Genomic DNA, 133222 nt, shown 5'->3' on the forward strand with positions numbered 1-133222 from the left:
AAAAGAAAGACGGTACTTTGCGCATGTGCGTTGACTACCGTCAGCTCAATGCGAAAACGAGAAAAGATGCCTTCCCGCTCCCGCGCATTGAGGAATCATTGGACTCTCTGACAGGGGCCTGTTGGTTTTCCACTATGGATTTGGCTAGTGGGTACAACCAGGTCCCTGTCACTGACCAAGATAGACCCAAGACTGCTTTTTGCACCCCTTTCGGGTTGGTTGAATGGAATTTGGACGCCCTTTGGGCTTTGTAATGCCCCAAGTACCTTCCAGCGCATAATGGAACGGGTGTTTGGCGATCAGCAGTGCAGTTCCTTACTACTGTATCTGGATGACATCATAGTGTTTTCTTCCTCAGTGTCTCAGCACCTAGAGCGGCTAGAAGTTGTCTTGAGTCGTCTGGAGCGGGAGGGGCTAAAGGCCAAATTGAGTAAATGTGCATTTTTTCAACGGGAAGTCAGATATTTGGGACATGTCATTTCGGCGCAGGGAGTGTCTACTGACCCTCGGAAAATTGAGGCTGTAGCTAAATGGCCATGCCCCACCAGTGTGTCAGAGTTACTCTTTTGTTACAACACCACTCCTCATCAATCCACTGGTGAGTCTCCTTATTTTTTAATGTTTGGCCAAGAGACTCGGCTCTCTGTTGATGTCTTATTGGGTAGGGGCCAGGAGAGGGGGTCTAGTGGTGTGAATGACTGGGTTTTGGAGCATCAAACTCGATTGCAGGTGGCGTTTGAAGGAGCTAGACAACACTTAAAGGCAGCTGCAAATCGTCGTAAGGAAAGGCATGACTTGCATGTTCGGGATGTACCACTGAGAGAAGGGCAGCTGGTCTACCTCCGTAATTATGGTGTGAGAGGCCGCCGTAAGATCCAGGATATCTGGAGCCCGGTGGTATATCAGGTTGTGAGAGCACCTGAAACAGGAGGTTCCGTTTATACCATAGCACCTGTGGATGATTCGAGTAGGGTAAAGCATGTCCACCGTTCCTTGTTAAAAATTAGGATACAAAAAGATTCTCCTATTTCTGGCGTTTTAGAAATACCAGAGGTAGTTGAGGCACCACCATTGGAGGAGTCCTCATCGTTGGACGAAATGGATTTGTGGGCCTTGGTCCCTAAAACTCCCCAAGTAGGGGGTAGGCCAGTAATGCAGGACCTGGTGTCGTCGGGTCCCTCTGCAATGCAGAGAATAGCAGAGTCTACTGAACCAATTCTCTTGGGGGCCGCTGGACAATCTGGTGTAAAGCCGGCGACCTCATTGGTTGTAGAGCCCCTGCCAGCAGATGAGCCTAATCCTGGTGCCGGTCCTGTGCGACGTACAGGGAGGGCTAACGCTGGGCAGCATCCTAACCGTTACCATCTCCCACGGGCAGTAGGTGAAGTAGTACAGCCAAGGGCTACTGTATCCAATTCTGTTTCTGCCCTGTTTAGACCTTGGAATTGAGTAGTATGGTCAGTGGTTAGAGTTGTTTTATCGTCGGGGCGACGATAAAATAGCTGGGGCAGATTGTGGCAAAGTAGCAGAGATGGGACCAAGTCACACATGTGCAAGTCTCAAGTAAGTCTCAAGTCTTAACCTTCAAGTCTCAAGTAAGTCCCAAGTATTTTTTTTCTTGGGCAAGTCAAGTCAAGTCAAGTCACAAGCTATGTCAAGTCAAGTCCAAGTCAAGTCACCTTAATATTGTTATTTTACCTGCAGAATCTGATCTTAATAAAGTTAAAAGACAAGATATAAGTAACTGTCAGTAAATTAAAATAATTTGGATTTGCATTGTAAATACACATGTTCAGTAAAATACATCATGGAATCAAACAAAATTGTAACTTGTAACTTACAGTACAGACCAAAAGTTTGGACACACCTTCTCATTCAAAGAGTTTTCTTTATTTTCATGACTATGAAAATTGTAGATTCACACTGAAGGCATCAAAACTATGAATTAACACATGTGGAATTATATACATAACAAAGTGTGAAACAACCGAAAATATTTAATATTCTTGGTTCTTCAAAGTAGCCACCTTTTGCTTTGATTACTGCTTTGCACACTCTTGGCATTCTCTTGATGAGCTTCAAGAGGTAGTCACCTGAAATGGTCTTCCAACAGTCTTGAAGGAGTTCCCCGAGAGATGCTTAGCACTTGTTGGATCTTTTGCCTTCTGTCTGCGGTCCAGCTCACCCCTAAACGATCTGGATTGGGTTCAGGTCCGGTGACTGTGGAGGCCAGGTCATCTGGCACAGCACCCCATCACTCTCCTTCTTGCTCAAATAGCCCTTGATGCCTTCAGTGTGACTCTACAATAGTCAATAGTCATAAAAAAATAAAGAAAACTCTTTGAATGAGAAGGTGTGTCCAAACTTTTGGTCTGTACTACAAAAAAGTATGAAACAACTGAAAATACGTCATATTTATATTCTGTACTGTATATATATATATATATATATATATATATATATATATATATATATATATATATATATATATATATATGTATATATATGTATTAATCGCGGCAGCTACATTTGTTTTTTCTGATTAATTGTTTTGATCTATGAGAAAGACAAGGTAATAAAATATTCGGGGCTTATGCCCCCTTAGCCCAACCCTAGCGCCGCCCCTGGAATACGTTTTTTTGAAGGCCTGCTAGCGGATCATTAGGGGCTGTTCACATCACGTCTTCTTTCTGCGCAAGTTCGTTATTTCCAATGTAGGCGCGCGGTATGCGCGCTCATAATGGAAGCAACGCGCTCAACATCTAAACTTTTCAGAATGCCGCAAGCGCACCGCAGGTCATGTGACAATAACTAACCAATCAGCTTCATCCTTTCTCGTATCAATGTTGAAAGCTCAGCTAAGATGAAGGAACAGCTGTTCATAGCTGTATATGGATTGCCATTTTGAAATGAATTTAGTAGCAGAGCTACTGCGAACGATTTTTAGTGCTGCAAATCCATTTATTCTTTGCTGAAATTTCCGCGTTTTCATTGAGAGAGAGCGTGTCATGGATGCTTAGCAACGACAGACGCCCCAGGAGCACTTCTGCCTGAGCGCTTTGGAAAGAAGGAGAAAGCGGCGCGACTAGCGTTTTCCACGCGTTTTTAGGCGCGAACTATTGAAGACAAAAGCGATGACCCTCGGTACCTCTCAGGCTGACATGTTGATGTGATGTGATATCTGATTTAAGTGGGCGTGGTGTGTGTAAGGTAGAGAGGGCATGACTGATGATAGTGTCCTGATCCAGTCACGACGCTATTCTCAGCCTGCGCTCCAGCTGAGTAATCAACTTTATTTTAAAAAATAATTTATATATTTTATATTCAAACTGAAAACATGATGTAATTAACACTCAAGACATTCAAGTCATCGTGTCTCAAGTCAAGTTAAGTCCCGAGTCTTTAACTTCCAAGTCCGAGTCAAGTCTCAAGTCCTAAAAATAGCAACTCGAGTCGACTCGAGTCCAAGTCACCAAGTCACAAGTCCCCATGTCTGCAAAGTAGGTAATCTCCCTCCCCTGGTACTTAGAAACGGCCTATCAGGGCTCAGTCATTGCTTTATAAAGGCTGTGATTAGGCTACCTGGGATGCGTCATTGTTGGCCCCGCCCATCCGGTACGTGTGCGCTTCCGCCTAACAAAGCTGGAGTCGCCTTTCTGCAGCTTGAATAGCCCATTATTCCTGGCTTCGCTGTGGTTTTCAGGCTGTTCTTGCCACCTGGTTAGACTGATTTCATTCAAGTAATCTTCTGAGACTTGTGCTGTGAGCAACTGTATGAGGTGTGTGTAACGCTGTAGTCAATACCTGTAGGACAAAGTTTTGGGAACGTCCGCCTGATTGCGGGTGGGGAAGATCGCCTCCTGCATAATAGCAGATTAAAGACGGCGTTGCTGTTTTGCTGTTTTGTTGTGTTTATCGTTGTATTTTCTTGTTCTTATATGAACGCCGGTGATTGGGGGAAATAGTGGTTTGATTTTGTTACCACTATAGGTGGTGGCTGTGTGTTTTGGCCCACCTTTCATTCTTACAATTACTAATTGTAAGTTTATTGCTATAACTCCTTTTGGACTCGAAACCCGGCTGTTCTTTATATTCTTTACATTTAATTAAGTTTTGTTTTGCTCGTATCATTGTATGGTTTTTGGTTATTGTTTTCGTTACAATTGATTTGTTTGATTTTGATTTTGTAGTGATTGTTAAACCTTTTGCTTTAAATATATATATATATATATATATATATATATATATATATATATATATATATATATATATATATATATATATATATATATATATATATATATATATATATATATATATAATATTTCTTTCCTTTTCATTTCAGTTTTCTTTAAGTGACCATTGTTCATTTTTTACATTTTGTTGTGTGTTTTGGTAATTGTTTCAGTCAATCAGGCTTTAGATTAATTTCGTTTTGTACATTTTAGTAATTTGTTTTCTTTGTGTTTTAGGCCCCTGAGTCGGGTGGCTAGCTGTCCTAGTATCCTGGTGGTGTTTGGAGCACGGAGTGTGGATTGTCGTTTGTAGTCACTCACCTCACTGTGTGTGTGTGTGTGTGTGTGTGTGTGTGTGCTTTACGAATAGCCACTTTTGCAGCTAGCCTACCCTGCTAGGGGTAAGCATTCGTAAAACTGATTAATGTATGCCTGGTCGAATCATATCTTTGCCTGATCTTTTAAAAGGTGTATTTTCTACTTTGTGAATTTAATAAATATTTTATACGCTAGTGCCTCTGTCTCTGCCTCCTATGGTAACGAACCTGTGTGTCTAAATTCCATCAAGTATTTAGTTCCCCTCACTTTAGAGGGGTGGCGTAGTCGGTAGTTATATCATAATTAATTAACTTCAAGTTGCCACGCCACATTGGGAACCACTGCTGTAAAAAAAGAGTGTGGTGTACTGTAGAAAAGAAGCAGCAATGTAGAGCTGAAAATCTGAAGGGTCTGGATATCGTGGATGAAGGATTGGTCTCTGATCTCTTGTCAGGTGTTTTCTTCAGGCATTATAGAAGAAAACTCAGAGCTGTTATCTTGGGAAAATGATGTTCCAATAATTGTGGCTAGTGTGAACTAGAGAAAAGCATTTATTTCATAATAAGACCCCATAGGCCTCTATTTGTATTCACATGCTGTTTTCCAACAGATTAATGCATTAATTTCAGGTTGTTTTAACATTTATTTTAGACTGATGTCATTTTTATTTCATTCTGAGAAATTACATCTTCCTTGTGCTTTATTGCTTTTCATGCATGCTTCGGATTTAAATATCTCCCTCCTCGTGGTGGCGCGAGGCTGCATGTTCCCATTCAACTAAAGGGCAACCAAAGAAGAGCCACCCAAAAACGTGTGCAGGAACAGCAACGTGTTCGTTCAAATCATAATAACTCCCTGCAGGATTTATTAAAACAACGGAGATTTAACAAGAGCAATGGACCAATTGCTAAAAACAGCGAAGAAAAGAAGATGCCGATTAAGGCGATTTAACCCAGGCGGAAGTGGCAGAAAAAAAAAAAGAAAGTGAAGTTCATTCATTCATTTCCTTGTCACAACAGTGGGCGAAATTTAAGCCAGATGGGGGATTTTGAAAAGTAAGTATTTAAAAAAAATTATTTGAGCTTATTGAATGTTTTTTTCATTACGGTATGACATTAAAACAGACAGACATTGAGCAGTCCTTGAACTTTCTGGACGTTGATTTGACGTTTACCATTTACTTATCAGCGCTGTATATATGAGGCCTGGTAAAGACGGAAACACTGCAACATATTGACAACAAGTTATGTGATAATGTTAGAAATGACAATACACATTGAAATTTGATTTAATGAAAAAAGCGGACCCGGCAACACAGCCGCCGTGTTGACGTCACAGCGGGTACCGCCCGTCTCGCAGTGTTGCGCATGGTGTTGCGTAGACTCAGATGAGAGTTAAAGTTTGCAGCGGGAGGCTGGACGTATTTGTCCCAGTCTGAATACATTTTAAAACGGATACATAAACACACTTGATGGCCACTCCACATGCCAGTATGGAAGCCACCAGCAGAGGTGAGGAATACTTTTTTTACTTCAGTGTGCGTTTAAACCGATCTGATGCGCTTCGGCTACGCCTGTGAAGTTAGTTTGAGGTTTCACATTCATCAGACGCTCGGTTTCATATCAATTAAACTCTTTGATTTGAACCCAGACTAACTCGGATAGACATGCATAAATGCACTTTACGCTTCATAAGGCTTCATTTCTTGAAATAAATATATATATATATAAATCAAATATGCAAATTAATGAAACAATAAAACTACTTGACAATATGCTATAAAACCAATAGTAAATTGCATAAAGCTCAATTTGTTGTTTTATAATAATTTTAGAACTTTTAAAGCATGCAATAATATAAATAAATTAAACGGCAATATCTAAATTTATCAAACCAACTGTAAAAATCTCTGAATATTATATTTCCTATAATGCACAAGTCTTGTTTTTTTTGATTATACCTGTATTGTTTTTCCATATGGTACTGAAACAATTTTTTTTATGTATATATATATATATATATATTTAATATATTGTACACACTTAAATTCATCAGACTTTGATACTGTTTGAGAGAGAGGTATGAAGCAACTTTAAAATATTCTAATATTATTCCCTATAATGCACAAAGCTTGTTTTTTTTTCTGATTATGCCTGTATTGTTTTTAAATATGGTACTGGAACCATATATTAAAAAAAAATCTTTATATTCTTTACCAGGCATACAGTGATGATTTTACAGTTTGATAACCTTAAGCAAAAAAATAATAAAAATCACAATTTAACAGTATCACAGTATTGTTGTTACAGCTCTAAAATGTGTTATTTTTCAATGTCTGGGTAAAAAAGATACAATTGAACTGATATATATATAATTTCCTATCACATACATAATTTTATTTAATAATAACCCAATTTGTAGCAAAACAGACTGTTCTAGCTAGCTCTGTGAAACTAGCTGATGAACTAAACAAACCGCAGAAGCTGTGAATGAGCATCAGTCTCTGACAGCAGGAAGTGTGTATGCTTTAACACACATGCTGCACACTACATCGTTTCCTAGGTTAGGGCCCTATGAAATCCACTTTATTTTTTCAACGCACGTGCGTTCAGATCAGGGTTGCCAGGTTTTCACAACAAATCCTGCCCAGTTGCTTCTCAAAACTAGCCCAATCGCTCAAAAAAAATTGCTTCCCGGGGTTAAAATATACGTTTTTTAGCAGAGTTGCCTTGGTAACATTGGCATTTTAGGGGCTAAATATCACGTTATTTGTATTGGGGTCGCTTTGACCCCTCGGACATGAAAAACAACCACCACAGACTTAGCAACACCGGTTGGCATTTACTACACAGAGCCGTAATTCACTGACAATCTACACAAAATCGATGTTAAAATCGCAGGGGATTCTTTGTCGATTTTGAAAGCGATTTTGTGTTAGTTGACGGTAGACTATGGCTCTGTGTAGTAACTGCCGCTCCACCTGAACCAGTGTTGCAGAGTCTGCGGTTGTTTTTCATGTCCGCGGTTTGAAGCAACCCCAATAGCAATAACGTGATATTTAGCCCCTAAAATGCGAATTTTATTAGGGAAACCCTTCCAAAAAATGTATATTGTAACCCCGGGAAGCAATTTTTATTGAGGAAACTCCTGGAAACGCTATTGGACTAGTTTTGGACTAGTTTTAAGAAGCAACAGGGCAGGATTTGTTGTGAAAACCTGGCAACCCTGATCTGAACGCCCATGCTGGAGATATACTTCTAATTACAGGAGCATCTTAACTGATGAGATGGGCATGAAAATCGCATTCGGTTTTTTGCACGGCCCTAATACCAATCAAACCGTACTTTTATTTTGACAGGTTGCTGTAAATACCTTTACACTTCTGTGTACCATATTCAGACTATAAGTCGCACCTGAGTATAAGTCGCATCAGCCCAAAAATACATCATGATGAGGAAAAAAAAACATATATAAGTCGCACTGGACTATAAGTCACATTTAATTAGGACCAAGAATAGGAAACATTACCGTCTCCAGCCGCGAGAGGGCGCTCTATGCTGCTCAGCTCATCTCTGGCAGCGTAGAGCGCCCTCTTGCGGCTGTAGACGGTAATGTTTTCTCTTGGTTCATTTCTCTGGGTCCATGTTAAATTAATTTGGATAAATAAGTCGCACCTGACTATAAGTCGCAGGACCAGCCAAACTTTGAAAAAAAGTGCGACTTATAGTCCGGAAAATACGGTATGTGATATGACACTAGTTTTACTCTTATCAAACAGTCAAATGCTCATGAAGTGACTCTCAGAGCAGTTCTGGAGATGATGTTTATGTGTTTGGGTCATCATTGAGTGAGACGGCAGACGCTGAAATCACCGCAAACTAGGGACGCTCCGATCACAGAAAGCTGTATCTAACTATCTGATCACAGATACCGATATTTTTATAGCTTTCTTTTTATCATGTAGAATTATTTATAGTGAAGATCCAGTCAGTGTTGTACATTTTTGTGTCAATGCATGTTCATATTTACTGCAAACAATGCGTTGTTACTTTAGTTGAGCGAAGCAAAAAACTCTGCATGGAAAAAACCTCAAATTCTGCGTGGAAGCTCTCTCTGCACTGCAGCTCACTCACATAGTAATGTCTTATCTTATGACAGGTGGGATATTTGAGTGTCTCCTAAGGTCTCTGAGAAGAGTCTGGAGACTCCTGTGCTGCCGTGGACCTGAAGAGACTGGTGTGTGTCTGAACTATTTCCACAGAATCAGTAGGAAACTAGGGATGCACCGAAATGAAATTCTTGGCCGAAGCCGAAGCCGAATAATAATGAAATGCTTGGCCGAAGCCGAAGCCGAATAATAATGAAATGCTTGGCCGAAGGCCGAAGGCCGAATACCGAACACGGTGTTTCGCATTTTTTCCATTTATTTTGCCAATCTGTCACCTTTTTCAGGCCTTCTGAGTTTGCAGGTATAGACATGAGATGCAGCACTAAACAGTCTCTCACTGTTGGTGCTTGTGCATGGAGCAGACGAGTACCTGCAGAATAGTTGAACATTTTATTGCAGTTTTCTGACAGTTGCTCATTTCAAAACGAACAATGTCTTCAAGATAATGAAATGGTTGAAACCCAGTGTAGGCCTACTATTTTACTACACTGAAAATAGTTCAGAATTTTCACAAAATACATATAAAATATAGGTAGTAACACTTTATAATGTTTGTTAACGTTATTGCATTAACTAACAATGAGCAATACATTTGTTATGGTATTTATTAATCTTCGTTAATGTAAGATAATAAAAAATATTTAGTTCATGTTAGTATAAGTGCATTAACAATTTTAACAAATAGGCCTACCACTTTTGATACTTTTTAATTCAGAAATTACAAATGTGATACTTAATTTTAATACTGTATTAGTAAATGTTAACATTAAGATTAATAAATGCTTTTAATAAGGGTTTTTCATTGTTAGTTAAAGTTAAAAATAGAAACTACTTATAAAGTGTTACCATAATCCAAAATATAAATAAAATCTTAAATTAATTTCCCATACAAGGAGCCTACCTGCGTGCCATCTGCGCCAGGTCAGGAAAGCGGCCTTGATTATTGCCACAGCCCATATAGAATCACAGACAGCAATTATTTTATCAGTTTTAACAATGAAGCTATGCGTCAGATTTCATCTTCATATAATATCCAATTTTGAATCCTTATCCAACCAGGGTTTAAAATTAGGATTGAGGGGACAGCATTTCCCCATTGTTGCTTTAATGCTTTGTCTCCCATTCTCACCGACATTGTCATAAACATCATAAAAAATTCTTTTAAATGATCATACACCTTCTTGCTACATGCTGCTGTCACCTTTTTTTTTTTTTTTTGATGACGCGTCGCGCATGCGGCGGACGACTGTGCGCCACTGGTGGCTGGTGTTGCCAGATTGGGTGTTTTTTCGCTACATATTAAGACCCGTTTACGGTGTGTTTTAGCCGGGCTTTCGCCAGGAAGGCTCTATAGAAATCTGGCACCCTATTGAACGAAGTTAACCTGAGAGAGCGTGCCGTTCACAGACACCAGAATGAACGAGTTGACAGTAACGTTCATCAGGCAGTAATACAGCATGTTCAGTTCACGTTCGCCCAAAATATGAACGAGTTCATGAACTATCGTTCAATGAACGCGTTCAGGCACAACACTGCCCATCTAACTGTTGAGCAGTCGAGCTTGTCCTCTGTCTTGCAAATGGGTTATTCTCTTGGAGGATCTCATCGAACATGTCAGACAGCGAGACTGTGCGCGGCTCATCTGTAGTACGAGCCAGTTTACTCTCTGAGCTGTTTTCATCTCCTGCGCTGTGCATCACCTGACAGTCTCCATCACCTAGCGGCTTTTCCAAATCCAGAACAATGTCTGCAAACGGCCGTTTTTGCATCTTTATCTGACACTTTTTAAAGTGTTTCCACACTGCTGACATGTTTGCTGCATAAAGCGCGCGCCTATCACTCTACGCGGGTTATTTGATTGCGTCATTAAAAACGTCATTGTTCGGCAAAATTTATTCGGCCTTTTTACTTATTCGGCCGAACACCGAAAGTGCTTTTTTGGCTATTTTCGGCCGAATAATTTCGGTTGCCGAACATTCGGTGCATCCCTATAGGAAACCCTTCAAGTCATTAGCATACTTCTGAATAGATCAGGAGTTCATGAACAGGAGATAGCAGTGTGTATGAAAATGTAACCGTTTGAATATTACATGAATTTAATACAAAGTGCTACTTTGTTCTACACAAACATGAAACGCTGCGTCAAAAACTAATTTCTCTATGTAATGTTTTATTAGAAATCAAGCTTTCAGTTGAAGAAACATCACCAGTGTTCATTGACCATAGCTCTGTCCGTCCATGGTGAAGATGAGGTGAGACACACATTGATTGTCTTTTTATTAACCTGCAGAATTGTGGTAATGTGAATTTTTGCATCTCAAATCAGGGCTGGGTATCTATTGGGTTTTTTACGATACCGGTGCCATATCTATACTTTTAAAATGGTATTGGTGCCAGATACTTAAAAAAAAAAAAAAGCCACAAAAAGCTATGGATAACATTTAAAGAACTTTACAAATATTTAAAATAAATCCATGGTTTCACTAGGGATGGGTACTGAAACCCGGTATTAAAATGGCCCCGGGGCTAAATTATGAAAGACCGTAGTATCAGTAAGATCTGACGCTATCGGTTCTGCTTTCGGTACTGGAGGAAAAAAATTAATGTACTATGTATTTTTTGCTTAATAATGTTATCGTGCACATTTTATCTCACCAAACATTTCTGATGTGCGATCATATTAAGACGTTTGTTTGTGAGATCTGCGAGATCTCTCATGCGCGCCGCGGAGGCTGTCTGTCAGTCACACACACACAAGAAGAACGAGCGAGGCGCACGCACAGACATGACATAATATGAAAACTCCCGCATAATAATAAAGAATGACGATGGCGAAGAGATTTGCTTAATAATGTTATCGTGCACAATTTATCTTACCAAACATTTCTAATTTGCGATATTATTAAGATGTTTGTCTGTGAGATCTGCGAGATCTCTCATGCGCGCCGCGGAAGCTGTCTGTCAGTCACACACACACAAGAACGAGCGCGGCGCACGCACATGCATAAGGGGCCAATCACATATCGCGTCTTTTGCGTGCTCAAGTTCATTATTTCAAATGTAGGCACATGGTATGCGAGCTCATAATGGAAGCGACGCGACGCGGTGCGTCGAGCTCGTTTTTTCCAGGCTCCTCCGCACCGCTTCGAGTTAATAACATCTAAACTTTTCAGAATGCCGCAAGCGTACCGCAGGTCATGTAACTTCCTCACTTTTTCCGTAACAACGTTGAAAGCTCATCCAAGATGAAGGAACAGCTGATAGCTGTATGTGGATTTTTAAATTAATTTGGTAGCAGAGCTACTGCAAGCAGTTTTTAGTGCTGCAAATCCATTTATCCATTGCTGAAATTTCTGCATCTTTGTGGAGAGAGCAGGTCATGGTTGCTTAGCAACGGCAGACTCCTCAGGAGCGTAAGTGCCCGAAGGCTTTGGGGGAAAAAATTTGAAAGCGGCGCACCTAAGTTTTCGACGCGTTTTTATACGCGATATGTGAATGGCCCCTAACAGTACGAAAACTCCTGCTTAATACAAAGAGTGAGGATGGCGGAGACAGCAAAACGTTCCAAAGTGTGGTTAAACTTCACTAGAGATGATGCAGACAACGCTGGTTGTCATAAGTGCAACAGAATGTTTGCATGTAAGGGCGGAAACAAGCATCTTTCAAAAGTATGTGCAGACAGAGAAAAAGTTTTCGACTGCCTAACACAACACAAAGTACCGATAAGAATACCGTTAAAGTACCGGACCGTTAAGCAGTATCGGTAAGAGTAGTAAAACCGTTAAAACCTTAACGATACCCATCCCTAAGTTTCACATGCCCCTTGGATGATCTCATTTCCCAAGCTTCTAAGCCTAATAAATGTATTTCATGATCTGGGTCATTGTTTAATACAAAACCACGCATAATGTTTCTACTGTATCTCTGCCAATCAGTCGGATATTAAATGAGTGCTGTCTGTCACTGTCTTTTATCAGTTCTGTCGGTGAATGACTGTATGCTCATTCTTTATAAAGTAGCAACAATGTCGTTTGTAAAGGACAGTACTGTGCAAAAGTCTTAGTATTTTCACCCCAAAAAGGTTAAGCCAGTTATTTATATCTTTTGCTGTAGTACGTCAGTAGGAAATATCAGTTTACATTTCCAAACATTAATTTTGCCATTAATTTTAATAATCTAGTGATATTTTTGAATGGAGAAGCAGTCTGACAACAGACGGTGATCTGATCTCACCATCATCGAATCTGTCCGTGATTACATGAAGAAACAGAAAAAATAAATGTAAACTGATATTTTCTACTGACACACTACAGCAAAAGATAAATAACTGGCCAAACACGAAATTACTGCTGTGCCTTAGACTTTTGCACAGTTGTGTAGGTATAAAGCAAGTATGATTAAGTTAACTACAACCGGTTCGGTGAGGTATGAGGATTTGTGCACATACATGTAAGAAAAGAAGCAACGGGCACTACTGACAAGTACACACAGTCACAAAAAATGGGAGGCATGTGGATGTCCACGAAGAGCCTCCTCTCACACTCTCCGATGACTAATGCTCATTTGCAGATGCAGAAATTATAACACAGGCTTTGCACACACACACATGGTCTCTCTCCGTACAACACTCGAGAGTCTGCGAGTTGAGAGTCAGCAGTGTGTTTGCTTTAAATGTCGTGATTTTCAACCGATGTAAACAATGGCAGGATGCTTAAAAGTGTAGATGTGATACCCGCTAAATGTAATAATTGTACTAAATCACAGATACATATTTAGTCTGCTATCCCCGCTCTGTGAAGTAACGTGAGGGAGGAAATTAGTTTTTTAATTAGCCTGTTATCTGCAAGCCAAATAGCATTTAATAAAATAATAAAAGTTAAGCTTTCAAGGTGTTTTACAGCCTACTTCAAGTGAGTGTTACAGATTTTATAGCCCTCCATTTGGCATTTCTGTGTGTGAGAAAGAGGGAGAGAGAGCGTGCACGGGAGAGTAAAGGAGTGTGTGTGTGTATGTGTGTGTGTGTGTGTGGTTATGCCGAGCAACAGAGTTAGGATGTTTCAAGTCGTCAAGGGATAGTTTCATTTTTCATCAGCTTCCTTTTTAATGATATGAGTGGAGAGGGCTTTGGCCTCCATGAAAAAAAAAGTGAGCATTCCTTTAGAAAGTCCCTTAAAAAGACCTGCTCGCACCAGCTGGAGTGGGAGTGGTCATGTGACTCATTACGCTCTTATCTACACACAGCCTGTGGGAGTCCTGCAATTCTGCCTCAGACACGTGTATAAAAAAACAAACAAACCTGGGCATAACGTAGGAAATGTATAACAAATATTTTTAGTGGTTTTAAACCTGTAGATTTTCCAAACTGCGCAATACCTTAAAACCAGTTATCGTCCCATGCCTAGGTGTGACCAATGTGGCAGATGCACAAAATATGCAGTGTCAGATGCACTGCATTAGATCAAAAACATTTTTTTTGCCCGTTCTTTTCTTTTGAGATTGAAATGTCTCAGGTATTCACTTATTCAGTGTTTCAAACTGTGGTAAAAATGTAAAACTTGTAAACAATGCAAACGTAACAATACATTTACCTCAGAAAAAAACATTTGGCGTCCAAAAGCTCAGCAGTCAGCTAGAAAAAATAACTGTAAAGTGTTCAATACAGGTCCTTCTCAAAAAAATTAGCCAATTGTGATAACGGTTCATTATTTTCCATAATGTATTGATAAAAATTAAACTTTCATATATTTTAGATTCATAGCACACCAACTGAAATATTTCAGGTCTTTTATTGTTTTAATACTGATGATTTTGGCATACAGCTCATGAAAACCCCAAATTCCTATCTCAAAAAATTTGCATATTTCATCCGACCAATAAAAGAAAAGTGTTTTTAATATAAAATAGTCAACATTCAAATAATAATGTTCAGTTATGCACTCAATCCTTCTGCAGAAATGACTGCTTCAGTGCGGCGTGGCATGGAGGCAATCAGCCTGTGGCACTGCTGAGGTGTTATGGAGGCCCAGGATGCTTCGATAGCGGCCTTAAGCTCATCCAGAGTGTTGGGTCTTGCGTCTCTCAACTCTTCACAATATCCCACAGATTCTCTATGGGGTTCTGGTCAGGAGAGTTGGCAGGCCAATTGAGCACAGTAATACCATGGTCAGTAAACCATTTACCAGTGGTTTTGGCACTGTGAGCAGGTGCCAGGTCGTGCTGAAAAACGAAATCTTCATCTCATAAAGCTTTTCAGCAGATGGAAGCATGAAGTGCTCCAAAATCTCCTGATTGCTAGCTGCATTGACCCTGCCCTTGATAAAACACAGTGGACCAACACCAGCAGCTAACATGGCACCCCAGACCATCACTGACTGTGGGTACTTGACACTGGACTTCAGGCATTTTGGCATTTCCTTCTCCCCAGTCTTCCTCCAGACTCTGGCACCATGATTTCCGAATGACATGCAAAATTTGCTTTCATCTGAAAAAAGTATTTTGGACCACTGAGCAACAGTCCAGTGCTGCTTCTCTGTAGCCCATTTCCTGCACACGCCTGTGCACGGTGGCTCTGGATGTTTCTACTCCAGACTCAGTCCACTGCTTCCGCAGGTCCCCCAAGGTCTGGAATCGGTCCTTCTCCACAGTCTTCCTCAGGGTCCGGTCACCTCTTCTCGTTGTGCAGCGTTTTTTGCCACACTTTTTCCTTCCCACTGAGGTGCCTTGATACAGCACTCTGGGAACAGTCTATTCGTTCAGAAATTTCTGTCTGTGTCTTACCCTCTCGCTTGAGGGTGTCAATGATGGCCTTCTGGACAGCAGTCAGGTCGGCAGTCTTACCCATGATTGCGGTTTTGAGTAATGAACCAGGCTGGGAGTTTTTAAAAGCCTCAGGAATCTTTTGCAGGTGTTTAGAGTTAATTAGTTGATTCAGATGACTAGGTTAATAGCTGGTTTAGAGAAACTTTTCATGATATGCAAATTTGAGAGAGGAATTTTGTGTTTTCATGAGCTGTATGCCAAAATCATCAGTATTAAAACAATAAAAGATCTGAAATATTTCAGTTTGTGTGCAATGAATCTAAAATATATGAAAGTTTAATTTTTATCATTACATTATGGAAAATAATGAACTGTTATCACAATATGCAATTTTTTTGAGAAGGACCTGTACATACGCTATATTGCATATTCATATGTATACTTAACCTGTTGTCTACATAAGAAAATATGCAAGGAGCTAAAGTTAAAATTAAACATCTCCTATATAATATAAATGTTACTAATGAAGAAAAACAGACGGGATGTGTGCTGGAAGACATGTGGTGACATCTATAGGATGCATTGATTAGGAGCCCAAACACGCTTGATGGCCAAGTGATGCTGATCTGTGATATTGGCACAGATTCTCCGTAATGATTCTTTGAGACTGTACAGTTCAAGTTGGAAAAGATGTGTAGTTTTAAAACAACATCAACAACAAATAAACGTGTTTATTCTGTGGCACTTAAAAAAAAGGGTCGCCTAATTTTGTTTCTTGAAGGAGCCACTGGCTCCTTAGTTGTTTTTTTTATGGAAATAAAAAAACAGACTAAAAGTTATTTATAAGTTTATTGCTATTTATGCATTAGAAAATAAGGACTTAGCACTGATTATTTTAATAAAAAGAACAAAACGGTTATTCAAACTGAGAAGGCATTATATACAGAAATCGAGCAAAGAACATTCCCCACTTTCGAAAAAAAAAACTCCCTTTATAATCACTGAAGCTGAACAGATGGCAAAAGCAATCTCATATCCACACTTAGTATTTAGAGAATTTGCAAGAGCAGAGTTCAGTAAGTGAGGCTGTGCACTGAAACAAACCTCAACCTTTCAGTGGTGACCAAACTAAACTCCTTTGATTTTTGATGCAACATGAGCAGATCTAAATTTAAAGTCCTAATCAACACTTATTTCATTCAGACATTTCACTTTGTGCCAGTGTTTAAGGTAGATTAATCTCATGTAGGATGTTTCTATAATTAACCCCCTAACAAAAATACGGTCCTCAACATATGACTCAATTATTTGAGTCAGTGATTTCTATTTATTTGTTCCATCTTTAGTGCAATGTACTTCATCTCAGTGTTTGAATTCAAATAGTTTAGTTTAGTTTTTCATTTAGCGTGCTAGCTTTGTGCACTCACCCAGTGCATTCAAAACTGAGGTGTTTTCACTGCTGCGGTTTCCATTTCTCCTCACACTTGTGATGTGATTTCGACACATTACAGAGTTGAGTTACTAAAAAAAAAAAAAAAGTCAAGACACAGTTTCCTCTATCACCAATACCCAAAGAAACCACACATCAGCTGTTTTGTGCATTGGCTGTGAAAGTACTGACTTCATCGTATAGCCATCATCATCCATCCAAATCCATCCTGATTTAAGGAGCTCGGCCATGTAAAGTTACCGACAGTAGAACTACAGCACATGCTTATAATAAACAGTGTTATTATATTAGCATCTGTTTGTGTGGATGCTAAAACAGTTATCACTCTTGGTTTGAATGGGCTTTTGATTCAAACATGCTTATTGCTCATGACCCCTTCACCTCTTTCCTTCATAGATGATTATAATGAATCCACTGAAGACCAGACAGATGACAGAAATTTTGGACCTACATTTTAAAGCCAAGTTTAAAAGACTGAGAAAATGGGTATACTTCTCCTCGAATCATCGGTCCAGCTGTCCGACATGTCCATCTGTCTGCCATACTGACATGAAATGTGACTGCTGCCAAAAAGTGATGTGTAATGGCCAAGTTATGTGCATTTTATCATTCTTACCTGCTCAGGTGACCATCGTTTGCACAAGCTCTTCTGCCATTGTCTCCTCATACTAATAGACCCAAGTTGTTTGTTCCATGCAAGGAGGCATTAGATCTTTAGCGAGATAATGAAGTGCTGTACCAGTGAAGTGTCCTTAAATTTTAGACCTGTACTGTTGTTTCAAGTACTGTCTATTGGTTTTAATAAGCGTATGCACATGTAGGTGCATAAGCAAAAGCTGTGGCTGAATGTTTTCATACAGAAATCATGATTCATCCATAAGTTACAGTAATGCAAAGTCTTTGCACCATCTTAGTTTGCTCTGGATGAGAATGCACCTCTAGAGAGCAAGGTTTGTTTGATAGTCCCTCATTTAGAGTTCATTACAGCAAGAACAAGTAACATGTGAATCTGTCAAGAATTGTGTGTGAACTTTATGCACTTAAATATGCAACAGATGATTAGTGACTGAGGCCTGATATCTTCTGATGCATTTAATTTAGGTTTTGTGCTGGTCCGTTCTCTACAGGGTAGTTAATGATTTTGTTTAACACTTACAATGGTTTCTTACAAAGAGTTGTACCACAGCTGATGGATTTTATTATGCTGTTCTACTTGAACTTCTTAAAGGGATAGTCCACCCAGAAATGAAAACTCTTGTCATTTGCTTTTTGTGTGGAAACACAAAAGATGATTTAATGAATGTTAGTAAGCAAACAGTTTTGGTTAACATCGACTTCCACTGTTTGGCCAAAAAAACACTTGGATTAAACCATCTTTGGTTACACAGAAGAAAAAGTTATACAGGTTTGCATTCAGGGGGTAAAGTGACAGAAGCTGAATTGTCCCTTCAAGCAGAAGCTTGTCACTCAGGGCATGACTGTTTACAGTCAGGATTGGAAATGTTATTTATAATATGTGGAGATTCAATTAGATTCAACCTGATTATGTAGATGTTACACATTTCAATACTAGGAGCAGAATAGAGACAATCATATTTGACCCTCTTGACTCAGGCAATGATAAAACCAACAGTTTAGGGACCTTTTCTTTTTTAATATGCATGCTCCAAAACCTGTCTGGTTGGATTTTTGACATTTAGGGATTCCCCTAAAATCCAGGGAAGCACAGGATTCAGGAGTGTTGCAACAAACTTTATCACCATTACTTGAGTATTTATAAGTAGGCATGAGGGAAGTTATGATTTCTCACAATGTGCCTTCACTGGAAGTAAGTGACTACTAATCACTTCCATCGCTACCAACAAAGCTGTGTCAACAGCGCAAATGAGCAATATTGCATTTTTTGCATACCACGCACTTTGCCCAAACTGGTGTCACAGTTGAGTAGATACTCTCATGAGTACTAGTGGGATTCTTAACTGGAGGTTTGTTTTAACCGTATACTGGTTGTTTTCTTTGATTCAGCCCCAAAAATTACAATTAAAAGTGCTTTTGTGACCCTTCATAAAAGATATATATATAAAAATAAAAAAAAAACCTGTGTTACACAATCTCATCTCCAGCTAGTCCAGACTGGTGCCTGTCCTGAAGCAGGGTTTCTCAAACTCACCTTCTTGTACTTTTCTAGTAATCCCAAAGACCTTGATTAAGTAGTTCAGGTGGATTTTACCAGTTGAGAAACCCAGCCCTAAAGGTTTCAATTGTATCATCTTTTGATTTTTAGATTTTTGATCTTTTGCTAAGAAACCGAAGCACTTTTTTTTTTTCACATCATGGATGTTATGAAGTTAAATATGTCAGGAAATACCAGTGTATTAAGCAACCAAAAATGTGTGTATATATATGATTTATGATTGCAATACTGTGATAGGATGTTTTAGGAAGGCTTTTTAATATAATTATTTCTTGTCTATAAGTGTTTGTACATGTTGCTTTAACCACATACAGACTGAATGTGTTGTATATTTTGAACAAATAAAGTAAAAATGATCCAAATCCATTTTGCTGCACTTATTTATATTGCACTAGATTGCATCAGGTCTTTAACAGGCATGTCTCCAGTTACGTATGCAAAATAGGATGTTTTTACATAATGCATCAGTGTATATAAACAAGTAGAAGCTACAGAAGAGACATACTATCCTAACTTACTGCAGTGCTTCACTACTAAGAGATCAACAGTAAAGTCAACAGTACATATAGCTTAGGTCACAAGTCATGGATCATCCAGGTACTGATGCAACGTTTTTAGATTTGGTCTTTGTAGACTATATTTAAACATCTGTTATGTGAAATAGTGCAGTGCTAATAAAAACCCCAAAGATTTTCAAATGACATTTTATTGAATGGTATTCAAACATAACCTTAAACTAATGATTCACATATGACACTCATACAGCAGCCTGTAGACATAAACCGCATTCACTTCCTTCCTTTAAAACAGTCGAACATAATACATTATACACATACAATGGTTTTAACCTATTCATGTGTGACCACGGAGCATTTCTCCATTAAAAGAGTAACCACTACATCAGACTGAAGAAATCACGGTCCAGTTCTAAAGAGATTTCCTAATATTTCACAATGAAACCTCTCCAAAACCCACACCTAACTTCACAGACAGTTCCCGACTAAAATGTAAATCAGATTTATTAAATGTAGATCAGTTTCAACTGAAAGAAACTTGCACGGATTGGTCTTAAAATACATCAGTGCCCTTGTTTTTTTCTTTTTTTTCTAAGGCATGCTTAAAAAAATGACTTAAACGTCCTAGTTGAACTATGGCCTAATCCTGGCTTAGTCTAAACCCAGTCAGAAACCAGGCCTTAGACCTAAAGTTTGATAAAGACATTACATGGTTAGAAATCAACCAAAAACACTATAAATAAACTGAGAAGTGGTTATGAGCTGGAAGTTACGAATGAGGAGAAGAACTACAGATGTGAACGTCCTGGGTCACGATGGGACGCTTTCACTGAGGGAAGACGCTCCGCTGCTTTCGCTCTCTCCGCTAAAAACTTATCGAACTCTGAGAGTGAGATGAGAAGAGACACGGAAATCAGTCTGCTGTCGTAAGAAACACGGTTTGATTTAAACAATAAGATATTGCTGAATATTTGACACAAGGCAAGAAAATAGCATATGAAGAGATGCTTTTTAAAGAGCTACAACAACAACCCTAATGGGCCAGAGGAAGGTTTCTCAAAAGACAGAAATCAAATGTTTAGATGTTCATATTCATGTCATCACATAACAGATCCGGTAGTCCCCCAATGTGAATGTACTGAAAGAATTGAGCCCTTACTGAAAATTAATTGAGGAACTCTAGCTTTGGAAAGTACCTGAAAGTGTGAAAAAGATGAGCTAGGGCTCTATAATGACCACAAGACTTTGAAGTCTAATGAACCCACAAGCTGCAGTAAAACGGGGAAGATCACGAGTGGATCACGAAGGTGACTCACTAAGGATATCCGGCAGGTCAGAAATCAGCTCCCCACACTGATCCTCTCACAACAGAAAGACTGGATCATACAGAAGACTGACAGAATGCCATTAGACTCTCTAAAAAAAGCATGAACATCTGCCACTTGTGTCTTGTGTGCAGACGAGTGAGCATGCTGATATAATAGGACTGAAGCGTTTCCCACATTTTTTGATGTCAATTTAAATCTACCTCAGATGAAATATGGCAAAATGTTTTCTACGGTGCTAAAAGTAGATTACCTTCACTAGTCACTCCTTCAGAGTCATCTTCCTGTGTCACAAAATAACAAACACAAAAACACACTTAGGAAATACAGTATTAGTCTTATTCTTCATAAAAGGTGTAAAAGTTGATGTAAAGAAGAGATTTGTTCCCAAATCATCTTTTGTCATGTTCGGCGTTCACTTTTTCATATAAAGATTTGTGAGTATTTATTAACTGTAGTTCATATGACAGTTCACAATTATATGGATTCATATAAACTACCGTTTTTGAACAAAAATATTTGTATACACTATTGTTTATATATATATATATACACACACACACACACACACACACACACACAATAAAAGCAGTAATATTTTGAAATATGATTAAAACATATTTGAATATGTTTTAAAATGTCATTTATTATTGATGGTGCAGTAATTGCATCTTTGCTAAAAAGTATTGACTGAACTGTTTTTTTTATTTTATTTATTAAGAGGGTTTTGATATTTATAAGGTTGTTTTACAGTTTTTCTCAGTCACTTTGGTGCATTTGTCAAATCAGAAAAGAAAATCTCAAAACTACTTGCACAACCTCCACATCATCTAGACATTTATACACATCATAAAACCAGTTTCTCATTCTTTTGAACAAGTTGCGATTGCTTTTGTACATTCATTCAACTGATTACACACATTTATCTGTGGTTTCCTACATCATCAGTTGCTAATGTCATGTCGCTCAAAATGTATTATATAGTTTTCTGTGCAATAGTCTTATCCCTCAAAACATCTAGTCTTTAGTTCCTTGTATAAGTCATTAAATGCAAAATGGTGAATCTAGTTGTCACAAACTGCCAAGCACACTTTTTATTTTTATTTTTACACATTATTATTAGACTTTTTGTCAATCTGTCATGAATTGTGCTAGTGAATCTTGAGTAATGAAGAGAAAGTAGATGATAAACCATTTATCTGAAATAGCTCAAAGGTGCATCTCATAAATCTTCAGTTAGAAAGCTGCACAGACAGAGGACAACACAAGAGTTACAAATTCTGACAATTGACTTATTTCCATCTTTGTGCCCATGTTTGTTTTTCCTTTTCTATATCACGATGACATTGTAAAGTTTTTTTGGGGGGGGGGTCAGACCACTAGTTAAAGTGTAACTGGAAATTCAATCCAGTCTCTTTCAGTCAATATCCCACATACAGTAATGTGTAAATGTGTACTTTTGAAATGGATATATGGCATTCATAAGCATATGGCATATTGTTCAATACAGTAGTTTATCAGAATATACATCAGTTATATTGACAACATGACTAAGCAGTTTGACTGTCTTATCCATAAACTATGACACAAGGACTTGTCATTCTGATGGCACTGACATGTTCATTGACACAGATATTTATTTTTGAGAGATGAACTAAGGATTTTGAGCAAGAGATTGGCTTTTGCAGGTCATCCATGGTGTTTTGCTCTTTGTATGAGTTGTTTTGAGAAATGCATCTCAAGAATGATTCGAGAAATGTACCAAAGCGACTGAGAAAAAACTGTAAAACATGACTAGTATTGTTGTTTTATGACTAATCATGTGAGGGGGAATGTGCAAAACATCAGTGGAATGGAAATTGGAGTCAGAAGGGTAATATTCTTGGTCGAGGTCTGAAAATGTGTGGCTTACGTCATCTCCATCCAGCCATTGTTCAATGTCGTCCATCACTTCACTCTGACTGACAGGAATCTGACGGCAGGAGAAAAATATCAGTTCGTTTGCATTAGCACAACTATCAGAAGCGATCTCAAACCAGCTTCCAGCTCCTCAGTGCTTTAAAGTGTAAAGGAAGATTGGTTATGTTTCAGTCCTGAGGACGGGGAAATACGTTTTGAAATCTGCCAACAACTTAAAATAAGGCCCTGAGGAGCTATGGATCCAGGTCTGGAGGACAAAATTAGGTAAAACACCAAAAGTTCCACAGAACTTCAGCAAATGAAGATAATGAAGCTCCTCAAAAGCATGCAATACAGCGTACACTCTTCATTCACCACATGACATGCTGAAGACAAAAAGCTCCCAGAGCACAACGTCACACTGCAGGCTGACTGTTATATCAGACCCACCATTCCCTTTTCAAGCATCCAATGAAACTGAGGCGAGCTGCCGAGGGAGTTGGAGTCTGGGCTGACGTCCTTAACATAGACACCACCGTTTAAAACGACGGACTTCGTGGCATCCAGTGGCAGGTGAAAACAACACACAGAAACATCTTGAATGCTGTTCCATACTGTACATTAATGAGTGCTGCTCTCTCCTAATACAACGAGATGATAATTGAACACATGATATATGTTCTGCAGGTGTAAATAATTCAGTGACGTACCTCTCCAGGGTCCTGTCGCTCTCTCTGATTGGCTGCAAGGCCCCCAAGAGCTGCAGAGCTTTCTGGACTGCTAATAAAACACACAAAAAACATCAGGTCAATATCAAGTTTTACACTCTGGTGGTGTTGTCCAGCAACATTTATGCTACGGTCAACACCTCAAATCATGCAAAAGGAACACACTATTTAAAAATGTATTAATTAATTAAAACAAGCATTGCATCACTTGCTCACCAGTGGATCCTCTGCAGTGAATGGGTGCCGTCAGTATGAGAGTCCAAACAGCTGATAAAAACATCACAATTAATACACACCACTCCAGTCCATTAAATAATGTCTTGTGAAGCAAAAAACTGTGTTTGTAAAAAACAAATCCATCATTTAAGACGTTCTTAACTTAAAATATGAGTCTTCTAGCCATAATATTTGCTTTCTCTAGTGAAAAAGTGATCCCATCTGAATCAGGTGAGAAATATGCACAGATCCAGCACAGTGTATACAAACAAAAACAGTCCAAATGGTGAGAGGACAACAGGAATTTGACTTTTTCCACTGGAGGAAACATTATTATGAATTATGAACCAGTATGATTTTAGTTAAAACACACTAATGATGGATTTGTTTCTTACAAGTACAGCTTTTCACTTCACAAGACATTTAATGGACTGGAGTGGTGTGGATTACTTACTGTGATGTTTTTATCGGCTGTTCGGACTCTCATTCTGACGGCACCCATTCACAGCAATTGATCCATTGGTGGGCAAATGATGTAATGTTAAATTACTCCAAATCTGTTCCCATGAAGATGAAACTCATCTTCATCTTGGACGGCCTGAGGGTGACTATGTTTTCAGCTCATTTTCCTTTTTAGGGTGAATCCTGCTTTAATTCTTACCTTTTTTGTGATGAGCTGCTCTTATTTTGTTTAAAGTCATCAGCTTTTGTGCCTATAACAAATCACACAACAGATAATGCATTAATAACTGAAGATGAATATTAGAATGAAATGTGAGTATAAATGATTCAGGAATATAAGCAGAAGCAGAACCCACTCAATCCAGCCATCTGATTGGTCAGTGTGGTGACTGCGCTGTGAGCACCATATGCTGACTTCATGTGGTTGGAAGTACCCAAGTCAATGAGGTTTGTGTTCACTGGATTCTGAAATACAACAATGAATTCTGAATGAATCAGTATATAGTCATTATAGTGCGTTTAATATTAATCCGATTCATTCTTACAGATTGTGCACTGCTCTGTTTGTTGAGATGTCTTTCAAATCTGAAAAAAAAGAGAAGTTAGGTAACACTGAGATTTGTGATTTAATGAACTAACTCGAAGTGAAACATGACATCATTACAGGGTTGCATTTTCACGACTTCTCTGATTGTTTATGATTACTCCGTAAGGATTTTTATGCTTCCACAAAGAGCCATTTTTAGCTGATTTAATATATATATTTTTTATTCTAGATGTATATTATTTAGATAAATGCCCATGAATGTTTAGGATTTAATTTATTTCCATAACCTTCCCAAGTCTGGAAAACCAAGTTTAAAAATTCCTTGATATGTCTAGGATCCCTGTTATTAAAGATATCATATGATATTTCCTAATTTCCACAATTGCCTGTATTAAATAGCATCATCAAAATTCATTTAACTCAGTGACTTCTGCAGTTAATTGTGACTGTTACCATAGTCTTATTATTTGTATAATATTATAGTTTTTATTCATAAATTAAATTAGCTTTTATTTTTATTGCTTTGAATTTAATCCTTATTAATTTTATGTTTTTTTAATTTAATTTTTTTACCCCAAATATTAACATTTTTGTTCACTTGATGAATGTTTAATTTATGTATTATAGTATAGTTAGTAATTTTAGTGCTTCAACCTAAACTTATTTCAGTTAGCTGACAGGGCAACATTTTTAGTTTTCATCTAATATTTATATTCCACTTTATTTTAGATTTATTTCAAATAACAATGTTTTTAATATAGTTTGGTTAACGATAATAGGAGCAATGCTTGTATTTTACCATGCAATGATTTTGTTGTCCACTCGGTGGCAGTACACCGAGAATAAATAGATCAATCAGAATTTTTTCCAAATTATGATGTTAGAAAAATACATAACAATAAATCAATAAGAGAACATATGAAAATACTTTTTTGTATTTAAAAATAATTGTACTTGATATTTTCATTTGCACAAACTGTTAATATAGAGTAATTAGTTTTTGTTTTGTTTTTTTTAAGTTTTATGTATTCCGAAATGCAGCGTTTATATCCCTAATGTGCTTTATGTTATTGTTGCTAGTGTGTTTGTTAAGTCAATGATTATCTTTATCTATTAATTTCCACCTTGCAGGTCTCTACTCACATGTAATGAACATTCATCTGTTCACTAACATCATGTCATCAGTGCAGTTTGTCTCTAACCTGTGATACTGTGTAAAGGTGGTGTTCACTTGGTCGTTGGCACTGAGTAACTGCTCTATAAGCCTCTCATCATCGCTCAGTCTGGGGATGAGCTCCACCATCCGGCCCTGCATGTCTTTGGTCATGGAGTAGAGCTGCTACTGACCACCAGAGAGCAGAGAAACACAACCGTCCTTCACATCTACAGGCCTAAAATCATGACTGGAGGAGGAGTGTGAATACAGAAAGAAAGGACTGCCACCTGTAGTAGCTCTGTGTCCGACGGCTCAAGACTCGCAGGCTGCATCTGACTCATCAGGTCTGACATCACCGATATATTATTGTGCACCACCTCCAGTTCGCTCTTCAGCGTCTTCATCTGAAACACACACACACACACACACTTGAAAGCAGCAGAATTTAAAAATAATAATTAATAGTAATAAATTTATTTACCATGATTACTGTTCAGTTCAACATATACTGTAATCACACATCAGTATATTAATTAAGTGTAGTTATTATTAATAGAATATTAATTATTAATAGTACTTTTAAAACAGTTAACTGTCATAGTAACAAATTAAACCTTTTTAACATTATTTTTAAGTCTCACCCTTTTAGGGATTCATTTTGTGATGAGCAACATATATCATGTAATATGAAATTTTTTTATGATCACACATACACAAACAAACATTTATTAGCATGCATTAATATTTATAATATATATATATATATGTGTGTGTGTGTGTGTGTGACCCTGGAGCACAAAATCAGTCTTAAGTTGCTGGGGTAAACTTTTAACAATAGCCAAAATTGGTCAAAATTATATGTGAAATTCATGATAAAACTCATTAGGATATTTTGTTAATGTCCTACTGTACATGCTAATATGCATAGCTGAGAATTAATTTGTCATTTGGACAACTTTAAAGATGACTTTCTCGATATTTTGATTGTTTTTGCTCCCTCGGATTCCTGATTTTCAAATAGTTGTATCTCGGTCAAATATTGTCCGATCCTAACAAACCATACATCAATGGAAATATTATTCATCCAGCTTTCAGATTACGTTTAAATCTCAATTTCGAAATATTGACACTTACGTTTTGTGGTCCAGGGTCACATATCTATCTACCTATTTGATATAAAACATTCATTTCCCAATATTAATATAATTCTCAGCCTACTGAGGTTTTGTCATGATCATTTTATAATGTAATACCATATGCAAATTATTTTTTTTAATGTGAATTATTAAATACAGATATTAAACTCAATATCTAAAAAATATATTAATTAAATATTACTAATGCATTGCTGCATGTGTGTGTGTGTGTGTGTGTGTGTTACCTGTTGAGGAGACAGCGTGACCGGTGTCTCTGTATCCTGTGTCTGGGTGGATTTGACGGAGTGACTTTTTGTGTGAGCTGTTACCAGCGACGCAGACTCGATGGTCTGTCGGAGTCAAGCATTAATAAATTAATCAATTTAAAATTTAAATTAAGCATGGCACATATTACAATCTAGCACTCAGGACAGAGGACATACGGTCTGATTTTGAGATGTGCATCACGTATGGATCCTAGCACATCTTTATTCGGATTCATAATTGTTTCTAAACGAAGTGCTGTCAATGTGCAGCAGTTTCTACCCTGTTGGGAGTGTGAATAGGGGAACAGCCATTCAGTTCAGCCTTGGGAAACTCCACGCCTTTCCTCCGGAGATCCTCATAGACGGTCACGACACCCGTCAAGTCTGGAGAACTACGAAAGGCATCGGACCAAGCCTAGAGAGAGAGAGAGAGAGAGAGAATCAGACTTTCAATACTTCACAGCAAAAAATAATAATACGTCTGAGTTTAGGAAGGGTTTATCTGGACCTGTATCATGCTCAAGACCCTGTCCTGAAGAAACTCTGGGGCGTTGTTTTTAGGCAGGATCGTTTGGACCAAAACGCTTTCCACAAAATCTCTGGTGGACACGTAGACGTGGAATCTGTGCCCGCAGTTCTTCACACAGGCCTCCAACACCTGCAGCAAAACCAGATGAATGATTACGAAGACACTGTGAAGTAAGACGGTAATAACATGATGTTGGACACTTACACTCAGAGCCAGCATGACCTCGTTGAAATTCTTATTTCCCAGAATCCTCTTCTTTATCGCTCGGACTGCATCTTTAGGTCTGCAAACAGAGCAGCGTCACAAGAATTATGTCATATAACGTGTGTTATAATATTTAGGAACTCAAAGCACTAAACAGATTTGGACACTCAAGCAATTTATTATTATTTTACGTATTTTATAGATGGTAAAATTAGGTTAAATACAGCTATACAGCTCAAAATGAAGACAAATGATATTGTGACACTTTGTGTAATGCTAAATTTCTCCAAATCTGATTTGGTGAAGAAACAAACTCATCTGGGATGGCCTGGGGGATTTCAAGCTAATATTTTAGGACAAAATCAATGCATATTTGGTCAAATGTCAGTTTGGGAATCCGTGGCCTAATACAATGACATTCAGACATTTTAACGGTAGTTTAAGTGTCCAAATACAACTGGGGAAGAGTTTCAAAATAATAAATTGTCATGAACGTATAAACTATTGTATTTGACAACATACACACCCTTCACCCGTTTCATTGACAGTGTCACAGATCTCCATGTTGAGGCCCCAGTCTTCAGACGAGAGAGAAGAACCGGTGGCATGCTCTGAGCAAGAGACCGAGAGACACATATAAAGGCTTCAATCTACACTAAAAGAGTACAACAACAAGTTTTGAGCGCATCATTACTTTATGTTAAGCACAACTGAATGAAATGCCTAAACAATTATGAAGATCATTGAGTTTTGTTCCCTATTAACAGAATCAACTATTTACTTTAGAAGAAACGTTCTCATGGCTTCGAATAGCTCACACACACAACAAACACCACTGATCTGTCAGTCGACTGACCTGCTATTACACCAGCACACACAAAAAAAGAGTGCACATCTGACGGGTGACAAAAACCTCACGGAGGGTGCTCAATTATTGTAAAAAAAAAAAGAAAGAAAGAGAAGTTTGGCACACCACAGCTCTAAAAATGCAAAAATTTATTTTATGTTGTCACACACATCACAACTCATTCTGGATTAGAGAAATCCCACCCATATGCTGAACTGGACATGTAAACTAGTTGACTGAGTTTAGCATGACTTGTCATACTGTTTACAGTGCTTAAAGGGTTAGTTCGCCCAAAAATGAAAATTATGTCATTAATAACTCACCCTTGTGCTGTTCCAAACATGTAAGACCTCCTTTTATCTTAGGAACACAGTTTAAGATATTTTACATTAAGTCCGAGAGCTCTCAGTCCCTCCATTGAAGCTGTGTGTACGGTATACCGTCCATGTCCAGAAAGGTAAGAAAAACATCATCAAAGTAGTCCATGTGACATCAGAGGGTCCATTAGAATTTTTTGAAGCATCGAGAATACATTTTGGTCCAAAAATAGCAAAAACGACGACTTTATTCAGCATTGTCTTCTCTTCCGTGTCTGAGAGTTCAAATCAAAGCAGTCTGGATATCTGGTTCACGAACGAATCATTCAGTTCACCAAATCGAACTGAATTGTTTTAAACGGTTTGCATCTCTAATACGCATTAATCCACAAATGACTTAAGCTGTTAACTTTTTTTTAATATGGCTGACACTCCCTCTGAATTCAAACAAACCAATATCCCGGAGTAATTCATTTACTCAAACAGTACACTGACTGAACTGCTGTGAAGATGAACACCGAGCCGAGCCAGATAACGAACAATAGACTGACTCGTTCACGAGTGAAGAACCGGTTGCATCGGAGTTCGGATCACCAGTAGTTCTTTCGGACAGTTCGATTCAAGAAACTGGTTGAAGAAAACAGTACACCGGTTCTTTTGCGCTCGACGTAATGGCGTCATTGGTGATGATTGCCCTTGATTCAAGCCTTCGGTTTACCCGCGCTCATAACACTAGCACAGAATCAGTTCAGAATCAATCACCAAAAGAATCAGTTCGGTTCAGACGCTCTGTGTGTTGGTCTGCTTCACACTGAATCACACATGCGCAGTATCATCAGCTCCTCGGTTCACGAATCGGACGCGTCTGACAGAAACGGTTCTTGACTCGAGAATGAGTCAGTCTTTTGTTTGTTATCTGGCTGGGATCGGTGTTCATCTTCAGTTCTCTCTTCACAGCAGTTCAGTCAGTGTACTGTTTGAGTAAATGAATTACTCCGGGATATTGGTTTGTTTAAACTCAGAGGGAGTGTCAGCCACGTTAAAAAAGTTAACAGCTGAAGTCATTTGTGGATTAATGCGTATTAGAGATGCGAACCGTTTAAAACGATTCAGTTCGATTTGGTGAACTAAATGATTCGTTCGCGAACCGGAAATCCAGCTGTTTTGATTTGAACTTTCTCTCACACAGACACGGAAGAGAAGACAATGCTGAATAAAGTCGCCGTTTTTGCTATTTTTGGACCAAAATTTATTTTCGATGCTTCAAAAAATTCTAGCGGACCCTCTGATGATGTTTTTCTTACCTTTCTGGCCATGGACAGTATACCGTACACACAGCTTCAATGGAGGGACTGAGAGCTCTCGGACTAAATCTAAAATATCTTAAACTGTGTTCCGAAGATAAAAGGAGGTCTTACATGTTTGGAACAGCACAAGGGTGAGTTCTTAACGACATAATTTTTATTTTTGGGTGAACTAACCCTTTAAGCTTCAGCATCTAGGCTGGGAAAACAGGCTTTACAACACCATGAAAGGGCGAGTCATTTCACTGATATTCACCCTCTGTAATGATACAAACTTGAAAACCATCTTTAAAGGGATAGTTCACACAACAATAGAAGTACTGTCATTATTCCTCCCCAACTAAATGCTCTGTGCAGCCCATTTAGATGCAATATAACAGTATCAAGAGATGCTGAGCAGCCGTTGAAATGAATGAAATGTAGCCCTGACATTGTATTTCTCGTGAAACCAAGAGTATATTCTGGAATGGGTTACATAACCGGTTTAATACTCAGATGTAAATATTTATTTTCTAAACAAGAGCGACTTAAACGTTATAAAGGGTACACCCAGACGTAAAATTCAACACAAACCCTCCTTGCCCCGCCCTTCTTCGTTACTATTCGCGGACAGCATTTGATTGACACTCAGTTCGGCCAATCACGAACCCAAAGCGATGGCGCGTTGAGTACGCCTTCGACATTGGATTGCACGAATGAGGTGTCAATCTCAATTTAATCGTATCCTTGGCTGTCATCCTTCGTTAAACGATGTATATGTGTGAATTTGTGTCTTGCAAGAAAACTCCCCACAAATATATAGAAATAATGTACCTGAATTCAATGTTACTATCAAGCAGTCGTATCATACACGTAACTGCTGCTTCCTAAAACGTATTGCGCGTGATTTGCCATCTCACCCAGCGTGTTACTCACCTATAAGTTGACCCACGGGCGTAGAAAACGGGTTTCCTGTGAAGAACTCCATCATCCGAGCGCGTCTGCTGCTCAGTGGCTCGGCTTCTGGCTCATCAGCTGGAGAGCTAAACAAACTTCACTGATTACGTCATCTCTTAAAGCGACAGTAGCACTCTCGAAGTACACACTGCATGCTGCATACTATTTTCAGTAGTAAGCAAATAATGTATCAAGAACTGAGATTTAAATTTTTTGCTGATATATTGATGTGGGCAAACACATTGCATTGTGGGATATGCTTTCAACACTGTAGGTTATATGTATTTGTAGAATAATGTGCAACAATAAATTTATACTGCATACTGAAATCATACTGGTTGCATTCTGTAGATTCTTGTTGTTTAGAAATGGACAGAGCAACAAAAAAAAGTAATATTTGCATTGAGTTATGAATTTATGACAAAAGCAGTCTGGTGATCTTTCAGGGTCTGAGTGCTCTCTCTGAACCATTGGTGTAAGATGCATTTTTGTCTTGTAAAGCCTAGAATGAAATGTTTTATCCACCTTATTCTTCAATGCAGAAGTAAGCCGTTTTCTGTGTATGTGCGATACTTCCGGTCCATTAGTCGCTGTAGAGAAATAATGAGAAGAACATGCAGTAAACAGTAGAACTGTTTGCACTTCAAACCTGTGTGTTGATAATTAAGATCATATATTAAATTAATAAGGAAAGACACACCAGTTTGCAATATCAAACAGCAAACCAATTTTTTTTATACAACTAAAAGTAGCTGGAAGCAGATGAGACTAGAAGCCCGACCTATAAAATGTATAAATGACCAAGCACACTCTTATGGGAAAAATAAGGTGGATAGGATGTATTGTAAACATTTTCATGGAAGTCAAGCTAATTATAAATGTCAGTCTTTTTTTGAAATACTGCCTGCAGAAATAAGTCTTTTTGTCTCTAAAGTTCCGCTTTCTAGATGCAAGCCTCAAAACCATGACCTGTCCATGTCAGGCCTTGAGATAATCTTATAATAATCATAATATTTCATATTTTGTGGTAAAGCTGTCTACTCTGAAAAAGGTTTAAATACAGTAAACATTCATATTTTGAAATATTATTATTCCTATGCTTTATTTTCAGCATAATTACTCCAGTCTTCCAAGTTGTCACATGATCCTTCACAAATCATTCAAATATGATGATTTGCTGCTCAAGAAACACTTTTTCTTATGTTGAAAACAGTTATTGCTACTTAATAATTTGAAGAAACCATAATACATTTTCAATGAAAATTCTGAATGTATTCACGAGAATGCATTATATTGGTCAAAAGTGACAATAGAGACAACGGATATTGCAAAAGAGTTCTATTTCAGATAAATGCTCTTGAATAAAAGAACAGCATTACGAACCATTATATATACATACATGCACATACTGTATGCATACTGTATACTGTGTATTTCTGTGACTTGATGTACTTTCGTGAGGAACCACATGGTGGCGTATGTCTCTATGTGACAGTCTGAACTTCAGTAAGACACCATGCAGACCAACACCTGTGGAACTGACCTGAAATACAGCTGTTGTAAAGATCAGAAATACACATTACACAACAGAGAGATTATGTATATGTATGGGGGATTCTTCATTATTTTGTCATTTTCATTTCATGGTCTTACTTTGTCCTAGAATACATGTAAATTCTAACAGTAAAAGGAAAATAACAGCTTAACAGCTATATATATATATATATATATATATATATGAGGTCATGTGTCTAACTGTTGATTAACATACTTGGGTAAAATCTGAAAGATTTTCAGAGTTCTTCATTAGAGGCAGAACTTCCTCCTGTAATGAACTTGGTCACGGATGACTCAGAAATGACTCACGGCACATTTGTGTGTGATGCAGATCAACAGAGAGAGAAAAAAAAAAAAAAAAAACAGAAGAGGAAGAAGAAAGAACAACAACAACTGAATAACTAAATTATTTTTAAAAAAAAAAATAGTAAAGGCTTAAACATTGCAATAAAAACCTTTCTATATCAAATTGAATGCTGCTCTTTTAAATGTTCTTTTCTTTCCACCAAAAAAAAAAAAAATCCTGAAAAAAAGTATCATGGATTTCCACAGAAATATGAACTGTTTTTAACAAATATAGATATATATATTTTGAGCATCCAATCAGAAAATTAGAATGATTTCTAAAAGGTAAACTTGAAAACGGTTATTTTAAAGTGTAATAATATTTCACAATATCACTATCTTCAAACAGACAGTTAAAAAAAAATCCTCTTTTTGGCCATAGCAGAGTTCATTTCATAAGAGTTGATAATGAATCAACTTTCATTTTCAGCTTTATGTCAATAATCAACCTCAGTTAACAATATTATCAAGGCCAGTTAAGATATGCATTGAGTTTAATAATCTCGGCAGCAGAGGTAATGATGATACAGCCAGCAGCGACAGCAGGCTACAGCTGTGCAGTGTCCAGCCAATCAACACAAATGTCACACACACCGGATCCTCTGTGAGAGCTTGATGAAGAACAATCAGCCATATAAACTGAATCCTGATTATAGTGCAGAGCGAGAGTCTGGACATTCAAAATCCCATCAGATTTGACATTATCAGCCATGTATTGCCTGTAATTTCTGGGTTCCTTCCTGCTCTGCTGTAATAAGGAACCTGTCAATAAAGCCACACATGCAGTGACCGTGGTTTATTAAATAAGAGCACCGCTGTTGCTCAGGAGGAGGTTTGTTGGGACTTTTGTTGTGTTATAGAGACGTTACTAAAGTGAAATCAACATGAAATTACTCTTTATGAGCACAAACCTTTCAAACAAATGGTCTGTGAATGTTTATCTTCAAACTTAAGATGTTGAACTATGAGATGTTTTATATTATATCTGCAACCTTGATTATCATGGTTTTGTTAAAGATAATGTCACGACTCAGTGATATTCTTAGCTGTCCACTAAAAGACAAAGAAGCACTGGTTCATTCATCAGAATAACTTTATATTCATTAATGGAAAAATATCATTTAGATGCATGAAAACAACATTAGAAGCATCAGCACAAATAAAACCCTGCACGTCTGAGCAGCATAATACATGTCAAGTATTATCTGTCAGCTTTAGATTTCAAGATTTTGTTGCTGCACATTTCTCACCAGTTTCACAATTTGGATTCTTTTTTTTTTTAAGATAAAATACTTTTTAATTATTTGCACAAACACTTTAGTCAAAACAATGCATCACAAATGCACTACCATTCAGATGTTCGGGGTCGGTTGATTAATTCATGTTTTTGAACGAATGCTCACCAAAGCTCTTTCAATACAGTAAAACAATTTAAACAGTCGTGAAATATTATAGTTTAAAGTAGCCATTTTCTATTTGAATATATATATCTAAATTGTAATTCATTAAAGCTGTATTTTCCAGTCTTCAGTGTCACATGATCCTTCAGAAATCAGTCTGATGTGCTGATTTGCTGCTCAAGAAACAGTCGAAAACTGTTTGTACTTTTATAGAAACTGTGAATTGTCTTTGAAATATCACATTGTAAATATTTTGATAAATTTGTTGCATCTTGCTAAATAAAGTTGATGTTTTTTTGACCCCCAAACTCTTGAACAGTAGTGTGCACAATTTGTAGATACATACAAATGATATGTTATCAATACTAAAGCACACGGCAGTGGAGAAAGACAGAGGCATTTCCTTATTCAGATTGAAAAACAACTCAAATTGGGTCAAATAGAAATAAAACTGCATTTATAAACTGTCAAGATAAACTGGGCACCACAAAGCTATACGACTTTCATCAACATCGTAGTTAAAAGTGAAGATGAAGAAGGAAGAAGTCAGAAGCAAAGGTGCACATTCACCTAATTAGTAAGCACACCTTCTGGCAATCTCTGTGGTTTCATTATACACCATCATTAGAAAAACTTGTTGGTTCACATTGACTTCCATAGTATAAAACAATATTACAGGTAACAGTGAATTAAAGCTACACTGTGCATACCTCTAAGGAAGGCTCCTTGGTTAACGCAATAATTCTGCATAATATGAACATCAGTTTGACGCTCATGCACTCCCGGCTGTTCTGAAATGTAGTGTGAAAGAGTGCTTGGAAAGATTGTGCTGAGTCCCGGATCTGTTTTAATGAACGAGCTGTTTTCCATTCAGCATCTACATGATGGAGCAGGTGAAGCCGCAGCACTCTTTCAGCAGGGTGACACCGGTCTTGGTCACGTAAGGAGACGAGGTCTGCTGGGCTCTGGACGTCATTCTCCTGTCCTTGTTGTGAGCTAAAACAGAGCGAGCGAGAGAAAGGCAGTGACCTTCTCTGAATCACACTCAAGCATCTCTGAACACTATCGAGCATCAGCGCTGAGGGATGTTCATGCCACAACATTCACACATATATAATTGGGCTGAAAGTATTTGGTTGCCAATTAAAGGATATGCAATTATTTGTGCACTGTAAAAAAAAAAAAAAAAAAAAAAAAAAGGTTTCAAAGTAGTAAATAGTACAAATATAACTGCAGTACATTTGACAAGAAAATATGATTTCAGTCTTTCTATTTCAAAATGTCATGTTTAATTCAATTCTACTTGCGTTTTTTTTAATTAATTGTGAAATTGAATAACTAAATATACAAAAAAAATAAAAAATAAATAAACCCAATGTTTTTTTTTATATAAACATATTTTAAAAAATAAACAGTACGCTCTTGTGAAAAATTGCAAAATGTAACTATATTGTTACCCAGCTTTTTATATAAAGTTGGATGCGATTAGTATTTGATTGTGTTCTCTCTCATTTCCAGTCCAAGCTTCCCACTTTCAGTGACATTCGTGTACTTCTGCACAGTTTATTCCGGTTCTGAACTAGCTCATTAGTTTTGAACTAAAAGAAAAGACAGCTTTTTAACACCCGAGAACAGAATTAACATTCACGCTTATCAACAATACCACGTTCCTTATTAATTTCTCCAGTTTGCATTTTCATTAGACTTGAGCAGGCAGTGAGTAAAACAATTGAGGAGATGCTCAAAAAATGTATTATTATGTTAATTTGTATATTCGCAGCTGAAAAGCAGAGGTTTAAGAGCTCGGCCTTGAGCTCCCAGCACCACAGTAACACACACATACTTTTCATGCTGCTTCTGTCGGGAATCTTGGTCTGTAGGAAGTCAGCCATCTCTTTGTCCTCCTCTCGCTCTCTGTGTGGAGAATCACAGGCGTCAGGAAGCCAAATACACAAACACAGACATAAGTCAAGATACATTTTCATGTGCACATGCCATTCAAAAGATTGGGGTCTTTTTTATGTTTTTGACTTTTTTTTTTTCAACAATAGAGTAAAATTGTAATGTTGTGAAATATTGTAAAATGTAGTTTATTCCTGTGATGTAAAGCATCATTACTCCAGGCTTCAGTGTCACACAATCCTTCAGAAATCAGTCTAATTTGCTGATTTGATGCTCATCAATGTTGAAAACATGATCAATTGATTAATTTAACTCATCCTAGCTAAATAAAATTATACTTTTTTGTATACATTTTACAAAAGCACATATCAGCAGTTTTTTTTTTTGCCACTTATTATTCATATACTGTATAAACTGTATACTGTATCAACTCAATAAAAGCTATCATATATCATTACAATATCATAACAACATCATTTGTGAATAAAACTAAATCTCATTCTCAATTTGTTCTTGCTTTAATATATCTCAGACTTCAATGAAATCAATTAAAACAGATTTTTGAAGCTCTTTACACAAAATCTTTGCAAATGATCCTGATTTTTGTCCTAACAATCACACTAAGCTTTCTGCATTTACATATTTTCTTTGCAATATTATTCTGCATGTATACTAAGCCCGTTACTGTTTGCTCCCCATTGCAACAAAATCTTACAATCTTTTCAGTCCCTAAAATGTAAAACCAAACTCATATGCAAACAGTTGTAAAGTGAGACACTGAGCATTAACCAAACATTCACACTCAAACTCCAAACATTCAATTATGCTCTTAGCACATTGGTTTAGTGTGTAACCAAGGTTTTCTCTCTCTTTCTCCACTATCCATCTGTGTAACTGCTTGTTATATGGGTGACAGTGGCTCATTTATCCAATGAATAGACACACACACACACACACACACACACACACACAGTCGTGAGGTCTTGGCAGATGGCAATCAGCCCAACCCACCGAAGAACCACATCTTTTTTCTTTTTCCATTTCTTTCTTGCTTGCAAACCATTCTCTCTGGTCTCTCTGAATCAGAGCCGCTGGGACTGTCTGAGAGTGTGATGTGAGGTGTGTGTGAGGTAAGGGTGGACTCTTGGCTTCAAGTGGAGGGTAATTGGATTGCAGTATCTTCACAGATGAGGGAACAGCCACAAGAGACACAAAACACATTCTTAGGGCCGACAGTCACGCATGTTAGCCGGCAATCTATGCTGTGGCCTATGTTACTGTCGCTGAAAGCCCACGGCTCTTTAAAACCGACCTGAGCCTCTCAAACTCCATGTCGTCCACTAGAAAGTCCCGCGTCTCCACCAGCTTCTGGATCTGCTGAAGAAGTTCTTCCTCACGCTGTCTGTCCTCATTCGACTTGTCTTTGTCTGCAAAGGACATTAGAGCATACATGGAAGGAAAGGCATTTATACTGTTACTAAAAGATATCCATTTCAAAGAAACACTGATCTTTTGAACTTTCAATTAATCAGAGCATCACAAAAAATGTCAATGCATCTAAAAATATCAAGCAGCATTTCAGCATCAATGCATGCTACACATTTTGTTTTTTTTTTAAGATAGAACAAACAAATTATTAGTCATTTCAGTCTTTCTACTTAAAAACATCATGTTCAGTTCAGTGTGTTACTTTGTGTTTTCTTTGTAATTATTTGTAGAATTTAAAATCAGTTTCAAAGTGAAATTTGTTCCTTAGCTTTTTTTTTAAAGCAAATCCTACACCATTTTTTTCCATTGTATTTTCTGTATTCAAAATAAGAATTCTATATAGAATATTGCCTTTTGTTGTGAAGACAGGAAGTCATTCTGGATTGGATCAACAAGAGGTGAGTAAATGATGATAGATGTGATCAAATATCAAAGTACATCAATCCTGATTTGACAGATGAGTCAGAAAGGACCTGAAGGTGTCTGAATAAATGGACATCACTAGCACGAGAATGTTTCCCTCATGAATGATACACACGGTATAATCATCTGCCAGTTTGGATAAATAACCTCTTCTGTGTGCACAAGCTTTGTATGAACTTGTGAAATGAGGTTTCAGCAGTAAACAAAACGTGGCGCACGCTTCATTCGTGCATCTCCTTGGAAACAGGAGACCTATAGTGAAGTATGTCACAACTATGTGCTGAAGACATGAAAGAAGGAGGAGTGATGCTAATAAAGAGAACTGGAAAAACATGTAGAAATTAAAAAGCAGTTGCATAATACTCGATAAAGAGTTCCTTTTTGTCTTGGATTCTCTTGTAGATGTTGGTTGAATACATTTATGAAAAATTCAGGGTTTGGTAAGATTTTTATTTTATATGTAAAATACAGTAAAATACTGTGAAATAATATTACAATTTAAAACTGTTTTCTATTTGATTATATTTTAAAATGGAATGGAAAAAATTAAAAATTCAGGAATTTCTTCCTGTGAACCAAAAAAATAAAAAAAGCAGATGTTCTTCACCACTGAAATATAGGCTAAATGCAACAGCACGATATTAATGCTTAATATTCTGGTGCAGCATTTTTGGTGAACATACCCGGGATGGAAACTAATTTCTGGAGCTCTTTTTTGAGTCTTGTGATCTCCTTACACAGCTGGATGTCGTCCATCCTGAAGAATGAAAAAAAAAAGTACACATCGTTCATGGTTCATTTTTCTGACATGCTTTAGTTGGATGTTTGTATAGCATAGTTACTAATTGTTACAGAATGTTCAGAAAACATTCAAAAGTCACAATCCCATAACGATCACAAAAGGATAAAACGGAACATTCCTTGAACATTCCGACAACCGAGAAAAAACATGTTTAAACATTATAAAAAAATGGACGCTTTGAACATTCCGAAATCCCCGTTATGTTTTTCATAACTAAATGTTCATTTTGTTAGCCAGGTAAATGTGAATACACCACAGCTTTATTGAAAACAGATTTTACTGGTTGATGCCAAAGTAGTCTCTGTTCAGAAATGAAATAACAAATAATGTGTTTTGCTAGATAGTATTCACATTCCTGTCGTACACACACAAATAGAAAGGCAGACACATACATTAGCAGTTAATGTTCAGGTCGGGCAGACACATATTACTGCCACAACAGACGAAGCTCACTTGCAGGGCTTCTGACAGACTCCCATCGCTATTGTTGTAAAGAAATGCAGTGAATCATTTTATCAGTGAATGTCCTCAACAATTTCCCCATGCTCTTATCTCATCTAGGCCTGTATCTCTGCACTGATGCTGGCTACACATCATTTGTGTTCAAACTGTTATTAAAATAGAAAAAACGAGGAATGGCAGTCAAGGTGACATGCTCTCTGTATATTTTTTTGAAGGCACAGCTCATGCAAAAATGAACATTTTGCAGAATATCCATGCTGTTTTATTTCCATATAATAAGTTTGAATTGTCCTCATCCTCATCACCATCTCTAAAAACAACCACAAGTAGTACAGTCCATCACTTAAACAGGACATTAATGTTCTGATATTATTACTTTGTAAAAAAATTAACAAAAGAAGAAATATTACTATTGTAATAAAATTGTTTCACTATACGACACAGAGTATTTAAGAATAAATATAACAATTATTATATTGCCGGTTGACTTGTTAACATGCGGGGGCCTGTAACTATCAATCATGTCTAGGTTTTATTATAAAATATTACATTATTATGGTAAAAAAAAAAAAAAAATCTTTGACAGTCATTTCTTAAATTTTGTCAAGAAATCTTATAAACCCACCGAGAGAAAAAGAATTGTGAGAATGTGTGAGAACGCACATCCTGTAATGTAAAGTCTGGTTCATTTGCACCCTCTCACGTAAACTCAATGAGCGCATCACAGAAGTTACAGAACTTGTGACCTTTCAGGAAATCCCTTATATGGACAAAATCATCTAGTTATTGCTGCCGCTGAATAAAATGCGAATAGAGACGCTTTACCAAAACATCAATACAATAAACATATGATTGTGACGATATATGGTTTATATGTGTTCTTCAAGGCATCTCAGGTATTTTTATAGGAATAAAATATTTTTTTAATGCAGTGTTAATTGACTTTTATCACTGTATAGAATACTATAAAATAGCTTGATTTCTGCTTCATTTTGTGATATGAAACCATGTGATGTTACTGTATCGCAAGCACTCTAATACATTTATTTAGCGCACAGACTGATACATTTTTATTTTTTTTTAATCTATGTTGCACGTTGCATCCCTGTAAGGTTCTTGTGGACTATGGTGATGTTTTTATCAGCTGTTGGACTTATTCTGACGGCACCCATTCACTGCAGAGGATCCATTGGTTAGCAAGTGATGTTATGCTAAATTTCTCCAAATCTGTTGCAATGAAAAAAACTAAATCATCTAGATCTTGGGTGGCTTGAAATTTCTGCAAATGTTCATGTTTGGGTGACCTTTTCCTTCAACCTAGAATGTAAAAGAGACATCTCAGGTCCTATCATGATCCAAAAACAACAACAACACCACTGTAAAACTCACATATATCTGAGCTCAGACTCTTTCCGGACCAACGCGTCCTTTATCCTCTCGATTTTGAACAGCTCTCCCTCGATGTCCTCCACAGTGATGGTGGAGTCAGCCATGGACACCACATCCTCTTCAGCTGTGAGGAAGAACACACGAAGACACACTGACTTGACAAGCACAATTACTTAAGATATGAAGTCTTGTTTCCTGAAAAAAATATCAAAATTAAGTGACTTAAACAAGAAAAATAGCAAATAAACCAGTTAAAGAGGAAACAAATTAGTTTTTTTTTTAGGATATGCATGTCAGTATCCAAGAGAAATAGACAAGCAAACTTTGACCAAACTTTGTTTTATACTGTTTTCCCAGTTTGTTGTCTTCCCCTTGAAGATAAAAATAATTACAGCATGATCACACATTTCTACAGAAGCAGGGCTTCTCTAATCTCGAATCAGCTAACAAGCGTCCCGGTGTCAAAGCAGGCTGAAGCTGAGGAGTGTGTTGTGTATGATGCTCGTCGCTGGGCTAATTGGGCTCGTGTGATTATTTCTGAACTCTGCATGAATCCGAGGGTGGGTGACAATCTTCTGGTCAGTCTGTGACAGACCAACATCTTTCTTTTACTGCATGTAGCACTGATTCAGAGAGTCAGAGCTCTGTATACACACATGTATGATTACTTGGCTGTGTATACAGGCATCTGAGGAATCAGATACTAATAAAACTGAAATGCTCCAAATTTCATATTAAACATTAAAAACTGTTACTGTTTAGAATTTGCTTTGTAAGTTTGTCTAGCTATAGTTGATACAAAATTAGAGTTTTTGGACTATTGTGATGTTTTTAACAGTTGTTTGGACTGACGGCACCCATTCACTGCAGAGGATCGATTGGTGGGCAAATGATGTAATGCAAAATTTCTCCGAATCTGCTCAGAAGAAGAAACAAACTCATCTACATCTTGGACAGCCTGAGAGTGAGTAACGGTACAGTTTTATTTTTGGGTGAACTACTCCTTCAAGTAACTCTGTCCAAACAGCAAGATAAAACAAGGTTCCGCCAATATTCCATTTGTGGATTATTTGATTTATTTTTTAATCCACTTCTCAATTCGATGTCTGCATTTCAGCCTTTACTCTTGTGAAAAACAGCAGAATTCTTTGCGCCCTAAAAAGCGAGGCAGTCCGAATCCTCCGATGACTCATTTGGCTTTTCCTATGATGCGTCCAACAACTGCAATGCCTCATAAACTAAATTCTGTCTCTATGGCAACAACCTGGGCCTTCAGTTTTACACAGTTATTGAACTGGATTCAAAACAATGGGATTGACCCCAAAATACAGTAGCATTCAGGTTAAAGCCACCGCGATCCTTGGTGAAAAGCAAACACACACACACACACACACAAACACACACACACACACACACACACACACACAGCATTTAACTTATTTTACACCTATGCATATTAAGAAAAAAAATGAAAATAAATATGAATTATGTAATCTTGATTGGAACGATACTACAAATTCCTATAATGCCTATCATAACAATATATATCTATGATATATATATATATATATATATATATATATATATATATATATATATATATATATATATATTAGGGCTGTCAAATGATTACAATTTTTAATCAAATTAATCAGCATTTTCAGTGGATTAATCATGATTAATCACTATTTGCAATTACACCTGAATCCTAACCATTTTTTTTTCTGAAATGCATACCAAAAGATAAATAACAGGATGCAGATTCATTATATTCATGTATTGATTCATCAATATGTGGTTCTTTTTTTCTGAATTTCAAAAGTTTAACATTTACTTAGATCAAATTGACCTGAGCACTATATCAAACCATGCCATTTAACTACAGATAGTGTAAGAGTTTTAGGTGAACCAGTGGTTAAATACAGCCACATATCTATGAAATTATGCATAGAGAAACTGGAAAGAATGAACTCAGAAACACAAACATGCTCCACCATCACATAAGCAGCACTCTGGGCACTCTTGTTTTTGGGAGGTGTTCATTTGCTCTGCCACAATACTTTAGGATCGATATTTTCACGTTCTGAAGGCTTCAAGTGAGAATAAAACCAAGTAAAAATGCATATATAGGCGTTTTGCGCATGCGCAGTGTGAAACACAGGACGCTATAACAGGAAGAAGAAGCTCCAGCGTATCAACTACCAAAGTCGTCTCTGTTTATCGAGCTTGGCATGAATGTATTTGAGAGTAACTGGGGTAAAACCTTAAGCTTCTTCGGTGTTTTCGTCGCGGCGCTCGCCGCTGTTTTTGAGAATTCAGAGATCGACGAAACTTTCCTGACCTGAATAATTTGTCACACTGCGCATGCGTGGAATGCGTTAAAAAATTTGACGTCATTAACAACAAACAACTAATTAACGTCGTATATATAATATATATATATATATATATATATATATATATATATATATATATATATATATATATATATATATATATATATATATAGATAGATAGATAGATAGATAGATAGATAGATAGATAGATAGATAGATAGATAGATAGATAGATAGATAGATAGATAGATGGATGTAATATGTAAGTGTCTCTTGGGGTTGTTCAGTATTTTTCAATGATGTGCTTGTTTGAAATACTAAATCAGAAAAAGAAAACTGTGTTAAAGGAATATTACTGTAACTGTGATTTTTTTTTATTTTTTAGTACAGCTTAAAAAGAGCATGTGTAAGCACCAGTTAATTAAAGGAGTCTGCTGTTATATAGCCGATAGTTATCAGGTTATCATGATTTATCATAGAGTCCTCTATGAACAATATCTCTCTGACATAGTGGAAAAACCTGATTTATGTTTGATCTTGAACAGATTTACTTCTCAAAAGGTCAGTGTGATATTATTTGATTTGTGACTCACCGAGATACAGAACAAAGGAATACAATGTGAGCAGGGATTTTCAAACTGGGGTCGAGGGGGGCACAGTGTAAAATGTATTCTAACAGTAACAAATAAAAAGTAAATATGCGTGAGGTGTTGGGGGAAAATAGTGCAGTGTTGTGATGCATATTTCCCTGTGTTCTAATAATGAATAATGGGGGGGGGGGGGGGGGGGGTGGTTAATACAATCGCATAAAAGCCGACATGTTTTCACACACACAGAATAAATTGGGTGTGTTCACATATATATTGTTCAAAAGTTCTGTGTATGTAAGATTTTTTTTTTAATGTTTTTGAAAGAAGTCTCTTCTGCTCACCAAGGTTGCATTTATTCGATCACACATACAGTAAAAACAGTAATATTGTAAATATTATTACAATTTAAGCATCATAGCTCCAGTCTTCAGTGTCACACGGTCCTTCAGAAATCATTTTAATAAGCGGATTTGCTGCTTAGGGAACATTTCTTCTTCTTATCATCATCAGTTTTGAAGTCAGTTGTGCTGTGTTAATATGTTTGTGAAAACTGTTGTTTAATTGTTCATTTGTATTACTTTCTTATCGAAACGTACTAACCCCAAACTTTTGAAAGATAGTGAACATTTATTAGCTTATAGAAAATAAACAGTTTTAGATACAACTAATGACATTTTATGGACAGAGTAGAAAACAAGTTGGTTTGGAACAGAGATGAAAACAGGAAAAAGAGTCACCTATTTAAAGGTGCATCACACAGCGTCTTTAAGGGGTTAAACTTCATATCTAGCGATTAACAGAAAACCCAAGTCAGTTCACTGGCTTACAGACGGTGCTATCTGTGTTTCTACTGGTGGATGACACTGACACCTTCTCAGGATGTATGCGAAAACATTGTTCTGATATAAGGTACATCTTTTATCCCTCCATCTCTCTCTCTCTCTGCCCTCAGAAACCCTATAAGCTATGAGTCACCTCCGAGCGCTGAGCACATATTGGCTTTTAATTGCCTGGTGTCAGTGAGAAAAGACATCTAAACAAACCACGTCCACCAAGGGAAAACAAACGGCTGGAAAACAGGGTTAATAAATCAAGAGCAGCATTATGGGATACTCTGATGTGGTCTGGTCAGTGTTCTGAAACGTACAATATGTGTGTGTGTGCAAAATATTATTGAAAATTTTCTACATGAGCAATGAACCATCATCAAAATTCATGCTGGTCTAAGTTGGTCTTCTACTAGCATCTGTACTATAGCCCAAAAAAATAAATAAAAAAATAAACATGTGAACATTATATTATAAATGATGATGATAGTAGGTGGACATTAATGTGACGATAACAGATCAGGTTGGCACATCTCCTACGCTTGAGAATCCCTTAAACCTGGTGTAAATCTACGTCATTCCTGTTGGAACAGAAGAGGCGTTGGGATCTCACACGATCTCACAGTGTCAATCAGTCTTCACAGTTTCAATCACAAAGCCTGGAGACACACACACACACACACACAGCATTAGATCACAGTTTATCAGAGCTGCCGGCACTGAAGAAAGGGAGTGATCAGAAAACACGTTTGTCATTATTTATGCTATTACACTGAAACCAACCCTTAGAGTTTAGATATAATTTAAAAGTACTAGCATCAAAGTACTACGAAACATGCACTGCAGCCTTGTTATCCAGCAAAAAAACCCACGAGACATGAGCAATACAGCTCTTTTTACATCTTTACTTGTATTTGTTTTTTCTGAAAGGTGAACCTACAACCATTAATGGCACTGCATCCAAATAACTTATTCTAGTCCGATCATTGTGCCAAAGGATTGGAGGAGTTGCTTACACTTTTCTAGGCAGATTCTGTCCAGATTTAATGAGAAGTGCCTGTGAACTGTGAACTCTTTAATATGGGTTAGAGACCAGGCTTTGCTCTGAAACCATCTTGTCTAGAAAGCACATTTCAGATTTGATCAGAGGTTTTTCAGCTGTAAAGTCAAAACTCTTCTGTAGCGGATGGTTATTTATTTGGCAATGGTTTTAAGTATAAAATGTCTCAATGGATTTGTTTCTTAAGATGCAGCTTTTCAAAAGATGTTAACTGATGGACTGGAGTGGTATGGACTCTTATTCTGACGGCACCCATTCACTGCAAAGGATCTATTGGTGAGCAAGTGATTTATACTGTACTACATTTCTCCAAATCAAAACAAACTCATCTACATCTTAGATGGCCTAAGGGTGAGCAGATTTCAGCAAACCTTCATTTATCTGCAAACTATTCCTGTAATCATTACATAAGATGTGCACAACAGTTTGGCTAACAATTGAGACTTCACAGACCACATTAAATTAAACTGAAAGCCTTTAACAGACTCGTACACAGACCGGTTAACCTCCTCTGACTTCTCTTATTCAATTTACTGAGATATACAGTCATGCCATGCAGAAAAGCTGAACCATAAAGACAGTTTTTAATTTCCTCAGTCACTTTGCATAAAAATCATTGGCACAGCTGTTTGCAGCACATTGTCATGTGGAGAACTGAATTGCATGATCCAAACTGAACGCCTTTGGCATATTGTGCCTCGAGATACAAATCTGCTCGGTTCATAAGTTCAACTCCGTGACTGGCATATAACTGGAATACATTTTTGGCTTGTTTTTTTGTTGTTGTTTTTTTACAGTGGAAGAGTTGCATGTACCACTTTTTGTATCTTTTTTTAATTAAATTTTTTTTTGTTTGAATGCCTCAGTCTGAAAAATAGACAATAATTCTTCAAAACGTTTCCTGTTGTGTTTCACACAAGAAAGTTATTTGGGTTTGCAATAATTTTACATTCTTGGGTGCATGATCACTTAAATCCTCCATCACTGATAATCTCATGCTCTTTAGTTAAATTAACTCAACACACCTTGAGTAAACAAATTAAGCTCCAATATAACCAACCTGTAATCCTTGAAAGTACCAGAAGATCACGAGTCTGTTGTCTCCATTACAACTTAAGTGAGAAGGAACATTTAAGGAATAACTTACTGCCAAACTGACAACTATTAAGTTTCTTTACCAGGCTTCAATTTACAAATTAACAAATTAATATTTGAAGGTTCTTTGTGGCGAAAGAAGCTTCTTCAGGTTATAAAAAGGTAGATAAGAAACCTATGGTTCTTTAAAGAACCTTGACTGAATGGTTCTTCTATGGCATCGCTGTAAAGAACCTTTTGAAACAGCTTTGTTTTTAACAGTGTACTGTGTGTTTCAGATTTGTTTCGAACAGTTAGACCTACTTATAAAAACTGATCCAATTTGTCTATTTATATGCATAGAAACGCGTCAGTTGCACTCTCAAATACAATTAATTTTATTCGCATAGACCTTCACATACGTTGCACGTATAGCTTTCTGTAACTATGGACTGAATTAGCGAAACTATAAATCACTTCATTTCTAAACTACTTGACGATGATAAAGAGAACTGCAGAATCAATGCAAGAGTAACGTCTTTCATCCACACGTTAAACTGAAGTCTGTCTCGAGAAAGCACTCAAACAGCTTCCTGAACGCAGAGTTAGATGAATTTGATCATCACATTCTCACCTTGTTTGCCCGTGTCTGCGCAGAGCTCGGTTTGATCCAGGGACCCGTAGAGTTTCGGGGTGCTGCGCCCTTTCTCCATGCTTTCAAGCTCCACAACACACCTCAAGTTTGAGCTGGAGCAGGTGTGTCTGCTCTTCGGCCGGCGCGGTGAATCAGAGCGCAGTTTGACCGAGGGAGGATTTTAACTCCATGTCCTCTGTGATGCACACAGTGATGCGCGCGCGCGCGAGTGAGTGAGTGATGCACATTGCTCACAGTGGTGCGCGAGAGTGAGTGAGTGTGTGATGCATTATAGTGATGCTCAACAAGAGGATTCTCCATTACCTGAAAGCGCCACCCAGGGCTGGCCCTGACCAATTTGCTGCCCTAGGCAAGATTTTACCTGGCGCCCCATGCATCACAGCCCATTTCACCCTGTCATTGTGTTCATGATTTAGCATATATATATATATATATATATATATATATATATACATACATACATATACACACACACACACACACACACACACACACACACATTACAGCAGAACTGTTTCCAACACTCATAATAAATCATCATATTAGAATGATTTCTAAAGGATCATGTGATAGACTGGATGTCACATGTGACACTGAAGAATGGAGTAATGATGCTGAAAATTCAGCTTTGCATCACAGAAATAAATAATAATTTAAAGTATAATAAATTGAAAACAAATTATTTTAAATTGTAATAATATATCACAATATTACATTTTTTCTGTATTTTTGATCAAATAAATGCAGGCTTGATGAGCAGAAGAAACTTCTTTCAAAAACATTAAAAATAGTAATGTTTCCAAACTTTTGGCCTGTACTGTATCCCCCCAAAACTGCACAAAGTAAAACATTAATAAAAAAGTGATAATAAAAAATGCGTCTTAAAACTGACATGATTGTACAAAATCACAGTCTGGGGACTCAGAACTCAGAACAACTGCTAACATTAAGTTTAAGGTAAAAATAACTGCCAAAAATATTCACTCGTTCACTCATTCTGGCGCCCCTATGGATGAGTGGCGCCCTTAGCATTTGCCTATACCGCCTATGCCTTGGCCCGGCCCCGGCGCCACCATGTGAATAACGGATCAAATGCGCCTCACTTATGACACATGTCTCAAACATTTTTGTATAGAGTTCACCGTTTAAGTTTATAACATGTGCTAAATATGTGCCATTAAACACATTTGCATATTGTATATATATTTAAAAAGTAATAAGGTCACTTTTTGATTTCAGGTGCTTAAAAACTTGTAATTGACAACTGTCAGAACTTTTGGTCATAATGACAGCTAAATAATATACAACAAATGCGCAAAATAAATACATAATCAAATACGCGCATATATAAATTGGATCCTGGTATTAAAATGCTAATTGAATAAAAAAAAAAAATCTATAATTTAACATTTATAGCAATAATTAGTACAATCACAAATTTATGTAAAAGTATATAAATTAAATGCTTACATATTTTGTTGGGATGTTTTCTGTTGAAGATGATCAATGTGGAAAGTAAAAACTCGTAAATCTAACCAAAGTAACTTAAGGCTTGTACTTGACTTGAAACATGAATCACTCTCAGTCTTTGGGTCAGCGGTCATAATTACATAAAATAAAATAAAAAATACAAATAAAAGCCATACATTAATTTAATATGAATGCATCGTTTAATTAGAAAACACTTTAAGGCTATACAATGTAACACAGTCCCTTCACAAATTCTTATAAACTTTTGTTACAGCCTTTCCTCTGTGATAATAACATAAGCATATGCTTAAATTAATTTGGACTGTAAAACAAGTGGTTTATCTCAGTCAACGGTCAGGACATAAAAGTTAAACATAACGGTTGCAACTGTGAATGCGGCCTACAGAAAAGATTTGTGTGCATGGGTTGGGTTTCATCTTGAGGAAGTGTAATATCTTACCCGTTGCATTGACAGATTAACCCTTTGAGGAGAGAGCACTTTTAGCTAAGCGGTCTGACCCTGGTGTCAATGCTTGAGCTTTAAAGAAACAACATCAACACTGACACACTGCTATGCCACGAAATGTTAACATGGAAAGTTTGCATTCACTGATTTATTTACATAATGCCATGAAATTATTCAAGCTGGGTCAAAGTAAACCTTACATTGGACAAAGCTTATCAAGACATTTAGACAAAATGACAAACGCCAGGAAATAATCATTTAATAGATGTTTTTTTTTAACATTAATATTTATCCCCATCCTTCATTTCCTTAAAAAAAAAAAAGTTATCAGTCTCAAATACACTGCTCTACTCTCTGTAGACCAGCTGTACAAGAACATTTACTCAAGAACAAGTCTGGGAACATTTTCCCCCACTCAAAACAGGTTTGGCAAACTCAATTTCGAAGTCAAACATCTCGTTCACAATCCCTTAAACTAGAAGCAATACACTTTCATTATGATTATCTTGTTCAAGTGAACCCTAATTGTGGAGAACGTGAGTGCCTCGTGCACAATAAATAAAACGGTTTCTGCATAACGTGTAACTGAGGCTTAGCTTCAGATCACACATATCTGCAAAGTGATAATGAAAGGGTGTGAAGAGGAAACAATAGACACTATTTGCTCACGTGATTATTGCTGTTTGGCAAAGAGGAAACAAAAAAAGATTAGTTCATCTCCACCCCTTCAGTTTATACAAGAGCTGAACTGTTAAAACAACAGATCTTCACACACAAAACATGATTTACATTTTAGGATATTCACATATCCTATTGGTAATCTGAGCTATAATTCTCCTCTCAAAGCTTTAAATAATCCCAAATAAAAATGTATCTGACATGAGAGAGTTATAGATTGATATACTGTAACTTCATTCATGATGTATGTTATTATGATAAAGATGAATGAGAAAATTCCCTTATGGACTGCAAAAAAAAAAAAAAAAAAAAATTATTCTTGCTTTCCAAAACTAAAAATTCAAAACTAAATCAAGACGCATTTACTTGAGAAGGAAAATGACTTGAGATGTTAAGATATTAAGTCATTAATGTGGTGTCAATGAGGGAAGAATATTAATATTGTTTTCCATATGAATGAAGTTATTCTTCTGAACCCATTGAGAGAGAAATTTGTTTTCTTGTTATACACATAAACGTAATTCATTTTGATAATTTTTATCAGAAAACAAGACTTAATTTCTCAAGAACTATAAGGACATAAGATATTGAATCATTTTTCGTGTCGTACATTTTCTTAGAAAACAAGACTCGTGTCCTTGTTTATGTCATTATACTTCTCAAGTAAATACATATTCATTTAATTGTTCCTTTTTTTAGATATTTACATTGGAAAACATGACAGAAATACAGAGTAGGAGTAAAAAAAAAATATTAATTGCAGATACTGAACAGTATTAGTGAGATCTCGCTCTTAGTTTTTTTATTTGCCGACTGTTAACAAGTCACTTATTTCCTTCCATTGATTAAGACTTATTTATGGTCCACTTGTTATTGCCCAGAGTGTCTTCCATAGCCGTCTCAAGCCAGTCTTTCTCCTGATCTGACTCCGACTCGCTCATCTCGGTGTCAGTGGCCAGCAGCCGTGAGTAGTTTATCCGGCGCTGCCGAGGAATCTTCCACTTGAGTACGGCAACAGCGCTACTCCACAAACCCAGAATGACCGCGGTGCCTTGGAAAAGCACTCGGACGCCAAACTTTTGCACCACAAACCCAGCCGCCAGACTGCCAAACGTTGCTCCCAGCTCCAGAGAAAGTACTTCAAACAGCTTTATAATGGTCTTTTCAGTGCCGGGAGTAGCGATGTCTTCGCTCTGTGATGTTATGGACCACCAGAGGGCGCCGGAGCTGAAGCCTGCCAGCAGTTGAGCGGGTATCACGGCCCACGGGCCCCACAGAAAGGAGTAGTAAAGACACTGCAGGGCTAAACCAACAACAGCGAGGACTAGTAACCAACCGTGGTACTTCAGAAACCGGGAGACATGACCAGCGATTGGAGCAAAGCTAGCTTGGCTCAAGTGCGCCAAGGCTAAAGAGATGCCCATGTGGATTTCCGTGGCACCGCAGTCCTGCATGTGCCATAAGAGGAAATCTGACACGGCTGAGTTCACCATGCCCATCAGAATAACAGTGACTGCACAAAGTATCGCCTGCGAGTTCCCATAAACCAATTGTAGTGCCTTAAAGCCTGTACTAGTTGGTCGCTCACGCTTGCGGAGGTAGATTGGAAGCAGGGCGGCTGTAGGCACGGTTAGGATCATGAATATAGTGTAGGAGTAAAACTCCACCGTAGTTCCTGCAAGACAAAACAGGCTGGTTACAAGAACTCCAACTGCACAGTTGCCGAAAGCAGCTCCAAGCTGCTTCCAGACCTTCATGCCATTATGGTGGTCGGTGGCGTCTACGAAATCCAAGTATTCGTAGAGTCCATCATCAGCTGTCCATTCCAACGGGGCGGCCATGAACTCCCACACACCCATCACAATGAGAACTAGAAAGAACATTTGATGCTGGGCATCCATAACTTTCAGGCTTCCCAGGAACTCTGTGTGAGGGTCTTCTTCCTGTTGAGGCTTCTTCAAAGACCTCAGGCCTCTTGCTGTCCAGTTGGAGCTTACAAGCATGGTAACTTCGACAGGGGGTTCGGTACTTACAGATGTTTGGTTTATTGAGTAAACAGTAGCGTTTGATTGCGATGGATCCGTCGTCCACTCTAGTATGGTGGTAGGATCAGCATCGGGTTGACTAGTGTTACACCGTCCACTTTCAGCTTGGATTCCTGTGGACGGAAAGAGCAGAAGAGTCAAGACCACCAATGCCGAGCTGAGCAGAGAGCCCACTATGACCGTCCGCCGTTTGTCGTACTGCCTGGCGAGGAAGCTAGACAACGGGCGCCACACCAAGGCCAGCAGGTGCTTGGAGGCCATGATGATTCCGATCATGGAGGCGCTGAGACCCAGGTGCCGGAAGTAGAGGGTCAGGAAGGGGAGGAGGCAACCAGATCCACAGGAATGGAGGAAATGAAAAATGGCCGCCAGCCAGACAGCTCTCCTCACATTCCACTGCTTGCTCTTCTGCATTGCTCCATTCTTCACCATGTTTGTAGACTTCAGTTAGCGCTCTGTGTGGTTTAAAGAAAAAGAAAACATTTAATGGGAAAAAATATAAGTTTGGAGAACAATGACGAAATGGGTTGCATAAGACGATAAATGTAAAAAAATAAGTTTGTCCAAAAAAAAAAAAAATATATATATTTTTTAATTTATATATAATATATATTAGGGATGCACGATAATATCGGCACAACATCGGTATCGGCCGATAAAAGCTTAAAATGACCATTATCGGTATCGGCCGATATGAATATTTCTGCCGATGAGCCAAACCGATATTCTCCAAGTGAAATAATTTACCTGTTTTTCAGATGTGAATGTCTGTCTACATTTGTAAAATAATAAATTTATGGTAGAATCAGTACAGAAGAGATACATGGATTTCTCTTCAGTAAAATTAAAGTTTAAATTTATCAGTATATATTTGTATATATATATCGATATCGGTATCGGCATCGGCCAAAATTATTTAGAAAATATCGGCATATCGAATATCGGCCAAAATCCAATATCGTGCATCCCTAATATATATATATATATATTATTATGGTAGTACCATGGGACATTTTGTGGAATTTGTAGAATTTTTGTTCCATTCTTAGAGGTGTTATTTTAGACCAGGGGTGTCACACTCATATCCTGGAGGGCCAAAGCCCAAGCCTGCTCCAACACACATAGCATGTGGTTTTTAAATAAGCCTGAAGGACGTGTGTTTAATTAGGGTTGAAGGTAAAATCTGCAGTCTGACACCCCTGTTTAGACTTTCAGTTGCATGCTATTATTTACCTTCAATTAAATATTAAATAAATACTATAAATATGAATTATATCTGCATATGTGAAATTAAATAGGTATATACAATATTAATAAATACATATAAAATAAACAGTACTACAGTAAATGATACTTTTTGACTAGAAATTATTTCATTTTCTATTACTAACGGGAAAATACTTCGAAGGGTTTCGTAGAGTACCATGACGTCATCATTGTAGATTGCAACACACAACATAACAGGCTCCATATGGAGCAAAACTGTGTGCAGCAAACCGCGTTTAAATCATATCTACACATCCTCTCACCATGATTTCCTAAAACAGGACATTTCTAGAAAACGAAACATCACTTGAGAGCATATTAAAATTATCTATTTAGAAAACTTCGGAAGAGAGCGTGCAGTCAGTGTATTGCAATTTCACAAAATGAAACCTGAATGACTTCCAACAAGCAGTTTCAGCAGATTTTTTCTGTACAGTTTCTTGTAAATCGTTAAACTGGGGGAAAAGACAGACGTATTAACACCTGCAAGTAGCCTACACGACAAACTCTCAGTAACAGGTAAGTTGGCATCATCGCGCACCTGTTGTAACACGTCACCAGATTGCTGAGCGTCTGCTGTTTACCTGAGATCTATCGCATCCGTAAACTCATGGTTTGCTTGACAGAATATTGTCGATTAAACTTTTCTTTGGCTTTTCATGTCCACTCGGTATCCAGGTGAGGTGTAACAAGTTTTCCTTCTCTTGACAAACAACCACTGGACGAACTCAGCGCTCAGAAAAAAAAAAAAAAAAAACTCTATTCTTTGAGTTTACAGCGCCACCTTTTGCTGAGAGGATGAACTTACAGTATACAACAAGCAGTCACATGAACCATTTACACAGCACGTTTAATTCAACGAGTAATAAAATATATTACTTTACAGTTACTGGCAGTCTGATAAAATGTTTGTTAGATGAAGTTCATTTGTCTCACAGTAAATAAAAGTCGAACGCACTGCACTGTAAAATACAATATCCCAAAAGTCCCACAGCACATTTAGGCAGATGTAACAGGTTTCCATACCTACATATTGCACACAGTGTCTATAGGCTACTACAGAAAAACTAGGGCACCATGCTATTCTTATTCAAAATGCCTACAACAAACGCTGCATCCAAAAATGGCATACTTCCCTATTAACACATTAGAAGAAAAACAGTGTGTGAAAAGAGAAGTATGTCCAAATTCATAGTATTCATAAATCAGTAGGTGAAAATGATTCTGAAGCAAACATAAGATGGACAAAATTTGCTATCCCATGAAGCCACGGGATGCAAATGATAGGTCACATGACAGTGATAACATGGCATATGTCCAGATTACATTCATACTTTTTTAACAGTCGTGAAGTAATTACTTATTCAAAAGAAGTGCCTACTCAGAGAGTATGCGATTTTGGATGCAGCCTTTATCTTCAATGCGTTTCTTTTAGGTAATGGCAAGTGTCAAATGAAAGTCTAAGTGCTTCCAAAGTGTTCAATTACACATCCGAGTATCATACAAACACTGTCATGAAAGTATATATATACATAAAAAGTAGTGTAAACGTAACATTTTAAAACGCAGACAGCAGGACATTTTACATAGATCGAGGTCACTTCACAGACATTTCAACAAATTGAAACGCTCTACGAAACATCATCTCTGTTCACAGTTCAGCAGGAAGTCATAGCCCTCTTGAGGTTACATGTATTTTAGGCAACAGAGAAAAGATGAAAAGAGGAAATGCACACACTTAAAGCCTCTGAGAGGTATAAGGTTTCAGATTGTCTCATGACTTGAGCTCTTATATCATGAGTCCGAGGTGTATAGTCATTGCTCAATGCCACAGAAGGTGTTGATCGGTAGCGTGAGGGTCTTGTTGACATATTTGCCCAGTGGTTCACTTCGCTCTCCCAAACTATACTTTGATTTTGTACTCGGCTGATGAGAGTATCCCGGGTCCAAGCATGGAGACACTTCAATGCTGTGGGCAAAAGATGACAAGCATGATACCTCTGGACCACATATGTAACACATAAGAGGTCCTGTTGGCCATTCATAAAAGCAATAACTGTTGAGAACTGATGTATGGTAAGGTATTATAATCTGACTCTTCACCTCTGGACCTTCTGGTATGTTTTACGTGGGTCTTTATCCAAACATACTGTGAATGTCTGCTCCTCCAGAACTCTGACACTGGCGCTAACAGCTCGAAATGAATTCTAGAGACAAACCAGGGTTTTTACCTCAATATATCATCTAGAACAATACAGAAAAACCACTCTGTTATATGTTGACCATGCTCACTTACTTTGCTGGGTCTTGAGGGATTGATATCTTGGAAACTTATGCTGACACTATGTAGACCTGTAGGACCAAAAAGTGTCAGATTACAAACAAGGACACCTGTGTTTTTATTTCTTTTCCTCATTTGAAATTAGTATCAGTAACTTCTTGTTGATGAAAATGCACTGTCAGTGGTGAGTCTATAATAAATACTGCCAGCCAAGAGTCAGTGTGTTATCATTAACTAAAACGATAGTCAAACTAAAAACATTTATATAAAGGAAATAATTGACATACATACATAAGTACACACAAACACACACACACACACACACACACGCGCACACACGCACATGCACGCACACACACGCACACACATATATACACACACACACACACACACACACACACACACACACACATATATATATATACACACACAAACACACACACATACATATATATATACACACACATATACACACACACACACACACACACATATACATATATTTATACACACACACACACACACATATATATATATATATATATATATATATATAATTTTCCTTTACTAACAGTACTAAAATGTATAAAAAATGTAACAAAAATAAAAAAAGAATAAGACATATCTTTAAAACAAATAATAAAAACAACAAAAAATAAAATGAAAACATAAAATATACAAATAAAATCGTTTATAATATTAATAAGTACTAAGTACATATTGGTAAATACTAATAAGTATATTAGTGATACTAAAATAAAATTGCAAGTCGACTAAGAAATATCACGTGAGTACTAAGAGCATCACTGTCATTATAGTAACGTCTAAGAGTGCTGTAGTATTTTAAGTTTGTGACCTACTTCTGACTCTGCAGGAAGGCAAGACGTTGATCAACATGCCACTTATCTGCAAAGACATTCCCATCTCCTTTTCTCTGTCACTTATCGAGGCCTAAAGAAATGCAAATACCAAAACTTTTATGACAGACTCTGTATTGTAAGAACACTAATTAAACTTAATGTAATTATTTTGCATATTATCTTCTGCACGTGAAGCACATATCAAATTAAATGTGTTTTTATAGATATATAGATTTCTTTTGAAAGATTTTAATACTTTTATTCACCAGGGACACATTAAATTGTAAAAACAAACAAAGAAGAAACATTTTTGCTGCAATTTTCATGAAATGAATACAGCCGGAGCATTCTTTCACTTGTAAAAAGTCTTACCAACCCCAAACTTTGAAATGGCAGTGTATATAAAAAACAACAACAAAAATACTACAATTTTAAATTTCCCCCCAAAATATCAATAAAATACTTACCTTTGTATAATTAACTGACACGACTGCACCATAAAATTCTTGGGGGTTGTATTTTTTGTAACGCACTGAACCTTTAAGGCACAATTGATGGCAAACATTTAGTAAAAGCAGATGAAAAAGTGCCAAGATATATGATGTAATAAAACATTTTAAAACATTAGACTGACATCAGTACCTTTAATTGTGTCTTTAAATGTGGCTCTGCAGCGTTTGACCTCGGGAAAGTCCACGGCGAGTTGAGCCACAAACACCTCCTCCACTGTGCTGCTGCTGAGGCCTGAGAAGCAGATCTAGACACAAGATCATACAGACATTTACCTTAAGTTATGGAAAACAACCTACAATCATGACAAACTTTTGGTAAGCACAAGGACAGTTCACTTTTCACAGAAGTATTGATTCATTCACTAAGACGAGAAGAAGATAATCATTGCAAGATTTAATCCAACCTTGACAGAGTAGATGGGTAGGTGCACCGGATGCTGGCTGACACGCGTGTAGTACGAGATGATATCTAGCAGAAAGGTGTTGGGGTCTGAAGATTCACTCTGAGTTGACTTCTACAATGTCATCAATTAAGAGAAAGGTTAAAAAAAATTCCCGGAATCCCTATATTTATATATTTCCACATAGAAAAGATACAGATCAACTCAAAGCCTCCTCTGCTGTTCTAACAGGACTTTTACCATTTTTACCATTGCAATCTCATTTATCTTTATTTTCATCACAAATGTCATCCACGTAAATGTCATTTCATTTTGCACATAACTTGAGATAGACATACAGACACTGAAACTCAAAAGGTGAAAACTGAAAAAAAGCAAAACATAATTTAGTTTTTCTTCAAAAAGACCAGGAAAAGATGTACAGTAACCCTATTCTCTAGCTGCTTAGATGCTTTAGAGCTCTCGAGCATTTTCTTTTTCTTAAAAACAGTTATACTAATAATTTCAATGATATAATTACATGGATGTACCATTATCAAAGTAACAGTAGAGAAAGGACAGTGGATAATGATTGTGAACTAGTTCTTTTTGAACTGATTTTTCTAAAACATACAGCACAACTGTTGTCGAATGAATGACTCTTATGAACACTTTTTATTTATTATTTATTATATATATATATATATATATATATATATATATATATATATATATATATATATATATATATATATATATATATATATATTATTTTTTTTTTGAATTGAACCCCTTCAGCACAGCCAGTGTACTCCGACTCTCGAATGAATCACTTTAATGATCTGGTTCTTTGTAGTGAATCATACACATACTGTGCAGTGTTCGCAGTGTAGTCTGACTTCTGAATAAATACATATTACGAGCTGGCTATTTTTAAATGTTCTTTTTCAGGTTAAAAAAACCTACTCTGAAAAGTTGGAAAAAACCTCCAGTTTCCAGCCAATGACCCGGCATCAGTATGGACTGGTCTGAAGCGCATCACCGAGTACAAGACAACACCCCACAGTCTGTTACTGTCGGTTTGAAAAACCCACTCTACCACCCACTCTGATCTGCTCTTCACACATTCACCTACTCCTCCTGCAACCCCTCTTTCTCCCTCAGCCAACATTCAACCTTCACTTAAGGTCTGTGGGTGTGAATCGTGTCTTCAGGAAGCAGAAGACTGAGAAAGCTTCAGGGCCAGATGGTGTTTCACCTGCCTGCCTTAAGCCCCTTTCACACTGCACGTCGGACCTGCAATATTCCCGTAACATTGCCTGGTCGCCTTCTGTGTTAAAGCAACCACGTCCCGGAATTGATTACCGAATTGAACCCGGGTCGGGGACCTAGTAACATTGTGGTAATCGATCCGGAACGAGCGCTGTGTGAACAAACGCCAGATCTAATTCCGTATTGAAGTGATGACGCGCGTTATCGCGCAACTCTTTTACCAGCTGTTTTGAAGGAAGATCAACATTCGTGACGAAAACATATGTGCAAACTGTAATGAAGCAGAGATCAGTTAGTTCCTCACTTTCCGCGCTGACGCCGAGATCGTTTGCTTGCTTCAGTGAAAGTATAACATGCCTAGCGTTGTCGACTCGTACATTACACGTCACGCGCTGATGTCATGTGTCGTTATGGGATCTTCAAGGGCTGTGTGTGAAAGCACGCACATATACCGGGTCATCACTGGCAGTGTGAAAGTGCCAAATCTAGCGACCAGGGAACAATTACAGGAACACTTTACCCCTGTATTTGCTGGAATGGCAGTGTGAAAGGGGCTTTAAAGTCTGTCCTGACCAGCTGGCCCCCATCTTCACACAGATCTTCAACAGATCACTGGAGCTGTGTGAAGTTCCCTGCTGCTTCAAACGCTCCACTGTCATTCCTATCACTGGACGTGATGATAACAGACCTGTCGTGAATTAAGTCATTTGAGAGACTGGACTTGGCCTATCTGAAGGACATTACTGGACCCTTGCCAGATCCTCTTCAGTTTGCCTACAGAGCAAACAGGTCTGTGGATGATGCAGTCAACATGGGACTGCATTAACACCCCGACAATGCAAGGATCTTATTTCTGGACTTCAGTTTTGCCTTTAATGCCATCATGCCTGACCTTCTCTCAGACAAACTGACCCAGCTTTCCATACACACCTCCGTCTGTCAGTGGATCAACAGCTTCCTGACAGACAGGCAGCATCCAGGACCCTCAATATCAGAACTGGTGCCCCTCAGGGGTGTGTGCTCTCCCCGCTGCTCTTTTGTACACGAATGACTGCACTTTCAAAGGACTGCTCTGTCAAGCTCCTGAAGTTTGCAGACGACACTACAGTCATCATTGGCCTCATTCAGGACGGTGACAAGTCTGCTTACAGACAGGAGGTTGAGCAGCTGGCTGTCTGCTGCAGTCTCAAAAACCTGGAGCTTACACGCTCAAAACAGTGGAGATGATTGTGGACTTCAGAAGAAACCCCCCTGCTCTCCCCCCACTCACCATCATGAACAGCACTGTGACTGCAGTGGAGTCATTCAGGTTCGTGGACACCACCATCTCTCAGGCCCTGAATGGGACATCCACATTGACTGCATTGTGAAGAAGGACAAGTAGAGGCTGTACTTCGTTCGCCAGCTGAGGCAGTTCAACCTGCAGTAGCTCCTCATGTAAGGGAGGCCAGCGAGTAGTGCTGTGCAGGTAAACCTCAGTCCCCGGTCTCAAGAGATGCACTAGCGACAGACGCTAGTGGCTGCAGTCATTTAGCCTCCTTGTTAGTGCCCGCCTCCAATGCCAGAGACCTGGGTTCGCGGCCCATAGTCCAAACAATGAAACTCTCTTCAAGAGCACACAGTAACTGAGGTTTAAAACTGTTCAAAGAAAAGGCTCAATAAACTAACACACTGATTTAATACACTACGTATCAATATCTTTTCAATATGATGTTCGGTTCACGAACTAATCATTTGATTTAACCAGTTCTTCTTAGTGAACCTGCTGAACCAATTCACCAAATCAGACTGAATCATTTGAACCTGTTCATGTCTCCAGTAAGCATTGATCCACAAATTACTTAAGTTATTCAGTTTTTTTTAACATGGCTGACACTCCCTCTGAGTTCAAACAAACTAATATCCCGGAGTAATTCATTTACTCAAACAATACACTGACTGAACTGCTGTGAAGAGAGAACTGAAGATGAAATTGAGCCGAGCAGCTTGTGTGTTGTGCTAACTTCTCTATGTGGACTCGGAGGGCTGATTATTAATAGGCTTTCTTGTTCTGTCCCATCTATTATATGTTGCTGCCTTTATTACTGTGCTATGCATTTAAAAGAAATGTCTTTTAGATTTCTATATAGATGTATATACTTGTTTTTACATGAATGTATTTTACAACGATACTAAGAGCAATGTGTAAGATTGTACCAGATTTTAGACTTATTCACTTTTATTTGCAAATAAAATATTTCACTAGATTTTATAAAATTATTGTGCACCTGTGATTTTTCTAGAATCTAGAGTATCTTTTGCTGCTGAATTATTCACTAACCTTGTTTATAATAGTATTTTTTATCATAGATTATGATTATATTTATTTTTTCATTTGTTTTTTTTTATTAAAATGAAGTTGTTTATATGTAGTAGATTGTGTTTAACACACAAAAGACCATTTGTTTAAAAACAAAACATAACATTGTTTAAAAAGAAACTGCGCTGGTATCGGATTGGATGGATATCGGCAGATACTCAGAATGTTCGTATCGAATCGGATCGGTTCTGAAAATATGCTACCGTTGCATCCCTACTCCTCACACCCAGCACACTCCCTCTTTACAGAGCACTGAGCACCAAAACAACCACACACAACAGGTAATATAGCACCTGAACAACACATAACACACCTCAGGACTGACTAATCAAACGTTCATCTGTAAATAGTACATATGCACATTCACAATTATGTATATTAACATTCTTTTTCTCAATATTTTATTACTTTATTGTTATTTATAATTTATTGTATTTATTACCTTAATTTATAAGTATGTCTGCACTGTGTTTGTACTTTCTATTGGAATTAATTCCTTGTGCTTGTGAACGCACTTGGCAATTAAGCTCTTTTTGATTCAGATTCCGATTATGATATTTACTGATTCAAACTCATAATGTCCCAAATGAAAGAATGACTCTATAATGAGCTGGTTCTTTTTAGTGGATCAAATACAAACTGTAAGATAATCAATGTTGTCGCTGACTAGTAGTTCATATAACAAAGTGATGTTAAATATACACATTATGCACTGTGTCAGAATAAAAATATAAAAAGAACGAAAAATACTATCACATTTTTGGTCTGTTTATTGTTGTTATTTAATATATAGTTTAGACCAATAATTAGTTCGCACTTTCGCTGCATCTAAAAATACTGTCATTTTAAAATGATCTATGCAAGATGTAAGCATATTTTGTAGTGATTGTTTTCAGTGTATTTATTGATTTATTATGTATTTATATATTATTGTAAGATCTTATTTAACAATGGAATCCCCCCTCCCGCATATCAATCCCAAAAAAGCAACTTAAAATGGCTATAAAAATAACCTAACAGGAAGTTGAAGGTGTTGGGTCCGAAGATTAACCCTGACTTAACTGCTACAATGACATAATTTAAGAGGTAGGTTAAAAAAAACTCCCTAAATCCCTAAATATAGGCCTATGCATATAAATATAGCGTGAGAACATGCTCCTATACTTGCTTGCTTGTTGTGTATATATATATATATATATATATATATATATATATTTATATATATATACAACAAGCAAGCAAGTATAGGAGCATGTTCTCAGTTTCAACAGATGCACAAAGCCTTCTCTGCTGTTGCAACAGGGCTCAAAATAAATAATAATATTAATTTTTATGTTGTCAATGTAAATGTTATTTCATTTCATCTATGCAAGATGTAAACATACACTTTGCAATGAACATTTTACATTTATTATTGAAAAAAGAAAAAAATCTGATTTAAAATTGAATTTTCATTTCTTTCCCCACATATTAATGGCCTAAAATCTCTTAAAATATTGTTAATGGAAATTCTAAGGATCCAGAATAGATAAAAGGTACTGGAACCAGAATTATTAAATTCTAAACAATTACCATTCATATTGTGGACATATTCAAAAGTGTAATAATTACCATCTGGGCAAGTTTTAGAATCATGGCTCCCAAACCGTTGATATTACAGTCATACCACGGATCCACCCTTCCCAAATATCCTGCCAATGTCAGCATGTCTTCAGGAGCACCCTCCTGGGAAACACATGCATTACAGTGAGATGCCATTGCTGACGTTTTTTTTTATTTATTTTTTTTTAAAGGAAAACTAAAGCAAAATCGATTTTACCTGAACAGGAGAAAGTGTCTGGTCAGTCACTGGAATGTAATAAATCTCTATATTAACTCTCTTTGTCAGCAGCAGATGTCGTGCCTCCCTTTTCCTGAGCACAAACATAGTAAGATGAAAACATTATACATTAGCCTCATACTTTTTAAATGCAAAGGTAAAATGTGTAAAAGAATGGCTGGAAATATCTTGAAAACCTTATAGTGTGGAGAGTCTTGGCGAGCCGTCCTAGCGTTCTGTCGTCACCCATTACAAGGATCCGGGCCGTGAGGTTCTTTTCCTCTTTAGTAAGACTGCATCCTCCATTTCCCCTAATGGCCTCCATCATGAGTGTCAATCTGTTGCCAGCTTTGGGACATCGCACACACGGCCTCCTGTAGAAGGACTGAGAGCTGCTGTGCTCCTCTGAGCTGCCCTGAGACTCCAGCATTATGGAGGAGAGCTCACTGATGGGCATGTCTCCCTCTATGCCACTGTCTGTGGACACGGTGGACAAGACCGAGCTACGCTTCAGGTCATTCTCCTCCAGACAAGCAGAGTTTCGGTCCGCAGGAACCATCAGTGCAAAGTTAACCAGCTCATTCCCTGTTAAAAAGGCAATTAGAAGATCACAATTCTAAAACTTACAATTGTGAGAAAAACTAAGGCAGAACTCTCACGAATTTGTGTTTTTTTTCGTCAGAATTTTCAGTTTACATTTCACAATTCTATTTTTTTTTTTACAGAATTCTGAGTTTATGTTGTGCAACTGTTTTTTTGTTGGTTTCCACCACAAAATAAAATTCAGCACTTTTTATCTCACAATTCAGAATGCAATGCAATGCATTTTTTTATATCTCATAATTTCAAGTTAACGTCTCACAATTCCAACTTTTTTTTTTTAGAATTCTAAATTTGCATTTCACAATTTTCTTTTTTTTTCACCACAGAATTTAAAATAAAAATAGTAATCGCCACATTTAATTTCACAATTCAGACTTTTTCTTGCAATTGATAGTTTTTGTAATTGTATCTCACAATTTAAATATTATTTACTAAATACAGGGAACAACTGCCAAATAGAGGCTATTTACACTAACTCCGCCCCCAAACGTGTGATTGGGCTAGTCAACAATACAAAAAAAGGTTGCTAGTTGTCAACTCTGGAGGCGCAGATGGTAAAACATTCATTGTGCTCTTTTTAACGCGATTGACCCGGGTTTGAAACCACCTTTTGGCTAACATTTTTTCTCCCTTTTCAAATTTCAAATCACATCAGAAAAGTAATTATTTTCAATAAAAATGAAGGAAATAATCAAAAAGTTGAAAATAAAGTATCGGGTAGGGTTGGGATAGGTGTTAGGAGGGCTTTATTGTCCCAGTAAGGTGACATCCATTTAATAATTTGAATCAAAATGTTAATTTACACTCAATAAGTTATTATTGCATACTGTTTTATGATCTACGACAATACTGAGGCAAAGATAATTGCCACTTTTTGCAATAAGCAGTAGCTTTAAATACAGTAGCAGAAAATCTCGCTATTTTAACAGCGTAAATAGCATATTGCTAAGCTAAGATAATGTGCTATTTGCACTTAGTGTAAATAGCCGCTGCCTTTATGTAATCATGTCTCTTAATAGTAATCATGTCTCTTAATAGCATTTTTTAAGTGTTGTGTGTGTTACTATAATGGTGTTTTGTGTTTGTGTGAATGTTACTTCAATATATTAGTATATACTTCAGCTTGTGGGAAAGCTACTTTTGATGAACTTTGATTCTCTATGTGGCTTTCTTTTTTCATCATCTGCATTATTATGGTGGTTTTCAGTATATGTTAAAGGTACGAAACTTTTAAAACATTTTTAAGTGTGTGTTGTTCAATTTTACATTCAGATGTTCTTGTTTACTGTAGATCTTACAGTTTGTCTTGTAAACGTGTTTACAGTTTTTTTTACTAAATTATTTTAGCTGCCATAATTATTTTGTAAAATCTACACAATTAATTTTTTACAGTGTAAACTTGCCATGTGTATCTCAGAACTGCAAGAAAAGACGTTTGAATTATGAGATAAAAGTGTGCAATTAACTGTGGCAGAAACAAGCTTTCACAGTTTTAAGGGAGCAAGCGTTTGTTAAATAGCAGCAGTTGTGCTCACATATGTCATCCTCTTTGTTCCAGACGTGGAAGCTGACCTCAGGACTGGGCAGCTGAGTCTCTGCTGGCGAGGCTGGACGCGACCGATCTATCAGACAAACATTTGAAAAATCTACACCTTTGAGTTTGTTTGGATTAAATAGTGTCTTACTGGATTGTGGTGTGATTGTGGACATTTCTACCTTTTGGAGCAGTCAGGATGTCTTGGTAGATCTCTTGCAATCTTGTTTTGTACTGGATATCGTCAGAAGCTGCATCTTCTGTTCTCTGCTCCAGGATGGTGACGAGATCCTGGAAGTGCAGCTCCAGCTCTTCACCTAAATGCTGATATTGACAAAGTTCACACAGTTGTTTAGAGCATAGGATTTTCCAGCGAAGACTTTATGGACATCTTAAAGGATTAACAGTTTGCTGCTGAAATTTGCTTTCATAGTTTCTTCAAATAGCATAACTATAAATTCTGTACAGGTATTTTAAAACAAAATATGACAGGTGTTTTTAAACATCCACAAACCTCTAGGGACTGTGCGAGCTGGTCAACCTGGCACTTTTTTCCAGATCCAGCTAGCAGTGTGTGCAGTAAAACTCTGCGTTTGAAGATCAGCGGGTCTCTACCAGGGTCTGTGCACTCCACGTCAGCCTTGAGCGCATTCACCAGAGACGGAGGAAACACAGCGGGATCCACAAACACAAACACCCTGGTGAAAGAAAGAAAGATGGAGAGAGAGTGGCACACTGTTAATACAAATACAATGAAATTGAAACATTTAGGCATTTAAGAATAAAACAATTCATTGTTGGGTGGGCAAAGACATTTAAACTTCCTTCATGTAAAAAGACACACCTTGATATCATGTGTAATAACTATAATAATAACTACATTTTCAAATGTTAATGCGTGTTGGAGAGGCTGCAAAAAACAAAAACAAAAAAAAAACATACGATACCGCTCAAAAGTGTGGGGTTATGGTAAGATTTTTTTATGTTTTCTAAAAGTCTCTCATGCTTGACAATGCTGCATTTATCTGATAAAAAAAATAAACAGTAGAACTAGTAATGTTAAATATTAAATCAATAAAAGACATCAATTTCTCGAAGATGAATCTAAGAGTAAAAGATGAATACCTGACAATTCTACGGGCTTTCTGGCTACAGAATCGCCCCGACACTTTTACTTCATCCTTTAAATACAACACCAAGATAAAACAGGGGAGGGACCTTCTCTCACAGGGGAAAGGCATGATTTGGCATCGCCGCCCAGAGCTGTGTCTGGTGCCTCGACGGGAGTCTGATAGGCTCCCAGCAAGAGTGAGCAACACCATTCTTAATTCAAGACGGCTCTATGGCCAGAAATGGTTTTCCTCAGTTGGTGCTCTGCAAGTGGACCCACTTTCATGTGACATGTCCTGCGAGCTGACTTTTCTCCAAAAGCTGCTGATTTAGGGGTGCACCCCATCCACACTCAAAGTATATGTGGTGGCCATTGTGTTCTCTTATTCTCTCTAACGACTCTCTCAGAGACGCTACAACGCTGCCATTCACGGTTCTGTACACACACGGAACGATCATTTACGGGACTCACTTCCGCGTTTAAATGTGGATGTCACTTCTGAAACTTGCACGTGTGTATGTGGCTGTCCCCACACTTTTTAATAGTAGTGTGTAAAACGACCAGAATATTAATTACCTGGCATTACACTTACTTCTCATGGAATGGATAAAGATCACTGCATAGATTGTGTTCGGCACTGACTCTCCTCTGATACAGTATTCCTGAAACACATTAAAAACAGCACCTGAAGAATGTTGCAGGAAGAGAGTCCTGTCTGTGGTAAATCTTCTGAATGTTATTCATTTAGATCAACTGTATTGAAACATGCTATCTTCTCGCATGAAGGGTGGTTAGTAAGAAATGCTTTTATTGCTTTAATGTAACTGTATATATTACCTGGTGCATTTTGTTCCATTTTCATTTGCTTTGCATAGTAGAGAGCGATTGCACAATAGGGTACAGGTAACGTAACTAAACCTTTCAAGCAAAAATACATCCTTCGATAAAGATCTTCCGGAATAAATACAGACTGGAATAAAGCAGAAAACCTGATGAGTAACATGCATCACACATGGCTGAAAAACAAAGCAATCATGCTGATTTCCAGTTAAGATACAAGGAACTGTTCCTACAATAACAAATCTGCTGGGAACTTGCTTACAGATGCATTTCGCATTACTGACTGGAAACAATAACAAAACAAAGCTAGAAATCTGACCTGTAGGACTGTGTAGACAAGTGTGTGAAGTAAAGGAATAATGCGAATCTTGGAATCGATTCTCTCCGCCTGGAATAAATCAAATCAAAGGAGAAACCAGCTAATCATTCACTGTAAAACTCTTTAGATGTTCTGCACACAGATTTGATGTCTATAACTGAATGGAGGAACAAACCTTTTCAAGCTCTTTTATGAGAACCCTCAAAAGAGGGACACTGACAGATGGATTTCTGTCCACCCTGTTATGCAGAGTCCATCTCAACATGCCTACAAAAAAAAAAAAAAAAAAAAAAAAAAATTTTAACTATATGTAACAATACAACATTGAATACTTTTTGGTGAACTCCTCATCTTAAACAAGGCAATGGCATATTTTAGTTTCATATATTCAGACATCAAACACATGCTATCTTCAGGCCATACAACACATTTTAAAGCTATCAAACGCATAGATCTGTGTTACCTTTCAGTTTAGATGGTCATAGTAAAGCAGGTACCTTTATTGCTGGCTGATCCAGCCTGAGGTTCACAATCCAGCTCTCGGAGGATTGAATGGACATTGTGGTAGAGACTAGACTCCACGACTGAGGACACACCACCGACTGCAAGACAGTTCACACAGCTCCTTTAATTCTCATGGAGCACGAACTATTCAGATTGAAACTTTCATGAAGTAGTGTAAATATATACAGTACTGTTTCAATGTTTCGGGTCAGGGTTTCTAAGTTTCTTATGCTTACAAAGGCTTCATTTATATAATCATGATCATTTATATGAATGCTATTGAATAAAAATATGATTAATGCAAATTAAGCATTTTCTATTTGAATATATGTTAAAGTGTAATTTATTCCTGTGATGCATTCCTCCAGTCTTCAGTGTCACAAGATCCTTCCGAAATCATTCATATTATTATTATTATTAATACTGAAAACACTTATGCTGCTTATGCTGTTGAAGAAGAAATATTATTTCTATTTAATGATTCTTTGATCTTTTAGATGAATAGAAAGTTACAAAGAACAGCATTTATTTGAAATAGAAATTTGGATCATTATGAATAACATTATTGTATCTTTACCTTACATTTGATCAATTTGATGTCTACTTTCTGAATAAAAAATATTAATTTATTAAAAATAACTAAAAAACGTTTGAATAGTAATGCATATATGCTACTACTCCCATAGTTAACACCATTACATAAATATTGCGCTATGGCAGATGAATTATTACTAAAATGAAAGACTATAAAATACAACTGGAATAAAGCTTTGACCGTTTTAACATCACTATCAAACCCCTCAGATTTGATATTGTTTCCGTGCAATAATAAAACTAACATAATGTAAGAAATGGCACTCAGTAATCTATAACAGACTTAGCAAGTGTCAGGAAAGAGTGTTTTTAGTACATGCTTCTTCCATGGTGGGGTTCACAGCTCAGATAATGTCCACATGACATGGATGTGTCAGTTAGAAAGGTCCTTCATGTCTGCAAGCACAAAAAGGAATAGCACACAGACACATCAGCAATACATCACAATGCACGCAAAACTTCTGAATGATCTTGATAACGTGATTTCTTTGATGTACTGCATTGTATGCCCATTTCCTGCTTTGAGATTACAAAATAGAGAGCACAATACGGATGCAGAAAAGACCCTACAGTTCTCGGCACAGGAAGCAGAATTCAAAGGGGTGAAAACCTCAGGGGTTTTCATGTTGTGAGAGAAATGTTGTTATTTCTCATAAATCATGTGTGAGGCATAACAATATATTTTCATTGAACAAATGGATGAGCATGAAATGCAGGAAGATTCTCAACACAACAACGCAGCTCTTTTCTGATAGGTTTGCGAATGGCGGGGCAAAAAAAAAAAACGGTGTGAAATGCTAATAATAAAATACAATTAATCACACAATCTCAGCAAAATAAACAAGCAACACTTCCCAAAACTTTTGTCGCTCATGTCGATGACTATTCGGTACTTTGCTTTTAATAACTAATGCTGATACAATACTTAAATGAGTGTTTATGCAATTCTTTACTTCAGTAATTTTGCATATTATTGGGCCTATACAGTTTATCGTACAATTAATAAAATTCATGCGCGATTTCAGTTTAATTCACTTTTATTTGTATCCCGCTTTTCACGTTACATACCATTTCAAAGCAGCTTTACAGAAAATGACTGGTTCTACATGACAATTAAGAGTGATCCATAAACACAAGTATGCACAAGTATCGTCCACATGCTAAAAACATACAGTTCTAAGATTAAACAACTTATGCAGGCTAGTTAACATCACATATTCATTTATTTTAAGGTCACTTCCCTATATTAAACGTTTTGCCATTGCACTGGGCTGCCACTTGATGTCCAACTGAGAACAACTGCACTAAACAATTTTGACAAGACAGAAACAAATACTTCTTCTTTCTTACTACCAAACAATTGTGCATTTTATTAAATTATTCTTTGATTATTGCTGTATCATCCACACAAAAATAATGTGCAAAACAAAATTGCACTGTAAATTCCTACCTTCGATGCATAAAAACGCTGTTCCTCCAAGGAACTGTGAAACCAGGTCCTCGAGCGAGAGCAGTGGGTATTTGAATAATCTTGACAACAGTCTTACTCATAAGGAAGTCTCTTTTCCTGTCAGATCATCTGTATGAACGCTTACCTGTGCTAAACGAAAGAAACAGACACTTTACTGCCTAGACATTCAAATGCTAGCTTTCTCTTTCTTACAAAGACAGACTGAAGACCAGGCTCTGCTGGTTTCCTGCAATACAAATGTGTGGCTAAATGAAGCTAAGCGGATATTTTTAGACTGACGTTTTTTTCACCTCTCACCAGAATGCAGAGCAGAAAGACCCACGTCGCTCAGAAACTCATGCTTGTCACAGTCCATCACCTCATAGTTAGCTATGTATTCATCTCTTTTATTGTGCAAGTAAAAGCAGACATCACACCTTTATGGAGTCCAAAACTTGAGCTCCACCCAGTATTGCTTTTGATATGAACGAAAAAGAAAAGGGAACTGCCAGTGAGAGATATAATGATGTAGTGCGTAATCCGACTATATGATACCATATATAACCAACACTGATCATTTACAGGGCCAGCGACGCAGATGACCCCTGATGAGGAGTTTCAGAAAAAAATGAATGAATGACTTCATAAGAAATAAATGAATTAACAAATCTTCAGTGCTATTAAGACATTCACCAAAAGATGATGTGGTCATTCTGGTTTCACTTCACTGAGCAATTAAGTGCTTACAGAAACAGAACTGAGGACAATGGAGAGTTAAATAACCACCCACATGGGGATTTCAAACATTTGAACCTCCAGTAATAGTCATGTAAATTCAGTTAGAATTTGATCTCTGCTACTTAATGACAAGAGATAAAATCTCCCTAAATGCCTCCTATGACCAACTCAAGTGGCTCTCTGCTAAACCAATGCTAAGCAGGTTGGCTGGTCTTACATTGTTTCTGGACTCCCAGCATGACCAGCTAAAGAAGTGATGGTCAAAAAAACCCTTTAAAACAAGCCTGCAAACCTGCTATGTCCAGGCTGGATGACCAGCTGAAACCAGCAAACCATGTCTGTTTTTAAGGTATTTCAACTTGGTCCAATATTGACCTGTCAAGAGCTGTCAAATTTAACATAACATACACTCAGTCATTTCTGTAGTATAAACTCCTTTTTGAAATCATGTTTAATCATACTTCTGAACAAGTGCTTCTAAAATTATTGTGAGCAACACAATTTTTTATTTTTTACTTTAATAAATATATTATTATTTTTAATATAAATATTATAAATATATAGCCTAAAATTTTATAGTGTACGTGTTTTATATTTAATGTTTCAAATTAATACAACAGTATACATTTTGAATCACTAAATTAAAATTTTCAGCTAACAACGCTTTTTCATCAGTTATGGTGACCATAAAGCAGCTTGACTTAAACAAACAGGTTATAAATAAATGCATTTGCATCGGCGTGATTTTAAGAATATGTTTAAAGACAGATTTTCATGTCATGAGTTTCACCAAAGCACGTTTTGAACGTTCGTAGAACACTTTAAATCAACTTACCTGAGTTTATCTGATGCAAACCTGCTCGAGTTCATTCACACTTTACAGATGACGACAGCAGAGCGCAGCGTCACGCCCACGCGACGACGTCACATCGCGTTACTGCAGCACATCCCACTCTGCAGTCTTTGAAATCGCTTGATCGACTGATACAGTTTTGAGAAGTGATGTATTTTTAAGAAAATGAACTATTTATTTTATTAAATAAGTAAACAAAACAAACAAATAAACTAATATTTTATTTATCTTTTTAGCAAACCAATAAAACCATATTTGCTTTCTATGATTACAGACTCCCCAACCCTCATACCTCAGTCAGATGCACATAAAAGGAACAACTTTGTATATCTGAACATAGGTCTTCTGTGTGAGGAAATGGTTTACTTCCTATTCATTAACCACACCACTGTGTCACACTGCATACAGACTCACATGTGGCTTTTGTGTCATGAATGAGTCTGATTCTCATTTCACCCCAAAATGAGAAAATAAGGAGCTGGACTGATGACTATCTACTGTACTAAAAAAAATAATTATAAAAATAATTATAATAATAATAGTAATAAAGACAAGGAAAAAAAAAACATAGGTGTAGGCGGAGTTATGACATTACCACAAAAGAGTTAAAAAACAAGCGTATCTGAGACATTAACGTTTGGTAATGAAAAGAGGACATGAGAAACTTGACACTGGCATGCACAGGCATTTCCCTTTTTTAGTGATTCTAGATCGACCTTAGTTCTTTATTTTTGCATTTCACATGTGTGAGTCATCATTGGTCAGTCATCATTAAAAAAAATCCATTGTGCCTACGTGAATCAATATAACCCAACACTGACGGTAAACTCTAAGAATTCTAGAACCAGGTGAGTGGGAGGCAACCCACAACACATTAGTGACGAAATAGAGTCTGTGGTCTCCCTACCCAGTGGAGTAATGTAACAAAGTTAAAATACTTTGGGTCCCCCAACCAGTGGTGTAATGTAACGAAGTTAAAATACTTCGGGTCCCCCAACCAGTGGTGTAATGTAACGAAGTTAAATTACAGTAGGCTACTTAAATACTTTTTGGGAGTATCTGTACTTTACTTGAGTTTTTATATTGCAGCCAACTTTAACGTTTACTCCACTACATTTCCTAATGAATATGTATACTTTTACTCTGATACATTTCCCTTAAGTATATTCATTACTTACTTCAAAATAGTAAAAGAATAGTAGAAGAACACAGACTACAGGAAAGCAGGTTTGACGAATCAGTGGTCTGGCATTTGCAAGTGAGACTTATAAAAAACAAACACCTTTGCTCATGAGCAAACAACTGCGTACGATTTCATTTCCCTCTCAAGTCGAGTCTAGAGTGGGTGAAACACCACCGTCTGTGATGATATGATAAGTGTTGGTGTTAAGATGTGCAATCTGATATTATCAAGTTGGCTTTATCACCAAATCACACACAGCGTGCACGCATATGAATTTATTAGTCTATTAAAACTCAATATTACAGGTATTAAAAATTTTAGATTGCAAAAATGCTTCTGTATGCTTTTAATATTTATATAATTTAATGTAGGCCTAGTTAACTTAATCTATATCACACAAAGAGTACAGCTTTTCTGCAGATGCATGAACACATTTAATAATAGTTTTATACATGTTCAGTGAAGCAAATGACTTACAGGTGCTGGTCATATAATTGGAAAATCATCAGAAAGTTGATTTATTTCACTAATTCCATTCAAAAAGTGAAACTTGTATATTACATTAATTCATTACACACAGACTGATATATTTCAAATATTTATTTCTTTTAATTTTGTTGATTATAACTGACAACTAAGGAAAATCTCAAATTCAGTATCTCAGAAAATTAGAATATTGTGAAAAGGTTCAATATTGAAGACACCTGGTGCCACACTCTAATCAGCTCATTAACTCAAAACACCTGCAAAGGCCTTAAATGATCTCTCAATCTAGTTCTGTAGGCTACACAATCATGGGGAAGACTGCTGTCTTGACAGATGTCCAAAAGACGAACACTGACTTCTTTGCACAAGGAGAGCAAGACACAAAAGGTCATTGCAAAAGAGGCTGGCTGTTCACAGAGCTCTGTGTCCAAGCACATTAATAGAGAGGTGAAGGGAAGGAAAAGATGAGGTAGAAAAAAGTGTACAAGCAATAGAGATAACCGCACCCTGGAGAGGATTGTGAAACAAAACCCATTCAAAAATGTGGGGGATATTCACAAAGAGCGGACTGCAGCTGGAGTCAGTGCTTCAAGAACCACTACACAGACGTATGTAAGACATGGGTTTCAGCTGTCGCACTCCTTGTGTCAAGCCAGTCTTGAACAACAGACAGCGTCAGAAGCGTCTCGCTTTAAAAAGGACTGGAGTGCTGCTGAATAGTCCACAGTTATGTTCTCTGATGAAAGTAAATTTTGCATTTACTTTGCAAATCAGGGTCCAAGAGTCCAAGATGTGATATGCCAGCCCCAACAATGCAGAAGAGCTGAAGGCCACTATCAGAGCAACCTGGGCTCTCATAACACCTGAGCAGTGCCACAGACTGATGGACTCAATGCCACACTGCATTGCTGCAGTAATTCAGACAAAAGGAGCCCCAACTAAGTATTGAGTGCTGTACATGCTCATACTTTTCATGTTCATACTTTCAGTTGGCCAAGATTAAAAAAAAATAATTTCTTTGCATTGGTCTTAAGTAATATTCTAATTTTCTGAGATACTGAATTTGGGATTTTCCTTAGTTGTCAGTTATAATAATCAAAATTAAAAGAAAAAAACATTTGAAATTTATCAGTCTGTGTAAAATGAATGAATATAATATACAAGTTTCACTTTATGAATGGAATTAGTGTAATAAATCAACTTTTTGATGATATTCTAATTATATGACCAGCACCTTTAAGATGTGATGTTGCTTGTTTTTACTCATGATTTAATGATCACAGCACTGTTTTGCGTCTCTGAGCTATGGACTGTGTTTACTCATCGAATAAATCAGCTATTTTAACTAATCGGTTGAATAAATGATTCAGAGATTCACGCATTAACACAGCCAAATGCTTTGTTTCTGAATGAATCAGTTGAATCTCAAAGACTCACTCGTTAACATTCACGTGCTTCCACCTACTGGCGGTTTTATTTTCGCATTTATTTATTTATTTATTTATTTCATGTTTTAAAGGATTTCAAATGTCAGTATGCAACGTTTTATGTTAAAAACAAAACATTAGGCCTTTTTATACATCTCTATCTGCAGTTTAAACAAATCCATGTCCCCTCTGAGATACTTTAAATGTTAATACATGTTATTTCAGATGCAGATTCCATAAATGTTTTCTTATGCTGGAATGAAAGATACTAAATACCGGATGAAGAGCTTCTTATTCTTACCCAAAAATAGAAAATGGAAGAAATAGTTAAAACTGAACACAGCTTCTTTTACATTTTGCATTTAATTTTACTTTCAATACTTAAGTACGTTTAAGATTTTAAAAAATACTTTTTATACTTACAGTAAGTACAATAAACATGACAACGTGAACACACACCCGGAACTCTCTAATTAAACTCGCTAACCACTAGGCCACAACTTCCCCACAAATAGTACTTGAGTTAAAGACATACTTTAAGACTTTAACTCAAGTAATATTCTAAACAGTGAGTTCAACTTCTACCAAAGTAATTTTCTGGTAAGATATCTGTACTTTTACTTGAGTATGACTTTCAGGTACTCTATACACCACTGGCCCTACCTCACACGGGTCCCAGAATCAGCTAAAGACCAGCTGCACCCCACTAAGGGCGGCCCTGGTTGCAGTCATAGTTCCAAGGAACCACACTCTTAGTGTTTGAGACAAATGTGTCACTTGCACACCAAAGGATTCTCTTCAGTGAATGGGTGCCGTCAGAATGAGAGTCCAAACAGCTGATAAAAACATCACAATAATCCACAAGTAACTCCAGTCCATCAGTTAACATCTTGTGAAGTGAAAAGCTGCATGTTTTTAAGAAAAACAAATCAGTCTCAAGGCAGTAACCGATGGACTGGAGTGGTGTGGATTATTTGTGAATTATTGTGATGTTTTTATCAACTGTTTGGTCTCTTATTCTGACGGCACCCATTCACTGCAGAGGATTCATTGGTGAGCAAGTGATGTAATGCTAAATAACTCCAATTTTTTTCAGATAAAGAAACGAACTACATCTAGGATGGCCAGAGTGTGAGTGGAGTTTCAGCAAATTTACATTTTTGGGCAAACTCTCAACTTAAAATTTCAGAAAAAGCTCAATTATTGAATAAAGGTCAGACCTCAGAAGTCATACATTCTTACATATTCCAAGATTTGGACACCATTAAAGACTTTAAGCTAATAAAAGTTATAAAGCTCTGAGCCCTGTGATGATGACATTATTCCAGTTTGTCCATGACTTCAGCACCAAGGACAGTGGCCAGAAAACCAGACACGCAGGATAAGAAACATAACATTCATCTACTGCCAAGAAATGAAAAAAGCATGTGTGATCAAATGTGGTCATTTTGGAAGATGAACAGGCCCTACTTATGAATTTGTTCCTCTTTTAAAGTGGCATGACCGTTCTGCTTTTGTGCTCTCATTGGGCCTGCACTTCTGCTGATTGAACACACAAGAGTGCACTCTAATGATCTTCATTGCTCTTCTCTTCATCTTCTACTGAAGCATCACAAATTCCCTTATTAACACAGTTGCCTGCTAAAAATAAGACACATTTTTAACAAGTTATTGTTTTAGTAAAATATGATATCAACTTATTGAACATCTACTATGTGTGTGATTAACATATGGCCTAACATTAAAGTCTGAACCACACTACACTATTAGCAGTATTAGCTTGCTTGAAACTTAAAACTGTGCAACACAATTTACACACATCTTTGAGCATGATTTTCAAAAAATGACAAAACAAGTTTTGAGATTTCCTGTTTAACAGATTCATATAAAATGGCAAATTAGTTGGGAACTGCCAAACGACAAACAGAGTTTTTATTCTACTGATATACAAGTCAGGTACTGGATGATTTATATGCATAATCAACTCTCGTGCCTGCAATGGTCCAGAACAACCGTGAAACATATAAAAGTGAGTGACTACTCCACTCTACCACACGGTGTCGCTGTTTCTTTATTGTGAGGAACGGTGACTCAACAAGCGTGTACGGGACACAGTGGGTGGCCAACAGTGGGTTTGCGTAATCAGAACTGCGTCTGGATTTTAATGCACATTTATGATCTGCATATGCTATTTATTTCCGTTTTCACATAAGCATATTAAACGCTGCATCCAGTGAAAAGGGTTTATGTTTATAACTCAAATGTAACGTACAACGTTGCTATAGTGGAACTGCAAAGTTAGAATCTGCATGCAATGTCAATTAGTTGATTTGTCAATCTGCATTTCTATATTTCATACATTCATTCATTCATTCATTCGTTCGTTTATTCATTCATTAGCGTGTAGCTACTTTATTGTACTTTATTGTAAGTTCTGTTCTATACGATATTTTTATTCATTTTATTTATTTTCAATAAAACAATACATTTAGTTTTAATTAAAAAAATGCAAAACCTTTTATTAACCTGGCCTATTAACCTTAGTATGTATAACAGAAATGTTTACTTTTCTCCTTCAAAACTGCTGTAAAAGTTTTATTTTTCCAGATAGTGAAAAGTTCCTCTATGATTAAAAATAACTCGAAATGCAACACCATATAAACGTACATTTGAATTCCATTGCGCTTCTTGCACACATGGGCAATAAAGTGCTGTACTCGTGCAGGCGCACAGAGAGAATGGGAAACGACTGAACCCCTACAGAATACAGACAGAGCAGCAAAAAGAGAGAAGGACTGAGCTGCGACACTCATTCACAGAGAGCAAGAAGTGTGAATGAGATAGGCATTAGGCAGAGTGAGAAAGGGAGCCTTGGAAAGTAACAGCAGGTTTTCTATTTCATATTGCTTGAAGGTAGGAAAAGAGATAACAACATACCCGGGAGAGAGAAAAGAAAGGGAGAGTACTCTATCATTTCTTTTTTAGACGGGTTTGCCATACTTCTTCACCCGAGCAAAGAGGTATAGTGCACTTTGTGGATTTTTCTTTAAGAAAAGTCCCCTGTAATTACGCACAAATCTTTTACACGTAGACGTAGTGAATTGGAAACTCCACGATAATAATTCTTAATACATGCATTTCGGTGTTTTTTTTTAAATGCAAAAGTTTCCTTTTTTTGTTCAGCGCTGTTTCAGGGACATTGAGGACCCCGGGTTGCAATGATAAGGATTTTGGTAACGTGCGTCTCCGTGGTGTCCATCATCGGGATGGTGGCCGGTGTTCGTAGTGGATACGGAATAAGTATGTTCGCGGCTCAGTCCTCTCCTCCGGACCCGTGTTACGACGAGAACGGAAACCCCAGACGCTGCATCCCCGACTTTGTGAACTCCGCGTTCGGAAAGGACGTGCGCGTGTCCAGCACCTGCGGCGCTCCTGCGACGCGATACTGCGTGGTGACCGAGAAGGGCGAGGAAAGATCGAGGGACTGCAACATCTGCGACGCCACGGACCCCAAGAAGTCGCATCCGCCCGCGTACCTGACAGACCTCAACAACCCTCACAACCTCACCTGCTGGCAGTCGGACAACTACCTGCAATACCCGCAAAATGTGACTTTGACGCTGTCCTTGGGGAAGAAGTTCGAGGTGACTTACGTGAGCCTCCAGTTCTGCTCTCCTCGCCCTGAATCCATGGCCATCTTCAAGTCCATGGATTACGGAAAAACCTGGGTGCCGTTTCAGTTCTACTCAACCCAGTGCAAGAGAATGTACAACAAACCAAGCAAAGCTGCGATCACCAAGCAGAACGAGCAGGAAGCGATCTGCACGGACTCGCACACGGACATGCAGCCATTAACAGGTGGACTCATCGCGTTCAGCACGCTGGACGGCAGACCCTCCGCGCACGACTTCGACAACTCGCCCGTTCTGCAGGACTGGGTCACGGCCACCGATATCAAAGTGACCTTCAACCGGCTGCACACGTTCGGGGACGAGAACGAGGATGACTCGGAGCTCACCAGGGACTCGTATTTTTACGCCGTGTCTGACCTGCAGGTCGGCGGTCGCTGTAAGTGTAACGGGCACGCATCAAAGTGCGTAAAGGACCGAGAAGGGAACCTAGTGTGCGAGTGCAAGCACAACACGGCGGGACCGGAGTGTGACAGGTGTAAGCCGTTCCACTACGACCGTCCGTGGCAGCGCGCGACGGCCAGAGAGGCCAACGAGTGTGTCGGTGAGTCATTTCTGATGCACTTTAATGAAGCAAGTGCTGCTGCTTCTCTGTAGGCAAATATTTCACAACAGGTTTCACTAATATCTCATGCAGGAATGTTAATGGAATATGAAAATGTATGAATCAAAGTCTCGTGCTTTAACTTAAGATCTGTGGTTATTTTATATATATATATGTGTGTGTGTGTGTGTACGTGTGTCTGCAATGCAGGGACGATTGTTAATCAGGCGAAACTTTGAAATAGTTTTTGTTACTTTGAAAGCAATTTTCACTCAAAGTGGTGTGCAGATCATAGTGAAAGAAATGCGTTATAGATTAGACAAATGCTAAATCTATAGATATTTCATTAGTGGTCTCAGATTTTTGGACTGCACAAGATGCTGAGGTGATGATGAGGTAAAAATAAGGCACTGAGTTTGTTTGAACGATTTGTCAGCCTTTATTTTTTCTTTCCTGATTAATTGATCAACATTAGTGCCAAATGCATAATTTCGGTTAATGAACATATCGAACATCAAGATTAGTCATCTTCTTTTTTATTTCAGGAGCTGGGATTCATTTTTTTTTGTAAACAAGATTTTAACTTTCACATTTAAACTAAAACAGGGCACACTGGTTTATTGAAACCCCACTGAATTCACAAAATAAACTTAATTCATTGTAATGAATAAAATGATATTAGTTTAGGTAGGTTTTACTTTATTGCAGCTTTTGTTGTGAGAAGAACATAGAGCGTGTCCATGTTTTCACATACTGTAAATCCTATGCAATCCCACATAATTTTTACTCCTGTGATCATTCTTGTGATCATTTGATAAGATTTGAGACATTTGATTAGATTAAAACAAATTTGTTTTGTAGTCAAAGTCATTTAATCTTTAAACATGTCCCTGCTGCATTTTGTTCAAATATCATACCGTCCTCCCTGCTAGTGCTAATAGTTATTCAGTTTAATGGCTTGTGGGTGTAACTCAGTTTGGATGTGCCTTTCAACATCCACTCTGTGGAAGGAAACACTCTGGAGGGGGAGATTTGCTGAAAAGGCTTGTCGTGTTATTGCAGGGCAGGTGTCATTATCAGATTGAAGGAAAGATTGCATCGGTCTTGTTGTTTGTTTTGGCGAGTTGAAAGTAAACTGCTGGTTTCCAGATTAAAAGTCAAAGAAGAAAATAAAATCGGTTGAGAAAACACGAGCATGAGGATCTCATTGTGAAAGAACTCTATAATTCCTTTCTTTTTCACAAATTGATCATTATAAGGGCTGCCGCAGGTGTTTCATCAAATTCATACATTGCCTGTCACAATTACTGGCATAAAAAGATTTCCTCTACTCTATTCACGCCGTGTTCAACACGACTCCACGATGAAAGCATCACGCTGTCAGCAAATGCTCTGTTTGATGAGTTTGTTGTCACTTGGTGAAGTCAAAAACTGAATTAAAAAGTGTGAACGGTTATTAAACGCTCCTGACAGATGGCCGTCATGCGTATGCCAACAGTTTTGAGCAGTAGATGGATGTGTGTCAGTAGGCCTGTGGTTATAAATAAAAGTTCATTCTCCATCTCGTATCACCACCATCCTGATACAAGAGATGACTGACAGAAGCTGTTTTCTCACTGTGTGCTTTTGCACGCCACAATACAGAGTTGAACAGGAAGGCTCGATGATGAAGCTGTAAATAAGATCTGTGACAGAATCAAAAAAAAAAAAAAAAAGTCTGGCCAAAAGTTTTGTATCAAACTTTTTCAAAGAGATTGTTACATCTGGTACAAATTCACTTGCTTTGATCGAGCGCCTCATAATTAAGAGTAAGTCTTTCTGTCCGGATTCGTTCCATTCTGCTCAGTGGAATGAGGTGAGCACGACAGGTATCTGTAGGAAATTAAGTGTAGCATTCACAGGACGACAGGAATGTTATCTAGATAGATATTTTCAGATTTTATGTATGCACTGTACAATTTTTGCCAAACCTGCAAAAACATGCAGGGCAAAAAGCCAGCAGACTGAGAAAAACATTGTTTATAGTAGGCCCTGTAGTTATACTGTTATTTATTTAATTATTTATCCACATTTGTGTATTATTATATATTATTTATAATATAATATAATATAATATAATATAATATAATATAATATAATATAATATAATATAATATAATATAATATAAATGTCTTTATTTTTCTGCAAAGTCTTACATGCAGAGGTTAAAATAATGTTATGTTATTAGTAAGAAAAAATATTAATTATTTGATAGAAAAATATTTATCATCACACAAAAGTTGCTTAAAATGAATTTTTCGGATTTCACTATCAAAAGCATCATGTTCATTCAAAGACATTTTTAAATGCAGCTTCCAAAAACTGTATGCATTTGTGAAAATAAATGTGCAGATTTGTTAAAAAAGCTCTGAAATGCAGTGACGGAAGGTGTATGAATTTATTTAAATTGGTTTATTTGCTTGTGTAAATTCGGTCAGTCTAACCGTGATCATTTGTTACAAAGAGAAAGTTCTGTTCCATGAAAAACCGAGGAAGTTTTCTTGTCAGGTAATCCAGAATTGACACGGATGCCACAGTTTATAGTTACAAATGTTTTGATGCTTTTTGTCTTTCATGAACTGCTTCACACATAGAGATCTCACAGTAGCACACAGTTGTTTCCGAGTATTTCCTGAGCTCCTGATGGCTTGGTAGTTTATGTGAACTTTGCATTTTTGTAAGACATGAGCAGTGATATAACAAGTGTATTTATTTCTCATACAGTATATTCCACACATGCATAGTGGAGTATGAAGATTACAGATTAACTATTACAGAAAATAGTTAAAAAGGTTAAAAATAAAGGTTTATCTCATCAAGTAAGCCAGAACTGACACTAATGCCTCCTTAAAAATGAAGTGCATAATGCCACTGTTTATGATGCATTTAACCTTTCATAAACTATTCAAGCATAGAGAACTCACAGACTGATGGTTTAACATGTGAACTTTGTGTCTTTGTAAAATAAGAGAAGCTAAATAACAGGATCTCTCACAGTTACATGACACAGACACAATACAAAAATCATTTGTGTTGGTTTACAAAGGCTAAATGTGCCATTACATTGCTCTTTGTTATGATATTGAATTTAATATACTGTATATATTATATTTGTATTTATGTACCACAGTGCACAGTGCACTCTTTTTCAGCTACTGCAGTATTTAAACTTCAGATAAAAAAATATAAAAAAAACGTTTTTTCTTGCAATTCTGAGGGGGAACAAATCTGATAATTTGAGAAAATGTTTTATTTTTTTATTCCATGGTGGAAATATACAATGGTGATAAAACCTCCCTTGAATGAAGACAGCAAATCTCATTGATGATCCATAGCATTCCTAAGATCAAACCTTTCACCATTTCACTAAAAGCATTTGTAGACATGATGACCAGATGAAAATTTTGCTTCTTCGGAAACTTTCCAAACATTACATTTCATTGCGCACAAATATGTCTTCGGCTGGCAGGAATTTTTCAATGAGTTGGGATTAGTTCAATCCTCCTTCCAACACAGAAACCTAAAAATAGACATGAAGGTTTTCTGTGCTCCAGATGTATGCGTAGACTTCTATCAGGGATTGTATAATTGAATGAATAGTTTACAGATTGCTGTTTGTGTTAGCAAAACTTTGTTGTCGAGTCAAAGCGTTGAAGTGAAGCCGTGTGTGGAAGCTGATTAAGGCAGACGTGCATCGCAGCTCTTGACACAGAGCAGACTGCTGGAGTTGTCTTGTGTTGGATCTCTCTGCATTGTTCCACTGTGGTCCTCCGAGTCGTGGTGTTTTTGGCCTGCTGGGATGTGAGCAGACGAAAAGGAACCGCCAGCAGATTTCTGGGCTACCATAAAGAGCTGCTCGAGGTCTGCGGACCATCTGTGGTTTTCTCAGTGTTGTTAACGGACCATAAGTCTGATGAAAGAACTGTGCAAAAGGGTGATGTCATAAAACCTCTGAGTCTCCCTGCAGAAAACAACAACCGCTCGACATTCAGTTCCTCCAGTGTGTTCAACCGTGTTCAGAAGTGAACATAGTATTTTATAATATTTATATTATATTATATTTTAAAATATATTTTTTTATACTTTGTAATAGTAATAGCATTATCATTTCCTTTTTTTTTTTTCAATTTTATTATCACTTAAGTGATTTCCATTACTGCAGTGTCTTGCTCAAACATATTTCAGTAACATTTTAGCCTTTTTCCCCCAATAAATATTTGTTTATAATTTTGAAAATTATTGTAGATTTTTTATAATATTTTACTTTTATTATGAATTTATTTTAGTGTATTAAAATAATAATCACATTAATTATTTTTTAAATCAATGACTTCTAGATTTTTAAATCAATTACTGAGAAAAATTCCTCTAGCTAAAAATTTTTTCAGGAACAAATTTCATTTTAGACATAATATTCTTACGTTAACGTAAACGTAGCTTTATATCTTGCAAATAACATCAGAATAAAATGTTTAAAGTGAAGCCAAAAATGAAAATTACCCTACCGTACTCTAGTGGGCTTTCATCTTCACAATGAGTCTGTCACAGAGCCGTTGCACGGGGGGCTGTGTGGCTGTTTTTTGCAGGAATTTAGTACTACTGTATTTAGATTTACAGTAGGCTAAACCTTTCCCAGAATGCGCTGAAAATCTACAATAACATACTGTCCACAGTGAATACAATAAGAAACCTGAGAATACAGTAATACTGTGAAAACAACAATAATGATTTACAGTGTGCTGGTTGGTATCTCTGACAACAATACACTCTCTGACCATCCAATCAAAGGATGTGAAAAATATGACATCCTTAGGAAACACCTCTGATAGTAATTTAAAAAAAAACTAAATTGAGAAGAAAAAACAACACATTTTAAAAGGCTCTATTGTATTTATGAACTTACTTTCTATTGACTGCTTATGCTACTTTTGTCCAGAGAACAAGTCTTCAATACATTTCGTCTATTTATAGCCATTTTAAAAACATCCACTAAACCACAAGCATTGTTTGACAAACCAAAACTGTAGGATCACAAGCTTGTGTTTTTGTGGTAAGGTACAGGGGAAGGAAAGAAAAAAAAAACAGAACTGAACAAGACAAAGAAAACACAAAAAAGTAATCCAAACCCCAATGTATCGCCAGTCCTCTGGGCAAAGATCTCCATGTTTTAGGGATTTTGTTTTGTTGAGCTCATAATTCAAAACACACATGACTTATGAGCCAAACGGCTTTGTTTGACTTCATGGGAGTTCAGAGAAAACATGATATATCCTGGTTTTAGAGGCGGGTTAGGAGAGGTGGTCCGTTTTCTGGTGGAAGGGTCTGCTTGCTTTGGCCTTCTGCTTGTTTCCCTGCTAATATTTATGTTTTTAATCCCCCGTCAGTCGGTGTATATTTGTGATCAGCCTTTTGGGTATTATTTGAATCTCTTTTTTGGATGTCTGTGCTGGTTTTTCACCCCAGGGGTTGAAATTGTTGCCAAAGCTTTCCGGCAGGTTTTCGGGTCCTGTGATGATACTTTTGAAATACACTTGTCTTGGGAAAATGAAGGATCATCTGTGAAATGCTGAACCTGAATACAATGGTTCTGTGGCAGTACTGAACCGCATATACAACAAATTATAATATAATGATGTTTTTATATTCACTGTGATAGCCTGCTGAATAAATTATATGAATTTCAACCTCCTTGCAGCAAGAGCATCTTCTGTATATACTGGGACTGATTTACATTGGCTGGTCTAACAAATCTATCCTAAATGCACTATAACTTAAATTATATAATACTTGTGTATATATATATATATATATATATATATATATATATATATATATATATATATATATATATATATATATATATATATATATATAATGTATATATGTATGTATGTATGTACATACATAATGTATATACAGACAATAACGTTGTGAAAATGATACCCACACGTGGATCATGGATCCACTATATCCACTATAATCTCTGTATTATGCATGCCAGGCCAGTAGGTGGCAATGTCACTTTTGTAAAGAAACACTATGCACCTGTGCACATACCTAAAAACACATTATACGCATAATACACATGTGCATGATGTCTCCGTTTTCATACATTTGTACATTTTCAGAGTTTAGACAGCGATGAAAATGATTTTGTTTTTAAAGTTTTCAAAAGTTTTTTTTCAGGCCCCCATAAAACGGTGTTGTTATGTAAATGAACAGCCAAAACATCAATTTTTAGTAGAAAATAGTATCATGTAAGCACCCCCTTAAAAGTAAAGATTCTTTATTGTATTGATGGTTCCATAAAGAACTTTTACATCCATGGAACCTTTCCATTCCAAAAAAGATTCTTCATGTTATTCAAATGCTCTTCACACTAAGACAAAAAATGGCTCTTTTAAGAACTGTCCACGAAAAGTCATTCAGGAACCTTAAACTGCTCTTCTACAGTATCATTGTGAAAACACACTACTTTTAAGAGTTTAGAAAACAATACAATCCATTAAAAACCCATTACATTATCCACGACATTACAACCCATAACTATAAACGACGATATTTACATGATTCTCTGAGGCATACAAAGAATACCATGGTATTACCATGCCACATCTACCAAAAAACTATTCCTTAAAAGCATCATTTAAGTATTTAAAACACAGTATGTGTAAGTATTGTTTGCAAAAGTGATGACACAGTATGTTGACCGTGCTAACATTCTTTTAGTGGGCAAAAGCAGCTCAAAGTAAATGTGTATTTTGGGATCTGAGGATTGTGGGTAGTTGTGTATTTGTGAGAGAGTCAATATCTGCTTGCGTGTGGTGACATGAATGTTTTTGTTGGTTTTGCTGTTCCGGTTTGAATCTTTTTGGCCCGCATTTGTGATAGCGCTCTGGTTAGCGCAGGACCGTCCTGAGCTAGAGAGAGAGGAGATGGAATAATGAATGCTAGGCTAAACGGACACGTAGCTTTTAATGTAGCTTGGCTAACAGTTTCAAACTAGCTTCATCAACACTGCTGTTCCCTAAACTGGAAGCTCACCCCCACCAACAAACATCAAGGACTGTGATTGCAGTGAACGCAGAAATGAACAGAGTCCAGTCATGACTACATCTGCACAATGGCTGCCAGCGGGGAGGAAATGATGGATGAAGGTCTTTTGTCATTGGCTTGGTCGAGATCTCCCGCTGGGTGGCCTGCATGCTGTCAGAGAGCAGAAGCATTTTTAAGTCATCATAACTATTCTACATATTATACCATCTCAGAAGATCAGATTTCTGTCTGTAAAGCCACTTTGGGATCATTGCCTTGTATTTGTGGCTTAGTTGTTGTGCGACTGTTTTTCTCATCAGTAAAGTCAAAATGAAACATTCGTGATGCATTTAAGTTCTGCATGTTAAATTCTTCAAGAAATCAATGTTTCAGTCTATATTACGTTAAATATGATATATAAGCACTATAGGTTCAGAGGTCATTATATTATTCGTTAATTTGATCTGTTAACAGCCTTGTATTACATATGTAGAAAAGTTGTCGCATGACTCGTTTCTTGATTTTGGCCTACAAAAATACACCACCCCCCGTTGTACTCTATAGTAGACAACACATATGTTTTGACTGGATTTGATTTCATCACTTCACGTCAGCATTTCACTTCCAGTGTGGAAAATATTTCTCCTATTCAGTAAATTAATACAGAAAAACTTACTTTTTGGAAACTGGTGAATCCTTCCTGTGTAAGCTAAGCTGTTAGCTGGACACATTTCAAATCACGCCAAAGGCCTGAGCCCTAAAACTGGTATATTTGTCCAGATAGTGACCTCTATTTCCGCAGGATAACTCTGTTGAGATATGCTATCTGCTCTCTACACTCTCTAATGGGAAACAGGGTGAATACTGTGTCCTGTGTCCAACACGACAAAGCGCAAACGTCAAGATCACTCAGTGGCTGCTCTGTAGAGTCAAGGGTCTGAGCTAAAACACCCGCCATTCCTTAGCACCCATTTTTTTTGCACTATAAATACCCAAAACTTAAATGCACATACAGTCCACAAACACAAATACAGCTTTCATAATCAAATGCATGCTAAATAAATGAGTAAATACAGTTCAAAACAGACCCAATATGTAAAACTAAAGAAAAAAAAAAAAAAACTTTTCCCTGAAGAACTTCTGAGAACACTAGTTTATATTAACATTACTGTTCAGAAGTTTTTTTTTTAAAGACATCAGTACTTTTCTTCATTGAGGATGCATTAAATAGATTAAAAAATTACAGTAAAGACATTTACAATTTTACCAAAAATGTATATTTCAAATAAATGCAGTTCTTTTGAATTTTACAGTATATTAAGCAAAGACTCCAGAGAAAAAAAATGTCAAGGTTTTCACAAACATATTAAGCAGCAAAACTGTTTTTAGCATTGATGATAAAGTAATGATGTTCTGTGTTCAGTAATGATGCTGAAAATACAGCTTTACATCACAAGAATAAATGTGATTTTACAATATGTTAAAGTAGAAAATTGTAACTTAATATAGTAATACTATTTTACAATATTACTGTTTTTATAGAATTTGTTTATAAAATAAATGCAGCCTTAGTGCATAAGAGACTTAATAATATTGCTGTCCCCAAACTTTTGACCAGTAGTGTTAATACACATGTTTGATTTTATTATATATGTTTATTGGCATACTGTGCATTTGAATGTACAACTAGTCTGTGCATGTTAAAATAAAATGTTAGCGTATAGTAAAAACTTATTGTAGTGATTTATTACGAATTATATTTGAGTTAGATATTAAAATAATTGGATTTTTGCTGCCTGTCTGATCAAAAGCTGTAAAGTAACGATAAATTCTGACTTATACGCAACCACTTAATGTCTTAGCAACCATCAAAAACATCGTGGCAAACCCTAACAACCTCTCTATGTTATTTCTTTGAATAATCATGCAATGAAAAATAAATAAATTGGTGTCAAAACAATTTTCACTCAGAAATTGCACGTCGATTTTACAAACAATTAAAAAGAAATGGCTAGTATCACATTGATTTAAACATGAATTAATGAAGCTGAAAACTCAGTTAATTAAAACGTAACAATTTTTTGACTAATAATCTTTTTTTTTTCAAATCATTTAAGAGATTCTAATATTATTAATCTGTTCATGTATTTTCATGTTTGTTTCAGAAATCGCAGTAAGTCTCAGTTTAGTGGTTATTCAGCTCAAACTGTACATCAGGTGGAGTTTACTGTTATGCATCATCACATGAACGATCTCCTGAAGTTTGTCATTTACAGCTCTGCTACAGGCGTCTTGGCAGATTGGTTGAGTTTCAGGCCACTGTGAAATCTACAGAAAATACCCTCCAGACAGACTGCAAGTTTCAGTCTTCCCTTTTTGTTTGGTGCTTCTAAATGAGTCTGACTGTTTTCATGTGACAAGCTTTTAATGAATCACCTTCATATTCTTCATTTACAGCCTTTACTTAGGTTTGGCTTGTAGAAACAATACGTACATCTCCTAGTTTTTTTTTTTCTTATCTAGTGGAATAATGGAATAAACTTGAATGTTAAAAACTGGTCACTGGCATGCAGTACAAAAGATCTTAAAAGGGCTGTATCGTGTCTTTTTTTTTGTTAAGCCTTTCACTTAAAAGGTTAGTAATGTTTGAAAAGAGCAGCTTAACTTCAATAAAAGACTTTTTACTTTGAGGATGTTCTGAATTCTAAAATTACATTATGTTTTCAAAGTCCATTAAACTCTTGTTAAATCTTAACAGATCAAGGAAAATTTGATTCCACATGACAGGACCCCTTTAAGACATCCTTGTGCACATTAAGGAGAGGAATATGGAGACTTTTTATGCATGTTTTGCTTTGATTTTAGAGGAAACCTTTTTTTTAACCCTTGTGTCATTTTGAGCCAGAGAGGGTCTCTTTTTCCTGAGAATGCTTGTTTAATGCTAGTGCATTGGACAAATGATTGTGCTTTTATTGACTTTGCTCACATACTGTAGGGTATAACAACTTCTTTAAAAACCATGGTTAAACTTGGTGTACAACAATGACTGGCCTACAAATGATTGCTTATACATTTCTTGTAATGCTATTTTATTCCCGAATATTGGATTTGATTTTGTCAGCTTATTTTCTTTCAGTTAACACAGGTTTATTTGAATTATAAGAGGGCACCAATATCAAAATGCTGTCTGATATTGAAAAGCCAAACATATTTTCATGTTCTGATAACCAGCAAATGCCATGTATAAAAGAAATCTATAGATTCCTGTTAAAAAAAAAAATAGTAATACACATCACTCCCTTAAAACTACATAATATTACTTTAAAATACGTATTTGTATCTTTAAAGGGTACCACCATGTGACAGATTTCAACCTTTTTTCTGTGTTTGAATAAAAATGACAATTTTTCAATAAATTGCAGGTTGTAAAAAGTCTACATTTTATGCCTCAAATGCGTGACTTGTGAAGCAGGATCACAAGCGAATATGCTTTAGTTCATTTTGTAATGCATCTGTGTAGAATACTATAATTTATTGTATAGCTGGAAAATAATTTACACGTTTGGCAAGCACTTTTATCCAAAATGATTTAAAGTGCATCCAAGCTGTTTTCTAGTCCCAGAATGAATTCTGTGAAGGAAGAGGAATTTAAAGCAAATTAAAACACCAGTCTATGATATAAATAAACTGTATGAAATAAAACACTATTTTTTTTTTTTGATAATTAAATATTTACATTTATGCATCACCATGTTGTAATGTACAGTATAAAGCACAGATGACTATTAGATCTGATATCGAGATGAAGTTGATGAAAATGTTGAATGACAATGAGACCTGCATTGGAAAAGCACAATCCGTCCATCCCATGCCGGATCACGCCACGATCCGAGGGAGATTTCTATTTAGGGATCATTTGGGATTTCGGCTGCGGTGGAACCGATGGGCCACACATCTGCAGACCGGGCCTGTCGTGAGGATGATTTACACTGGCTCGAAAAACAGAAGGAATGCCAAAACCATGAGAAGCTCTCACATTGTGGTCCCCCTCTTTCAAACTGATTTATGTTTAATGGGGAAGCCTATCCAGTCCTGCCAAATTCTTCATCGTCTGGTGTCCAGCGCTGCAACAAATGACTTTATCTTTTGCGCTCAACTCCAATCTAGGATTCCACCAATTCCACTTGTCTTCCACTTTCAACATGAGATATTTTATTGAAGTTTACTGAATGTTTATCCAGGGGTAGTACAGTAAATACACAGTCTTTGAAAACTTACCAGAATCGACACAACTGTGAGAAATCTGAGGACGTTGGGCAAAGCTCACAGTAAACGCTGCCATCCTCTACAACTAGTATCATGTTGATGCTGGATCAGAAGATAGTACCAACAAGTCATGTCATGGGTTCAATTCCCTGGAAGCACATTCACAGATAAAATATGTATCTTGAAATAAAAGTTTTTTGCCAAATGACAAGAGAATTACAGTCACAGTCTCATTTAAGTTGCTAATAAAAAAATTGGATTTCAATTTAAGTAGTTTTATTGACATTTTATTAACTTTATTTTGGACACCTAGATGTTTATATAATACGTAATAATATATACAAGGATTTTTATATGTTATTAAATGTAGCAACCACATACAATGATATACAATAATATATCTTTAACTATATGCTTTTGTAAAAAAATGTGGTCACACTTTATTTTAGGGTCCAATTCTCACTATTAACTAACCATTAACTATGTCTCAATTAACCCCTTATTTGCTGCTTATTAATAGTTTATAAGGTAGTTGTTAAGTTTAGGGTATTGGGTAGGATTATGGATGTCATGCATTATATGTACTTTATAAGCACTAATAAACAGCCAATATGTTAATAATAGACATGCTAATAAGCAAGTAGTTATTAGTGTGAATTGGACTCTATACTAAAGTGTTACCAAAAATGTATATGCATATATTTTATGTTTACTTATACATCAACATGTATTGACAGGTTTTACCTCATATGACAATATATTTAATGTACTGTACATATATTAGATTTGCAATGCAATTTGACACAAATATGTAATATGCAAGGTGCTAAAATGTCTGTGTTTTAATAAAGTGCATGTTGTAAGGGGGAACTGGTGGGACCCACAAATGTGGGACTTTTAGCAGAAATGTAAGCTAATGTGTAAGCTGAAGTTTGTTTTCTCATGCAAGTAATTATAGTATATGAATAATTACTGACTCTAATATTCAAACTGTGCATCCGTGCTGTTTGTTTTCGCAGTATCAAAATTAATTCTATGAAATAAATGTAAACGAAAGAAAGAAGAATGCATTAAATTAGTGTCGTACTATAACAGTTAAGCTAAAGCAACACCAGCGAAAGTCCAATTAGAGACATTCAATCTCGGTTAGGGATCCAGCGAGATTTCCATATTCCTTGATGTCAGTTTTTTAATTTGACAGGATGTTTTCATTTGAATAGGAAAAACATCTGAAGAGTCCTGAGGCTATTCCTGCTACAAAGTTAAAGTGCAACATCTCTGCTCCCTGAGATTTACAGCTGCTCTCACACTCTTAACACTGTACATGTAAAGAAAATTAAAGAGCTGCAAATTAATCACCAATTACTCGAAGGGTGTGCTGCGTTTATGAAAACAAACAGGCAGAGCTCAGAGATAAATCAAATGACTAACAAGCCGCGCAATGATTTGCTGATGCTATAAGTCAGCGTGGTGGGGTGAGTTTCACCCTGGCACATTTCTGCTGGGATTATACTCCGAAAGGAAACATACACTCCTAACAGAACATGCCGACATCCCTCCTATTTTTTTTTTTTTTTTTATAAACTGCTCAGAAGCCCTGAAATATTAGCATGACTAATGTGTCGGCCAGTGATTTAAATGGAAATTTTTATGGGCCAATGTTTTCCAGCGCTGCCCGACCAAGCAGACAAAGCACGTTTACTGTAAGAACTCTTACACTCGCTTTAATTCAGAAAGCCTGATTTCAGAAAGTGTAATTACACAGCGCAGGGGTTGCACGAGGAGTCAATAGAGTGTGACATGAAGATACACAGGCCATGAGAAACAAGTTACATTTCTGAGAAGAGCTGGACCGCTTCCCTCTTAACAGGAGAAATGGCCAGAGATATTCTGGCTATTATGTATTACTATCCGTTACATGTTGTTGTCATTGGCACAGTGTACTAGCGATATTTATTCATTAAAGAAATGGAGGCCTTTACTTATTGGATAATTATGCTGTTTTACAGTTTGCATGTAGTATTTGATGTCCCAAGATTCACAACACCTTAAGAAGCTCATGACCGATTAGCGTGAATTAGTGTTTGTGTGTGTATTTTGAAATTATATTAATATATCTATATATCTATATCTATATCTATATATATATATATATATATATATATATCTATCTATATATCTATCTATCTATCTATATATATATATATATATATACAAACACTATAAAGTGTAAATAATAACAAAACAAAATATAATATAATAAAATCTATAGAATATAAAGTGTAAATATATCCACTTAAATATATATATATATATATATATATATATATATATATATATATATATATATATACAAACACACACATTTTAAAATAATTCAAAATAAAGTAATAAAATTTTTTTCTAATTCTATAATAAATTATATAATATAAAGTATAAATACACATATTATTGTCTTATATATTAAATTTTTACAATTGTTTAATAATAATAATAATAATAATAATAATAATAATAATCATTATATATATATATATATATATATATATATATATATATATATATATATATATATATATAGATAGTGTTAATTTATATAAAAACATATTATTATAAAAAAGATGATATTTATTAATTCTTTATCTTGTTGTCTTTGTTAAGCACCAATACATCAAGACAAATTCCTTGTACCCACAGTACTTGTTAATAAAGACGATTCTCATTCTGAATTATATAACAACAATATGTGAATTTACAATCATTTTAATTACATTTACTTTATATCTGTTCTTTTACACACACACACACACACACACACACAAACACACACACACACACACACACACATACTGTCTCATTAGCTTTTCACATCATTAAACATCACAGTAAATGAAATGGTAAGCTGGTTAACAGTCCACTTTGAAATCTAATAATGCTTCAACAATCTTAATGATGATGCCACTTCAGAGGTCACAAAACTTCTGCTCTTTGATGTGCAATGCAATGCCGACTTGTGACAAATGCAGTTGCAATTTCACAGCCAGTTAGTGGGAGAACAAGCTTTTTGCTGTCTTTTACTAGTTAAGCGCACGCTGTGGTTTTATTTGGTCTGATCATATTTGTTGAGACATTGTACATCACTTTCACTAGGCAACAGTGGCAAGCAGTTACACAAACAAGAAAGGGAGGTCTGATTGCCCCGTTAATTGGTGCTGGCAAGCCATTGCAGAGCAGGGCCCATAACGGAAACGCCCCCTTAATTCTCACCCGTCATTACATCACAGCACTCTCGGTGCACACAGGCTCTCCAGATGGCCACGCGGGAGAGGAATGACTTAAAAAATGAGAAGCAAACCTGGTTTAAATAGAGAGTTTCAGCTGTGAAAGGATAATGGTGATCTCTGAACCTATAATGCAATGCAATTAACATAAAATAATTTGACTGAAAATCGTTTTAACTTTTTCATTTTTTTTAAAATAATATTAATATTATAATAAAAACATTTCTTTTTTTGCTTAAATGATTTTCAGTGCATGAACTGTCTGAATGAACTGATTCACTGATATGAATCTGACTTTTCAGCGCTGCCTATACGAGAAAGACGATTGGTTAACTGATCACTAGAATGAATCAGACAGTCCAGCACAAGTTCAGGTGAATCGATTGAGAATGATTCAAACTTTCTGTGAGAGAGGAACACTGAGGGGAGCGTGTTTGATTGCTCCCAGCTCAGACATTAAAAGAAAAGTGTAGTGTTTCATCGCACTACACTACAACTCACTGAGAAAAAAACTAGCTTGTTCCTGGAAAAACAGATGAACCTGCTGTCACTCTACTGAAAATGTAGGTGAGTTATAGCATGCATTTCTCTTTGGCTAAAAGAGTCCATTCTTTAATGGTGAACTGTTGTCTATTATTACTGACAGGATGACAAAAGCAAGAGACTGATGCACAACACATACTGTACGTCCAATCCTGTCCATTTAAATATTTATTCACAACTCACACATGACAATTTATCATATCAATGACCATATTAGTCACTTCACTTAGATTACAAGTGACTCATGAGTAAGGTTCCTTTCCTATGAGCTTACATTTATCTAAGGCCACCAGAAGCATTGCAATTAGATAAATATGATTTATTATTGTACAGTCACTCTCCTGTAAGCTTTATCCTGGAATATATATTCCGGGCACCTGTCAAAAGTATGTGCAATCTCTGTTAGCCTGTCTTTTTTACAGATTTTTCCGCCCTTTATGGTCCACATGCAACATTTGGAAGCACTCAGTGCTGACGCTAACGGCAGGATTCAGTTCATTTGACCAAGTTTATACCATTTCAGTTTAGCCTGATAATTCGGCCCATTTCTACACCTCTTGCTTCAGATTTTCAGTTCTCTGAGGGTTACCAGTCACTCACCCAAAACCCCTCCAAGGCTTCCGTAGTGAGTTGTAAATAATGGAGCCATGCTTGGCTGAATGTCTTTCACATGCAAGAAGTAGCTTGGTATGTTTTCCACATTGACCTGGATGAATGACAATCTTAACAGACTTTTTTTTTGTTTCATTTCAGTAATAAATCACCTCCACAAAGTCTTATTAACTGACATTTGTAATTATATTTTCATACTATCAGAAGAGAGCAGTGTAAAAGGAGAGGCATGAAAGAGATTGAATGCGCTTGGAATGTGTTGACAAACATTATACAAATAAAGAGCTGCTGAGTGAGGGGACAGAACTGCAGTGCAAATAAAATCATAATGAATTAGGATAATATAATGGAAAAACATGCTCAATCTTTTCAGAGGTCTGGGGAAAACAAGGAGAAAGTGGTCTGGAGTTGGTGCGAGGGGAGCTATTCATTTTAATCGTCATACTCTGTTACAATATTAATTTGTTTTGTGTCTTTCAGCTGAAAAAGCCACAAAAATAACTGTATTAGTATACTTTATGACTTAAACTTCTATGCCTCAATTTAAAACTAAGTATGGACACATTGTTGCTTCTAAAAAGTGAACATTATGTTGCTATCAGAAGTGTCATGGAAGATAATGTGTAAAAGAGGGAGAGATATTATTTGAGGCCTGGTGTGTTATCACTGAGCTGAGTGGTTGAAGTGTTCCAGGTGTTAGAGGGATAAAACACGACAGATGCGTAACACTTCCTTCCTGCGCATGTGTGAGAGACAGTCCATGTCCCGGTTCAGTCACTCACATCTAGACTCCTCCGCAGGTGTGAGTCTATCTGTCTAGCAGTAGGAATATTGTTTCTCTTTCCTGGTTTGTTCTCTTTTATGGTTATTACAGATTGTTATGGTTATTTTAGTTTTATATCAGGGACAATTAGAGTGATCAATTTAACAAACGACAGAACAAACAATATGATGGGTGGATAAACGGAAAGACAGATGGATGGAAATATAGAGTGATATAACAAGAGATGGATGGATGGATGGATGGATGGATGCATGGAAATATAGTGATATAACAAGGGATGGATGAATGGATGCATGGAAATATAGGGTGATATAACAAGGGATGGATGGATGGAAATGTAGAGTAATATAACAAGAGATGGATAGATGGATGGATGGATGGATGGAAATATAGAGTGCTATAACAAGGGATGGATGGATGAAAATGTAGAGTAATATAACAAGAGATGGATAGATGGATGGATGGATGGATGGAAATATAGAGTGCTATAACAAGGGATGGATGGATGAAAATATAGAGTGATGTAACAAGAGATGGATGGATGGATGGAAATATAGAGTGATATAACAAGAGATGGATGGATGGATGGATGGATGCATGGAAATATAGTGATATAACAAGAGATGGATGGATGCATGGAAATATAGAGTGATATAACAAGAGATGGATGGATGAAATATAGAGTGATATAACAAAAGATTAAGAAATAGATAGATAGATAGATAGAACAACATAATGAAAGAACAATAGATAGACAGAAGACAGACAGACAGACTGAAAGAAAGAAAGAAAGAAAGACAGAAAGAAAGACAGACAGACAGACAGACAGACTGAAAGAAAGAAAGAAAGAAAGACAGAAATAAAGAAAGAAAGACAGACAGACATACAGACTGAAAGAAAGAAAGAAAGAAAGACAGATGAAGCTTGAACTCCACTGGCCAGGAGAGGTCAGAGGTCAAAGCCATGGTCAGGTGTGTGTGAGCACAGGATCTGGAGTGAGTCGTTTTATCAAGCTGTTGTCTCTCAATGAAATGCTGTAAATGGCTGGAAGCCCAGAGATCCAGTGATGTCATTAAAATATTAAAGGTCTCTCAGGATACTAGTCAAATGTCTAGATGACTGTGACCTCTCCTCTCTCTCCCACTGTGTTGAGGATCTTCGATGATCACCAGGGGACACAAAACACCACATAAATCATTTCACATCACATCAGATTTAGATTTGACATGGCCAGGAGCAACATGCCTTGAGGAATACTGCCGCAAGAAAGCAATTGTGTGGTTGTTCACTAAAACATATGATACTCTGTGAGGGTGAATATGTGTGTCATGGGTATTTTACGGATAAGTATTGTAAAAATGTGTGAATGTGATCTCTTAGTCGATTGCCCTTTACTAAGGGAGTTTCCTGTGAATTACAGCAGTAGTTCATCCAAAAATACAAAAATTACCTGGAAATGTACTCACTCCCAGGCCATCCAAGATGTAGATGAGCAAATTTGGAGAAATGTAGCATTACATCACTTGCTCACTAATGGATCATCTGCAGTGAATGGGTGCCGTCAGAATGACAGTCCAAACAGCGTATTAAAAACTCAATCCATTGATTAATATCTTATAAAGTGAATGTTACATGTTTGTAAGAAATAAATCCATCATTAAGGCACTGTTTTGGCTTGTAAGCGGTGCTTGATCTGTGCATATCTCTCCTGATTCAGAAAAGATTACTTTTTCACTGAAGAATGCAATATTATTGACTCATATTTCAGCTGGAAGAAACTGTTTTAAGACTGAAGTCTAATAGATGGATTTTGTTTTACAAACACAAACAGTTTCATAAGACATTGATCGATGGACTGGAGGTGTGTTACTTATGGATTATTGAAATGCTTTTGTTTGGACTCTCATTCTGGGTGTGCAAATTGTCCTGTAAATTTTCACTTTGGGGTGACCTTTAAAGCTCTCAAATGGAATGTGTAAACACGTATTTTTAAATAGAATTGAGTATTTCTGAAAAGTCAACAGTGGGCACTAATCATATTTCTCTTGTTTTGTCTCTCGAATGTCCATCTCTCTCAAAGCCTGCCACTGTAACCTACATGCCCGCCGCTGCCGCTTCAACATGGAGCTGTATAAGCTATCGGGCCGCAGGAGTGGAGGAGTCTGTCTCAACTGCAGACACAACACAGCCGGACGCCACTGCCACTACTGTAAAGAGGGCTACTACAGAGACATGACCAAGGCTATCTCACACAGACGCGCATGCAAAGGTAAGCACACATTTACACTGAGAAAAAAAAAAATCATTTCTGCATTTAATGAGGTTTGTTAATGGTCGTGCTGTAGTTATTAAGATCTGTGTGTATTTTATTATTACACATACATTTACATTCAATCAATTAGCAGATGCTTTCATCCAGAGTGACTAACAACATCACAAACAATTTCTCATATAGAATCAGTATTGTTTAAAGGATAGCAATGCCAAGTTACAAGAGCAGACACTAAATGCAGAAATGTAGAGAAATGGCAACTGTAAATATTAGCTTTGCTTAAATTGCTTTGCAGGATGTTTTCTTCCTGACAGACACAGTTTGATGAGTTTCTTACGAGGAATCTACATGTAAACAACCCTTATGCAATAACTTCATTTACATTTTATATTTACTGGACAAGCAAATTGGGTAAACCAAGTAGTGTCACTGAGAACAGTTATTAAGGCAGTAATATCTTTGATCTAGAAGAAATTATGTAATTAATAAAATAGTAAATTATGTAATTTATGACCATAAATCATTTTGAAGATCAACATATGCTTAAAAGTGCAAAATATGGGCTTGGATTCAAAGAGTCGTCCTTTAAATCCACAAAATGTATTATTATTATTATTATCATAATTATTGTTTAATTTAGAGAAATCTAATGAGTTTGAGCTGAAAGAGGTTAGAATAAGACAGTATTTATACAAAGGGGTTTCCTGGAAAATGAATACAGGCCAAGTAGACAAGCTGGACGGCCATGGAATTTAGGACAACAGAGAATATGAACAATAATAGCGAAACAAGCCAATTATTCACTCAGCCGTGAAAGAAAAATAAATGTAAAGGCACCAGAGATTACACATGTGTTCTAGACCTGAGGGACCTCACATTCACACCTAAAGGTCAGGTGGTCTGTAAGGTTCTGTTCAAAAACTTAGTGAGATGCTTAAGCATGCAGGCAGCATTTTGAAGCACCATAAGGACACTCCCAATATGAAGGCCATTCTTTTGGCTCAATTCTAAGGCAGTACTACTGTACATATTCACTGCAAACAAAGCAATCCCATAATGCATAATGCAAAGAATCGTCAAAGATCAATATAGTGAATATGGAACCTTGTTTCTGCTGCTGGATAAAAAATATAAAGTCTCACAAATCTGATATTTTTCTTTCGATTCAGGCTTTATATCTAGCAATTGTGAGATATAAACTCAAGAATTGAGAGACATAAACTCACAATATTTTGACTTTTATATTATTTGATATTCTGTGGCAGAAAAAAATAAACAGCATTGCGAATGTAATCTCAGAATTCAGAGAAAAGGTCCAAATTAAACCAGGACTCTGAGAAAAAAAGTTAGAATCGCAAAATGTAAACCAGTATTTCTGTACTTACAGTATTTTTTAATTAGTTAAGAAAATTATTGCTAATGCTATTGTTGCAAAATCTGTTTGAATCAATTGTGAGTTGAATCTCTCTTGCAGTTTACATGTCGAACTTGAACTTAAACACATGTAGAACTTGTTCCTGTGCTCAGAGGTAGTGGTAGAGCATTGCATTAGCAGCGCAAAAGGTCATGGGTTCAGTTCCCAGGGAACATACATACTGTTAAAAAAAATGTATAGCCTGAATGCACTGTAAGTTGCTTTGAATGAAAGCGTCTGCTGAATACATACATTTAAATGTAGAACATTCCAAATCAGTCACTTATCCAATTCACACTGCACTATGTTTTGTTACAGAGCCTGATTGTGGACATGAAATGAGAAACATTTCTTAAAGATGGGCATACAGTTGAAACAAGTGCATGTAAATGCATATAATATACTTTTCTTATAAAATATAAAATCTGGTTACAGTGTGTCTTTTACAACCATCTGAACCAGACATACCAAAACTGCTGTAAAGTTTTAAATGCATGGATTTTATCCACTGTTGGTTCACAGATGAATTTCATCATGTCATTCCCCTGTGTTTCCCATAGTCCTTTCACTCACAAAACATTCTGTGCTATTGCATATTTCCCACCTTTAAGCCAAGATAACTTGTTTTCTCATCTGACTCGTACAGACCCGTAATTTGACAGACTGAAAGCTTCAACAAACCGCAGCATAATTAATATGAAAGGCCGCTAGCTCAATCACTGGGGTAGCTTAATTTTTGAGTTCCAAAGCGCAGATGTGATGGATGGCAAATACTGCCCAAGTTTCATTGACATTGCTGTGTATTATCATGTCAGGGATGTATCTTATTCTGGGGAGGTTACAAATGGTTTTCAACAGCTTTTCTCTGCCAGCCAAAACATTTACTCAGGCTATATATGGGATGCTTGGAGGCTAGATGTGAGGCATACAGGCAGGCTAGTTTTTCAAAAGTAACCTTTTGTAATGACCTTAACATAAAATATATTGCCGGTAAAGTCAAAGCTCGTTTGGGAAATTCTGAGGAGTTCCAGTCACCATTGTCAAACTGATTGCTTCACTCGTCTCTGGTGACAACATCGTTACGTCATCTAGTGGACTGCCATATTTATTGTTCATGTCAGCCAACCATCTCATTGTGCTTGTTTTAGCAGGAAACGCAACATTGTGCCAACAGTGTTCAGCGCTTACAAAAAAGCTATAGGGGGTGGTTTGAAAAAGAACGAAATATCACTTGTAAATTAGGCAGCAGTGCACCTACCAAGACAAATTAGACCCAAAACCAGATCCATTGTCAGTGGGAGCCTGGAACACATCAAGCTTTATATCACAGATGAATAACTTCATCCCTCATTGAGTACAGTGTAAACACCATGTCACCCACAAGAACTCTGTCATTTCTTTCTCTCACCTTTGTGCTTAAAGGAATAACTCATTCAAAAAAATACAAATTCTCTCATTAATTACTCACCCTCATATCATTGTTTGATTGATCAAAATTAAAACCGAAATCGCTATGTAGCTTAGTGTGATTATCAAATTGCAAGACTGCGATTTAATTCAGTAAGTATATGCAGAGTGAAGCACAGCACTGTTTTTTTTTTTTTTTTTTGGAAACACAAGCAGATCATGATCCAGGTTTTCAGTGTGTCGGAGCAGCTCGATTTGCTGGAAATGCTGCTCCACACAAACTCATCAAAATGCAACGTGTGCAGCCATTTTACAAGAAGCACTTATAAAATAAATCTGTGAAGCTTTAAGGATCATGATGCAATTTTTCACTGAAACAAAAGATCTTCCTGACTTTGTTTCTTTTGTGGAATTTGATTATTTTTGCAATTTTTGTAAATGTAAATGTATCGCAAATGGCTTGTTCACTATATGTTCTCAAGCCATACAATAGATTTAAATAAGATAATTTATATAAAAAAGTAACACTTTAACCTAGAGCTCTGTACAGACGTTTTAAAGAAAATAGCAGACTTGATCAGTATCTGCTTTGGAAACAAATCTTTCTTCTGTGTCTGATCTTGTCAATGAATCACTTCATCACTTGGAGTAGTTCCCAAATCTAAGACTAATTCATTTCTCAGTTTCACTGACTCTCTCTGCAGTGCTATTAGTGAATAAGTATGACTGCATATGGACTCATTTTATTGTGCTTTTGCATCCTTTTTGAAGCATAAAAAGTGCAGTCTCCATTCATTGCAATTGCATGGAAAGTGTAGCCTGAAAATATATATTTTAAACTTTTTCCTTTAGTGCTCCACTGAAGAAAAAGTCATATTTGGAAAGACATAAGTCTGAACAAATTATGACAGAATTTACATTTTTTCGGGTGAACTGTTCCTTTAAACATAGAGAGGGGTTTTCAACAGCCATGAGAACTCACAGTCCATGCTGCGTTGCTCTACACTTATTTCCCCAGCATCTCTTCGTACTACTGTTGCATTATTATCAGCTCTGGTTTAGATTATGTGCTGTAGAGTTGTAGGGTCGTCATCGAAGGCGTAAGAGGGTGTCGTAATTCAGCAGGCGGTGGGCTGGTTGGTGGGTGGCTTAAGTGCAGAACTGTAGCTGCTTTTTACTGAATGTTAAGTGGGCATTGAAATTCAAAGTATCCCACCACTTTGTGCAGCATTGATTACCATCAGCTAAATCATCAGTGATGGGGAATATTTAAACAAATCCAATTGAAACAGCTTAAACGATGTTATTAAAAATGGTTTCATTCCTCAAAGCATGATTTCTATCATGGGGTCAATTCAGAAAGTAATCAAGAAAAAAAAACACATCTAAGGCCTTACAGACAGATAGATGAATGGACAGACAGATTGATGGATGGATAGACAGACAGACCTAATGCGATTTGTGTGGTACGCTAGAAAAGTTGATGCCTACAGTATGTTCTTAATCAGTTACTTATGAGGCTGCATAAAACTCACAGAGAGAAAAGAAAAATGGCAAATGATTAACGGCGCAACTCTTCAGAACAACCATTTCTGTTCTGGCACTATGACTGTGTACAGCTTCTCCTGGACAGACATAAATCTGAGACGAACAATTGCCTTTGTTACTAATTCAAGAAGTGACTTCAAATATTCATCACCTTTTTTTTTTTAGTCCCAAGAGCTTTGAGATCTCGCTACAGCTAGACCACTTCATATAATTTGCAAATGAATCCCTGGCTTCATAAAAAGTGGAAAAGTTGAGTTGAGACTTCAAACAAGCAGTTTTATGGTAAACGTTTGGCAGCGCGACATTCTCACATTTTAACGTGCGATCGTTTTGACTAACAGCTCAGCCAGAGCACCTTTGAAGTACACGCCATTCTGTCATTAATGGGAACATTATTCAGCGCTATACTGTGCCAAAAGTCTTTACGTTGGAAACTTTATCAAACTTGAGGTGCCAGATACTCCAGGTACCCAGTATATCCACATACACACTCGTGTGGAGCTAGTCTGGACAGGATCCAGGCACATTGCACATTTAGTCATTACAGTACCGCAGCAGTAAGCACTGGTTTTGTGTTTTCTCTTCAGCTTGTGATTGTCATCCGGTTGGCGCAGCTGGTAAGACCTGTAACCAGACGACCGGACAGTGCCCATGCAAAGATGGTGTGACTGGCATCACCTGCAACCGCTGCGCTAAAGGATACCAGCAAAGCAGATCACCTATCGCCCCCTGTATCAGTAAGATTCATTCGCTTTCTTTTCTCTTTCTTTGTCTTCGTAAAGTTTTGTGTATTAATTCTTAGTGTTGAAAATGAGCTAATTAATAACACTTCAGTTTGGGGTACTTTTACTTTTAGTACGTTCAGCAAGGATGCATTACATAAAACAAAAGTCACAATAAAGACATTTATAATGCTACAAATTATACATTTCACTTTCTATTTATTAAAGAATCCTGAAAAATATATATATAATGATGCTGAAAATTCAGCTTTGCATCACAGGAATAAATTGCACTTATATTTAATATGATATATTCTATATCATATAGAGAATATATATTCGAATAGGAAACAGTTATTTTTAGTTGGAACAATTTTTCATAACGTTACACTGTTTTTACTGTATTTTTGATTAAACCAATGCATTCTGGCTTAGCATAACCTACGTCTTTCAAAAACATGAAAAGATTTTTCAACCAATATAAATAACAAGTTTATTTATAAACTTTAAAAAATTGAACCACTATAATAACAAGCAAATCGGTTAAACTTTAAAAGCTTTAATAGTTTTGTATGTTTTGGTTGTGTGGTGTATTTGATCAAAAATATTTATTCCTAATTATAAGAGTAACTTAAGATCAATCGTACACCTCCTAATATACAATTGGACAATAATTGTGAATAACGTGAAAAATAATAATAAAAAACACTTAATCATAACTAAATATGATGTCGTTTATTAAACAAATTAGTGGCAAACAGTGTCACAGCATATTGAATTACCTTAAATTTAATTGCATCTCTTCTCCCTCTTGAAAAATGAGGGCGTCCTATAAATAAATAACACAAAATGGTTTTTATAAAAACACATTACACAAATAATAATCTATTATTGAAAAACTCTTCTTGGACTAAATGAGGTGGTCCAACATGACTTGTTGTCCCATTACCACCTACAGAGACATCAATAATAATACTCCGAAGAAATTCTGCATAAACAACTATTATTATTCATTATACCCCTGGCCCATTTAATTTCCGCATTGGTCCCCCGTTCCATTATTTCCTTGGATGGACATTTGCTGATTGCCCTCTGTTAAAGTCAAACAGACCATAAAGCCCTGGCTGATACGACCTAGTGTGCCCTGAACCTGGCTGACGGCTTTTCAACTCATAAATCTGCTCCAGGGGCATGATGGGTGATATGTTTATTGGCAGTATCAACAAGACAGCAGACGGTCTCTGTGACGATTAAACACAGGCCCACACAGCAGCTGGCATTTCTCGATAAGATAAATATAATGCGCGCCTATTAATGTGAACCACTTCTATTATGTGTAACTGATGACATGGAAATAAAGATTTATCTGGAGCGCTGAAAAAAGCGACTGTGGACACGAAGCCATTCAGATTTACTTGGCAAATGAACCCCCCGATCCCCGAGAAACTACATTTCCCCTAATATCTCAGGGTTGGTAAAAATGTGCTGTTAAACCTGGAGCGAAAGAGGGAGCCCTGGCAATTGAGTGGAAAATATTTGGTTTTATATTTGTTTTAATAGCCTGATATTAAAATTTTGTGACATCGCACTTTTACCTGCTCACATTTTAACAATACTCGATCCCCCATCGATGTATATTTGACAGCAAAGCACTTAAAGGGGCTTTGGCAGGAAACCTATTGAAATTAGACACCGCCACCTCTTTACCTCATCAGTGATATGTCTGATAAATGCGTTTATTGCAAGCAGCCATGACTAGAAAAGACTTCTGGTGTGAGGTTTTGATTGTTTGTTCTTGACTGTTTGTTGCAGAGATTCCTGTTGCTGCACCCACAGTCACCTACAGCAGTTCACAAGAGCCCACAGGTGAGTTCAGGAAAGAAAAGAAAACACTCTCAGATTCATTTACAGTGGCGCGCCAAAGTTTGGGAAACCCTTGCAGAATCTGGGAAAATGTGAATAATTTTAAAAGAATAAGAGAGATCATACTAAATGCATGTTTAGTTTTATTCAGTACTGTCCTGAGTAAGATATTGTACATAAAAGATGTTAACATTTAGTCCATAACACAAAAAAATTGCTGAAATTATTAAAATAACCCCCTCACCCTTAGTTCTTAATACTGTGTTCTGTTACCTGATGATCCTCGACTGTCTTTCTGTTTTGTGATGGTTGTGCATGAGTCCCTTGTTTGTTTTGAACAGTTAAAATGAGCAGCGTTATTCAGAAAAATCTTTAAGGTCCTGCAGATTCTTCAGTTTTCCAGCATCTTTGCATATTTGAACCCTTTCCAGCAGTGACTTTATGATTTTGAGATACATCTTTTCAGACTGAGGACATTTGAGGCACTCAAACACAACTATTAAAAAAGATTCAAACGTTCACTGATGCTCCAGAAGGAAACAAGATGCATTAAGAGCTGGGGGGTGAAAACTTTTGAACACGATGAAGATGGCCAAATATTTCTTATTTTGTTGATTTTTTTTTTTTCATTTAGATCTGCACTTCGTAAGCAACAGAAGATACTTGTATGTTTCCACAAATTAAGTACAATTTACCTTGATCTTCAATTTTTTTCAGCTCCAGAATGTTCAAAATTTCAGAAGAACCATAAACAATTTGTTTTTGATTGCTTCCACTGTCCTCATTTGTAAATCGCTTTGGATAAAAGCATCTGCTAAATGAAGAAATGTAAATGTAAACAATTTAAGTAAAACAAATTTTTGCTTCATTGTATAATATTAATAAAAATAATAATAATTATTATATTTTAATACAATTTATTAATAATATATTTTTAAGTCTTCTCACAATTAGCAATTTCAATATGCGTCCATTTAGATATTAACTTTTAAAATTGCTTAATTATATTATAAAAATGACAAGGATTACAAAAATATATATATTTAATTTAATTTAATTTATATATACAGTATATACATACAGCACCCTCACACACACACACACACACACACACACACACAAACATATGTAAGTGTAATAAGTAAAGAAGAGGAATAAAATGGAATGCAATGACCTAAATTCAAAATTATTTGAATTATATGAATAACTTAATAATTATATATTAATCTGTCTTCACTTTTTTTGTATCACAGCAACAAATTCTCTACATAGCTGTTAGTTTTTCTTTCATTTCATGCCAAATCTAATCTAATCAATATTTCATGTCCATTTATGTGTTTATTTGCCACCTGTGTCAATTTTACACAATAAACCCATCAGGGTGCTGACTTTACAGCATGCTTCAGAAATGCAGCAGTGGATCTTGTATTTGTATGATCTGCGTGAGGTTTTCTTAATGGTGAGGATGTCAACATGAGCCCTGGCTCTCCTTCTCCTCACGCTCTGTCTCAGTCACCATCGAAACTGGCCAGGACCCTAATCTGATTACATGCTTCATTTGAATGCGTTTGCTTTCCCGTCACACTCCCGCAGCGCTGAGAACACACCCTTGTACTTTCATTCATACTCAATTACCCAAGCTGCCCGATCAGTGCCTGTAACGTGCACTCGTCCCATGGAGCCAAACTCTGCAGCTCAAAGCTATCTGGCTTTATTCAGCTCTGAGATGTTTCACTAAGAGCAATTACATTTCCCTGGATAGTGCACATGCAACAGACATGTGGAGTTGTCAGTGTGACATGCCGGTTCTAATCTTGTCTCCATCAAACTGGTGCTAGTTTTGTTTCAGTAATAATTATTATTCATCAATAATTTCTTATCCCATCTGTTGTACTTATGTGTAGGAGATGTGATTTTGGGTCTGGCGTGTGTTATGTCCACTGTTTTTCCCTTACACTTAATGCTTAATTTCAGAAACAAATTTAAATATAAATTTAATTGAAAAGTATAAATGGCTGGTCATAAAATATAAAAATTCTGTGAGATAAAATACAGCCAGCTTGGTATTTTACCAGCCTGTTTATATTTATTTCAAGATGATTTGTAAAATACTTTTCACAATATATATATATATATATATATATATATATATATATATATATATATATATATATATATATATATATATATATAGTTTCAATGTTACAATTAGGAAGAAATTAAAAATTAAAAATTAAAAATTAAAAATTTAATTTAATTTAATTTAATTTAATTTAATTTAATTTAATTTTCATTCAGACCTGCTTAGAAATATCAGTTGTCACTCTATATCTATACCAAATGATACGCCTTGGGATGATATTTAAAGTTTTATGTTCAATGCGCTGTAGTTTTTATCATTGCTGCATTAAAATATATAATTGAATGCAACAATGATGATTGAGAGAAATTCTCAAAAGCCTGTTTGTCATATTTGATTTGACACATTTAAACTTGATTTTTCTGCATAGATAATCAAGTTATCCTAAGATGATTTAGACCAGTAGGTGTTCATTTTGAAACAAATTGCAAACAATATAAAAGTAATTCTTACATATACTTTCATAGCTAAAAGACAATTTCAAAGAAATGTAATGAGAGAAAGCTAGTACAAAACATTAAATATCACTATTTTATAAATGATAAACACTACTATTCAAAAGTTTTTGTGTTCTTTTAAAAATAAATTCATACTTTTATTAATCAAGGATCCATTAAATTGATCAAACCTGACAGTTAATATATTTAGAATGTTTCTATTTCAAATAAATGCTATTATTTCAAAACTTTGTTCATGGTTTCCACAAAAATATTTAAGCCACACAACAAAGGTTTTCAACATTTGCTGCCACAGGAACAAATTATACCTTCAATTTGATCTTACTGTACAAAAATAATGATTTTAGTGTATTAAAAAACAGTCTTGCTGAACAACTGATAGAATACCTTCAAAAGTTTCAACGGTAGATAGAAATATTCATATTTACATTATGAGTTTATTATGAGTATTTACATACTCATATTTACATTATGAGTATTATTAAACAATAACAACAAACAAAAAAGTCTCCAAAACCTGTGTAACAGTAAGTTGAACCTCTTTTCCTACTCTCTTGACCTGTCCTGCTGTAGTTCACTGTGAGGACCTCCCACTGGAGCAGCACAGTTGTGCTTGAGGGACTCTATTAAGCAGACATTTGTCCCTCCACAGGGGACGTCCTTTATTTAGGGGACGTGGGTGTAATGGGCAGCGTCAGGCATTGTGCCTCCGTTCACGCATTTACATGGAAATCAAGCATGGCTAATATGGACTCGTCAGAATCAGAATCATTTACTTTTTTGGGACGCCGCCCCCTCCTCTGCACTTTTTCTCACTCCCTGCCTCCAGTTTTACCCCCACGGGTCCTTCACGTTCTTATTCTGCGCTCCACCTTTTTTGTGTTACCAAAGCTGCCAGGCATCTCGCTCTTCTTGTCCTCAACCCCCCTCTTACTTTTCCCTTCAAACTTTTTTTTTTTTTAATTCGGGTTCTTTCCTGCTTCACTGTTGCCTAGGTGACCTCATTCAGACGGGATATAAAGGGACATGAAAAGGGTGGATTGGACAGAGGGAAGTTTGTCCATATTCAGACGAAAGCTGAAAGGTCTTCTCGCTCCCATCTCTTCCAGTCTGGCCAGAAATCTCAAAATTATTACTCTATGTAAAGTAGCTGCGACGAGAGACTCTCGGGTTTCGGTTTGGGTCAGGAGAACCGAGCCAATGTTCCGGTTTGGGTCAAAAAGGTGGCTGGTGTTGAAGTGACTCCATCAGCTAATGTGGGGTTCAAATCTCCTTGAGGGTGTCGAATAGATCAGCTGAGCGCTAGAGCTATAAATCATTCCCAGTCTCTGAGGTTTATATGTGGAAAGCTGCGGTTAAATGTGGATTTGTTTTTGTGGGCATTGTGATGGGGGTGTTCTGTGTCTGAATGAAGTTTAAATGACCTGTGAACCCCCTGCCCTGACATCACTGAGTAAGAGGGGGTATATGGGGAGGCGCTGATAATTAGGGTGAGAAAATGACTGTGTTAAGTGAAGAAAAGATTAAATTATTAAATAGCCATTAAATCTTAATTAGGTCCAACGTGACTCTCTTTAAATGTGCGAATGATGACTCGAAAGTGTGTCAGTGTTATTGCATTAGACAATATATAATACAAAACAAGTGGCATCTGCAAACAAATGATGCTCTTTTAGTTACTATTAAACAGTTAGTCCCAAAATTCCCTTTTAAATTATGAATTTCATCTTACTTTTTTAACATAAATATCAGCAACTGCACCAAATTTAATGTGTATGTATGTGCTTTTGTGTGTGTGTGTGTGTGTGTGTATGTGTATATATATATATATATATATATATATATATATATATATATATATATATATATATATATATATATATATATATATATATATGAGTTACATATTGTCATCAAATCAAACTTTAATCTTGATGTCTCAACAAAAGCAAACATGCACTTTTTTTCTAGCTTTTTAGATTTTTAGCAAACTGTTCAATTTGAAAAACATTACAGAATAAAGTACCAAAGATGTTCAAAAATGCCAGATTTCGTCTCCTTGTGTGTTCCTCATCCACACCTGTTGTTCCACACAGATCTGACCTGCGTTTCACTCGTTTTCTGTCTGTTATCTTCTTCAGACTGTGACTCCCACTGTAAGACTCCCAAGGGCAAGATGAAGGTTACCATGAAGAAATACTGCAAGAAAGATTATGGTAAGTAGCTCTTATTTAGAAACGCCTGCTTCCTATTCACTTCACATCATCAGACATCTTTCTCCTCTGTCTTTTCTATCTCTCTCTGTATGTGTTCCCCCTCTCTCATAGTGCTGACAGCTTATTCAGAGGCTAAAGGTTTATGTTATAGCATCAAAGCGTGTGAACTCAGCAGGTTTCTCCAGATGGACACACTCAAAGTGCCTCGCAGCATATAGAGGACAAAGGGGACAGCTGGTTCCTGTTCAAACAGGGATTTTACAGGTTTCAATTCTAATATAGTTCATATAATAATGGACTTATTGACGTTCAAGAATGCAGTTATAGGTTTTAAGTTTATAAGTGGCAAAACAGATAGACAGATTTATTTAGTTAAAAGCACAGTAAAAAAATTATTAATTTCTTTCAAATAAATTGACTGACCCCAAACTTTGGCAGTGTAGTAGTATTGGTGTATATACACCGGTAAAAATGCGGTAGCGGCAGAATCACTCTTTGACGACTCACAGGTCCTCTGGCTGTTTGCAGAGCGGAGAAAATGATGTTTGATTTCACAGTGTGATATCATAAACTCATTCCTGACTGGCCTCAAGTCTGGAAGATTTGTGGCGTCCAAGAGTGAGGACCACACTGCCTCAGCTCAAAACACTGCCAAGCTAGAAAGAAAAAAGCAAATGAAGAGAAACAGACATGTCCCTAAATAGATGCAACGTGAGTTTCTAACAAAAGCAGTGTTAGCTATGCTGTGTCCCAATTTGTATGCTATCAGATCCTACACAGCATATGAGAAATCCCTGATCAAAGTCTGTTGAAAACTGTACACTATTAAAAATAAAGGTTCTTTTTTGGCACTCATCAAGAACATCCATGGTTCTTTATAGTGGAAAAAGGTTCTTTAGATTATTAAAATGTTATGTAAAATAGTTATTTTAAGAACTGTTCACTAAAAGGTTCTTTGGGAAACCAAAAAAGGGGTTTTCAATGTCATCATCACCACCTGTTTTTAACACAATTCCAGATTCATATGGAAGAGATTGCTTGCCTGTTACTTAAAGTGCAGTACAATGGGGTCCAAAAGTCTGAGACCACTGGAAATGCATTATTTTTTTTACATTTTCTTTGCATAATCTTCTATATGATTAGCATAATTTCAATATGAAGTAGGAAGTTAAATAAAAAATGTGTGTAAAGCCTGCTGATCTCCAGCATGATTTGCAAATATTCCAAAGAGCATCTTGCATTTCAGTGTATTGAAGCAAGTACACCTGTACACATTTCAGATGCAAAACCTTGGTTATTTCCAGGTTTAAATGAAAAACGTTCCAGATTTTCAGACTTTCAGACATGAGCTTATATGAAGTGTCTGCAGCATTTAGCACAATCTGAAATGTGTCTCTGCGGATAAAACTGTTGCACACAGAATTAAAGTTATAGGCCATCTAAAATGCAATTTTCTCATTAATCAGTAGCACCTTATCTATATTAACATCTCTGCTCATTACTTGAAAAGGCTCATTTACAATTGAAACATTTTAGGCACCCCCTAGGGTGAAGCGAATAATATTAAAATAGATAATATCCACCGGTTTAATCAGCAACCACACAGACTAGTGGAACAATAAAATCCAGCAGAGAAAGTGAGAGAAAGCGCTATTAATGGCACTGCTGGTCATCTGTAGCTGCTATCGTTCAGACCGTGATATTAAGTTTCATTCGTTTTCACTCTCAGCCATAAGTGTTCATACTCAGAGGTTGTTCTCATAGGGAAGTCGTTCATCATGTTGATGTTATATAGGACAGGTAACACTGGCGAAGCCGAGTGTCCGGACTGCAGTATAAATCTCAGTGGGTGGGAAGTATGAAAGGGTCCCTGTTCAACCAGTCCCTATGTGTCAGAGAGACCCATAATTTTTATTTTTCTGCACATTTAAAACAGACAGTAAAAGCAGTATGTTTTGTATTTTTTTTCCTGCTTTCACAATTTCCTCAGAGACAGCCCAGTACTCAGTATCAGTGAAAAAGCAGCAATTGCTTGTATCACAGTATACAGGTGCATCTTATAAATTAGAATGTTGTGGAAAATTTATTTATTTCAGTAATTTAACTCAAATTGTGAAACTCGTGTTTTAAATTAATTCAATGCACACAGCACAGACTGAAGTAGTTTAAGTCTTTTATTATTTTAATTGAGATGATTTGGGCTCACATTTAATAAAAACCCACACAATCTCAACAAATAAGAATATGGTGACATGCCAAACAGCTAATCAACTCAAAACACCAGGTGCTGCAAAGGTTTCCTGAGCCTTCAGAATGGTCTCTCAGTTTGGTTCACTAGGCTACACAATCATGGGGAAGACTGCTGATCTGACAGTTGTCCAGAAGACAATCATTGACACTGACACACAAGGAGGGTAAGCCACAAACATTCATTACCAAAGAATCTGGATGTTCACAGAGTGCTGTATCCAAGCATGTTAACAGAAAGTTGAGTGGAAGAAAAAGCGTGGAAGAAAGAGATGCACAACCCGAGAGAACCACAGCCTTATGAGGATTGTCAAGTAAAATCAATTCAAGAATTTTAGAGAACTTCACAAGGAATACATTGAGACATCAAGAACACCACACACAGATGTGTCAAGGAATTTGGGTACAGTTATCGTATTCCTCTTATTAAGCCACTCCTGAACCACAGACAACCCCAGAGGCATCTTACCTGGGCTAAGGAGAAGTCCAAAGTTCTTTTTTCAGATGAGAGCAAGTTTTGTATTTCATTTGGAAACCAAGGTCCTAGTCTGGAGGAAGGTTGGAGAAGCTCATAGCCCAAGTTGCTTGTCCAGTCCAGTGTTAAGTTTCCACAGTCTGTGATGATTTGGGGTGCAATGTCATCTGCTGGTGTTGGTCCAGTCACTGCACACGATTACCAAGACATTTTGGAGCACTTCAATGATTCCTTCTGCTGACCAGCTTTTTGAAGATGCTGATTTCATTTTCCAGCAGGATTTGGCACCTGTCCACACTGCCAAAAGCACCAGAAGTTGGTTAAATGACCATGGTGTTGGTGTGCTTGACAGGCCAGCAAACTCACCAGACCTGAACCCCAGAGAGAATCCATGAGCTATTGTCAAGAGGAAGATGAGAAACAAGAGACCAAACAATGCAGATGAGCTAAAGGCCACTGTCAAAGAAACCTGGGCTTCCAGACCACCTCAGCAGTGCCACAAACTGATCACCTCCACGCCACGCTGAACTGAGGCAGTAATTAAAGCAAAAGGAGCCTCTACCAAGTACTGAGTACATGTACAGTAAATGAACATATTTTCCAGAAGTTTTTTTTTTTTTTTGGTCTTCTTAAGTAATCTAATTTGTTGAGATAGCGAAATTGTGTTTTTTTTTTTTTTTATATGTGAGCCAAAATCATCTCAATTAAAAGAACCAAAGACTTAGACTACTTCAGTATGTGTGCACTGAATTTATTTAATACACGTTTCACAATTTGAGTTGAATTACTGAAATAAATGAACTTTTCCACGACCTTCCAATTTATTGAGATGCACCTGTAAATTGTCCAGAACTCAAAGGACATTTACACTACTGGGAAGAGCTGCTGCATCCTGCTCTCTGTTGTAGTCCTTGCTGAATTTTTAAATCTGCCCTACGCTGGGGGATGAGACAGACAGAGAGGCAAGAAAGAAAGAAATACTCCCTGTGTATCCGCTTTTGTTTGCCGTCGCTGCGGAGACAGTTGTTCAAAAGGCTTGCATTCTCCTACTCTTGGTTGGGTGGAGAATGACAATGAATCAAAGAACTGTGTGTGTGTGTGTCAGTCTGTGTACACAGCTCCTTAGCATTGCCAAACACACATGGCAGAGCAGCAGTCAGTGCCCCGGCGTAAGCGACTGGGCGTAGGGCGTCCCAGCAGGGAGCTCGCTGGAGCTTCAGTGTTGTAATCAGGCGCACTAATTCGATTAGAGGCCAGCTTGTGTACCGCGTGCAGCTCGTGTTCCAGCACACTGGCCCAGCGGGACACCTGGCAAATCTATTAGCCTCTTCCTCTTTTTTAAATGCATTTCTCAATCCGTACTGAGAAATAAAAATAGTTGAATTTGGACATTTTATTGCTCAAATTCAGCCCAAATTTGCTTAATTGTTGCTCAGCCAGAGTTCACTGACTCTGTTCAAACTTACTGGAGTCCTCAGTTATTTTTTCATTTAAGTTTCATTCAGTTTTCTACGGAGCCCCGCAAATGGCATGCAGGAAAAAATAGTAGGTTATTCATATGCAATGCAAAATACACTATTTTATGTGCCTGCTAACGTCTTCTATGTTTTTGCCAGGACGCTGCTATACAGTATGTAGCACGTTTTCCATGTGGTTACCATGATATTGCTATGTGCTTGCTAACATATTCTTTGTGGATGCCAGGATGTTGCTACATGTGGTTGCTCATGATTTCTTGGTGGTTGACAAGCAGTTCTGGGTAGATTACAGTCTGTTACTGATTAGAAACTACACTGACAAAAACGGTAGTTAGTAACATGGTCTGGATTACACTTTCTCTGATTACTTTTAGTTTACTTTTGACCTAACTCATTTACCACATGGGGTCATTGTGTAAAATCTGTCAGTGTGACCATTAACTGCCATCAGAGAACAGTGAGCATGCAAATAGGAGGTTGCAAACCTCAGGAAGTCATATTTCAGAAGCAAAGTCAAATTAACAGTCTAAAAAAGTGATTGCAAAAGCACATTTAGTACACATATAATTCACAAAACTAAAACTAACTTTACCACACTTTATGCCGTCAGTTTGGCATGTATGTGTGGGATACACTGTAAATTACATTCATTTTTTAATTTTAAAGTCCAAATGCATGGCAATATATGGCTAAATGACCCATTGAGTGATAATTTAAATACTCATTAAAGTTTTAATTTTCTGTGTAATCATAGCCACCTGACTAGTGCATGGCGAATGCAATTATGTAAAAACTGGAGGATTGTCTAAATGCATAGACCTTTTGTAGCTCCAGCCCTTTTCAGTTCCGGTTTGTAATTCCACAGCGTGATGGTAAGGTTGTGCCAATTTATGAACGAACTCATCATTTTTTTAATATTCTTACATTTATGAGAAAGCATCAGAAACTTGATGAAGCACATCAAATGTTTGTGGACAAGCTGAAAAGGAGTTGAGCCTTGCTCACTTGACAGGTTTTATAGTCAAGTCTAAATCACACACATACTTCACAAGCTTTTCAAAGAAGAACCAGAAGTGTATATTATAATCTAATTACGAGTATTTCATTTTGGAATCTGATTTCGTAATCCAGATTATATGTAATCAGTTACTATCCAGCTCTGTTGACAAGACAATACTACAGTATTTGGTGGTTAAGGTGTTCTAGGTGGTCCCCAGGATATTATACTGTATATTTATGATAATAGTTACGTTTTTTTAAAGAGTTCATGATTACGATTAAAAAAGCGATTAGTATTAAATTGACTTTTTATTGCTTCCTTTAATGGAATGTATTGCTATTATATTTCTTTTTTAATCATTCAAAAGTGATAAAATCATCATTCTTTTCATGTGTAAGAGCAGAAATCCACAAATTTCTGAAAAAGAAAAGAAGCTCAACAACACATTTTGAGTCAGTTTTCGGCTTGCTGTCGTCTCTCGCCGTGAAGAAGTGAGATCAGGTCAAGAGCGAGACCCGGAGCAGGATTCTCACGCCGGCCGAGCTCAGATAGCTCATGAGCACCGAACACATCCGCCTTTCTTCTGGCACCTTCTCTGTGGCTGGGATGATGAACAGCACCTCCTCCTCTCTGGGCCGCCCTACCCTCCGCACACATCTCTTGTTATTTGGATGGTGAAGCGGGCTCTGGCCCAGAGAAACACAGGCCATGAATGGTGGACCTGTGGAAGTGCGTTCTCTCAATTTGGGTGCGATTTGCTCACAGCCCCCTCCACTGCTCAACTGGGGCATTCCTTTCAGCGATGGGGGCGATCCTTGCCTCCCTCTCTAAAGAGAGTGCTCACATTCAAGAGCGAAAAAAAAGAGTGCTAGGAAAGAAAGAGCACTTCCTGTGTCATTTTCACACAATGCTGTAATGGCATATTTCTTAAACATGACGTGCCACTGGTTCACGGGTTACTGGCCGCAGGGTGTGTGTGAGTGTGTGTGTTTCATGTCTCGCCGTTACACACCGGGTCTAATGTGTAATAGAGGTGGGGTTTTTCTCCCTCTGGGCATCCTCCCCGTGTGAAACCACTTCACGTCAAGTACAGATTAGCTTGCAATCTGCGAGTCTGATGATAGTTAAAATGGTGTGACCCGGGGGGGAACTCTTAACAGTTTTGTTAGTAGTTACCACATGGGCTGGACGTTAACCTCTGATGCAGGACTTTTTCATTTGTGCCATAGTTGTGGATATTAAGTGAACTGTGTCCAAAAGTTAACCAGAAATAAATTATCATGTTTATTGGAAATGTTAGAGGGTATGGGTTCAAAAACATGTTATATATTTATATATATAATTATATTTATTTTAACCTAACCTTTTTCATGTCCAAAATGTTCAAATCTAATGTTTTTTTTTTTTTTTTTAAGGTTAATTAAAACAATAAAATGTACATTAAAAATAAATAATTAAATGTAATGAATTAAACTAGATTGAATTAAAAATGAAATTGACATTAATTAAATAAAAATGTTTAAGAGAGAGAGAGAGAACAAAAAAAAAAGAACTTCAGGAAAAGTCTCCATGTGATCTCATTTCTGTCTAGAAACAAGTTATTTTAAGTTAAGTTATAAGTTATTTTAAATATATTTTCTTTTTTCTTCTGTGTGGTACTCAGATTAACACCTTAAAGTCACAAAAAAGCTTGAATTTTCACACAAAAAATAATGAAGAATGGGTTGGTCTCCATTTTTCAGTTCTTTCAGTATCAGGAGATGGGAGGAAAGTGTTTCTATGGCAGTTTACATTGTGTTCGAAAGAGAAGTCATTTAATAATTCAATAATAATTTCAATTAAGAAATCTATAATAAAAATAATAATTATTACTAAGCAACAAAATCAACATAAATAATAATATTTAAAAATACATGTAAATAATATATATACAAACATTTATTGATTATCATTTGTATTTTATTTTTAATATTATTCTTTATAATTAGAAAAATGTGGTAACATTTGCAAAAATTTTATTTCGTTTTACTTCATGTGTATGTATATATACTGTACACACACACACATACACAAACATACTATATATGGGGTCTAAAATATAATAGTATTTCAAATCTGAATTAAAAGCATCCTCATTTTTCTGTTTCCTGCTCCAGCATCTTTTAATCTGACCGTTTGTCTCCGCAGCTGTCCAGGTTCACGTGCTGAAAGGAGATAAGACGGGCGAGTGGTGGAAATTCACCATCAACATCATATCCGTCTACAAGCAGCGTGGACATCGCATTCGCAGAGGAGACCAGCTCCTGTGGATCCGTGCCAAAGACGTGGCCTGCAAGTGTCCCAAAATTAAACCCGGGAGGAAGTACCTGCTGATGGGCTCTGACAGCGAGGACTCGCGCGGTCAGAGCGGCGTGGTGGCAGACAAGGGCAGCCTGCTCATCCCGTGGAAGGACCTGTGGGCCCGTCGGCTCAGGAAATTTCAGCAACGTGTCAAGAGGGGCAAGTGTTAGAAAACAAAAAAACATGGAGGAAAAAACAGAGAGATTGAAGAACCGGAGAGAAGGAAAGAAAAATAGTGAGCCGAGCAACGTCGGAGCAGATTGATTAACAATTGATCAGAACTGTGGTGAAGGACAACCAGATGTGCAGTTTTGCCTTCTGTTGTTTAGCGTGTTTTTTTTCCCCCATCAAGATTTTATTTTTTCATATCTTCAATTTTGCAGAATTTGCACCTACTATTAAGCATACATATGTAGAGTGGTTTATGTGTGATCCTTTCTGGTGTCTCTTTATAAAGGATAAAAAAAAGAAAAAGATAAAAGCTACTGAGTCAGTTTATCTATGTGAATGTTTTCCTGAAGAAGTGTGTTGGCGGTCGACATTTCTAAGAACTAACAGTGGGGTCCAAACATCTGCGACACTTTGAAAGTCTGGATCTAAAACAGAAAATTGTAGAATTTTGAGAATTCCAGATCACCTGTGGAGCAGCTTTTTTTTTAATGAAACATTTAGTTTTAAATTTGAAAAATGCTAAATAAAAGCCCTTTCATTAGTGCTCTGAGTCTTTTGGGCCCTATTGTACAGGCAGCATTTGCATATGTGTGATTATGATAGAATCATAAAACAAGATCTGTCAAGCCAATACTTGCCAAAATGACACAAAGCATCCTTTACGTTCCTTCCTCTCAGATAGAAAATCTGTTGACAATACCTCACCGTTGCTGATCAGAAGAATCTGATTGGTTCAAAATGGCATGACATCATAATGTTTATTTGGTGCGAAAAGCTATGCCGACTTTTGGCCTTTGATACTAACTGTGGTGATCTTTAAAGCATGAAGTCTACCCTCTGTTCCATAACTAGTTGTAGTCTGAGTTGAGTTATAAATATAGAGTATTATTTTTAACCACTTCATGATTTTTGAGTTGAAAAAAAAAAGTGTATTTTTCACTGTGAATGAGAAGTTCACTTAAAACAGGTCACAATTATATTTAGTGTAATCTTGTTTTATTTCTAAAGATTTCCCAGATGCAGTAATAATCAAAATTCTCATCATTAAGAGTGAAAAAAAGCCTGAAATCTCCTAGAGTTTGGTAAAATTGTAACGCTCTAGATTCTAAATTTGAGACGTCCTGTATGTCATTGCTAAGGTTTAGTGATAAAGTGATGGAGGATATAAGAAAAATAAACAATGTACACAAGCCTGAATGGTCTATATTTACCAGTGTATGCAAACATAAGTTTACACCCACTAATATAAATCAGCTAAAATGGCTCTTATTATCCAGAGAAACAAACAATGCTCTGTGTTATCACTTATGTTGTCCCTTTCTTTCTTCTGGTACTTCACTAAGGTGATATGCTCTACTGTTTTTGTACAGTTGTTGTTATTGTTTTATGATATTTAGTAGATTATATTCGAATGCAATTAACCATTTTTTATGCCATGAACTTGATATTCTGAAAATAAGATTTTTTTTGTTGTTGTTGTTTACATGAGTTGATAGTGTAGTGAGATTGTTGTACTATGTCTGTGTGACAGGATAATGAACACACACACACACACACACACACACACACAGTTTAACGTGCAGTCACTGTCCAGCTCTGAAACTCTGACAGTGTCTATGAACTGAAAGTCAATGATTATGGTTTATTAAAACTCACAGTTGTGTGGAGACACCCCTGACCTCACAAGTAGACTTTGACCAGTTTTCCAGACATTTTGGAAAATGACTTTGAACACATATATACTTTTTTTTTTTTTTTTTTGATGAAGGCATTTACAATGATGATTTACTGTGTACATTGCAAAAGCTGTGTATTGTCCCGTAATGCATACTAATATATTATAATTGTCATAAATGAACATATTTAATGATACATGAACTCACATGGCTGTCTGTTTATTTCTGGTCCCAAATATGATCTTTATTTTGATGATTTATTTATATTATTCATCATTGAATTTTAAAGTTATTACTATGTATTATATAAATTGTATTATTATTATTTTTTATTAACATTTCTTAATTGAAAATCATAACATTTAAAAGGATGCATAATGTTACCCTGTTTTATCATGGCCAGAAAGAGATGAGGGATTCATACTAATTCAACAGTCCAAACTAAATAACTAGCAATGCTTGATCAGAAAATACAGATTCTGAATAATAATCAAAAATTATACATGTACCCATGCCATAAGCGAGAATAGTAAGCCAAGTTAAACAACCAAATAACATCAACGGTCGTACGGATGGAGGGCCTGTTTAATGCCAAGCAAAGAGTTAGTGTTGACAATAAATGTCACATGCAAGTAAAATAGAGTCCTGTCTTGGCGTCAAACCCCAGCAGCAGATGTGATAAGCTGCAGCATCATTTACTTTGGCTCTCTAGACCTCAATAAAGACAAGGGCTTCAACATGTAAACGTCAGGGCATGTGTTTTTTAGATTATAAATAACCTAGTGATATATCACACAGGTAAAGCACAGCACTGGTAACAGGGTGGTCACCTGGGAGCACTTACTGAAAACCAAGGCATTTAAAAGCTCACCTCCATCAGAAATCTTCTACATGGAGGAACCAAAAGGTGTATAAAAGTGCAAATGTATTGATCCTTAATAAGGAAGCCAAAAATGCCAAAAGCCAAAATGGTGAAAGTACTATATGAGAATACACCACTAAAGAATGCTTGCCAGTATCAGGACAAGCAGTATCAGAGGAGACAGCAACATTTTAATCATATGACTAAATGGAAAGTGTAAATAAATTCAGTGATTTAGGGTGATATTCTCTGGGAAGTACTCCCCGGCTTGCTCTCAAAACATTTATCTGAGACACACGTCTCTGTTAACAGCCATCAGGCACCTCCTAAAACAATGGCTTCCGGGAAAGTGTGTGGAGGGCCGGAAAGGTCCAGTTCAGATCACCCCAAGACAGGACAAGTACCAAATGTTCTCTGAGCATCAGGGGGATAGTTGCACCTCAGCCATGACACTGCAGGATGGATTAATGCTGTTTGTCAGGGTTCCTCAGACTCCGCTTCTGAAGGAAATGACTCCATAAGAAACCTCGTTTAACTCCTTGAGATCAGTCAACATTGCTCATCTAGATCACTTTCATTCCTGTAAGGCTGAAGGAGAAATGTTTAATTTAGTGTTTGCCATCTGTGCCCCCCTCTCTCTCTCTCTGGGTTCTCTTTCAGTCCTAAGGGGCTCCTGGGACCCCGATCTGCAGTATTAACCCCCGGTGAACCTCTCATGCAGGGTTTCTTTTTTTAAATTTGGCTAGTATTTGCTATTTAACAAGTACAGAGGAAAATGAATATATTACATTACATGAAATACTAGTTAAATATAATATAAAAATACTATTTAATATAACATTTCTTTTTCTTCTCATTATTATTAAGGGTGTGTGATCTGATCAAAATCTAGTCAAATTACTTCATGATAACAAATATCACAACATACAGTAGTTACTTTTGCCATTTCAGATGTATCTTTATTACAATAGGACAAATACAATAAAAGAAAGACACCAAATACATTTACTGTGCTTCAGTCTTTTAAGACACAGTCTACTTAACAGTCATAAGAAATCTGATGTAAAAAATAAAACATTGCATAGTCTTCAGAGGTTTTTAGCCAAGAGCAGTGAGTTATACTATATTTTTCTATTGTTGTTTTATTAATATTATTAATAATATTATTAATATTTCTTAATATTGATGACAGGCAGCAGCATGTATATTAGACTGCTGCCACTTTAAGATTCATTGCACGGATCTAATATATTGACATATCCAATTTCTTTCCCATCTCTTTAAAACAGTGAGTTCACTGAATCAATAACTGCTGTAATCGAATCAGTCGGATTCACAACTGAACATTCAGTGCAACTTCTAAGCCACTTCACTCTGTTAATTGAAAATAATCGACCCACAGAAAGATTCATTGGCCAAAGGGACATCGCTAGCAGGCTTTGGAGCAGGTTGTGGTTCCTTCAAAACAAGGATGCCAAGTTTTTAGTAAAAAGTCACATAGTACATTTTGGAAAGTTTCCCAAAACGAAAATATGGATACAGCATACAGATACTTGACAAAATGTGCTTATAATTACAGTAACAGAGCAAAAATGCTGTGCTGTCAACAGACTGATGTACTGTTTACGAGAGAATTCAACATTGTCATAGTATAAACTAAACCACTTCTTCCTTTCAATGATTTCTTTATATGGCACAAAAGATTTGTATGCAAATGCATGCAGTAGGGTAATCTGGGATGTTTAACATCTTCAGTCTATCATTATTTCTATTGACGTCATTGTTATTTTTTTCAGTAATGTCCCAGATTACCCTAATTTTCCCCAGCACACAGACAGAAGCAGGCCAGCAGCCCTCATTAAACCTCACACAAACATCACGTACAGCAAGGCTGTTTTTGGTGTCTTGTCTCGTGAGCATCAGGGTCCACTGTTGCCAGTTTGGAAACAAAGCGATTACACGCTGAGCATGTGCACTTGCCAGTTCTCCTTCTCCCACCGCTCTAATTCTCCCTGTCTGTCTCTCGCTCGCTCTTCTCTCACATGGTTTTCACAGAATGGCCCAAAGCCCTTGAGAACTGCTCCATGAGAAACAAATGCCCAGGCGCCTTAATGGAGTCCAAATCAGAGCGGGATTCAAAGAGGTGCTCGATATCAAGCGCTTCACCCAGTCACACACACACACACACACACACACACACACACACACGCACACACACACACACACGCACACACACACACACACACACACACACACCTCAACACAAAATGGGGGCCCAAGTGTTTGACACCTACGCCCTTGGCATTTCTGTCTGTCCTTTTCCCTTATTCCTTTCACTCATTCTCTCCATTTCCCCCTCTCTTTCAGCGCTAATTTCTGGCTTACGAGACACGGGCACAAAGCCGCCTCTTATGTGCATAAGAGTGGCTGGGATTCCTCACCACACACAGGAATGTGAGATTGGGTTGCTTTTATCTCATTAACATTTCCATACAGGATTAAGGCACTTGGCCCTCAGGACCTGCTGTATGTTATATATGTCAGCCATTCTCTGGGATACATAGGTACGCTCTCGCAGACTGCAAGTAAACAACCAAAAAGACAATTTGCTAATGCTCAAGCACTTTTAATTTTCATTCACACACTTTCAAGAAAGGGCAAAGGCAGGTGTGAACATGATGCTCTTGTTCGGCTGGTGGGACAACAACTAAGTGTGCTCTTCACATTCCAGGGCATAACAAACAATTTTAAGTAAAAAAAAAAAAAAAAAAAAAAAAAAATTGATGAAAACCTATACATACTTTAGGAATCAAAAATTAGGGAAGAATACATTTTTGCTATGTAATCAGCCCTTGATCAGAAGCATGATTTGGATGTTCAATTAGATTCCTTTGTAACAATTTTCTTTATATATACTGACCTGATCTGTATGTTGGCATGGTACATTAAATTACTACGGTAAATAGGCTTAATTATGAGATGTCACAGATATGAAAAAAAAGTATCATAGAGAGATATGAATTCAACATTAATAGAAATAAAAATGCAATTGCAAATGTCACTTAGAAATTGCTATATTACATTTCACAATCAATTGGCAAGTAACACACTGATTTGAGTGTGAAAATTTGAAGTAGAAATGTACTCTCATAATCCTTTTTATTCAACCTAATCAAAAAACAACAACAACAACAACAAATAAACACATTTTTAGTCTGAGGCAGAAAATGGAAAAAAAAAATTCAGTACTATGTTTCAAAAATAAAAAAATGTAAATCAGTATTTTGTCTTGTTTCTTAGTAAAAACAAAAAAACAAAAACAAACAAACAAACAAAAAAAACAACAACAACAACTATATACATAAAATAAATTAACTTGTGAAGCAAATAAAAAAATAGCCATTATAACATTATAATATAGTTTTCATATCTTTTCTTTTTTTAATTGAAGTGGTTTATTATTATTATAATTATTATTATTTAATATTAGAATACAGAAAACAGAGAATACAGTAAATCTAACACAATTAAGTTAAGTTTATGCTTAAAACAACCCAAGACTCTACAATATCGTAGTCTCTAGTTATGATTTATGTCCATCCTTCATCTGATTCATCATCCACTTTGCAAAAATAGTTCAATGTCTTTCCTCAACAATCCTTAGCATCTAACTTGTCATTCATGACTATAGCACAATAACACTAGTGAGGGATCTTCTCTGAAAGATCTTCCCCTGACAAAAGCTAACCAATCAAACTACGCATTACTGAAGTGCAGCACAGGTCCGTAGATGATAAAAACATTAATGCACCGATTCATCAGCACATTAAAGAACATCAGACTGGAATATTTCAAGAGTGATTACTGTGAAAAATAATGTCCACTGTCAAGCGAGGTTGGATTAACAGCCCGATGGGAATACAGGGAGAAAGAGAAGTCTAAAGAAAGCGTGGACAGAAATACAACAGCACGGTGAGAGCATGGAATTTTCCATCCTTCACAAGCAATCCCTACTGACCCCCGTTTCAGCAGAATACATGAATATTCTCAAGTATTGGCACAGGCACTCACCAGCCGAACAAAGTACTCAGTGACTTTGACGTCTGGGATCTTCAAATAAACCCCAGCTGGGAGCCATGGGGACAGCGAAGAGGAATTAACTGCTATATTAGCTGACCTTCATCCTGTTGTTTCTCCAAACTTGCCTGGTGGGGGCCCCTCGCTCCAACGTAACCAGGGTCTCCCAACTGAACAATGTGGGCATTTCCCCTTCATGGCGGTACACAAGACTGTGAGGTTTACTGTGCAAACAAGACCCAGTTCTGCCAAAGGATTTCACTCCGACATTCCTACACCACTCTTTCGCTTTCTTCACCTCTGCCAGTGCTTCTGGAAGATGGAGGGAGTGCAACTCGAGACGAAACCTGGCTTGTTGCTCGTGAATTCATTTTGGTCAACTCTGAAGCGAGTCATATACTGTAGCTTCTTTTCACCTGATGCTGGCCATCACATCAAAACTCACGCTATTTTCAGAGTAGGACTGACATCTAGAAATATCAACACCAGAGACCTCTGTAAAAACCGCCATCAGAAGTTCAGTTACAGATTGCAGAACAAATTCAGAAAGATATCCAACGCCTCCTCATATATTTATCATTATCAACCTCAAAGCATTTGGAAACACATACAAACCCGTTAGCATTAACACAGACCTGGATATGGTTTAAGAAACAAAGCAATAAAATCTATTTAAAAGTGCCTAAATGATCGAATATGTTTTTTTAATGTACTGTAGTCTACTCTTCATCTTTACTAATATTGTTTACTTGCTACAGTTTCTGTTTTCCATTGTCTTCAGCTAACCCACAATTGAATTAGCAATACGCATGTAGCGTAACTCATCATGCCAGTGAAGTACAATGAAACACTGAGAGGGCTAGTAATAGTTCCCATCTGGCCTTGTCTCCGTTTTTTCCCTGTCAGCATAACGGTGGAAAGACTCTGATACACATGAAGAGGAGGCGAGGTCTCTGCTAGCTGACAGTTAGCACAGCGCTAGCATGAAGGACTCGGCTGCACTCAAATCCCTTGTCATCTCCATTTGTTTCTTGATAAATATCATGAAGATGCTATTCAATACTGTTTTCAATATTGAATATTGAAGTCCCTAGTCCTGGGGGTCAGTTGCATAAACATTGCTACTATGATGATACTGTGTCTTAAGAACTATTATTTATTTTTTGGACATTGATCCAGGAACATGTTCTACTTGCTAAAATCAGGGTAAGAGCCAGGATGCATGAAAACATGATCATATGACACCTGTGTGAAAAGTTTCTCACCCCGTCTTTGCCAGAATTTGTCTAGCCCTTATTATGATAGTCAGGGATGAATTTAAACATTTTAAATGTAAAATTCCAACATTAAAACACTAAAAGATGCTTTGGATAAGCTCACCAGAGAAATGCCTCAAATGTCAATGTAAAACTATGTAACTAGCTACTACTCTGTGTTTTAAAAAAATGATTTGCCTTCAAATATTTGGCATGATTTGCCAAAGCGTGTAAATTGTGTAAAAAAGAGTCAGGCATTGATCACTGCAAGCCAGAAAGTGGAAACCTTTTATTTTATCCCAATCCTGCTTAAAAGATCCCAGACTTTCAGGATTTGATGTCAAGCCTGAACTAGGATCTAAAACAAAGTGTTAAGACACGTTTGATGGAGAGATGGTGACTGCACTGAAGAACATACAAATCTGATGGATTATGCTCCAGTACCTTACAACAAAAGTACATGAGGCACAAGGAACATTAATTCCTGTAAAAAGAATTACAAATCCAGGCTTTACATTACAGTCACAAAGCCTCTCTCTCTCTCTCACACACACACACGCACACACACACACACACACACACACACACACACACACACACACACACACACACACACACACACACACACACACATTCATATATATATATATATATATATATATATATATATATATATATATATATATATATATATATATATATATATATGATTTACTGGGAAACTTCACCCATGGTTTTTAGCCCACTGTTATATAATCAAATATGGAAATTCAAATCACTAATACTTAATATCTTCACTCTAGGAAGCCCTCTAATCGTTCAAGCTGCATATTCTATCAAGACGCTCCAACAGCTGTTAGATTACAACTGTTGGCCTGCACTTAGAAAATAAATCATTTTTTTTAATTCTAGTCCATTAAGTCAGAAATCATTATCAGGAACTATTTTTCAGAGGGAGGAAAAAGGTTAGAGAGATTAATCCGAGTCAAAGAAGAAGCCTTCAGCCAAGAAACAGTATCTTCCAATCCCCATCCCAGCCAAGATCTGACTCATTCACAGGATCACATTTACAGAACCCAATACACAACTGACTTGCTATAGAGATCACCCAGTAATGAAAGATTTGTGTGTATCCATTGACTTCCATAGTATTTTTTTAAGTGACAGTAAATACATGAATAGTGTTACAATATCTATTACTGATTCTGATTCTTTCCTGTGTATCTCTTCTAGCTGCTTTAACACAATATCTAATGTATAAAGTGCTTTTGAAATAGACATGACAAAAAATTTGTGTTTAAAATAAATGCTGTTCTTTTTAACTCTTTATTCATATCCTAAAGAAAATGTATCACAGTTTCCACTAAAATATTAAGCACCTTTATTAATAATTGAGTATCAGTAAGAATTGAGCAGCAAATCAACATGTTAGAATGATTTCTGAAATGTGACACAAAAAAGACGGGAGTAATGATGCTGAAAACTCAGCTTTGCATCACAGAAATAAATTACGTTTTATAATAAAATCAAAAGCAGTTATTTTCAGTTCAAATAAGATTTTAACATATTACTGTTTTATTTTTGATCAGATGTATGCGGCCTTGGTGAACGATTTCAAACTTTAACCAGGAATTGATATATGGCATGTGACTCTGCGTTATATCAGGCACTACAGTATTATTACACTTCAAACATGCATGTGTGCAACATTAAACCTATTTTTCTCTCCCTCTCGCTTCCTGTCTCTACTGAGGGACAGTGGTGTGAGAGAAGGAGACCCCCTCTCCTCTCAGCATCTGGTCTTCAGAAGTGTCTGTGCACACATGGACCCATTAGTTCCACTTCTGGCTGGACCTGAACCTAATCCTGTCCTGCTTGCTCCCTCTCTTCAAAATCTTCAAGGGCCCGTGGGGGCCACCCAAGAGACCCATAACCACAGCAGCACCAGAACAAATACCTCAGTCCTTACGTACAACCTCACAACTCCAGGTGATTCTGTCCCTGAAACCCCACTTCAAAGCATTGCGTGTCCACATTATTACGTCTCAACTGACCTTGAGGAGAGCAGGAGGGGGGAAAAGAGGAATGACAAGTGAGGGAATGAGTGGGAGAAGATGGTGAGGTGTTAAAACAGGAAACGGGATGCTAGCGAGAGGAAGGTTGAATGTGAGGGTATGACAGGGAACGAGTCCAGGATCTGCTGACCTTACCGTAAGCAAGTACTTCATCCATCAGTCACTTCACCGACAAATACCTCACTTTACACCAGTAAATTACATTATTCCTTAGAGAGAGTTCAAAATAGAGGAGCATTCTCTTGAGTCTCTAATGTATTCTTGTATTTATAGAGTTTAGTTTAATGACATGAGCTACATAAAGCAGTGGTTTTTAAATGGTGTGTCATAACCCAAAAACCTGATAATAATATTCTGAAAATCCAGCTGAAGCAAAAAAAAAAATAAAAATAATAATAATAATAATTGCTACTAATTGTGTATAATCGGGATGACAAAATAATTAGTATTTTTTAGCTTCTAAAATAATAAGGATATGCTTTCCATATATTCAATTGTTAACATCAAAGGCCGTGTGTCCAAGTATTCAACTGTCACCAAAGACAAAAGTCTAAATAAGGCAGATGCCAACAGGCAAAGTTAACAGGAAATGTTGTCATCGTAAAGAAAACGGCATAATAAAAAGGAAAATATGACCTAGACTACATAAAACATGTTACTTGATAAACTCTGCTTTTTATTGATCACATTGTGTTTAATGCTGTGAATTATTATAAAGAGAATAAAACAATCCAAAAAAAAAAAAAAAAAAAAAAAAAAAAATATATATATATATATATATATAATTAAAGTTAATTAATATGAAATTATTATAAGTAAATATTTTATAATTTGCCACTAATGTTCAGTGTAATATTGAGTCTTACTGCAAAACCAGTTAAAAATGACTAGCATTGAAGAACAATTGCAAAAAATAACATTTTAAATTACATTACAGGAAAGAAATATATATTTTAACATTTAAATAATATTTCACAATAATAGAAATATTTTAAATAAATATAAAATTTAAATTTAAATTTTAAATAAAAAAAAAAATTTTTTTTTTACTGATTTTGATCAAATAATTGCAGCCTTGGTGTGACTTTTAGAAACGTTACAAGATCATAATTATTAAAAATCTTTACCTGGTACTCTGTTTGATATGAAACAGTATTAATACAAATTAAACATGCATGTGTCGACATTTAACATATACTCTCACTAGGGTTATCATAGTAAAATAAAATAAAATAAATTTTGACAATATAACTTATAAGATTATTGTTGTTTTATTTCTTTCTGATTTGTTTCTTTTTCTTTTCTTTTTTACTTTGTAGTTACTTTCTATTCAATTGAAATATGTCCTTATGTACTTAAATTATGTCCTTGGGTTAGAAAAGCTTGAGTTCATGTTTTGTTCAAAACGTCATGCATTTCACAGAACACCTTGTTTCATCAATCTTCTCACCATCATATACACATGATTTATAATGTGAGCTTTTAAAATCTTTGCCACTTAGAAACACTACCACTTAACCCCCCCCCCCCCCCCCCCCCCCCACACACACACGCAATTACAGCTCATTCTAATTCCACACTGCCATACCCCATTTCATGTCTCTGTATGGCTAAATGTATATGTATCCTTCTCATACAGTTCAATATTTAGATACATTGAATCTTTCTGAGAGTTAAAGCTCATTCTCAAGAAAATATGAGAGCATTTAAGCTAAACCCACTAAATGTTTACAAGTAGTTTGCTTAAATGTAACAATTTACTTGCTTTGTAAATATGAGGTTTATACAAATTCCCCAAAAACCAGTAAGGAATTTTGTTCTCATAACTTCTGTTAATACAATATTAAGAGGACATGCTGTCAAGCGTCATAAAGTGCTTTCATGGTGATACTCTTTGAAGAAGTCATGGGAAATTCAAAACTCCCTTTCAACAATATCATAACAACATAAAGCAGCTGACCTAACACCTGTAAATTTCCAAACGTGGATAAAGCAAAAGGGAAGGGTTGGGAGACGTGTGCAGCTGGAAAGCTGCAGTACAGATGTGCACTTCCCCACTATGAGAGAGGTTAAGTGCTTGTGACCTTGACCTTTTCTATAAACTTTGATATAAAGCCAGATTTTCCCCAGCTTTCAGACACTGAATTGTTCATGTGATTTATACAGATCAACCCTTACTTTAAAGTAAAGCCTCATAAGTCTGTATTTATTACAACAATAAATAAGCAAGCAGCAATCATCAGTTTCCATGTAGGAAAGGGGAAAACGGAGATACATTTTTTTTTTTTTACATTGGCATTTTTAATCATTGCTGTAGATAGGCATCATGAACCTTTCGAGAATATTATGGGTAAGATACAGAGTAACTTATGGTAAGCAACAAAGTAAGAAAATTTACATGAGATATAAAATGAAAACAACAACAAATATAACACCCTTTAGTCTCGCTGTAATTGTAATGTGGGAGGTGTGACAACAGAGTTGAGGATCCAAATGCAGATTATATTTAACAAGATCGTGGTCAAAACAGGCAGGGTCAAACAACAGCAAACATTTACAATCCAGTGCAAGACAAAAGAGTAATCCAATAAACAGTCCAAGGTCAAAAAACAAAGAGACGTGACATTCAGCCAAGTATGGTGACCCAAACTCAGAATTTGTGCTCTGCATTTAACCCATCCAAAGTGCACACACACAGCAGTGAACACATGCACACTGTGAACACACACCCAGAGCAGTGGGCAGCCATTTATGCTGTAGCACCTGGGGAGCAGTTGGGGGTTCGATGCCTTGCTCAGGGGCAAGTCGTGGTATTGCCAGCCTGAGATTCGAACCTACAACCCTAGGGTTAGGAGTCAAACTTTTGAACCACTGGGCAATGACTTTCCCTGTCGTGCAAGAAGGTAAGGCAAGGTAGGGTAAGGCAAGGAAACACGGAGACTTGCAACAGGGTACAGGCTAAACAATAATCAGCAATGTGTGTGTGGATGAGTGCAATCTTTATAGTGTCACTGATAGGAAACAGGTGTGGTGCAATAATAAGGTCCTAGGCAGGTTGACGAATGACCAAGATGGAGCCAGAGGAATGAGGAAGCCTGGCGGAGCCAGTGGACTGACGGGCCACAATGTAGATGAGGGAGCTTTGAGCCAAGGTGACACCAAAGGGCTGATGGACCGAAGTGCAGTCTAGGTCTCGAAGGCCAGAGACGAAGATATGGGATCCTCCAAGCTTGGTGCAGCTGGAGGCTGGCTGTCCCGAGGTGAATCCTGACCCCTCACAACCCTCAAAGGATGACCTGAGGAACAGACAGACAAAAGTGGAGACAGAACAAACAGCATGACAGGTAGAGGAGGAGGAGGGAGAGGGAGGTTGGGTGGGAAAACAAGTTCAACATAGTGACTATTCAGCATGGCAGAGCAGGCAAAAAGTTCCAAGATGGCCTCCTTGGCCATGACTGGACAATCAGAGAGTTCACATACGGCCTCCATAGCCGTTACAGGACAGGCAAAGAGTTCAAATACGGCCTCCAAAGCCAAAACAGGACAGGCAGATAGTTCATAAATGAGCGCCGTCCCCTCTGGAGGTTCTGCAGCAGATGCCGCTAACTCTGGAGGTTCTGGAGTGAGATTGTTGTTGCGGCCTCATGAGCGGATTCAGAGGCTGGAGCACCTTCAGGAGGATTAATTGAGCAGTGAGTTGCCCAAACGCAAAAGGATCTGACACTCTGGAGTGGAAGATACTGCAGGACTGCTGTGTTCCTCCTCCTCAACACCCACAGTAAATGTCCATTGTCCAGTGGCATAATCGATTGTAGCAGCTCAGCTAGACTTCCACTGAAAAATATCATAAGGCACATCTCGTCCATAGATGTCCCAGTTATTTTTGGTCTCATGCAGGATTCTTGGCTGGCCTGGATGTACTCATAAAGCTGCTGGATCCAGGTTTTGGCTTATTATTCTGTAACGTGGGAGGCGTGATAACAGAGTTGAGGATCCAAATGCAGATTTAACAAGAGCGTGGTCAAAACAGGCAGGGTCAAACAACAGCAAACATTTACAATCCAGGGGGAGACAAAAGAGTAATCCAATAAACAGTCCAAGGTCAAAAAACAAGAAGGCAAGGCAAGGTAACATAAGGCAAGGAAACACAAAGACTTGGAACAGAGTACAGGCTAAACAATAATCAGCAATGTGTGTGTGGATGACTGCAATCTTTATAGTGATACTGATAGGAACAATCACAAAGAACAGTTGTGGTGCAATAATGAGGTCCTAGGCAGTGGATTATGGTGAAAGGAGTCTAGAGAGAACCAAGAGATAACCCCTTATCATGACAGTAATAGTCTATTTTTGCTGCATCATGAAATATTTCAGGAATCTAATTTTGAGTGAAATAAATGTGAATAAATATATTAATTAAGCATTTCTAAAATCACAAATCACCCTTTTTTATTCATGAATTTATAACTGGTTATCTATGATTTATAATGCATTTGTGAATCAGTTATTTGTGAACACCTTTATGAAAGTGTAAGGCCGGCGACACACTGGATGCGTGGCGCAAGCGTCTCAGCTGTGTGGCGTGTCGGTTTTTAATTCGGCTCCCATGTTAACAGGTTAGAGCATACAGACTGCTTGCGTGAGACGCGCGTCTCAGGCGCGGCTCGAGCCGTGCAGAAGACGCGTGCATGCTAGAAATAGAACCGCGACACGCGCGCGTGTTGGAAGCGTTTCCAGGCAAAATATAATAGGAAAATGTGTTTTTATGTCATTTTGTACACAAATGCATATGAATTCATGATATTTTGATATTTGAAAGTCTATAGGTTGACATAAATTCAGATATAAATGTAATAAAAAAAAATATTGATTTTCAAATATTGCACCTGTCAAACATAATCTATTTCGCCGTCAATACTTTTGACGGTGCCCTTTATCAGTAGGCGTAGGTGTAGGTGTGTAAAAAAAAGTTGATATTGTTGTCATGAAGACAAGAGTCTGGTCTGTCAATGGTTTCCCTCTACAGCAGCAGCGCGCTAGCGCCGCGTCAGGCACGCTTCTGGTGTGTAAAGACACAGAATCCGCGACGCTTCTGGGACGCTTCAGACACGCCGCGCTCATGCCACGCAGCCAGTGTGTCACCGGCCTAAGTCGTGACATTTGCCAAGTATGGTTACCCATACTTGGAATTGGTGCTCTGCATTTAACCCATCCAAGTGCACACACACAGCAGTGAAAAGTGAACACACTCAGAGCATTCACATATAAATGGGGCCCCATATAAACCATTCACAAAGGGTAACTTAATGTGAGTTATTATTATTTTTTAAAATACTGAATTTTTTTTTTTAAATGACTAAAATTAAAATTAAAACTGAAACTAAATATATTTTAGTAATTAATTAGGAATTTTTGTATGTGCTTCTACCATTTTATTAGTTATTGATTTTGTATTATTATTTTTATTATTATTTGTACAAATCTATTTAGCTTTATTTTTATTTAAGTTTTATTTTTAGTAAAACTAAATTACTTTTGTAATTCCGCAGCATGTCTTAATGAAGGACATGACCATCTACACTGAGTAATTCTGTAATTTGGTATCTCAAAAAGTAATTTGGCTCCTAAATGCTTTCAATTTATGAGCCAGTGGCCTGCTAATCATTTTTATTTTTAGTCTGGATCCCTGAATCACAATACTCAGGCATAATAATCATAAAGTTTCCTTTAAGAATCAAGCTTTCGACCAAATCAGTCTCAGCCACGCAAGAGTAGCACACAAAGACATTGTATTTTTACAGCAGAGAGAAATATATAGACAGAAATGTGCATTTTACTTAATGATCAAGGGAAAAGTACA

The 133222-nt window shown here is 36.9% G+C and overlaps 5 protein-coding genes and 1 long non-coding RNA gene across 17 annotated transcripts; 2 read left to right on the top strand and 4 right to left on the bottom strand.

The window, feature by feature from the left end:
• The first annotated feature begins 5314 nt into the window (after positions 1 to 5314).
• LOC127945367 (uncharacterized) lies at positions 5315 to 19486 on the top strand. Its single transcript, XR_008150706.1, has 4 exons — positions 5315 to 6064; positions 8712 to 8789; positions 10899 to 10973; positions 17327 to 19486. It is a non-coding gene; the product is annotated as an uncharacterized LOC127945367 (long non-coding RNA).
• Positions 19487 to 19814: 328 nt separating this feature from the next.
• LOC127945192 (target of Myb1 membrane trafficking protein) lies at positions 19815 to 31607 on the bottom strand. 7 transcript variants are annotated; one of them, XM_052541828.1, is made up of 16 exons: positions 31491 to 31607; positions 28634 to 28718; positions 28108 to 28186; positions 27883 to 28032; positions 27655 to 27789; positions 27354 to 27458; positions 26260 to 26376; positions 26019 to 26152; positions 24815 to 24854; positions 24626 to 24734; positions 24469 to 24520; positions 23574 to 23643; positions 23314 to 23415; positions 22877 to 22936; positions 21218 to 21248; positions 19815 to 20522 (listed from the first exon to the last, which is right to left on the bottom strand). In XM_052541828.1, exons 1-16 carry the CDS (start codon positions 31543 to 31545, stop codon positions 20428 to 20430), a joined length of 1419 nt encoding a protein of 472 aa, XP_052397788.1. In that variant the 5' UTR covers positions 31546 to 31607; the 3' UTR covers positions 19815 to 20427. The 7 variants fall into 7 exon arrangements, with proteins under 7 accessions (XP_052397788.1, XP_052397782.1, XP_052397789.1 ...); XM_052541822.1 differs by having other exon boundaries at positions 23574 to 23640; positions 26019 to 26155; XM_052541829.1 differs by having other exon boundaries at positions 23314 to 23382; positions 26019 to 26155.
• Positions 31608 to 34488: 2881 nt separating this feature from the next.
• LOC127945335 (bMERB domain-containing protein 1) lies at positions 34489 to 48033 on the bottom strand. Its single transcript, XM_052541837.1, has 6 exons — positions 47801 to 48033; positions 41280 to 41403; positions 39310 to 39383; positions 38028 to 38142; positions 36657 to 36727; positions 34489 to 35809 (listed from the first exon to the last, which is right to left on the bottom strand). Exons 1-6 carry the CDS (start codon positions 47877 to 47879, stop codon positions 35691 to 35693), a joined length of 582 nt encoding a protein of 193 aa, XP_052397797.1. The 5' UTR covers positions 47880 to 48033; the 3' UTR covers positions 34489 to 35690.
• A 1857-nt stretch (positions 48034 to 49890) lies between these two features.
• Positions 49891 to 54566, bottom strand: LOC127945182 (major facilitator superfamily domain-containing protein 6-like). Of its 2 annotated transcripts, none has more exons than XM_052541793.1 (2): positions 54331 to 54566; positions 49891 to 52935 (listed from the first exon to the last, which is right to left on the bottom strand). In XM_052541793.1, exon 2 carries the CDS (start codon positions 52910 to 52912, stop codon positions 51281 to 51283), a length of 1632 nt encoding a protein of 543 aa, XP_052397753.1. In that variant the 5' UTR covers positions 52913 to 52935; positions 54331 to 54566; the 3' UTR covers positions 49891 to 51280. The 2 variants fall into 2 exon arrangements, with proteins under 2 accessions (XP_052397753.1, XP_052397761.1); XM_052541801.1 differs by having other exon boundaries at positions 54288 to 54478.
• A 4-nt stretch (positions 54567 to 54570) lies between these two features.
• Positions 54571 to 71914, bottom strand: LOC127945127 (phosphoinositide 3-kinase regulatory subunit 6). Of its 4 annotated transcripts, none has more exons than XM_052541736.1 (21): positions 71758 to 71914; positions 70185 to 70334; positions 69051 to 69130; positions 68134 to 68238; positions 67812 to 67903; positions 67637 to 67705; positions 67315 to 67447; positions 67070 to 67139; positions 65881 to 66064; positions 65549 to 65690; positions 65368 to 65454; positions 63427 to 63814; positions 63230 to 63323; positions 63022 to 63135; positions 57804 to 57914; positions 57530 to 57644; positions 57355 to 57425; positions 56888 to 56978; positions 56043 to 56098; positions 55850 to 55953; positions 54571 to 55715 (listed from the first exon to the last, which is right to left on the bottom strand). In XM_052541736.1, the coding sequence occupies exons 3-21, from the start codon at positions 69061 to 69063 to the stop codon at positions 55562 to 55564; spliced, it is 2193 nt and encodes a 730-aa protein (XP_052397696.1). In that variant the 5' UTR covers positions 69064 to 69130; positions 70185 to 70334; positions 71758 to 71914; the 3' UTR covers positions 54571 to 55561. The 4 variants fall into 4 exon arrangements, with proteins under 4 accessions (XP_052397696.1, XP_052397679.1, XP_052397688.1 ...); XM_052541719.1 differs by lacking the exon at positions 71758 to 71914 and adding an exon at positions 70503 to 70747; XM_052541728.1 differs by lacking the exon at positions 71758 to 71914 and adding an exon at positions 70496 to 70747.
• Positions 71915 to 77679: 5765 nt separating this feature from the next.
• Positions 77680 to 118606, top strand: LOC127945400 (netrin-1-like). 2 transcript variants are annotated; one of them, XM_052541840.1, is made up of 7 exons: positions 77680 to 77891; positions 78055 to 79104; positions 97746 to 97934; positions 102894 to 103043; positions 104841 to 104894; positions 109631 to 109705; positions 117093 to 118606. In XM_052541840.1, the coding sequence occupies exons 2-7, from the start codon at positions 78090 to 78092 to the stop codon at positions 117413 to 117415; spliced, it is 1806 nt and encodes a 601-aa protein (XP_052397800.1). In that variant the 5' UTR covers positions 77680 to 77891; positions 78055 to 78089; the 3' UTR covers positions 117416 to 118606. The 2 variants fall into 2 exon arrangements, with proteins under 2 accessions (XP_052397800.1, XP_052397799.1); XM_052541839.1 differs by having other exon boundaries at positions 77680 to 79104.
• The last annotated feature ends 14616 nt before the right edge of the window (positions 118607 to 133222 follow it).

The sequence above is a fragment of the Carassius gibelio genome, chromosome A3 (genome assembly GCF_023724105.1).
Source record: "Carassius gibelio isolate Cgi1373 ecotype wild population from Czech Republic chromosome A3, carGib1.2-hapl.c, whole genome shotgun sequence".
In the NCBI taxonomy this organism is placed as follows: Eukaryota; Metazoa; Chordata; class Actinopteri; order Cypriniformes; family Cyprinidae; genus Carassius; species Carassius gibelio.

What these genes read in the sequence shown, in the direction of transcription:
- LOC127945192 (XM_052541813.1), bottom strand. Translation starts at nt 31,545, where the DNA reads ATGATGGAGTTCTTCACAGGAAACCCGTTTTCTACGCCCGTGGGTCAA. An exon ending in GGGTCTTGAGCATGATACAG is followed by an intron (nt 27,790 to 27,882) that starts GTCCAGATAAAC and finishes CTCTCTCTCTAG; the next exon opens with GCTTGGTCCGATGCCTTTCG. An exon ending in ACCTTTACACAGTATCACAG is followed by an intron (nt 24,855 to 26,018) that starts GTTAGAGACAAA and finishes CTTTTTTTTCAG; the next exon opens with ATTTGAAAGACATCTCAACA.
- LOC127945335 (XM_052541837.1), bottom strand. Translation starts at nt 47,879, where the DNA reads ATGGAGAAAGGGCGCAGCACCCCGAAACTCTACGGGTCCCTGGATCAA. An exon ending in GAAATTAGTTTCCATCCCGG is followed by an intron (nt 38,143 to 39,309) that starts GTATGTTCACCA and finishes TGTCCTTTGCAG; the next exon opens with ACAAAGACAAGTCGAATGAG. An exon ending in ATGGAGTTTGAGAGGCTCAG is followed by an intron (nt 36,728 to 38,027) that starts GTCGGTTTTAAA and finishes TTCTCCACACAG; the next exon opens with AGAGCGAGAGGAGGACAAAG.
- LOC127945182 (XM_052541793.1), bottom strand. Translation starts at nt 52,912, where the DNA reads ATGGTGAAGAATGGAGCAATGCAGAAGAGCAAGCAGTGGAATGTGAGG.
- LOC127945127 (XM_052541736.1), bottom strand. An exon ending in TTGTCTACACAGTCCTACAG is followed by an intron (nt 67,448 to 67,636) that starts GTCAGATTTCTA and finishes GCTTTATTCCAG; the next exon opens with TCTGTATTTATTCCGGAAGA. An exon ending in AGCTCGCACAGTCCCTAGAG is followed by an intron (nt 65,691 to 65,880) that starts GTTTGTGGATGT and finishes TGTCAATATCAG; the next exon opens with CATTTAGGTGAAGAGCTGGA.
- LOC127945400 (XM_052541839.1), top strand. Translation starts at nt 78,090, where the DNA reads ATGATAAGGATTTTGGTAACGTGCGTCTCCGTGGTGTCCATCATCGGG. An exon ending in AGAGGCCAACGAGTGTGTCG is followed by an intron (nt 79,105 to 97,745) that starts GTGAGTCATTTC and finishes TCTCTCTCAAAG; the next exon opens with CCTGCCACTGTAACCTACAT. An exon ending in ACACAGACGCGCATGCAAAG is followed by an intron (nt 97,935 to 102,893) that starts GTAAGCACACAT and finishes TTTTCTCTTCAG; the next exon opens with CTTGTGATTGTCATCCGGTT.